At 38.1% G+C, this 144,179-nt stretch overlaps 1 protein-coding gene across 19 annotated transcripts; it reads right to left on the bottom strand.

Annotated features, from left to right (window-relative positions):
* Positions 1–24,514: 24,514 nt before the first annotated feature.
* Positions 24,515–142,663, bottom strand: MIA2 (MIA SH3 domain ER export factor 2). 19 transcript variants are annotated; one of them, XM_025391675.1, is made up of 29 exons: positions 142,351–142,663; positions 139,532–139,665; positions 135,857–135,943; positions 128,182–129,412; positions 122,363–122,581; positions 122,158–122,258; positions 98,309–98,434; positions 96,094–96,115; positions 95,915–96,003; positions 85,818–85,895; positions 83,557–83,667; positions 82,863–82,934; positions 81,912–82,016; positions 77,137–77,259; positions 74,781–74,901; positions 73,503–73,549; positions 72,640–72,730; positions 68,463–68,601; positions 63,991–64,092; positions 62,643–62,703; positions 61,757–61,792; positions 59,430–59,497; positions 58,130–58,212; positions 56,378–56,506; positions 50,865–51,023; positions 30,129–30,251; positions 27,935–27,993; positions 26,737–26,971; positions 25,021–25,623 (listed from the first exon to the last, which is right to left on the bottom strand). In XM_025391675.1, the coding sequence occupies exons 1-29, from the start codon at positions 142,463–142,465 to the stop codon at positions 25,457–25,459; spliced, it is 4,233 nt and encodes a 1,410-aa protein (XP_025247460.1). In that variant the 5' UTR covers positions 142,466–142,663; the 3' UTR covers positions 25,021–25,456. The 19 variants fall into 19 exon arrangements, with proteins under 19 accessions (XP_025247463.1, XP_025247460.1, XP_025247462.1 ...); XM_025391676.1 differs by lacking the exon at positions 122,363–122,581 and having other exon boundaries at positions 25,298–25,623; XM_025391677.1 differs by lacking the exons at positions 122,158–122,258; positions 122,363–122,581; positions 128,182–129,412; ... (1 more) ...; positions 139,532–139,665; positions 142,351–142,663 and adding exons at positions 84,228–84,254; positions 108,596–110,467.
* Between the last annotated feature and the right edge of the window lie 1,516 nt (positions 142,664–144,179).

Below are 144,179 nucleotides of genomic sequence, written 5' to 3'. Positions count from 1 at the left end.
ACAAACAACCCCATCAAAAAGTGGGCAAAGGATATGAACAGACATTTCTCAAAAGAAGACATTTATGCAGCCAACAGACACATGAAAAAATGCTCATCATCACTGGCCATCAGAGAAATGCAAATCAAAACCACAATAAGATACCATCACACACCAGTTAGAATGGTGATCATTAAAAAGTCAGGAAACAACAGGTGCTGGAGAGGATGTAGAGAAATAGGAACACTTTTACACTGTTGGTGGAACTGTAAACTAGTTCAACCATTGTGGAAGACAGTGGTTTTCATTTCATTCGTTTTGACTTGCGGGTTATCTAAACATACTCCCCACATTGAAAAGCAATCACACTGAAGAAGGTGGTGGGGGTTTTTTGTTGTTGTTTTTTGTTTGCCTTAGGAAAACTGAGATAAAAACATTTTTAAATTTAAGGTAATTTAAGGTTTTGGGGGGATTGAGGCAGAGTCTTACTCTGTTGCCCAGGCTAGAATGCAGTGGCACAATCTTGGCTCACTTCAACCTCCGCCTCCCAGGATCAAGCAATTCTCCTGCCTCAGCCTCCTGACAGCTGGGACTACAGGTGCGCACCACCATGCCTGGCTAATTTTTGTATTTTTAGTAGAGATGGGGTTTCGCCATGTTGGCCAGACTGGTCTCGAACTCCTGACCTCAGGTGATCCACCTGCGTCAGCCTCCCAAAGTGCTGGGATTACAGGCATGAGCCACCACGCCCAGCCTAGCTTGCAAGTTATCTAAATGTACTCCCCATATTGAAAAGCAATCACACGGCAGAAGGTGGTGGATTTTTTGTTAGTTTTGTATGGGGGGAGGCGAGAGTTTGTCTCAGGAAAACTGAGATTAAAACATTTTTAAATTTAAGGTGATTTAAGGTTTTAAATTAAGGTTATTACATCATGAACTGCATTCATGAGGCACAGGGCCAGAAATTAAAACTATTCAACCACTCTAGGCTCAGGGACTATCCTGAAAGACGTGGGTGCATAAGATTGTAAGGGCTGATTTTGAGAGAGAAAATTAGTTCAAAGTTTCTCTATAAACATTAATACCAAAGGTACACTAATGCAGGACCAGCATCTGGGCCCCCATGTCAGATTAACAAGCTTTTCTTGGAGCACTTACCCACTTTAAAAAAAAAAAAAAATTATAAAAGACTATAAAAAGGTTTATGGAAATTCCATCTTTATGGTCAAGATGATTAAAATTTAATAGGTTTGAGAGACAGACTTAATTGGCCTTATGCTGTCTTTATTTTGGCTTATTGTTTGAGGAATTAAGTCTCCCCTCTCAAAGAATAAAGATTTTTGCCTTTTTAACAAAATCTTTATCACTTTGGCTAAATGAATGACTTATTTTACAATGATCTGTGATCCTATTTTGTGATATCAAGTATTTTAAACTCTTTATATTTGACAAACTTTCCAAAATCAAATTCTAAATTCAGTCTTCATTAATTTTTTGACATTAAGTACCCTTAAGTCCAAGAGACACATTTGGCTTATTTGGTATAATAAATTCATACAGGAAGTATTCTCAAATATGAAATTGTGTTTAGCCTTCTTTGGATTATATTTATATAAATGTGTTATTAGTATGTGTGCCAAAATTATAAGAGATTCCTGTGATTCTGATGTTTTAGTATATGTTATCAGTAGTAATTATGATTATTATGTAAAATTATTGTATGCCAGAGAAGTAACTAAATTTCCTTGTCAATTGTGTCTTTAAACATGGCTGTTCTAAGACTTTTGTCATCCACAATTGTTGTTTTACTTTGATCCTTTTATAAGGCAGTTTCTAATCAGCTATAGAACTCCAAGGAGTACTCCTAAATGTAGATTTATGGATAAATGTAGAGATGGTGTCATTGGAATAAAGAGGAAAACTTCCAGGATTCTTATGGAGAGCTGTGTATTCATGAGGTTTGCTGATCCAATATTGAGCACAGTGGGAGTTAATTGCATGGGCTGAACTAGTAGCAGACTGGAAATAATCTTTTATGACTTTTTGTTTAAAACATTTGCTGATTCTTTTTGTTTTGTTTTTCAGAGTCAAGAAAACTTTTTTTTCTTTTAGGCTACTTGCAGCTTTTAACAATTCAGTAATGTATACTCTTATGATAAAAATTTAAAACATAATTCCTTTTGCTCAACCTAATTTCTCCAAAACTTGGTAACTTATTTGTGAGAATTCTTGTGCCAATATTGAAGACACACCCAGGAGAATATGAAAATATAGTTATTTGCATAACTTCAATAAGAAGCTATTTTCTTTTATACAAGTGTATAATTGGAGCCCCTTGGAAAAACTGGCCTCATACCTTGTTCTTTACAGGGTCCTAATCTGTGGTAAGTAAAGAATGTCACTTTCTGACAGGCCCAGGAACCCCAAGTTTTCTTGGAACCTCAAAAAGAGAAAAAAATCACCTAATTCACACAGGTATTTGAAGGCACAGATATAAATCCTTGGCTGGGCTCAAGGTTTTTAAGAAAGTCGAATCTTAGATTCCTTATAAAAAAAAGTTTCCAGCAAAGCCAATTAAAAAGAAAAAAAGGGAGAGAGCCTGTATAACAAATGATTATTCTTGCTGTACTTTATGCAAATAATCAAGCCAAGTGCAATAGGTCTAAAATGTATTTTACAAATAAGTTGGTCCTACTATGATTTTAAATAAAATTGGGTTATTGGAGAGAGAAAAATCTTGTTCAAATTAAATTACAGTATACCTGTTATTAGACTCCAGCCTTGCCTAAATGCTTTCATTTTTATTATTTTCTACAATTTGGACTGAATTCTAAAAATTTTGCTGGCTATGACTCTCCAAAATAATGTTTTCAATTTCTTTTCCTTATTTCTTTTCCTTCTTGTTTTCTACTTTTTCCTGATTTGAAATCACTGAAAATTAAACTCCGCTTTTCTTAAAGCCCTGTGAACTGAAGCTAGACAACTTAAACTTCAGAAGAAAACAACAGCAACCTACTTATATACATAAACCACTTTCATACCTGCCTACTGATGAATGGACTTCAGAGTAATATAATATGGCCTTTGTCATTATTCCAGGATTGTTCTCCATCTTTTTTTGTTTTTCTTCCTCCCTCTATGTTCTCTTTGTAGGACATGAGACTTCACAACCTGCCAAAAAATTAGCTTCCTAACAACATAGAGAACTATTCGTCTAGGAATAAACTGTCCTAGCCACAAAAGATCAGACAAAACCCAAGACCAGAGAATCGTTTTCTTCTAAAATGCTTTCTCTGAAAGATTTTAAAAAGAAAAGTGGGGAGAAATGTGAAAGGAAAATAAAAACTCGGGACTCCAATTCACTAGGCCAAAAGGAAAAATTTAAGCTAAAAACTGAGTCATGCAAGCAACTGCCTTTCCTTTAGTTCCTAAGCAGAGAGCTACAGATAAAGGTCAAATATCTCCACTCTATCACCTTATCTTGTGTACAGCACAGATTTACTGAGCATAAGACGAAGACATAATTGACTATTCCCCTATGTGGTTTTATCTTGCAATGTGTGGATTCAGTAATGTGACCCTGCACTCCCTATTTCCCCTCCAGCCTGCTTTGCCCCTTTAAATATTGAAGCCCTCAAAATCATCTTTGGAGACAGGCACAGATCTGTCTCCTGGGTGTGTCTTCAATTGTGGCACAATAAACTTCTAAACTGATTGAGATTTGTCTCACATACTTTTTGTTTTAGATGAGATTGAAAAAACAAACTCTCCTCCTAAATACTTAGTTCACCTTTAGCTTGAAATAGTACATTCTCTTATGTTCCAGTTAATAAAGATTTCAAATTGGCCATGTTTTCTGTTTTCATAAATTTATTATATGAAACCTATTGATATTAAACATAATTTTAAATGCTAAAGCTAATTTTCTTTAAAAATGTTTATATATTAAAATGTTTCAAATGTTTAACTTTTTAAAACACTAAATCAACCCACAGCATAAAATGACACAATAATTTATCATGTTAAACTCATGTAATTATAATATTGAAAAATCGTTTAGAAATCAACTTGTCTAATTCCCTCACTTTATAGATAAAGAAATGTAAAACCACTTGGCTGGGGATAGTGGCTCCCACCTGTAATCCCAGTACTTTGGGGGGCCAAGCCTGGCAGATCACTTGAGGCCAGGAGTTTGAGACCAGCCTGGCCGACATGGCAAAACCACATCTCTACTAAAAATACAAAAAGCTGGGTGTGGAGGTATGCACCTGTAATCCCAGCTACTCAGGAGGCTGAGGCAGGAGAATCACTTGAGCCCAGGAGGTAGAGGTTGCAGTGAGCTGAGACTGTGCCACTGCACTCTAGCCTGGGCAACAGAGCCAGGCTCTGTCTCAAAAAAAAAAACAAAAAAAAAAAATCAATTTTTCACTTTTTGCTTTAGGTTACAAAAAAAGCTATATAACTAAAATAACAATACCCTACTTTAAAAAGCTCATGAGACTATAGACTTTTTTTTCTCTAAACAAGATTCATAATTTCAAGAGCTTATGAAAGATGAACTTCAGTTACATGATTTTGTTCAGTGAAGCAGTAACAAAATATTAATTTTCAGGTTGTTTTCTTGAACTTCTCATCTCTCAAGTGGATCCACAATTTTTTTTTGTTTTGTTTTTAAAGACAGACTCTTGCTCTGTCACATAGGTTGGAGTGTAGTGGCCTGATCTCCACTCACTGCAACCTCCGTCTCCAGGGTTCAAGCAATTCTCTTGCCTTGGCCTCCCAAGTAGCTGGGATTACAGACGTGCGCCACCATGTCTCACTAATTTTTTGTATTTTTAGTAGAGCAGGGTTTCGCCATGTTAGCCAGGCTGGTCCCAAACTTCTGAGCTCGATCTGTCTGCCTCATCCTCCCAAAGTGCTGGGATTACAGGTGTAAGCCACCATGCCTGGCCTGGATCCACAACTTTAATAATGCTCTCATTTTACAGTTTCTAAAAGCTTTACCATTTCAGGCTGAACTTAACATGGCAAAAACTCTATCCAAGGTAAATACTGAATAAAGTATGAACTAATGATAACATTTTCAGTAACACCAGTAAAAATACTAGAAGTGCAACTTTAATCAACAGAGCCAATTATTCATCTGCCTAGTCAATTCCTTAGAATTGAAGGAATAGCTTTCTCCATAAATGAAAAACAATTTAGAAAGCAGAAGCCTCTTAAGTTTTAATCAGGAGCACATGCTTCTCCCCTTACTGACAAGCAGCAGGAAGAATACTTATTTCCTGATTACACATTTCCTTTACCTCATACCAATCCATATCTAATCCCTGGTTTTCTTTGCCACGTCCAAACCTTCATAACTCAGAAGTGAAAAATGAAGCACACTGTGTAAGTTTTAAAGCACCTCATCATGAGTCAGTTTTAGTTATAAAACCCAATTTGAAAGAGCTGCTTCCTAAGGTTATGTCCTAAGGTTATGTCTAAAATGAGAATTCAAATACCTGCCTTAACTGCTTCACAGGATTGTTTTGAAAAATATGAAGTATTACATGCAAAAATGAGTTTCTCATATTACTAACATTCAGAGAATAGGAGTTTGGAAGTAATCCCAGAGGCTACTGGGTCAGTCTCAATACAGAAACATCCTTCAGACCTGTTAAATAGCTGCCCAATTTCCATGTGCACACATACCTTGATAGGAAGAGGACAGCCTCCTCTAACTGCCTGTTTGAATATTAGACAAGATCTCTTGGGATGAACACACACTGGCCCTGGTTAAGCAAAATATCTATTCCATATCTATAGAAATGAACTGAGTCACTTTTCAGTCTTCTCCAACCCCAAGATTCTCTGATGTTCTGCCTTTTGAAAGATCACATTTCCTTTTTCCAAAAAAAGATAGCCATAATCATACCTGCTCTCAAAGTTAATATTTTATCACTTATTGTGTTAGCATCTGTATATACATAATTTTGGACCTGTATCATTACTGATGAGAAGGCTATTAGTTTGCTGTTTATAGGTAATTTTTCCTGCTGGTTGCTTTCAAATTTCCTTCGTATTCTGTAGATTTCCAATGGCATGACCTTAGGTGTAGATATACTTTTATTTATCTGCTTTGGACTCAAAGTGCTTCTGCAATCTGAAGAATTACATTTTTCATCAACTCTGAGAAATTCTCAGGTACCATTTCTTTGAATGTTGCTGCTCTTCCAGTCTTCCCTCTGGAATTCCTACAAGGCTCATATTGGACTTTTCATTCTGTCTTCTGTCCCGTAACGTCCCCCATTTATTTATCTGTTAATATATTCTGGTAATTTCACATATTCTCTTTTTAGCTGGGTCCAATATCACACCTTGAGTTTGCTTATTGAGACAGTCTTGCTATGTTGCCAAGCTGGGAGAGACTCCTGGGCTCAGGTGATTCTCCCATCTTGGACTCCCAAAGTGCTGTGATTACAAGCATGAACCACTGCACCTGGCAAGAGTTCGTTTTTTTAATGACTGTTTTCTCACTTTTTATTTATTTATTTATTTTTAGACAAACTCTTGCTCTGTCATGTAGGCTGGAGTACAATGGAGTGATCTCAGCTCACTGCAACCTCTGCCTCCCAGGTTCAAGTGACTCTCACGCCTCAGCCTCCCAAGTAGCTGGGATTACAGGTGCACACCACCATGCCCAGCTAATTTTTTGTGTTTTTAGTAGAGACGGGGTTTCACCATGTTGAGCAGGCTGGTCTCGAACTCCTGACCTCAGGTGATCCACCACCTTGGCCTCCCAAAGTGCTGGGATTACAGGTGTGAGCCACCGCGCCTGGCCCTATTTTCTCACTTCTATACATTCTAATTGATTCTTATCAACGATGCCTCAGCCTTTTTCATAATGCTCTGCTCTTTGTGGCTTTTATTCTTTTATCTTTCAAATTATTTTTTAAATATACTTTAAAATCTCATTCAAGTTGCTCTTTGAATTCAATTACGTAGGTTGCTAATTTCCCAGTCTATTATGTCTTCTGGTTTTCCCTCAGTGGCACGCTTACTTTTTTTTGGGGGGGGGGGGGCAAGAATTTTTTGCTTTTTAACATAGAAAGCCAGTATGTATTTACACTAATAAAGCAATTACAGATACATACACTTAAAAAGACATAACATACTGGAATATTTTCTTAGTGATACCCTTAAACCATAATTAAATCCTTTTTCACTTCTTTACTGAAACACAATAAATGTACATATTTTTAGGGTACATGTGCTAATTCAATATGTTCATGCAGTTCAAGATCAAATCCATGTAATTGGGATATCCATCACCTTAAATATTTGTCTTTTCTTTGTGCTAGGGATGGCTGTAACTCTTCTGTTTTGGGGTAAATTTCCATCTCTAAACCAATCCCCTTGAACATTTGAATTACTCTATTCTATTTATTTTGAAATATACAATACACACACTTTTTATTGGGTCCTCAATTTCAGTAGGAATTGCTTATCTATGGACAAGCTGTTAGTCACAACTAGTCTTAAGTATTACTACAGTACAGTTTCTGCCAAGTATTCCAGATATGTTACATTCAGTTTTTAGCACTCCTTTAAGAGTCCTAGCTTTGTGCAGGAATCTCTATATCAACTTATACATTAAAAACATTAGTCCATACAACTTATATCTGGTTTTAATATCCTTTTATCACTTTTCATTTAAAAGGTTTTAATATCCCTTTTTTAATTCTGGCACCAAGGATATTTTCCTTTCCTATACTCTTAGATTCCTCTTCTCAACTAAACATACCCTCAAGTTATGTAAAATTTACGAAGTTCATGCAATCTGCAGGCACATTTAACATATGGCACCCAGAATGAACAAAGTTTTCCAAAAACTGCTGCCTGGTCCAATTTGGAAACTGAACTTCTATTATATACATCCTTAATTGCTTCAGCTCCCACATTATACTGTTGACTCACCTTATGCTCTATTCACTTATAACTCATAGATCTTTGATGTAAGAACAACTTCTAAAATAATTTAAATGGAAAAATGAGACTTCATATTTATCCTGCATCAACTTTTTTTTTTTTTTTTTTAACGTTTTCACACAAAACTGAGTCAATACTACTCAGCAAGTGGGAACCTTTAAAACATACACCTGGCTTTCTAGGAAAAGAGGAATAAGCTTATTCCTATGTGAAATGGACCCTGCTGTTTCTGCCTACACAGTACTCCATTTTTATAACAGAATCCCTCTACTTACAAGAAATTTATCCCACATAATTCAGATGAGGATTACCCTGCCCAGCCACAGGGGGAAGCTCCCGATCCCAAGGCCCAGCCAAGGGGATTGGTTCAGAGATGGAAATTTACCCCAAGACAGAAAATTTAGAGCCATCTTTAAGACTTTTACTGAAATTTTCCAGTTTAAAAAAAAAAAAAAAGAAAAAAGGACTCTCTCCACCTTCTGAAGTAGTAGTAAATACTAAATACCACATAAGCTTAGAGATGCTGCCCCTACACAGGAAGATAATGTGCCTGAGAATGAAATTAACAGAGAAAAAGCAGAGCCCAAGAGACTAGGACAGAAAGACTATGTTTTCATAATATAATTTAAGTCATTAGATGTAACTGTGAAACCTTGAAACTCTTAGTCACAAAAAACAAAATTCAGTTGTTTTTCTCAAAGCAGTTTCAGTCACATTTCCATCTTGCAAGCAAGAGACCTAACACAATGTATAATTCGCTTAACTGCTCTTTATAGAAAATTATCAGAGCATTCTCCTATTACACAAAAAACCCATCATCGTTTGTAGCACTCACATCAAATTTTGTAAAAGTAGCTGCTACTTTGAAAAACCAGAAGGTTTAGTTTGTCATGATTATAACACTGGATGCTTGTCTAAATAGACACACGATGAACCCTGAACCACATCTGCAAAAACAGACTAAAAATCACTCACTATGTTAACAAAATAATTTTATAGCATCTACAAATTGGCCCTAAAAAGTCTTTTTTTGCAATCAACCTGGTTACAAAGAATATGATCTTCTCCTTTTTTCTTAACTACCCTCTCTCCCCTTCCCCAAATTCTGGCCCCAATTCTGGGAATACATTCCTAAACTTATCCTAAATCCAGAAAACAAAAGTGGATATATAAAGATATTTAATATTACATCATATGTAATTATTTAAAAAACCTTTTAAAAAATGAAAACAGCTTAAGTGCTCACCAAGAAAAGAATAGTCAAGTAAACTATACTCACAAAATGGACCACTTACAAACACTAAAAGTGAAGTTTACAAAAGAGTATGTAACATAAAAATGATTTATGTTAGAGGATTAAGTTTCAGGAAAAAAGATAAAATTACAGACACATATAATTACAACAATTCAAAAGATACTTGAATAAACGCTTGAAGGAAATATGTAAATGCAAAATGCAACTCTGCTTTGGTGATGGCCTTGGAGTGATTTTTCTTCTATCTCTGACCATTTTCCAACTTTTCTTCAAGGACCATGTATTCGTTTTCCATTTAAAAGGTTATAAGATCAAAGCAAAGGGAAAAGTTATCCAAATAGAACCCAGAAGTAGTCTTTCTTGAAATTTTCAAGTCTACTGTATATCAGTTCAAAATAATGCTCGAGGGCCTGGGCCATTGTGGGCTCCAGCAAATGTGTGGGGATGAGCGGCGAAAAGTGGTGGCTCTACCGTGCTGGGGATGCAGCACGGGCGACAGACTCGGGCAATGGAGGCTTGGCGGAGAGGCGCTGGTGAAGGACAAGGTGCTGGACTTCCTCAAGAGGACGCCAGAGCAGTCCCAGTGAGGCTTCAGCAACGCGGTGGTGCATATCCTGCCAACTGCACAGCCTCCGTGACGACCTGGCCTACAAAGTGCTGGATGACCTTGAGCTCCGACAAGGCATTAAAGACTTTTCCAAGTGGCCCACCATGTCACAAGCATATCTCAATGGAGAGTTTGTGAGGGGCTGTAACATTCTTCCGCAGATGTGCCAGAATGAGGACCTGGTGGCAGAACTGAGAAAGCTGGGGATCCACTCCACCCTTTTTAGATAAAAAGAAACACCAAAGTGTGGCTGCCCGGGTCCTCACTGAGCAGAGATGGAGTGTTCATGTCAGAGACTGCCAGAAAAGCCTTACCGATTTTGGTTTTCGCTATTGAGGCAACAACTGCTTGCACTGATCACTTCGGTTTGTAAGCAGTTGGGTGATTTTAGTTTGTCTAGTGTTTGGGCCAGTATTATTTTATTGTGAAAATTGCAACCACTTCACTGTAGTAATTCAATGTTGTACTATAATATTGCTGTAAAAAATTCATTCTTATATTGTCATTTATTCTTTGATTCAGGAACTAAACTAGGGGCTTTGGAATCATTATTCATGACTCCTCTGCAAATGACAGTCTGCAAAGACAATATATCCCCCCAAATTTTGTGTAACTTCTGATAAGCAAAATGATGGACAAAGAAGAAACTGTAATAAACGGGGTGCTGTTTTTTAAAACAACTGCCAACACAGGGGGAGAAAAACAAAACAAAACAAAATAATGCTCAGTTGAACTTTTACCTATTCATGTCACTATCACTTCAGAAGGTGGTAACCATTAACAGTAGAAAACTTAAGCTTCAAGATGGCAGACAAAGCACATGCATTTACCATCTGCCCCTCCTGAGACCCCACTGAAAAAAACACAGAGTTGACTGAAATCCTGTAACAGTACAAAGAATAAAGGAGGCTACCAACGAATAAGAGGTTTTCCATTTTTTTGGAGGAAAGGAGGAACAGTGAGGATTAGGTTGGAAGATAAAATAACTAGAGAAAGCCACAGTCCAGAATCTGTTACTAGGGGCTAGACGCCAGTCTATCTGCTGGTACCTGAAGATGTGTTCCCTATACTATATACAGAATTAAGGATGAGTGTGAAAAGAGGAAGATTAAAGATCTGTACATAGAATACCTAAATTGTTGGTACCACCACTCTAGTCCTATAATCCCAGGCACATGGCAGTGAGCCTGGATTTGCCTCTGGCTAAAACACTGGACAGATCTTGCCTAAAGAAATTAAACTGGAACAAGCAAAGGCTTCTAGTGCGACTAGATCTCTTTCTGGCATCTGAACAGCATTCACCCTGCCAGCCAGGTCCCTATCTGTTCATCCCAAAGCAAACCCTGTCAGTCACAGACTCCCCTCCCCAAACCCTACCCACAAGAAAAAAGATCTCCCAGTCTGAATTCTCACTTGAGAAAGCCATCTAACAGGAAAAGTCCATCTTACATTTAAAAAAAAATGCGAGCCAGTATCAGTTAACTAGTTCGTCTTTCTGCAAGACGGATAACTGAAGGCTTAGCAAGCATGGTGAGGACAGAAGACCCAAGAGGAGCAAACGGAATTTCATTATTAACTCCAGAGAGAACATAACTTAGAAGACAACTTCTAGAAAGCCCTAATTTAATACAGAGAGATTCAAGAAGATAATAAATCTTTACAAAAAGGACAAGATATATGAAACAAAGTACGAACTAAAGAAACATAATATGAACTATTATACTTTATTAAAGTATAATAAAAATGTTCTTGAAGATTAAACACATTTACTGAAAAAAATTTCAAGAGAAATACATAACTGAAAAAAAATTTCAGAACAAAAGATAAAAGATTAAGTTATCTATAGGTAAAAAATTACAAAAAAAAAAGGAAGAAAAAGAAAAAAAGTAGAGATTAAAAATGTAAGAAAAGTAGAAAAGGAATTTTCAAAAGATTTAAAAAAAAAAAAATCCCAGAATTTCAGAACATGAGTCTTCAGGTGTAAGTGCCTGAACACAAGGTGGCAGCCACAGTACACCAATCATGTTTCTCCTCTGCAGAAAAGCCTGCTATGAGGTATAGTTCTTTAGCCTTCAGCACTCACACAAATACCAGGTTCCTCCCGGGAGATTCTCCAAGCCAAGGACAGAACACAGCAGGGGATCCAGAATACAGCCATTCCTACCTAATGAGGGACTATTCTAACAGGCAATTTTTACCCTGGGAATTGCCATTGCCCTGCTTGAGACCTTCTCAGAGCTGCACTAAGACTGTTTACACCCAATCTTTCTTCCTTCCCTCTCTCCACTCACTGATGACAGACCTGAATCATTATCTGAAAGTCCTCTTCAACCTAATTCTGCACTCTCGCCCCTTAATCCTTCACAGGTGTTCTTCTCAATAAATCTCTTCATTGTCTAATTCCATCTTGGAACCTGTTTCTCAGAGAACCTTAACTAACAAAACAATAATTGAAAAGAGTCTCACATGTAAATGCATTATATTGTGATTCTCAGAAACCAAAGATAAAGGGGGGGGGGGGAAGCAAATTTCCATATGAAAAAAATCAGGTTACCAACAAAGGGAACAAAATGAAATTTCCTTCAGACTTCTCACCAACAACATTAAAAGATGATATATTGATATTAACTGACACTTAGAAAACAATATGCAGTAGTTCCTCTGTAACTGTGAGTTCTGCATCCACAGAATCAATCAACCACAGATCACAATATTTGCGGGAAAGAAAACAGACAACAATAAAAAATAATACAAATAGAGAAGAGAAGGGGTTTCAAGACAGCAGACTAGGAGGCATCTGACATTTGCCTCCTCCACAAAGAACCAAAATAGCATGTAGATAATCACACTTTGAATAGACCACCTAAGAGAGAACACTGGAATTGAACAGAGAAGTGACAGGAAATACCTGAGGCATGGAAGGAGAAGGAAGTCGGGCAGCCAGCTCAGCTGGGTGCCCAAAGAGGCTCTCCACTGTGGGAAAAGGGTGAGGGATCCCCAGGCATCCACATTCCCACTGCAAACTCCTGCAACATTAGCCACAGGACAGAACCCTCAGACTAGCATAAGGAGCTGCCTAGACATAGCACGTTAGCGTTGCTCTAGAGAGGGAGCTCATGCCGAGTACCACACAGCCCCTGAAATCCAAGCTGCTGCAGCCCAGTACCACTTCAAAATCCAGCCCCACCAGACTAAGCCTTCTGCTCTAGGGCTCAACAGCCCCTGCATCTCCACATCCCTGAAGCGGCACTGATTCCCCTGCATTCACCAGGATGACTGCAGTGGCACAGCATCAACTGGACTCAGTGGAATGACATGGTCGCCGACACTCTAGCACATACAGTATCCTGTACCCCAAGGACTGGGTACTGTAGCACACAAGGGAGGCTGTCCCCAGAACAAAGGGCGCCATACTACAAGTTCCCCAGAGCCTGAAACCTGCCTGCCTAAAGCTACTGCTATTGATAAAAACCCTGCCTCCAACAGCAGCAGGGCCAAAACACAACTGCATGGCTTTCCAGTGTGCCACCACTGCTGCTGCCACCAGGGACCCAAGTGTGCGCCACTGGCAGCAACTCTCCGCCCCTCAGCAGCACAGCGGCCATGCACTTGCACACACTCTTCTGAAGACTATTTCTGCTGTTGCCACCAATGCTAGAGGTTGAGTGTGTCCTCCCTAGAGCCTAAGAGTTGCCTACCTGCAGCTGTGGGCACTGACAGCAATCCCATCCCCGCCAGCAAAAGGACAACAGTGTACTAGTGTGTGCCCTGAGGATGGGCTCTCTCCGCTCACCACAATGCAGCTGCCACCATCCAAGTGCTCTGCCAGGAAACATAAGGGTCTCCCCAATGTGTCCACCACAAACTGCACCCATGCACACCACAGGACAGACTGAGGACAGGCTATTTCCAAACACACCATCCAGCGGTGTGGGGATCACCCCAACCCATCCACCACTGCTGGCATCTGTGCACTACTCCTAGGGGCCTAAAGATGGGCTCACTTAGCCTGCCACTAACATCACAGCTGGTACCTACTGGCATGTGCCCCGAGGGCCTGGGGGCTGGCCCACCCAGCCCAACACAGCCATTTCCAACACAAGTGTGTGCCATCTGGAAACTCAAAAGTTGTCTTACCACCACTACAGACATTGCCCATGATACACACACTGCCCAGGGGTCCAACAACCCACCCCCCTGGCCCACCAATGCAACTACCAGCACCCAAGAAAGCTACCCGGAAGCCCAAGAACAGGCTACTTGGGACCTGTTAATACCTGTATCTGTGTATGGCCACCCAGAGGCCCAAGGACAGGCACACTCAGCTCACTGTTCCCACTACTGGGCCCTGAAGACAGCCTGGCCCACCTGGCATCCCTATATCCAGCAAAACCTCACCACAGCCTCCACTAATAGCTACAGCCTAAGCAAATGATGAAATGACAAACATCACTGAAGCTGCTTAAAGTCTAAGAAACTGCATAGAGACTACACTACTGCATGCACCCAGAATCAAAGCTAAAGCACCCTACCCAACCAACAACATAGGCACACTTTTAGGAAAAGGTCTGGCCCTGCAAAAGCCAATACAAAAAATTAAAACAAGTGACTGTTACACCAGACATGCAAATATCAATATAAAGGAGACAAGAAACATAAAAAAAGAGAGGAAATGTGACACAGCCAGAGAAACAAAATAATTCTCCAGCATTATATTCCAATAAAAATGAAATTTATAAGATGCTGGAGTAATTCAAAATAATGTTATTAAAGCTTAGTGAGATGTAAGAGAACACAGATGAACAATACTAAGAAATCAGAAAAGCAATTCAGGATATAAATGAGAAATTACCAGATAGATAGGTATTTTTAAAAACCCAGATATCCTAAAATAAAAGAATTCAATACATGAAATGACAAATACATTTGAAAGCTTCAACAATAGACTAGATTAACCAGAGGAACGAATTTCAGAATCTAAACCCAGGCCTTTTGAAATAACTCAGTAACACACACATGCAAAAAAAAGAAAAAATAGTAAGAATGAACAAAGCCTATGTGACATACAGAGCGCCATACTGTAACCAAATATTTGAATTCTGGGTGTTCCAGAAAAATGAAGAGAAGGTTAAAGGCACCGAAAACCTATTTAATGGCCAGGTGCAGTGGCTCACACCTGTACCACTTTGGGAGGCTGAGGGAGGCAGATTACTTGAGGTCAGAAGTTCAAGACCAACCTGGGCAACTGGTGAAATCCCATCTCTACTAAAGATACAAAAATTAGCCAGGCATGGTGGCACATGCCTGTAATCCCAGCTACTTGGGGGGCTGAGGCAGGAGAATTGCTTGAACCTGGGAGGTGGAAGTTGCAGTGAACTAAGATCATGCCACTGCACTCCAGCCTGTGCAACACAATGAGACTCCATTTCAAAAAAAAAAAAAATTATTTAAAAAAAAAGAAAAAGAAAACCTGAAACCTATTTAATAAAATAAGGGCTGAAACATTCTCACATAAAACAAGACACTTAAACATCCAGATACAGTAAATTCAGAGATTCCAAATATGTAAAACCCAAAAAGGTGTTCTCCACAGCACATTACAGTCAAATGTTTAAAGTTAAAAACAAAGAGAGGATTCCAAGAACAACAATAAAAAATAAATCTAGTAACATAAAAGGGAATCCCCATCCAAATAACCACAGATTTCTCAGCAGAAACTTTATAGCCCAGGAGACAATGAGGTGATATATTTGCAGTGCTCAAAAAAAAAAAAAACTATCAGCCAAGAATACTATACCCAGTAAAGTATTCCTTCGTAAATTAAGGGAAAGACTAACTGAGAAAATTCATCACCACTAGAACAGACCTACAAGAAATGCTTAAAGGAGTCCTATACATGGAAGGTAAAGGACAATACCTATCAGCATGAAAACACAAAAGTATAAAACTTACTGGTAAAGCAAATACAAATAAGGAACAAAAAGGATTCAAATGTTACCACTACAAAAAAAAAAAAAAAAACCAACAAACTACAATAAACAAGAGAGAAAGAAACATGAGATATACAAAATAACCAGAAAACATTTTTTTTTTGAGAGTCTCACTCTCTCCCCAGGCTGGAGTGCAGCAGCGCGATGATGTTGGCTCACTGCAACCTCTGCCTCCCGGGTTCAAGCGATTCTCCTGCCTCAGTCTCCCAAGTAGCTGGGACTACAGGCGTGAGCCACCAAACCCAGTTAATTTTTGTATTTTTAGTAGAGATGGGGTTTCACCATGTTGGCCAGGATGGTCTCGATCTCTTCACCTTGTTATCCACCCTCCTCAGACTCCCAAAGTGTTGGGATTACAGGCATGAGCCACCGCACCCCACCCCAGAAGACAATTTTTTAAATGCCAAAAATAAGTTTACCACATATGAACAATGACCTAGAACACAGAGAGATTAAACTTTCCGCTTAAAAGGTATAGAATGGCTGAATGAGTTAAAAACCAGAACCCAACTATATACTGTCTACAAGAAAATCATATCACCTGTAAAGACACATAGACTGAAAGCTTTACTTTTCAGCTCTTTAAGCTGGAAAAAGATACTCCATGTGAAGAGAAACCAAAAGCAAGCAAGAGTATTTACATGAGATAAAACAGACTTTAAGTCAAATAACAGTATACAGAGGCAAAGAATAACATCACAAAACAATAAAGGAATCAATCCAGCAAGAGATTATAACAAATCTAAATACATATGACCCAACAATGAAGCACCTAGAAGAAATACCTGAAGTAAATAATTATTAGATCCAAAGGGAGAGACAGACTCCAATGCAATAATAGTTACAGACTTAAACAAAACATTGCTCTCCCAGCATCAGACAGATCATCCAGACAGAAAATTAACAAAGAAACATCAATTTTTTTTTTTTTTTTTTTTTTTTTGAGACAGGGTCTCGCTATGTCACCTAGGCTGAAGAACAAAGGCACAATCTCAGCTCACTGCAACCTCCACCTCCCAGGCTCAAGTGATTCTCATGCCTCAGCCTATGAGTAGCTGGAACTACAGACACATTCCACCACGCCCAGCTAATTTTTGTATTTTTTGTAGAGACAGGATTTTGCCATGTTGGCCAGGCTGGTCTCCAACTCCTGGTCTCAAGAAAACCTCCCACCTTGTCCTCCCAAAGTGCTGGGATTACAGGTGTGAGCCACAGCACCTGGCCAGAAACATTAGACGTAAACTGTACCTTAGACCAAATAGACCTAACAGACTATTTACAGAAAATCTTATCCAGCAGTTGTAGAATACACATTCTTCTCACTGGCATAGAATATTCTCCAGGTTATACCATATGTTAGGCCACAAATTTAAAATATTTGAACCAAATATCTTATCAGAACACAATGGGATAAAACTAGAAATCAATAATACTTTGATTGGAAACTATACAAATACATGGAAACTTTGAAAAGGAACTTTGGAAACTATACAAATACATGGAAATTAAATGACATGTTCCTGAATGACAGACTACTGGGTCAACGTAGAAATTAAGAAGGAAATAAAAAAGTTTCTTAAAACAAGTGAAAACAGAAACACAACACATCAAACCCCATGTAATACAACAAAAGCAGTGCTGAGAGGGAATTTTATAGCAAAACACATCTACATAAAAGAAGTAGAAAAATTTCAAATAATCTAACAACGCACCTCAAGGAAACAGAAAAGCAAGAACAAATCAAACTCAAAATTAGAAGGAAATAAATAATAAAGATCAGAGCAGAACTAAAAAAATAGAGACTAGAAAAACATTACAAAGTTTAGCGAAACAAAAAGTTGGGTATTTGAAAAGATAAAATTGATAAACTGCTAGCTAGACTAACCAAGAAAAAAAAGAAGACCCAAATAAAGAAATCAGAAACGAAAAAGGAGAAGTTACAACTGATAGGACAGAAACATAAAAGATCGTCAGAGGCTATTATGAACAATACGCTGACCAACTGAGAAAACTAGAGGAAATGGATAAATTCCTAGACAAATACAATCTACCAAGGTTGAATGAGAAAGAAAGCAAAAACCTGGACAGACGAATAGCAAGTACCAAAATTAAATCAGTAATAAAAAGTCTCCAAACAGAGAAAAGCCCAGAATGAGACAGCTTTACTGCCAAATTCTAGCAAACTGATAAAGAATTAACACCAATTCTCCTCTAACTATTCCCAAAAGAACTGAAGAGACGGAAATTCTCCCTAACTTCCTTCTATAAGGTCAGCATTACTCTGATACCAAAACCAGACAAAAACACAACAAAAAAATAAAACTATAGGCCAATATCTCTGATGAATATGGACGTAAAAATCCTCAACAAATACTAATACTAGCAAACCGAATCAAAAATCACATCAAAAAGTAATAAACTATATTCAAGTGGGTTTTATCCCACAGATAAAAGGATGGTTCAACATATGCAAATCAATAAATGTGATACATCATATGAACAGAATGAAGGACAAAAAACAGATCACTTCAATAGATGCAGATAAAATTAAACATCCCTTTATGATAAAAAAACACTCAAAAAACTAAATATAGAAAGAATATTCTTCAACATCATAAAGACCATTTCTGACAGACCCACAGCTAACATCATACCAAAATGAAACTGAAAACCTTCCCTCTAAGAACTGGAATAAGACACTTTTATGATTCCTATCAAATACAGTAGTAAAAGGCCGGGTGCAGTGGCTCAAGCCTGTAATCCCAGCACTTTACGAGGCCAAGGCAGGAGGATCACCTGAGGTCAGGAGTTCGAGACCAGCCTAATATGGTGAAACCCCATTTCCACTAAAAATACAAAAAATTTGCTGGACGTGATGGTGAACATCTGTAATCCCAGCTACTCACGAGGCTGAGACAGGAGAATCGCTTGAACCCAGGAGGCGGAGGTTGCAGTGAGTCAAGATGTTGTCATTGCACTCCAGCTTGGGCAACAAGAGCAAAACTCTGTCTCAGAAAAAAAAAACACACACACACATAGTCCTAAAAGTCCTAGTCAGAGCAATCAGGCAAGAGAAAGACACCTAAACTGGAAACAGGGAGGTCAAATTATCCCTCTCTGCAGATGAAATAATCTTATGTGTAGAAAAACCCAAAGACTCCACACACACACACGCACACACACACACACAAACTCTTAAGATCTAAAAAACAAATTTAGCAAAGTTGCAAGATACAAAATCAACATACAAAAATCAGTAGTTTGTAAACACCAATGAATGAAATAGCTGAAAAAGATATCAAGAAGGAAATCCCATTTATAATAGCCACAAAGAAAAAAGTAAAACACCAAAGAATAAATTTAAACAAGGAGGTGAAAGGCCTTCACAGGGAAAACTACAAAACACTGATAAAAGAAGTTAAAGAGGCTATAAACAGAAAGATCCCATCCCATCATCATGGGATTGGAATTATTAATATTGTTAAAATGTCCATACTACCTAAAGCAATCTATAAATTCGATGCAATGGCTATCAAAATACCAACATAATTTTTCACAGAAATAGAAGAACAATCCTAAAATTCATATGAAACCAATAAAGAGCCAGAACTCGCCAAAGCAATCCTGAACAAGAAGAATAAAGGTGGGGGCATCACATTATCTGACTTCAAAATATATTACAAGGCTGTAGTAACCAAAACAGCATAATATTGGTATAAAAATAGACACACAGACAAATAAAATAGAGAACCCCAAAATAAATCCATGTATTTACAGCCAACTGATTTTCAACGAGTTTCCAAGAACATACATTGGAGGAAAGAACACTCTCAATAAATCGAGTTGGGAAAACTGGATATCCGTAGGCAGAAGAATGAAACTAGACCCTTATCTCTCACCATATGTATTAAACTCAAGATGGATTAAATACCTAAACATAAGGCCTAAAACTATAAAACTACTAGAAGAAAATATAAGGGGAACACTATAGGACATTGGTCTAGGCAAAGATTTTATGGTTAAGACTTCAAAAGCACAGATAACGAAAACAAAAATGGACAGATGGGACTATATTAAACTAACGGGCTTCTGCACAGCAGAAGGGCAGAAAGAAACAATCAACAATTAAGAGACAACTGGTTGAATGGGAGAAAATATACGCAAACTATTCATTCAACAAAGGACTAATATAAAGAACACACAAGAATACACAAGGTACTCAATGGTTCAAAAAGAAAACACCACAACCAAAAAAAGAAAAACCAAAAAAATAAAAAAAATTAAAACATGGGCAAAGGACATGAATTCACATTCTGAAAGATATACAAATGGCCAACAGGTATATGAAAAAATGTTCAACCTCACGAATCATCAGGGAAATGTAATCAAAACCACAGTGAGATATCATCTTACCACCGTTAGAATGGCTTTCTTTTGGAGACAGCTCTATTGCCCAGGCTGGAGTGCAGTGGCACAGTCTTGGCTCACTGCAACCTCTGCCTCCCAGGTTCAAGTGATTCTTATCCCTCAGCCTCCCAAGCAGCTAGGACTACAGGCATGCACCACCATGCCCGGATAATTTCTGTATTTTTAGTAGAGACAGGGTTTCATCATGTTGGCCATGCTGGTCTCCAACTCCTGAGCTCATCCTTAGCCTCCCAAAGTGCTGGGATTATAGGCATGGGCCACCGCGCCCTGCCAAAATGGCTATTAATAAGACCAAAAAAAACACGCTGCAGAGGATCTGAAGAAAAAGGAACTTTTATACACTGTTGGTAGGAATGTAAATTAGTATAACCACTATGGCAAAGACTATGGAGATTTCTCAGATGACTAAAAATAGAACTACTGTATGATGCAGCAATGCCACTAACTGGGTCTTTATAAAAAGGAAAAGAAATAAGAAATCAGTATAACAAAGGAATGTCTGCACTTGTGTATTTATCACAGCACTATTGACAATAGCAAAGATACATCATCAACCTAAGTGTCTATCAACGGACACACAAATTAAGAAAATGTGGTATATATACACAATGGAATACTATTCAGTCATAAAAAATGAAATCACAACATTTACAGCAACACGAATGGAACTGAAGTTCATTACATTAAGTGAAATAAGCCTGGTACAGAAAGATAAATACCGCATGTTCTCACTCATATGTGGGAGCTAAAAAACTTAATCTCATGTACACAGAGAACAAAATGATAGATATCAGACTGGAAAGGGTTGATGGGTGTGAGGGGAACATGAAGAGAAGTTGGTTATGGGTACAAACATACAGTTAGATGAAATAAATTCCTATCTTTGGTAATTTTGATAGTGATGATACTTAGTAACAATATTTTATATATTTCAAAGTAATTACAAAAGAGGACTTGAAATGATACCATACGTACAGAAATGACAAATATTCAAGATGATAGATACCCCCAAATACCCTGACTTGATCATTACACAGTCTATGCAAGTAACACTCACATATACCTCATTAATATGTAAAATATTGTGTGCCAATAAAAGAAAAAGAAACAGTGGAAGAAGACAGGGGTGGGGTGAAGGGGGACTGGGGAGATACAGGTCAAAGGATACAAAATTTCAGTCAGGCAGTAGGAATAAGTTCAAGAGATCTATTGCACAATTTGAAGACCCTAATAACAATATCTTAATACTTGAAAAACCACTAAAAGTTTAAATTTGAAATATTCTCAATATAAAAAATAAGCATCCAAGGTAATATATATGTTAACTAGCTCAACTTAGCCATTCTACAAGCATACATACTTCAAAATATCATTCTGTATACAACATACACACTTCTAGTCAATTTAAATAACCTTAAAAATGTAATTTAAAAATAGAGTAGAATAACTATGTATATAGCATTAATAAGTAAACTAGACATGATTTAAAATATATGGGAAGAAGTGCAGTTATAGGCAAATACTAAGCCATTTTATATAAGAGACCTGAGCATCCATGGATTTTGGTATCTGTGGGGGTCCTGGAACCAATCCCCCCGAGATACCAAAGGGGTGACTATACTCCAAATTCTGACCTACAATTTCATACCCTGATAAACTAACACCAATAAAAGGATGAAGGGGAATTGAGATTTTCAGACATCAAAGGATTCACATTTTATATTGCATAAATTCTTTCTTAGGATTTTACTTGAGAGTGAATTCCAACAAAACCAAAGACAAAATAAATAAAATAAAATAAAATAAAGAAATAAAAACACCAAGGTAGATGATTCACATGGAACAGAGAAGCAATGCCAAGAAATCAGTAAAAAGGCAGGCTCTGTTCACAGCCCAAGAGAGCAACCAGTATGGTTTACAGCAGGCCTCCATGATGAAAGTATTCAACCAAAAAAAAAAAAAAAAAAGTCAAAAACAATATTGAATTTTTTTTAAATCAGGATATAACAAAGGTAAATATGAGGAGACAGAAAAGGAGAAGAAAATTCATCAGAACAGTAAGAAGGGGAAATTGTATACCTGGCCTAAGTATAAAGCAAACTACAATGTATCATTAGCCTATTACTGCCAAATGAGGGAAGAATAAAAGGTAAGAAAAAAATCGGTCATTTGGCTTTGATGTTTAAGAACATTCACTTCTGAGTGACTCAGGAATTATAACACTGGATTTACTGAGAAAGAAATATAAACTGGCCAGGCGCAGTGGCTCACGCCTGTAATCCCAGCACTCTGGGAGGCTGAGGCGGGCGGATCATGAGGTCAGGAGATCGAGACCATCCTGGCTAACACGGTGAAACCCCGTCTCTAATAAAAATACAAAAAAATTTAGCTGGGCATAGTGGCGGGCGCCTGTAGTCCCAGCTACTCGGGAGGCTGAGGCAAGAAAACGGCATGAACCCAGGAGGCAGAGGTTGCAGTGAGCCAAGATCGCGCCACTGCACTCCAGCCTGAGCGACAGAGCAAGATTCTGTGTAAAAAAGTAAAATAAAATAAAATATATATATATATAAACTGAGTACATTATTAGGCCAAATGGTGAACCGTATTTAAATAATTATAGTAATGTAAATGCTACTCATTGCTTTTCTAATCTTAGATCAACTATGAACCAAGTACTGAAGATAGATTATACTTGTAGGCATAACATAATTATTAGAAAATTTGAAAATATAAATGTACAGCTAATAGAAATGAGGATATTAGCCAGGGTAGGGGAGAAGGAAGATGGAATAAAAGAAGGGGTGCTAACAGAGGTTTAAATATATTAAAATTACAACGGTAACAAAAACTTTAATTTTGATAAATATCAAACATGAGGAAAGAAAAATGGAAACAAAAACAGTACAAGTGTGTTGAATGTAAATATTCATCTCAAGAAATCAGTTCACAAATTAATATATTTAGTAAGTTAAGTTGATAAATCAGGAATTAGAGGTATAAGCATATCTCCTAAAATTCTAGAATCACCAGAATAAAGGAAAAAGAATTTGTTTTACATTTTAAACAATTTTAAATTGTCTAAAAACAAACTATCCAGAAAATATAGCTGGGAATAAGGAATAAATGGAGAAAACTTACTCTTTATCCTCAAATATTATTTTATTAAAAAATTAATTTAATTGGAATATTCTGTGTAACTTCTGTCCTACTTCTTTCACTTTCCAACTTAAAAAACAGTCTTCAGTCAGGTGTGGTTGCTTATGCCTGTAATCCCAGCATGTTGGGAGGCTGAGGTAGGAGGATCCCTTGAGCCCAGGAGATAGAGGCTGCAGTGAGCTATAATAGTGCCACTTGTACTCCAGCCTGGGCAACGGAGCAAGACTCTGTCTCTAATTAATTAATTAATTAATTTGAAAAGTGGTTGGGCATGGTGGCTCACACCTGGAATCCCAGCACTTAGGGAGGCAGGGGCAGCAGGATAGCTTGAGCCCCAGGAGCTTGAGACCTACCTAGGCAATATAGTGAGACCTTGTTCTCTAAAAAATAATAATAAATAATTAAAAATTAATACGTTTAAAAATCTTTTGTTTCCTCTGAAATCTTTTAATCACTGTGTTAGTCCACTTAGGCTGCTATTATAAAACATTATAAACTGGGCAGCTTTTAAACAAAAGAAATTTATTTCTCACAACTCTGGAGGGTGAGAATCCAAGATCAGGCATTCTCAGATTTGGATTCTGGTGAGGTTTCTAGCTCCCTGCCTCAGAGATGGAACCTTCTTGCTGCATACTCCTACATGGTTGAAGGGGTGAACAAGCTCCCTTGAGCCTCTTTTATAAGGGCACAAATCCCATTCATGAAGGTTCCACCCCCATGACTTAATCACCTCCCAAAAGGCTACTTTCTAACACATCACCTTGGGGATTAGTATTTCAACATAAGAATTTTGGGGAACACATTCAGACCACAGTAAGCACGAAATGTAATGACATTTCCACAGTCCTCATTTTACTTAGTATTTTAATCAAGCATTCATTTCACTTCCAGTATTTCTTTTTAGCCTTTTTTCTTTCTTTTTTTTTTTTTTTTTTTTGAGGTAAGGGTTAGAACAGAAAGGGAGCAAAAATACTTCACAAGATCAGTGTTCCAAAGAACACCTGGGGAAATGCTGGTGGGAAGTGTTCCAATTACAAATGTATCACTGCTTTTATTCAAGAATATTTAATCTTCTAGCTTTTGGCACTGAAAAAAAAGTCTAATACTATAACAACCAACTGGTCAACATAAGTATTGTGATGTTTATTAGCTATGCTTCACTGCCTTTCCTCCATAATCATATTAATGTGCAAGAAGCCTAAAATGACCTACAAACCTGATTTAGGGAAACACTAAAGATATTGAGTCCAAAGCGCAAAATGATGACACATCACTCACTACAGTTATCCTGTAGTAAATCTCAATATTCCCCACAGAAAATAGTAAATACATTACAAAAGAAGAGCGGGGTGGGGGGCAGGGAAAGCAATAAAGAAACTGTGCAAGAAATTCAGTGAATAAGAAGATCAAAAGTCTACAACTGATCATTAGATAATATCCAGTTTTCTTTAAAATATAATCAATTTTCACTTTTAAGAGTGTATTAATTTGTTGCTTTGGGCCACTCATGTCTATTTACAAGAAAGAGGGCACATTTGTCATAACATAACTGAACATGAAAGACCCATATAAGTTTGAGTTTTGCACCTCAAAGTTATTGGTAAAAGGAAAAAAGTTAATTAATAGAGTCAAACTTATAGAAAAACTAGCTGATTTTATTATTATCAATGCCAAACAAATCTTTAAATCAACTAAAATTTATTTAAGCATAAAGTTACTTTCACATTTGTCTACAACCACAGTAAATACAGTTCTTGGCATAAAGACATAGCCTTTAGAATTTAAAGCCTCCCCACCTGCAAGATTACATATATAAAACTCCCACTATTGTTTATGTAATAGTGGATCAATCAAATTAAAATAGTTATACCATCTAGAATAAAATAAAATGGAAATAATTTACTCATAAGATTCATATTTAAATCATCTTTATTTACAAAATACTATCCTGAGAACTGTAATTCCATTAAGCTTCAATTTGAGCAAAAGTGTAATCACTTAAGTAACAGCAGTTACTTAAACTGGAAATGAGATCAGTCAAAATTACTTTTGAAGAGAGCAAAAATATTGTCAGGTTTCTTGCTGTGGTTCTGGATGTTCAGTAGCAGGCTCATTTGAAGGCAGAATCAACCCTGAAGGGAACTCACTTCTACCTTCAGAATGTGGGGGTGGGGGGAAAAATCCAGGTCTTGGGGGAAGGTAAGGAGGAAAACCCCTCGGTGGATAGACATTTCTCACTGTTCAAAGAGATTGGTAAAAGACATTTTTTAACTTTAAGAACCTGTACTGTGCCCTAATAAATCATTAAGTTTATAACTTCCATTACCTATTCTTTTCTTTGAAAATTGACACCAGATAATTACTTCATCTAACAAATTACTTTTTACATTGAGAAAAATGTACCTCTTCCAATACAGAAGATTAAAGGAAATATCATTAATCTTTTATGTAATTTTTGTCCTATCTTAACACCTGTTTTTAAAAAAAGAGAAATTATTTCAAAATATATAAAACTTACTGTAAAAATAACATTTTTATCTTTCATTATCAAAGTCCTTCTCAAAAAACATTTTCATGTAATATTTTCACCAAACTTAAAATTCATATCAGTGATTCCCGACTCTGATTTGATATTATACTGAAACATTTCCAGTAATATCAAAGGCCACCTTAAAATTCCCCCAAACAAAATTCATTTTAATTCACCTTTAACTTTAAAAAGAGAGGAGAAATAAGGAAAGGAATGACTATATGAGACATTCATAGGAAAAGCCTAGTATTTGGTAACCACTTATTTATTCTGCAGAACCTTATAGTTCAAAACAGTAAAGTATGAATATAAAAGCAATGTATTATTCCCTTTTTCTTATGTGAAGCTTTAAAAGAATTCAATAAATCCAAAAATTAGGTCAAACATATTAAATACATTTTAAATTTTAAATAAGTAGGACTACATCAGAACTACTTATGAAAAGGACTAAAAAATAGCCAGTAATTGTAATGCTAGAATATAAGTTTTAATTATTTTCACTAAGTGCCAAAATGACCAGTTGCTACCAGATAAGGTACAGATGATTTGAGTTTTATCATAAGACCTGCAAAAAGTCAATTATTTTCTTGACTACCAAAATACAGAAATAATTCCGTATTATTAAGATGAATCAAGGTGAAACCTCATTATAGTCCACTTATGGCTGGCTGCCTTCCCAATTCGGAAAAGTAATGGTACACTCACAGAATGCTAGAAAAATGTTTCCTCCACTGTGTTACTACATTAACAGATAGTAAAATTAAATCTCTGATTAATAAAACACATATTGAGCTTTAAAAAAAAGTTTAAGAAAGCATACTTGCAAATGGAGCATGTGGTGGACCTGGGAAATCCCTTGGTGGAAAATAATCTCGAGACGTTCCAAACATGGCTCCTGGAGGAGGTGCAGGGAAAGGAGGTCCTCTTCTCAAGAATGGGCCCCTTGTATCCACTGGAAACAATGGACCTCTGATTGGAGCAAGAGGTGGAGGAACAAAGCCAGGTCCAGTTGCTTCATTTTCAGCAGGGAGAGATGAATCAGGCACATTTAAATTCTACAACAAATTGACATATAGCAGTCACTAAAACAGCAAGTTTGCAATTGTTTTCCTTAAAATCTCAGGCTTAAAAGAAACCATCTAGACAGAAAGCATTCCATGATAGTCTTAGAAAGCTCTAGAGAAAGATTCAAACAGCTTTCCACATTAATCTATTAGCTATCACATTTTAGTTATCACAAATATTTTATTAAGTCAACAGAAAACAGCTTTAACCAACAAAGTAATAGTCTGTCTAAAGATAAAACAGAAATATAACCCAAGAGCACCAAAATATATATTATTTTATCAAATATATACTGGAAAAAAAGAAAAAGCAAGATGTCTATGTTTATATTTTCCAAAAAATCATTATCTTAATAAAAAATATATATTTTAAAATATTCAAATAAAAATCCAAGGGCGAGGGGAACTAAAATCTTGTTTAACTACTAAAATAACTCAAACTCCTAGTCTGCAAATTGTATTTTATCACCACAGGTTACCATCTACAAAAGAAACAGCTTTAATGCTAAGTAGAAAGTATATTAATCAAAAAGAAAAAATCAGCTTTATATCAAAAGCCAGACTATTAGCTGTTATTTCTATTCTAGTAAACCGTGAGATTGGAAGGCTCAGGCCAGGCGCGGTGGCTCAGGGCCAGGCACAGTAGCTCACGCCTGTAATCCCAGCACTTTGGGAGGCCGAGGCAGGCAGATCATCTGAGGTCAGGAGTTCAAGACCAGCCTGGTGACACTTTGTCTCTACTAAATATACAAAAATTAGTTGGGTGTGGTCGCACGTGCCTGTAGTCCCAGCTACTCAGGAGGCTGAGGCAGGAGAATTGCTTGAACCCGGCTTACAGTGAGCCGAGATAGCGTCACTGCACTCCAGCCTGGGCAACAAGAGTGAAACTCCATTTCAAAAAAAAAAAGAAGGCTGTTGAATACACGGATACAATTCCACTCTTTCAATACTCACACCAAGATCATCTTTGGTATCATTTCTACTGGATTCCATTTCTGAAGGCATTGACCCATCTAGACATAAAAGTTAAACCATGAAAAGTACATGATTTACCACTTTATTCCTAGAGTATTTCCAGATCACAAAATTGGTATTTTCCCACTCCCCTTGTTGGCACACAAACCATTTGGACACCAATATTGTATATTGCGGCCATAAGAACAGATTGAGGTCCCTAGAAATTCTGGCAGACTCAGAGTTCTATGATGGCATGTGGCAGTGATTTCTCTGGCTAGTTCCTAAGCAATCCTGCTGGAGCAGCATACTAAGAAGACATCTGGGAGGAAGCATCTCCCTCCTTCCTTCTTTTCCCCCTCCCTCCTTTTATTTTTCCCTCTTATCCTCTTCTCCTTCCTCCCCTTCTTCCTTCTGTCCTTATTCCTGCAATAAGTAAGAGAGACTAGCCACTGGAATTTAGCTACTGTTCCTAAATAAATGTTCCTGAACTTTGTTATCATCAAGAAATGCAATCCTCTCTGACCATAACTACCTCTCCTCTTGTAGCTTTCTCATTTATTCTCACTACATCTGTCCTTAGAAGTCACTGATGCTTCTGACCACTGAGTTTCCTCCCTCACTTCCTTCCCCAATTAACTAGACTCCAAAGTCCATGACTTCAGCCAGTTATAAATGTCCTTGTCTTTACTAGTCATTTTTCACTTGTGCTTGACAACATTCAACTACAAACGGTAGCACTTAAATATTATTATGCCATATTAGGTACTGGTCAACCAGTATTAAAAAATGGGCAAATGTAAAAATTTTTAAATAGTGTAGAAATGGATGTTTAATCACCCATTACTTTCATTCCATTCAACCTGATTTAATGGGGGGAAAACAATTTCTAAAGTCAAACAGAAAGAATTCATTATAATTCTGTAAGGACCTTGGGACTGCTTTCTTTGCTTGTTACTTTTACAACCTGATTTTTGGCCAGACGCAGTGGCTCATGCCTATAATCCCAGCATTTTGGAAGGCCAAAGAGGGTGGATTACTTGAGGTTAGGAGTTCGAGACCAGCCTGGCCAACATGGTGAAACCCCATCTCTACTAAAAATACAAAAAATTAGCTGGGCGTGGTGATGGGTGTCTGTAGTCCCAGCTACTTGGGAGGCTGATGCACGAGAATCGCTTGAACCCAGGAGGTGGAGGTTGCAGTGGAGCCAAGATGGCACTACTGCATTCCAGCCTGGGCAACAGAGACTCTGTCTCAAAAATAATAATAAAAAAAATAAAATAAAATACTGACTTTCTAGGCTGAGCAAGGTGTCTCACACCTGTAATCCCAGCACTTTGGGAGGCCAAGGCAGGTGAATTGCTTGAGCCCAGGAGTTCAAGACCAGCCTCAACAACACGTCAAAACCTCATCTCTACAAAAAATTAGCCATGTGTGGTGGTGCACACCTGTAGTCCCAGCTATACTATATAGTTTACTATTTCAGAAAATCAATATTATTTTTTAAATTATGTATATATTATATATATGTTAATATATACACATACATATATTTAATAAAATATAAATATATTTCCTTTCCTGAGGAAACCTTTTACCAATACATTTAAATCTTGACTTTAAAAAAAAAAATTTATTTTCTTAATGTTATATACTTCTGGTTGATATACTGCATACATCTATTTCCCAACTTTAATGGGTTGCTATGAGGTAGTTTAAGTAAAAGAGAGCCGGACAAATAGATTGCTCAGTATATGTTAGTTATATCTAAGTTTGAAATGTTTAAATAATATAACTGATCACAATATCAACAGAGCATGCATCTAAATTGTTTGGTGGGTTTTTATGTATCCATTCACATTTGCCTGGCTTATTTCCCTGATTACTAAACAGGACACATGTAAGTGGACTAGAAAAATTAGAAAATTAGTCATAGAGCAGAGAAAAATTTATCATCATAGGTATATGGAGTAAACCTATTTCCATGGTGCTCAAACCAACCCACCAACATATATTTGGATGCCATGTCTGTGTACAATATAACAAGAAACATAAAACCAGGACATTTTCAGGAAAGAGATTTTGGCTTTAGGAACTACTAGAGATAGCAATTATATTGGTGTTTATTCTAACTTCCAGTTCTTTAGTGTGCCACCAACATTTTTAAAGAAGAAAAGCACAAAGTACTTCTTACCCATTTTATCCAAAGAAGGCATATTAAAACTTCTGAGTTCTGCTGGTCCAGACAGTCTACCAGAATTAGAAAAAAATCTGTCTTGCCTTTGTGGAGGAAGGGCTGAATCAGGATATGATTGTCCTAGAAAATAAGTTTTTTAAATGTCTTAATATAAATCAAGTTTACTTAAGTTTAATGTATTGAACTTAAGACTTTTGACCTGCATTCTAAAACTTAAATTCATCTTCTTGGTTGACAATAGTAGACAATTTCAGAAGAATTGCCTATTTAACTATAGGCAATAACTTTTATAGTAAACACAAGCATAATCTGCTACTTTGAATTTTGAAAGTTTCAATTACTATGTGTAAATTAGAACATGTGAAAACAGAATTTAGTTTATATATATAAACTATATATAAGCTACATATATAGCTTAGATAAACTATATGTATATAAAAATAAATATATATTTATATACATATAGTTTATATAATTTATATATATTATATATAAATTCATTTAACTTTCCATTTTAAGAATGGATGGAAGTAAATACATCCATATATCAAAAAAGACCCAGAAAACAACTACTAACATAGGGAAAAAGTAAAGAGAAAAAACGTAAGCGCAGCAAGAAATTTACCAGAATAGGTTATAATTTGTCATCAAAGCAGAAAGAGTATTCAGAGGTCATCACTGTCAAACTTTTAGTAATATTGACATTTTGGAATTTAGTATCTATTCCAAACCAAATGGAAAGAGATGGGTATGGTGGCTCACACCTGTAATCCCAGCACTTTGGGAGGCTGAAGTGGGTGGATCACTTGAGGTCAGGAGTTCAAGACCAGCCTGGCCAACATGGTGAAACCCTATCTCTACCACTACAGAGGACCTTACTGACACATCATCTCTCCTACACAAAACCAAAGAAACCACCTGGCATCAACCAGAGTCAATGAAGAGATTATATTTAATGAGCTCCCAACGGTCGGGAAATGTGACTGAGGAGAGAAAGATCCAGATAGTTTGAAGGCTCATTTACACTCCCTTTCAAAATCCTAGGGAGGAGCTGTTTCAACGGGTTTGAGTTAGCCTAATGAAAGAAAAGGTCAGTACCAACCACTGAGATCTAAACTCAGTTTTCCCTTTCTACTTCAAACATAGGATTAATTAAATGGTGGAGTTGGACGAGGGGATGAAATAAGGAAATCTGAACACCAACTCTTTTTTAACTAGGTCTCAAGATACTACATCATTATTTTGCTTCTAAATTATATCCCCATACACCAGGAATCTCAGAAATAAAAAATTTTGTTACAAATGTACTTTATAAACTACATGGCTATGTTGCCCTCCACTGGCAAAAGCAATTCATTCCTTAAATCTTACCAAGGCCTACTATGTGTCAGGCACAAACAATACAATGTTGGTCTTGATACACACCCTGCCCTTACAGTCTAATTCTGATAGAAACACATAAATACAATGTGATTAATGTCTTAATAAAAGGAAATATACATAATATAAGAGGCAGCCTATCTATTTCTGATTGCAGGAATCAGAAATGGAGTCAGAGGCAGTAAAGCTTGCCCTGAAAGAAAAGTAATGATGAACAAGTAATCAAGGGTATTCTGGTCAAATGCACATACACATATACACACATATACACATACATATACACACACCCTCATATGCACATATACACACACACATATACACGTAATAAGATACAGCTATGTGGAAAGCACATGACCAAAGACTGAACTGAACTACAGAAAAGAAGGACGTGAAAGGTCCCTTTCTTTTTTGCTTTCAAACTTTTGTTTTCTATAATAGTATTCTACCCTTATAATAGAAGACATGATTAGAAAGAAAGAATGGAAGGAAAAAAAATATAAGAAACAAATGAATAAGGAGTGAGAATAAGTGTACAGGGCATTCTGAAGCAGTTTTGCAAACTAAGGATTATACCGCAGAAATAAGCTACTCTCATATACTTCATTCACAGCTTCTGTTGAGGAAGATGGGGAGATATCTACTAAAACCAAAAACAGGCCAGGCATGGTGGCTCACGCCTGTAATCCCAGCACTTTGGGAGGCAAAGGCAGGTGGACTGCTTGAGGCCAAGAGTTTGAGACCGGCCTGGCCAACATGGTGAAATCCCATCTCTACTAAAAACACAAAAAAATGAGCCAAGAGTGATGGCACAGGCCTGTGATCCCAGCCACTCGGGAGGCTGAGACACAAGAATCGCTTGAACCCAGGAGGCGGAGATTGCAGTGAGCCAAGATAACGCCACTGCACCCCAGCCTGGGCGACAAAGCAACACCCTACCCCCCCACAAAAAAAATTAAAAAAAAAACCAAAAATGTGCATATCCTATTACCTAGTAATTCCATTTCCTGGACTAATCTTGAAAGAACATATGTACCAAAAGCGTGTTAGCTGCAGCATTGTTAGTAATGGAGAAATATTAGAGACACTCTAAATGGTCACCAACAGGAACTGGATAAATATATTGTGGTTTCTTATATACTGAAATACCATACCACAATTAAGGTAATAAACTCTCTATATATTAACATGGAAAGAATTCAAGCATGTAAGGCTGGTAAGGAAAGTTGATAAAACAGAACTTTAATATTTTTTTAATTATTATTATTATACTTTAAGTTCTAGGGTACATGTGCACAACGTGCAGGTTTGTTACATATGTATACTTCTGCCATGTTGGTGTGCTGCACCCATTAACTCATCATTTACATTAGGTATATCTCCTAATGCTATCCCTCCTCACTCCCCCCTTCCCACAATAGGACCCGGTGTGTAATGCTCCCCTTCCTGTGTCCAAGTGATCTCATTGTTCAATTCCCACCTATGAGTGAGAACATGCAGTATTTGGTTTTCTGTTCTTGCGAGAGTTTGCTGAGAATGATGGTTTCCAGCTGCATCCATGTCCCTACAAAGGACACAAACTCATCCTTTTTTATGGCTACATAGTATTCCATGGTGTATATGTGCCACATTTCCTTAATCCAGTCTATCACTGATGGACATTTGGGTTGGTTCCAAGTCTTTGCTATTGTGAATAGTGCCACAATAAACATACGTGTGCATGTGTCTTTATAGCAGCATGACTTATAATCCTTTGGGTATATCTTCAGTAATGGGATGGCTGGGTCAAATGGTATTTCTAGTTCTAGATCCTTGAGTAATCGCCACACTGTTTTCCATAATGGTTGAACTAGTTTACAGTCCCACCAACAGTGTAAAAGTGTTCCTATTTCTCCACATCCTCTCCAGCACCTGTTGTTTCCAATTTTTTAATGATTGCCTTTCTAACTGGTGTGAGATGGTATCTCATTGTGGTTTTGATTTGCATTTCTCTGATGGCGAGTGACGATGAGCATTTTTTCATGTCTGCTGGCTGTATGAATGTCTTCTTTTGAGAAGTGTCTGTTCATATCCTTTGCCCACTTTTTGATGGGGTTGTATTTTTCTTGTAAATTTGATTGAGTTCTTTATAGGTTCTGGATATTAGCCCTTTGTCAGATGAGTAGATTGCAAAAATGTTCTCCCATTCTGTAGGTTGCCTGTTCACTCTGATGGTAGTTTCTTTTGCTGTGCAGAAGCTCTTTAGTTAAATTAGATCCCGTTTGTCAAGTTTGGCTTTTGTTGCCATTGCGTTTGGTGTTTTAAACATGAAGTCCTTGCCCATGCCTATGTCCTGAATGGTATTACCTAGGTTTTCTTCTAGGGTTTTTATAGTTTTAGGTCTAACATTTAAGTCTCTAATCCATCTTGAATTAATTTTTGTATCAGGAGTAAGGAAAGGATCCAGTTTCCGCTTTCTATTTATGGCTAGCCGATTTTCTCAGCACCATTTATTAAATAGGGAATCCTTTCCCCATTTCTTGTTTTTCTCAGGTTTGTCAAAGATCAGACGGTTGTAGATGTGTGGTGTTATTTCTGAGGGCTCTGTTCTGTTCCATTGGTCTATATCTCTGTTTTGGTACCAGTACCATGCTGTTTTGGTTACTGTAGCCTTGTAGTATAGTTTGAAGTCAGGGAGCGTGACGCCTCTAGCTTTGTTCTTTTGGCTTAGGATTCTCTCGGCAATGCAGGGTCTTTTTTGGTTCCATATGAACTGTAAAGTAGTTTTTCCCAATTCTGTGAAGAAAGTCATTGGTAGCTTAATGGGGATGGCATTGAATCTATAAATTATCTGGGGCAGTATGAACATTTTCACAATACTGATTCTTCCTATCCATGAGCATGGTATGTTCTTCCATTTGTTTGTGAGCCCTTTTATTTCACTGAGCAGTGGTTTGTAGTTCTCCTTGAAGAGGTCCTTTATATCCCTTGTAAGTTGGATACCTAGGTATTTTATTCTCTTTGAAGCTATTGTGAATGGGAGTTCATTCATGATTTGGCTCTCTGTTTGTCTGTTACTGGCATATAAGAATGCTTGTGATTTTTGCACACTGATTTTGTAACCTGAGACTTTGCTGAAGTTGCTTATCAGCTTAAGGAGATTTTGGGCTGAGACGATGGGGTTTTCTAAATATACAATCATGTCATCTGCAAACAGGGACAATTTGACTTCCTCTTTTCCTAACTGAATACCCTTTATTTCTTTCTCTTGCCTGATTGCCCTAGCCAGAACTTCCAACACTATGTTGAATAGGAGTGGTGAAAGAGGGCATCCCTGTCTTGTGCCACTTTTCAAAGGGAACGCTTCCAGTTTTTGCCCATTCAGTATGATAGTGGCTGTGGGTCTGTCATAAATAGCTCTTATTATTTTGAGATACGTTCCATCAATACCGAATTTATTGAGAGTTTTTAGCATGAAGGGCTGTTGAATTTTGTCAAAAGTCTTTTCTGCATCTATTGAGGTAATCATGTGGTTTTTGTCTTTGAGAACTTTAATTTTTTAAAAATCATTATTAGAACTGAAAGTTTACACACACTAAACTCATGAATAGCTGCTTCTAGGAAAGGAAGGTAATATGCCCAGGAAAGGAAATGTAATAGTGTTCAATTCATTTATATAGTGTGCTTTTTCTTTTTATGTTTTATTTACACATTTATGCACACACACACATATACATCTGAAGCAAATATTAACATGTAAATTCTCAAGGGTGATATCCAGGATTGTGCTATAATATCTCAATTTGTGATGTTCACCAAGTTACCCAACCTTTCTGTGCTTGTATTTCTTCATCTGTAAAATGGGAATAACAGAATAATATTCTTTTTTTTTTTTTTTTTTTTTTGAGACGGAGTCTTGCTCTGTCGCCCAGGCTGGAGTGCTGTGGCCGGATCTCAGCTCACTGCAAGCTCCGCCTCCCAGGTTCACGCCATTCTCCCGCCTCAGCCTCCCGAGTAGCTGGGACTACAGGCGCCAGCCACTTCGCCCGGCTAGTTTTTTGTATTTTTTAGTGGAGACGGGGTTTCACCGTGTTAGCCAGGATGGTCTCGATCTCCTGACCTTGTGATCCACCCGTCTCGGCCTCCCAAAGTGCTGGGATTACAGGCTTGAGCCACCGCGCCCGGCCCAGAATAATATTCTTAAGAGTGTTAGAATGATTAAAAAGCATTTAGTCTGACACAAATAATTTTACATATAGCTTTATAAATATCTGATAAATTAAGCTTGTTGTTATGATTATAAACTATATTAAAAATATAGTATTGACTGCTTTTCAAATTTATGACCATAAATTTCAAACTGATGCTCAACAATGCCCTATAATCATACTACACTTTACTAATGATCGAATTCTTCCACTCTCCTAAATAGCTACTCCATACCTTTTTCTCTTCAAATCTCACAAGCCTCTCCTCTACCACCTGCTTCAGCTGATGATCTTGCCACATCAAGAAAATTGAAACAATTGGACACCTCCACTCACCCTCCACCCAATCGCTACATCTGTGCTCACTTGCTCTGCCTTTCTTCTTTTTAGAATGGATAAAGTGACCCAGCTACCACAATTTCTGCAATTACACTCTGGATAGTATCTTTTGTACTTAATATTCCAGGGTTTCACTTTTATAACCAGACCCTCTCCCAAACATCATTAATTTCTCCTTCTAGCCTGAATTATTCCCATCAGCAAATATATATTATATTATTCATCTTTCATATTTTTTTTTTTTTGAGAAAGAGTCTCACTCTGTTGCCCAGGCTGGAGTGCAATGGTGTGGTCTCGGCTCACTGCAACCTCTGCCTCCCAGGTTCAAGCAATTCTCCTGCCTCAGCCTTCCAAGCAGCTGGGACTACAGACGCATGCCACCACACCCGGCTAATTTCTGTATTTTTAGTAGAGACGGAGTTTCACCATGTTGGCCAGGCTGGTCTTGAACTTCTGACCTCAGGTGATCCACCCGCCTCAGCCTCCCAAAGTGCTGGGATTACAAGCGTAAGCCACCATGTCCAGCCAATATTATCCATCTTTAAAAACCAAAACCCTCTCCCTCCAGCTACCATCTCTTTTTCATTCAAAGCAAAATTTTCCAAAAAGTTGTCCACATTTGTCCCTAGACCTTAATCTCTCCTCAACCTAGTCTCTTCAGGAAGACTGACAAATTAAACACAGATTTTTAATGTTTATAAAAACATATACAGTGGCAATTTATCAACCAAATAACCATGAGAATGTATAAAGGATCATTATATAAGACATAAGTGATTAAGATATATATATTCCCAAAAAAGTGGTAGCCTAAAATTTGGGAACAACTTTAAGTAAATATCATCCTCTGAGAGCATAAAAGCATATATACCAAGACTTTAGAACACCTTATTAAGTTTGTGAAGACCACAAGTTTTCATCAGGAAGATCAAAATGAGCCTTAATTAAGACAAACTATAATTCTACCAAATGAGTCTTGTCTGAAAAAACTATTCAGAATGTAGGACAATGGTCAGCATAAATGTCTATGAATCAGAGCCAGTGAAGTAAAAATCTATGCCTGTGCATTCAAAGCTATCCAAGGTATTTTGATCTGCTTCGTACACTTGTTTGCCAAGGAAAAAGTCAAAACTGTTCTCATCAATTTAGCTGTACACCATGTCTCTTATTTGCTCAGCTCTTTAATAAAAAGACTTTTAAACATGCCAGGCTACAGACCACACTTAACTCATGATTACACCACCAAGGTATAGTTGCTTAGTCTCTTTGCTATGCTTACAAAAAATATATTATCCAAATCAGTAAAAGATAAGCACCGACAAAAATAAGGATAAACCACATACACACTCCTTGTTCTTTTAAACAATTAAAACTAGGAATAATAAAGCTGAAAAATGTATGGAGAAGGGCATGGTGGCTCATGCCTGTAATCCCAGCACTTTGGGAGGCCAAGGTGGGAGGACTGCTTGAGCCAAGGATTTTGAAACTGCCTGGGCAACATAGCGAGGCCCTGTCTCTACAGAAAATTTAAAAATTAGGCATTAGTGGTGCATGCCTATACTCCCAGCTACTTGGGAGGCTAAAGCAGGAGGGTCACTTGAGTCCAGGAGGTTGAGGCTATAGTAAGCTGTGTTCATGCCACTGCACTGCAGCCTGGATGAGAGTGAGATTCTGTCTCAAAACAAAACAAAATAATAAAGAAAAGAAAAGAAATTTTAACTGACAATTAAAATTGAATAATATGTAAAATTCTGTTTCTCAAGTTGTACTAGACACATTTTAAGAATTCACTAGCCACACGTGCCTAGTGGCTACTGTACTGGACAGTATAGATATAAAATATTTCTATTATTGCAGAAAGTTCTATTGGACAGAGCTGTTGTAGAAAAAGATCTGTTTCAGTATTACATTCATTTCATTATATTAACTCATCATTGAAATACATAACTATACATTTTTAATAATTTATTCTTTTTTTGTCCCAACATCTTGAATAACACGTTCAGTAGAAATTCTTGTAAAAATGAAACAAACTATAGCACATAGATTCTAAAAATATATTTAGAACTAAAAATACAGAGTTAACATTTTAACTCCTTCTCCTTGGGAAAGCTAACCCACTGTATCTTTCTATCTAAATATATGCCAACAATTTTCAAACTATATATCCCAACCTGAGCTACAGTTAGAAGGAGTCATTAATCAGCACCATAAGACAGGGAAATAAATAAATAAATGCATGTATGTATGTATGTCGTCATCTACAGCGGGGGTCCCTAACCCCTGGGCTGTGGGCCGGTGCCTTTCCGTGGGCTGCTGGCTGTTTGCGCAGCAGGAGGTGAGTAGGGCAAACAAGCATTACTACCTGAGCTCCACCTGCTCAGCTGAGGCATTCTATTCTCATAGGAGCACAAACCCTACTGTGAACTACGCATGTGAGGGATCTAGCCTGTGCATTCCTTATGAGAATCTAACTAACTCCTGATGATCTGAAGTGAACACTTTCATCCCAAAACCATCCCCCTCCCCGCAACCTCCATGGAAAAACTGGATTCCATGAAACCAGTCCCTGGTGCCAAAAAGGTTAGGGACGGCTGATGTACAGGAGAGTGAGGTTATCTACTTAATAAATTATGATACCTCACTTTCATTTTCAAAAGTGAAAACAAAACAAGCCAACACGTAACAACTTGAAAGTTTTTATGAGAATCACCTTTGTTACAGTTAACCCTGGCAAAAGAATTATGTGAACAATCTAAACTACTTTCTTACCAGGTCTCTTTGATCTATAATATTCTCATTCTACATATGAAAACACTTTTGCGTTTTTTCTGATCGACTGAAGTGCTGAGCAAGGTAAGTCACATTGATAAATGTTTGTTGCAGGTTAGTATTTATAAGGAATTTATAATGAACTGGTTATTCCCAGGACATATTTGTGTTAAAATTTTAATTCTGATTACTATGTGAATATTACCAACTTACTTATATTATTCAAGAACACTTTCTCTGCTAAAATTATGAATAAGACTTCTAATTAAACTTATGAAAAACCAAACTGAAAACTATCCCTTTATCTGAGTGCTAGTTATATCACTGTGCTCAAATTGTGGGAAAAAATCACATTATATGCTTAATACTTGCACTTTCCTGTATGTGTATGATATACAATAAGAGACTTTTACTTTTTTAGAGATTCACAGAAAGATGCAAAAATACTATAGAGAGGTCCTGCATACCCTTTACACGATGTTTACATCTTTCATAATTATAGTGTATTGTAACAGCCAGAAAATTGACACTGGTACAACTCATGTGTACAGTTCTGACATTTTACTGCATGTGTAGATTTATGTAATCACTACCTCTCTCAAGATACAGAATTATTGTACCACCAAAAACACCTCCCTCGTGCCACCCCTTTATAGTCATACCTACTCCCCTCCCCACTACTATCTCAAACTCTTGCATCCACCAATCTGTTTTCCATTTCTATACTGTCATTTCAAGAATGTTATATATGGCCGGGCACAGTGGCTTACGCCTGTAATCCCAGCACTTTGGGAGGCCAAGGTGGGTGGATCACTTGAGGTCAGAAGTTCGAGACCAGTCTGGCTAACATGGCGAAACCTGTCTCTACTAAAAATAAAAAAATTAGCCTAGCCGGGCGTGGTGGCATGTGCCTGAAGTCCCAGCTACTCGGGAGGCTGAGGCAGGAGAACAGTTTGAACCCGGGAGGCAGAGGTTGCAGTGAGCCGAGATCACACTACAGCACTCCAGCCTGGGCGACACAGTGAGACTCCACCTCAAAAAAAAGAATGTTATATACATGCAATAATACAGTATGTAAACTTTTGAGACTGGTTTTCTTCACTCAACCATTGAGATACATCCAAATTGTTGCACATTTCAATAGTTCATTATTTATAGTTTGATTCCATTGTGATCAAAGAACATACTCTATATTATTTCACTTCTTTTAAATGTGTTGAGGTTTGTTTTATGGCCCAGGATACAATCTATCTTGTAAAATGTTCCACTGCTACTTGAAAAGCATGTGTATTCTGCAGCTGTTGGGTAACTTGTTCTACTATAAGTGTCAATTAGGTCTTATTGGTTGACGACACTGTTCAGTTCTTCTACATACTTGCTGAATTTTCTCTTCGGTTGTTCCGTTACTTGCTGAGAAAGGGATGTTGAAATCTCCAATTATAACTGGATTTGTCTTTGTTCCTTTCAGTGCTATCACTTTTTGTTTCCCATACTTTGTAGCTGCTGATGGCATATAGACATTTAACATTTGCTATATCTTCTTGACCTCATTTTCTTTCGATTAATGTTTGCATGGTGTATCTTTTCTATCCTTTTACTTTCCACCTACTTATACTATTATATTCGAATGAGTTTCTTATAGACTGTATATAGTTATGTCACTATATAACATGTAAGGTCCAAATAAATGAAACACGTTTTAAAAATCACACTAAAAGCCAGGCACAAAGGGTCGTGCCTGTAATCCCCCGCTATTCAGGAGGCTGAGGAGGGAGGACTGCTTGAGGACAAGAGTTTGAGACCAGCCTGGGTAACACAGAGGAACCTTGTCTCCAAAAACAATTTAAAATAAAATAAACATTACCCAGGCATTGTGGCATGTGCCTACAGTCCCAGTTACTTGGGAGGCTGAGAGTGGAGGATTGCTTGAGTCCAGGAGTTCAAGGCTACAGTGAGCTATAATCACGCCACAGCACTACAGCTGGGTGACAAAGTGAGATCCTGTCTCTAAAAAATTTTTTAATAAATTTTTTAAATCACACTAAAATATAAAGGAGTGAAAACCAGAAAGCAAATTTCTTGATCTCCAGTCCAAATGCCTTTTCACCTAAGCCAGTCTTGTTCTAAACATGCAAACTAACTAAAAGCACATATAAGAATGTTAGATGAACAGATACATTGTAGACTGTTCAACACTGTATAAAATTTTGTACACATATTATGCTTCAGCAGAATTAGCTCTATCCTAATAAGGTAGCCAAATTTGTGTACTAACCTTTAATAACCATTTATATACCACAGAGTTTTAAAAGAAAACTTAAATGTTTTAAAATCCTTATTAGTTTATAAGATTGAGTCTGCTACTGAAAATAATGAGAATAAAATGTTGATTACTTGAAGAAACTAGGTGTATACTTGCTAATAAAACCTTTAAGTAATAAGAATGTTTGGATCAAAACCACAGTGAGATTCCACCTCACACCAGTGAGAATGGCTACTATTAAAAAGTCAAAATAACAGATGTTGGCACGGTTGTAGAGAAAAGGGAATGCTTATACACTGTTGGTGGGAATGTAAATCATTAGTTAGGCCACTGTGGAAATCAGTTTGAAGATTTCTCAAAGAACTTAAAACAGGACTACCATTTGACCCAGCAATCCCATTACTGGGTAATATCCAAAAGAAACTAAGTCGTTCTACAAAAAAGCACAAGCACTCATATGTTTATCATAACACTATTAACAATAGCAAAGACATGAAATTAACCCAGATACCCACCAACGGCGGACTGGATAAAGAAAATGCAGTACATACACACCATAGAATACTACGCAGCCATAAGAAAGAATAAAATCATGTCCTTTGCAACAACATGGATGCAGCTGGAGACCATTATCCTAAGTGAATTAATGCAGAAACATAAAACTAACCCATTCTTACTTATAAGTGGTAGCTAAACACTGGGTACACAAGGATATAAAAGAGACACTGGGGACTACCAGAGCAGAGCGAGGAGAGAGAGGGAGGCAAGGGCTCAAAAACTGTGGGTACTGTGCTCACTTTCTGGGTGATGAATTCAGACACGCCCCAAACCTCAATATCACACAATATACCCATGTAACAAACCTGCACATGTACCTTGTGAATCTCAAATAAAAGTTAACATTATTAAAATATTTTTTAGAAGAATGTCTGGAATAGAGCACATGAGAAAAAAGGTAAGTTAGAGCAGTTTTTTCTGACTACATAAGCTAAGTAAAGTTTTCTCCTTTTTCAAAGTATTTAATGGTGCAAAGATAAATTATACCTTGTAATTATGGAACTATTTAAAATAATTCTGCTAACTCATCTTAGCATGCTAAGATGCTAAGATTGACTTCCACGCTAAGTCAATGGAAATCTAAAACACTTCTTCCAAGTAGTAACATGTTAAGAAAATATATACATTTTATAAATTATGCCTAACAGACTAAATGACAGATAATCTCAAATGCAGAATCCATATTCTTCAGAAACTTAGTTATTTTAGTTGTCATATTATTTTTTAACATAAGTATTTTAAACTAAAATATTTTAAAATTGAAGAAAAATCTTAAAGACAATTATTAATGAGAAGGACTCTTCATGAGTCCCAATAAGTCAACCATACATAAAAGAGAGGCAGATTACTTTAGAACATCACCATCTCTGTTTTAGAGAAGTCACTATTCTGTTTGTTTTTTTGTGGGGACAGAATCTCACTATTTTGGCCAGCTTGCTCTAGAACTCCTGGCCTCAAGCAATCCTCCTGCCTCATCCTCCCAAAGTGCTAGGATTACAGGCATAAGCCACTGCACCCAGCCAGGAGACCATTATTTTGAGAGAGAGAAAACCATGACAGGTAAAATTTACTGCTCAAAGTTACACAAAAAAGTAATAGCAATGATAAGATTTAAAAAGCCTAGGCCGGGCATGGTGGCTCACACCTGTAATCCCAGCACTTTGGGAGGCCGAGTCAGGTGGATCACCTGAGATCAGGAGTTCGAGACAAGCCTGGCCAACATGGTGAAACCCTGTCTCTACTAAAAACACAAAACTTAGCCAAGCATGGTGGTGCATGCCCTGTAATCCCAGCTACTCGTGAGGCTTGAGGCAGGAGAATCGCTTGAACCCGGGAGGCGGAGGTTGCAGTGAGCCGAGATAGCACCACTGCACCTCAGCCTGGGCGACAAAGGCGAAACTCCATCTCAAAAAAAAAAAAAAAAAAAAAGGCCTAAGTACCCTCATTCATTATCATTTTGTTAACTGAAACACAACATAAAAGAAAAGAACCCTGAAATCTGTTCAGTGACTTTTTTTTTTGAGACAGAGTCTCTCTCTCTCTGTCGTCAGGCCAGGTTCAAGCAATTCTCCTGCCTCAAGCCTCACGAGTAGCTGGGATTACAGGCGCCTGCCACCATCCCAGCTAATTTTTGTATTTTTCATAGAAACAGGGTTTTGCCATGTTAGCCAGGCTAGTCTCAAACTCCTGGCCTCAGGTGATGCACCTGCCTCAGCCTCCCAAAGTGCTGGGATTACAGGCGTGAGCCACCACACCCGTCCTGTTCAGTGACTATTTAAATAGCATGTACCAATGTACCAAGAGCAAACATAGAATATTTTTGTAACTTTAGGTAGGAATGAAGCTAACTGAGAAATACATTTATCAGCATTACTCTAATTCATGCTAGAGCCTCAGGAGTCATTTAGCCATTCTCACTCATCATAAATTTTGGAACAATACAGAAAATTCCTTTACTGTGTCTGTAGAATTACTCGTCTATGACATTGAGATTACAGTTGACACAGGTTGGCCCTCTGTCAAACCAAAGGGATCAGGTTCATTATTTGGAGATACTCTGTAGAATGGACACATATCTCTTTGATGAAGGTATCAATTAAGAAGCTAAAAAATTAATGAAAAGTCAGAGACCAGGTTCCATTTCTAGTATGGTAAACTCAGACTGACTCTCCTACACATAACTATAAATTCCAGACGATATGCAAAAAAATAACTGCCTGAAGCCCTTGGGCATGAACAAAAGCAGGAAGACTTAGAAAAGAAGAGAGAGCTTGGAAGAAGAAAGGAATAACAACTAGGTATGGGGTGAGTTTTCCATTTTTATGTTTTAGCCTGATGGAAGACCACAGTGAGTTGCAGCACACAGCAGTCAAAACTCGATAAAACTTTCTTGCCTGAAGAACAAGTGCACAGAGCCCAAGCCCGAGGCAATAGGATTGGGATATCCTAGAAAGGAGAAAGCTGGAAAGGTACAGCCCAATATTCTGGGTACAATCTCTGCCCTAGTCTATGGCTGATTCCTGAGCAACACATATGTATGGCAAATTTAAGCAGTTTTCAGCTAAAGCAAAAAGAACTGAACCAATACTTGAGTTGTTCCCCACCACAGAAGGGAAAAGGCTGCAGTCTGAGCCCATCCAAGTTAATGGTCTTCTACAGTAAGACCAATAACACTCTTAGAGGAATAGAATAGAATCTAGAATTGCCACAGTGTCTAGTATCCAATACAAACTCATCAATAAAGAGAATGTGACCCATCCTTAAGGGAAAATATTATCACTAGAGGCCAACCTCAAGATGACCCTGATGTTAGAATTACCATACAATGACTTTAAAGCAGTTATTATAAAACTAATATACTCAGTGGTTTAAAAAAAATGCTTATAATGAATAATAAGACTAAAAACTCAGCAGAGAAATCAAGTTATAAAAAAGGAATCAAATGGTAATTTTAGACCTGAAAAATACATCTAAAGTAAAACTTTTACTAGACAGGCTTAATAGCAGAATGGAAATGACAAAGGAAAGAGTCAGTAAACCTGAAGATAGATCAAAGAAATTGTTGATTCCCAGGCAAGATGGCCAAATAGGAACAGCTCCGGTCTGCAGTTCCCAGTGAGACCAACGCAGAAGGCGGGTGATGTCTGCATTTCCAACTGAGGTACCTGGTTCATCTCACTGGGACTGGTTAGACAGTGGGTGCAGCCCACGGAAGGCAAGCAGAAGCAGGGTTGGCGTTGCTTCACCCGGGAAGTGCGAGGGTTCAGGGAATTTCCTCCCCTAGCCAAGGGAAGCGTGAGGGACTGTGCCGTGATTGATCATGCAAAAACTCCATCCGAAGGTCACCAACAGCAAAGACAAATGGTAAATAAATCCATGAAGATGAGGAAAAACCAGGCAAAAAGGCTAAAAATTCCAAAAACCAGGATGCCTCTTGTCCTCCAAAGGATCACAACTCCTCGCCAGCAAGGGAACAAAACTGGACAGACAAAGAGTCTGACAAACTGACAGAAGTATGCTTCAGAAGGTGAGTAATAAACTCCTCCAAGCTAAAGGAGCATATTCTAACCCAATGCAAGGAAGCTAAGAACATTGATAAAAGGTTAGAGGAATTGCAAACTAGAATAACCAATTTAGAGAAGAACATAAATGACCTGATGCAGCTGAAAAACACACCACAAGAACTTCATGAAGCATACACAAGTATCAATATAGTCAAATTGATCAATCAGAGGAAAGGATATCAGAGATCGAACACCAACTTACTAAAATAAAGCATGAAGACAAGATTAGAAAAAAAGAATAAAATGGAATGAACAAAGCCTCCATGAAATATGGGACTATGTGAAAAGACCAAATCTAGGTTTGATTGGTGTACCTGAAAGTGATAGGGAGAATGGAACCAAGTTGGAAAACTCTCTTCAGGATATTATCCAGGAGGACTTCCCCAACCTAGCAAGATAGGCCAACATTCAAATTCAGGAAATACAGAGAACACCTCAAAGACACTCTTTGAGAAGAACAACCCCAGGATACATAATTGTCAGATTCACCAACATTGAAATGAAGGAAAAAACGTTAAGGGCAGCCAGAGAGAAAGGTCGGGTTACCCACAAAGGGAAGTCCATCAGACTAACAGCAGATCTCTCTGCAGAAACCCTACAAGCCAGAACAGAGTGGGGACCAATATTCAACATTCTTAAAGAAAAGAATTTTCAACCCAGAATTTCATATCCAGCCAAACTAAGCTTCATAAGTGAAGGAGAAATAAAATCCTTTACAGACAAGCAAGTGCTGAGAGATTTTGGCACCACCAGGCCTGCCTTACAAGGGCTCCTGAAGGAAGCACTAAATATGGAAAGGAAAAACCGGTACCAGCCACTGCAAAAACACACCAAAATGTAAAGACCATCGACATGATGAAGAAACTGCATCAACTAATGGGTAAAATAACCAGCTAGCATCATAATAACAGGATCAAATTCACACATAACAATATTAATCTTTAATTAATTAAAAGACACAGACTGGCAAATTGGATAAAGAGTCAAGACCCATGGGTGTACTGTATTCAGGAGACCCATCTCGTGCACAGACACGCATATGCTCAAAACAAAGGGATGGAGGAAGATTTACCAAGCAAATGGAGAGCAAAAAAAAAAGCAGGGGTTGCAATCCTAGTCTCTGATAAAACAGACTTCAAACCAACAAAGATCAAAAAGGACAAAGAAGGGCATTACATAATGGTAAAGGGATAAATGCCACACAAAGAGCTAACTATACTAAATATATATATACCCAATACAGGAGCACCCAGATTCATCAAGCAAGTTCTTAAGAGACCTACAGAGAGATTTAGACTCCCACACAATAATAGTGAGAGACTGACACCCCACTGTTAATGTTAGATCAACGAGACATAAAATTAACAACAATATTCAGGACTTGAATTCAGCTCTGGACCAAGCAGACCTAATAGACATCTACAGAACTCTCCACCTCAAATCAACAGAATATACATTTTTCTCAGTGCCACATAGCACTTATTCTAAAATTGACCACATAATTGGAAGTAAAACACTCCTCAGCAAATGCAAAAGGACAGAAATCATAACAAACAGTCTCTCAGACCACAGTGCAATCAAATTGGAACTGAGGATTAAGAAACTCACTCAAAAGGCCGGGCGCGGTGGCTCAAGCCTGTAATCCCAGCACTCTGGGAGGCCGAGACAGGCGGATCACGAGGTCAGGAGATCGAGACCATCCTGGTTAACACGGTGAAACCCCGTCTCTACTAAAAAATACAAAAAACTAGCTGGGCGAGGTGGCGGGCGCCTGTAGTCCCAGCTATACGGGAGGCTGAGGCAGGAGAATGGCAAAAACCTGGGAGGCGGAGCTTGCAGTGAGCTGAGATCCGGCCACTGCACTCCAGCCCGGGCAACAGAGCAAGACTCCGTCTCAAAAAAAAAAAAAAAGAAAGAAACGCACTCAAAACCACACAACTACATGGAAACTGAGCAACCTGCTCCTGAATGACTACTAGGTAAATAATAAAATTAAGACAGAAATAAATAAGTTATTTGAAACCAACGAGAACAAAGTCACAACATACCAGAATCTCTGGGACACAGCTAAAGCAGTGTTTAGAGGGAAATTTATAACACTAAAATGCCTACAGGAGAAAGTGGGAAAGATCTAAAATCAACACCCTAACATCACAATTAAAAGAACTACAGAAGTAAGAGCAAAGAAATTCAAAAGCTAGCAGAAGACAAGAAATAACTAAGATGAGGGCAGAACTGAAGGAGATAAAGACACAAAAAACCCTTCAAAAAATCCATGAGTCCAGGAGATGGTGTTCCGAAAAGATTAACAAAATAGACCACTAGCCAGACTAATAAAGAAGAAAAGAGAGAAGAATCAAATAAACACAATAAAAAATCATAAAGGGGAGATCACCACTGATCCCACAGAAATACAAACTACCATCAGAGAATACTATAAACAACTCTATGTGAACAAACTAGAAAACCTAGAAGAAATGGATAAATTTCTGGACACATACACCCTCCCAAGACTAAACCAGGAAGAAGACGAATTTCTGAATAGATCGATAACAAGTTCTGAAATTGAGGTAGTAATTAATAGCCTACCAACCAAAAAAAGACCAAGACCAGACGAATTCACAGTCGAATTCTACCAGAAGTACAAAGAGGAGCTGGTACCATTCCTTCTGAAACTATTCCAAACAAGAGAAAAAGAGGGACTCCTCCCTAACTCATTTTATGAGGTCAGCATCATCCTGATACCAAAACCTGGCAGAGACAAAACAAAAAAAGAAAATTTCAGGCCAATACCTCTGATGAACATTGATGTAAAAATCCTCAATAAAATACTGGCAAACCAAATCAAACAGCACATTAAAAAGCTTATCCACCACCATAAAGTCAGCTTCATCCCTAGGATGCAAGGCTGGTTCAACATATGCAAATCAATGAACGTAATCCATCACATAAACAGAACCAATGACAAAAACCACAAGATTATCTCAATAGACGCAGAAAAGGCCTTCGATGAAATCCAACACCCCTTCACGCTAAAAAAAAAACTCAATAAACTAGGTAGTGATGGAACGTATATCAAAATAGGAAGAGCTATTTACGACAAACTCATAGGCAGTATCATACCGAATGGGCGAAAGCTGGAAGCATTTCCTTTGAAAACCAGCACAAGACAAGGATGCCTCCTCTCACCACTCCTATTCAACATCGTATTGGAAGTTCTGGCCAGGGCAATTAGGCAAGAGAAATAAATAAAGGATATTCAAATAGGAAGAGAAGAAGTCAAGTTGTCTCTGTTTGCAGATGACATGATTGTGTATTTAGAAACTCAGCCCAAACACTCCTTAAGCTAATAAACAACTTCAGCAAAGTCTCAGGATACAAAATTAATATGCAAAAATCACAGGCATTCCTATACACCAATAACAGAGAACCAAATCATGACCAAACTCCCATTCGATACACTACTACAAAGAGAATAAAATACCTAGGAATACAACTTACAAGGGATGTGAAGGACCTCTTCAAGGAGAACTACAAACCACTGCTCAAGGAAATAAGACACAAACAAAAGAAGAAGAAACATTCCATGCTCATGGATAGGAAGAATAAATATCGCGAAAATGGCCATATTACCCTAATTAATTTACAGATTCAATGCTATTCCCATCAAGCTACAACTGACTTTCTTCACAGAATTAGAAAAAACTACCTTAAATTTCATATGGAACCAAAAATAGCTCATATAGCCAAGACAATCCAAAGCAAAAAGAACTAAGCTGGAGGCATCATGCTACCTGACTTCAATCTATACTACAAGGCTACAGTAATCAAAACAGCATGGTACTGGTATCAAACCAGATACATAGACCAATGGAACAGAATAGAGGCCTCAGAAATAACACCACACATCTACAAGCATCTGATCTTTGACAAACCTGACAAAAACAACCAATGGGGAAAGGATTCCCTATTTAATAAATTGTGTTGGGAAAACTGGCTAGCCAGATGCAAAGAACTGAAACTGGACCCCTTCCCTACACCTTATACAAAAATCAGCTCAAGATGGATTAAGGATTTAAACGTAAGAACTAAAACCATAAAAACCCTACAAGAAAACCTAGGTAATACCATTCAGGACATAGGCATAGGTAAAGACTTCATGACTAAAACAACAAAAGCAATGGCAACAAAAGCCAAAACTGACATATGAGTATAATTAAAGAGCTTCTGCACTGCAAAAGAAACTATCAGAGTGAACAGGCAATCTACAGAAAGGGAGAAAATTTCTGCAATCTATCCATCTGACAAAGGGCTAATATCCACAATCTACAAGCAACTTAAACAAATTTACAAGAAAAAAAGCAAACAACCCCATCAAAAAGTAGGTGAAGGATGTGGGCAAAGGATATGCCAACAGACACTTTCAAAAGAAGACATTTATGCAGCCACCAAAATATGAAAAAAAGCTCATCATCACTGGTCATTACAGAAATGCAAATCAAAACCACAATGAGATACCACCTCATGCCAGTTAGAATGGCAATCATTAAAAAGTCAGGAAACAACAGATGCTGGAGAGGATGTGGAGAAATATGAACGCTTTACACTGTTGGTGGGAGCGTAAGTTAGTTCAACCATTGTGGAAGACAGTGCAGTGATTCCTCAAGGATCTAGAACTAGAAATACCATTTGACCCAGCAATCCCATTACTGGGTATATACCCAAAGGATTATAAATCATTCTACTATAAAGACACATGCACACATATGTTTACTGCAGCACTGCTCACGATAGTAAAGACTTGGAACCAACCCAAATGCCCATCAATGTTAAACTGGATAAAGACAATGTGGCACATACACACCATGGAATACTATGCAGCCATAAAAAAGGATGAGTTCATGTCCTTTGCAGGGACGTGGACGAAGCTGGAAACCATCATTCCCAGCAAACTAATACAGGAACAGAAAACCAAACACCACATGTTCTCACTCATAAGTGGGAGTTGAATAATGAGAACATATGGGCACAGGGAGAGGAACATCACACACCGGGGCTTGTGTGGGGGTGGGGGGCCAGCGGAGGGATAGCATTAGGAGAAATACCTAATGTAGATGATGCAGCTATTAGAACAGCAGTTATTATCTTATTTCAAGATATTCTGCTGTCACTCTTCTGGTAAATATATTTATTTTGGTAAGATAAAATGGTCAGTGAAAAAAGACAATTACAAAAGAGAGTGAATGGTACAACTGCATAGAGTGATTAAAAGAATTTGAATAGCTATGTGTATAAATGTATACCCAAAAAAATATCTGAAAGATATATACCTACAACTAAATTCTGGGAAGGACACACTAAGATGACAAAAGGGATTTTTCACTTCTTTATACATTTCTGTGTTGTTTGGATTTTCTAAAGTAAACATGCATTATTACCTCTATAAGCAACAAAAACAATAAAAACATTCCATTGAGGGAGAAAACAGCTTTCTATAATATGGACAATTACCTCCAATCATTCTGTTTGGATTACTTATCATTGTTGTTTTCAAAAATGTATGATGATTTTTCTTAAGAGAAAACAAACATATACTCCTCTCTTCTTCCATTCCTGTGTATTCCACATCCCAGCTGCCTTTCAAAGAGAAATAATAACTATTGTCTTTACATACCTGGTGGAGGAAACATCATTCTACGGTCCTGTTCCCATGGAGGTGACAGAGACCCAGTGTCAGAGGGGGCCCTGTGAGGATCGGTTAGCCTATCACAGCTTGATTCTCCTCTTTCATTGGTAATCTGATGGTCCAGAGGATTCCCGGGGCCTCTTGAGCCTAATTAAAGAAAAAAACATACAAATTTGTTTCATCTTAAAAAGTCTTATATGCTTGTTTTACACATAAAATCAGTGGTTAAATCATAAGTTATAAATACGAAGTCTGAAAAATAAGGGTATAGAAAGTAAATTGCTATGATTCCTATGCCAGATGTAACAGGATAATTATAAAGTAATTATAAGAAATGATTAAATAAAAAATATAAAATAAATAAAATATAAAATATTTAAAATAAATATAAAAATAAATGATTAAATAAAAATATAAATGATTTTGTTGCTTAAACTAGTATGTCATAGTCCAAATGAGCATGATTCCTTTAAAACAGTCATCTTAGCAGTTCTATATCTATTTTAGTAATTTTGCTACTATTTAAAGTATTTTTCAGAAAAACTCTTTTGGAAATGCACTCAGATTAACTTAAGAGCCATGTAAAAAACTGCATCTCAAAGTTAAAACATGACTCTCTACTTCTGTCCAAATTCACTGAATAGTGTTAGGAGTCAATGAGAAGATAAAAAAGATAAATACTTCTGCCCAAAAATGATTTTAAGTAGCCTGATTTAAACCATTATGTACAATAGATAAATTGGCACTAAATGGCTTTTAGTAATTTCTAAATATCAAATTCACATTCAAAAGGAGAATTCATAAGTTCTGAAGACAAGTCTAAAATAATAGTTTCAAAAACAACAGCACTGTTGAAATAATCACTTTGAATGAGCTAACATCCATTTTGGATAAGAAAATCTGGTATGTTTACATTTATAAAGGGTGGTAATTTTAAAGTTCCCTTCTTAATGACTACAGAAAAGATAGTACCTTAATTAAAAACCCACATTCAGGGCAGGGTGCAGTGGCTCACACCTGTAATCCCAGCACTTTGGGAGGCCAAGGAGGGTGGATCACATGAGATCAGAAATTCGAGCCCAGCCTGGCCAACGTGGTGAAATCCTGTCTCTACTAAAAGTACAAAAATTAGCCAGGCATGGTGGCAGGTGCTGTAATCCCAGCTATGAGGGAGGCTGAGGCAGGAGAATGGCTTGAACTCAGGAGGAGGAGGTTGCAGTGAGCCAAGATCGTGCCACTGCACTCCAGCCTGGGTGACAGAGTGAGAACCCATCCCAAAAAACCAAAAACAAAACCCATATGCAGTTAAAATGGAAAAGACAAATAAAAAATTTTGGCCGGGGGTGGTGGTTCATGCCTGTAATCCCAGCACTTTGGGAGATGGAGGCGGGCGGATCACAAGGTCAGGAGATTGAGATCATCCTAGCTAACATGGTGAAACTCCATCTCTACAAAAAATACAAAAAATTAGCCGGGCATGGTGGCAGGCACCTGTAATCCCAGTTACTTGGGAGGCTGAGGCAGGAGAATGGCGTGAACCCGGGAGGCAGAGCTTGCAGTTAGCCAAGATCGCGCCACTGTACTCCAGTCTGGACAACAGAGCGAGACTCCGTCTCAAAAACTTAAAAAAAAAAAAAAATTTAACATTCAATAAAATATATTAATACCTCATTTATGTGTCATTGAGGGGGAAAAGGGGGGGTCTTCTCAAAATTATATTGTCCAGGAAACAAAAGCTTATTATTCTCAAGGAATAGCTTAAAAAAAAATTTTTTTTTGAGACGGGGTCTCACTCTGTTGCCTAGACTGGAGTGCAGTGGTGCGATTCTCAGCTCACTGCAACCTCCGCCTACTGAGCTCAAGCAATTCTCCCACCTCAGCCTTACAAGTAGCTGGGACAACAGGCATGCGCCACCACACTTTGCTAATTGTTGTATTTTTTGCGGATACAGGGTTTTGCCGTGTTGCCCAGGCTGGTCTCGAACTCCTGGGCTCAAACAATCCCATCACCTTGACCTCCCAAAGTACTAGGATTATAGGTGTAAGCCACTGCACCCAGCGGACAATTTTTTTTCAATAGAAGCCTAACTAAAATAGCCAGGTGCAACAGCTCATGCCTGTAATCCTAGCACACTGGGAGGCTGAAGTGGGTGGATCACCTGAGGTGAGGAGTTCGAAACCAGCCTGGCCAACATGGTGAAACCCCATCTCTACTGAAAATACAAAAATTAGCTGGGTATAGTGGCACATGCTTGTAATCCCAGTTATTCACGAAGCTGAGGAACAAGAATCACTTGAACCTGAGAGAAAGCGGTTGCAGTGAACCAAGATCGTGCCACTGTACTCCAGCCTGGGCAACACAGTGAGACTCTATCTCAAAAAAATAAAAAATAAAAAAAGAAGTCTAACAAAAATGCATACTCTATTTCAGTACCTCCTTTAAGAGAACAAACCAAAATTAATTTTAACTTTTCTTGGTAACTAGTACAAATCAGCATAAGCAGTCAAGTTTAATATATAGTAATCTTTAAAACAAATTTTCCATCTACTCCCTTTAGTAGAATCAGATCAACTGGCTTTTACACCAGGAGGTAAACTATCATTTTGCCTTATGAGTATACGTTCTATCAAATTCCCCAAATCTTTCCTTCTCGCTTCTTCATCCTAATAATTAGCTCATTAGAAGAAGAAGGCTGGGAAAGCAGAAAATGCGCAAGCTGTCAGTTAGGCTGAGTTCATCTGGAATGAAGCACAGAGATTTAAAGGAGACATTCAAAGGCTTTCCCTCCTGATTGCTTACTTCCAGAAGACCAAAGTTACAGACCAACTGATTACCCAGTGAAAATTACAAACCTAAAAATGCTAATGGTTAAAGTTTTCTATTCAAACCAAGTTACACATAATTTACTCTAAGAAGAAATTGTTTTACTCGTACTCAATATTATTCAAATATACCACTCATCCAAACTTCAAATTAAAAAGATAATAAAAGTAAGGAAAACAACAGGTACTCTCCATCCTCCTTTGGTGGATCATAGAAAGTTTTAGTTCAAATCAACTCTGTAAGACCCGATGACAACTTACCTAGAACTTCTGTAGCTTTTTAAACAAATAGTAAAACACCCTTGCAGATAATCTAAACACACTGTATGTTTAAATTAAATAGGAGAGGAAAGAGGAGAAATCAAATGTAAATTTTAATCATTCCATATATTCAACTGACTACAAGCAATCCTTGACTTATGTAATTCAATTTCCAGTGATTCATATTTGCAGTTTAGCCAATTATACCCTTATTTCTAGGGCACTGTTTTTTCAGACTGTTAGCTCTTACTCATTTGTGATGTGTGAAGTTTAAAAAATAATGCTAATTAAGATTAAATTAATGAAATGGGATAAAACTGAATAGAAAGCATCAAAACTGTAATGGTAAGTACTATTTCATGTAGCTGGTTTCAATTACATTTCGATCATATTTATGTTGGTGTACAATATGACATGATATAAAATACATTTCTTAATGTAAGTCAAGGTAAAAAATGGAGAGGTGGGAGTGGACTTAGATAACTAAGTCCTAAGCTTGCAGCAGACATGTCAATCTCAAAATCAGTCCCTTTCCTGAAGTGCTCAATGCAAAGCCTCCCTAAGGCGCTAAGTATCAGTCTATAGGGCAGTCCCTTTCCCTAGGAGCTTCCAGTTCAAAATCAACACAAGCAAAGGCTCTGTAGGGACCCCAGGCTGTGGCCCAATCTACCGGGGGGACTGGGAGGTGGACAGGAACAGTTCTAAGTGAAGCACAATGAGGGTGGAGAAAGAGGATACAAACAGGATACGGGCAAAGGGAGAATATCTCATGAACATAGAGTAGAAAGTTGATTTTCTCATATTATTTGAAGGCAATTCCAAAGGAAAAGTTCCAAAAATATTTGGAATAATGGCAGCTTCAACTAACAAGTACACAGACTTCCTGAGATACTATTTAGATGAGCAATATCCATCTGAGTATACAAATTTTGATTTGTTGTATTTAATTTGGTGTTTTTGTTTAGATTCATTAATTTATGTTCTTATCTCAAATTCAATCTGGTAAAATCACTGATACAAAGGGTGGGAATGTTTCACTGGTGAAGAATGCCATTAACTCTTATAAAACACATACTTGGAACTGAAAATGTAAGACTTCTGATTTTGAAATAAATAGGGCTCTATATCTTTGAATTTCGACACAAATTAAGGGAAAACTTTAAAGCAACTTGACGAAGAAAGTATGGTGAGAGATCAAAAAAGGAAAACTCCAGGTACACAGGAGTTTTCAAAGGTAATAGGGCCTTTTGTAACACCAGGGTGATGTTGATGAGATAAATGTAGAATAGCTAATGATTAGGCCTGAGGTACCTACAGAAATTCTCAACAACATACAAGTGGGTGACAGCAGACAATTGTGGCTTGGTTTCCCAACGTTTTTTTTTTTTTTTCTTTTTTTGAGATGGAGTCTCGCTTTATTGCCAGGCTGGAGTGCAGTGGTACTATCTTGAGTCACTACAACCTCCGCCTTCTCGGTTCAAGCAATTCTCCTGCTTCAGCCTCGTGAGTAGCTGGGACTATAGGCGCCCACCACCACACCCAGCTTATTTCTGTATTTTTAGTAGAGACAGGGTTTCACCATGTTGGCCAGGATGGTCTTGATCTCTTGACCTCATGATCTGTCCCCCTCGGCTCCCAAAATACTGGGATTACAGGCATGAGCCACCATGCCCGGCCCCCAGTGTATTAACAAATGATGTAGACCACAGTAAAGGTTCCCAACAAAATTCTAATGTTTCATCAAAACACAATTTTATGGTTATTCACACCTGTAATCCCAGCACTTTGGGAGGCTGAGACGGGTGGATCACCTAAGGTCAGGAGTTCGAGACCAGCCTGGCCAGCCAACATGGCAAAACCCATTTCTACTAAAAATACAAAAAAAATTAGCCAGGAATGGTGGCATGTGTCTGTAATCCCAGCTACTTGGGAGGCTGAGGCAGAAGAATCGTTTGAACCTGGGAGGCGGAGGTTGCAGTGAGCCGAGATTGCGCCACTGCACTCCAGCCTGAGCAACAAGAGCGAAAACTGTCTCAAAAAAAAAAAAAAATTACATATATATACATACACATATATAATTTTATGCTAGGTTATACTGTTATTTCATGTGGTCTTATAAAATTTTATATTACATCATGTAATATATAGTTTTTAAGAAGTCAAAAATATGGTTTAAAAAGATACATATCAAGTCCTTGATCAAAATGTTATCTAATATAGCACTGTTTCTAAGAGAAAAATACATCAAAATTAGATATCATAGAGATCCTTTTCCAAATAAAAGTTATTTACAATAAGTGCAAGGAATGCCTGTATTTTCCAAATGTTTATTTTACAGATCATTTTTAAGGTAAGTTGAAATGAAAATATAAAGTAAGGAAGAAATCTAGAGTAATAAAGATGTTTAAACAATATACCTCTTCCTCCTCCCCCTGGAAGCAAAGGTGAGAGTCTGAGTGGACCCTCCAACAAAGTTGGAGGAGAGAGAAAAGCTCTCGTTTCAGATGAAGGCCGACCCAATGGTGAGGGACCATATGGGGAATGCTCTGGAATAATTAAAACAGCATATTTAAATTCATAGTTTCACTTAGCTACACTACAGAGTTAGAATCCCATTTCAACAATTACCATTAGGTCATCCTATTGCCAATTTAAGTTTGATCTATGTCCTGAATGTATCCTTTGATTTTGCTAATATAGCACAGAATTAAATACAGACCCTGGTGTTTTCAATATTTGTCTACCAGACACTTTAACTAATAAAAACATCAACTCATTGGGAATTAATACACTTAAATAATCACTTATATTAAGAAGGGATATTGGAGATATATTTTACAGTTATAGGAGCATAAAGTTAGATCTTTTGGGGGTTGTTTTTACTGGCAGTATGCATCCGGACATTTCAGCTAGTGAGACTTGCAACACAGAAGTACTCAGTTTAAATCAGGGCCAGGTAGGCTGTATTGGGCCACAAATTGTTTAAATAATGCTCAGATTACGAAGAGGAGAAAAATGCATAAAATACTTTGAAACAAGATTACAATTTACTTTTGATTCATTACCAGTCAGTTTACAAATACTAATTATCAAATAAATCACTTTATCTATAATCTATACAGCCAAGACACCTACCACTTTACAAACTTCACCACTCTCAAATAATGGTTTTGTTTCCAAAGTCAAAAATCAAAAACAAAATACAAACAAAAACCACCAAAATAACATTTCTAAAACATGTTAAATGTAAAACATGAGTGTAGCTGGTATCATATTCAAACCAGCTACAAGAAAAGATCAAAGCATTATTTACCCTCCTTGAAACTTTTGTGTTGGATTCAGACAAAAAAAAAATTATTCTGTGTACTTCACTCCAATCCAAACTTTACTACCTGAAATTCGTAATAATCTAATATTTTTTAAATGTAGAAATAGACTTTTATTTTAATGAAATTTTACTCTCAAAAGTGATTTTTATAACTTTCCAAGGTTATTAAAATGGAATTCTACATATATATATATATATTTATTTTTCACTACCTTAGAAGCTTCATTCCAATTCAACCAAAATTATTATGAAAAAATTTAAACTGTTTGCGATAGTCTGAGATCATTGTAGACCCTAACTCAACAATGGACAGAAATATTAAATATATCTTACAAAAAAAATTGGTCCTCCCTTGAAGGTAATTAAAGCAATCAAAACTCAGATTGAGTTTTTCCCACATTTTAAATTAATACTTTTAAATAATTAAAAACTATTTTTTAATTATCAAACAAGCAAATTCCAAGTATAGTTAATATATAAACAGTCACAATGCTATTCCAACTAAGCACTCCTTATTCATTCAATCTCCTAGAAAATTGTTAATGAGTACCTTACTATGTGCCAAGCACCTGGCTTTTCAAGCTCAAGGCACTAAATATATATCATCTCACAAAATCCCACTGAGAAATAAAAGCAACAATAATTTTCATTATTGCACAGGAAACAAAACCTAGAAACTTGTGAGTCTATGAGAAAGCTCAGACTAGAACCTTGGTTCTAAAATCTAAAATATTTATATAAATAACAGTGTTAACTTACACTAATAGAAACTTTATGTGCAATATATATATATATATATAAAAATATGTATTTTAAATGAGGGGTAAAAAAAAAAGACTACCTCTGCCAAATGCTGTATTTGGAACATCAAGTGCATAAGGATCTTTTTCTAAAAGTTCAAATTTAAACTCTGTTTCAGTTAATCTGCAAATAAAGAACAAACATCTCTAAGTTACTCATCCAAGAGAAGCACCACAAGAAAAAAAATGCCTCTACCAAGTACAAACTACTCTTCACTATCTTAATATCTACACAGAACAAACAGATCCTCTAAAATTTATTATTCTGACCAAAACACTTTTATTTCCCACTGCTTATTAACTAGGGTAACCAGTTTCTTGCTGCCCTAGGGATAGTGATGTTTTATGGAGCCTTACAATTGTTTTATTTCTTCTTCAAAACTAGACTACCATGAGTACCATATCACAGAATCCAAATCTTTGAAATGCAAGAGTCCTCCAAGGTCAACCAGTTCAAGTCTATCTATCACTTTACAACTAAGGAAACTAAGGCTAGGAGTTTAAATGATTTATTCACAATGAAAGTGCCAGGATTAAGACATAGAGTTCCTGGCTTTAAGTCATGTATGCTTTCCATTGTAATGTGACACTCATGATTCCAGTTATAACACTGGAAATTCCAATAATTTGTCCTACTATCTTACTCATAAACGTTTTATCCTACAAATGTGACATTTTAAAAGAATCTTGTTTCTAGTTCTTAATCATGATATAAAACATTTAATAATTTGATTTTAATTTCTGAGACTAGAAAAGACAAGCAAGAGGACTAAAAACTAATATTGGATAATGTTAACAGTATATTGTGACAAGAAATTATAACATTCTAGGAAGACTGTTATAATCTTCATAGAAAAGCACTTACTCTTCCCTGCTATTCTATATTGTAGACTTTTATTCTACGTTTCATTTTATTATTGAAAAACAATGTCAGCCAATACTACAAAACCAGGAAATGACAGAAATTAGTGAATATTATCCTATCTATTTATCCATTAAAAGAGGCTGAAATTCTCGGCATTACTACGTCAGAGAGATTCATCCTTTCGCTTTCCATCCATTTTTACCTCCATCCATCTACACTGGTTTAAAAAAAATTTTTAGCTATAATAGCAGAAGGATCTGTTAACAGTTTCCTCCAAGTGCCACTTCAGCGACCTGGGACAAGTACTTCAACAAACAAAAAAAAATAGACATTCCTAGTAAAACTAATAGATATCTCACGAGATATGCTGGATTCACTGTAAGTTTTCTTACTTAACCTTATAAAAGTATTACCTAATTAATGAAATAACAGTAAGAATAATAACTAATTTTAAATGTTCCCACTAACATACTTACTTTTGTCTGTTGTGAGCATTTTCTTTCCTTAAATCATTGAGGTTTCTTTCAGCATTCCGAGCTGCCAACTTCAAGAAAATAACAAATTTAAAAAATACATTTATATAAACTTAAAACATAAGCATAAACATGTCAATATAAACACTCATTAAATTTTTTAAAATATATATATATCACAACAATGGTATACAAATCATAATCACTTAAGTAAGAAAAAGTGTAAGACTTGGACTCTGAAAGATCAGAATTTCTGTATCTACTCTTTACCCTCTAGTCATATGATCTTAGGCTGTTTCCTCATCTATAAATCTGGATTATAATACCTACTTTACAGAGTTACTGAGTAGATTGAACAAGTAATGTATGTAAAAGGCCTTTAAGTACAGTGCCTAGAACATAAGAGATTTTAATAAACATCCTATCTTTTTATTATTGTAGTTGAGACTCTATTATCCCCCTACCCTCAAATCTCTAAAGTTGACAGTTTGAGCCATGTCCTTGTCCCCATCCATCCTGGGGTCAAACATTCAGAGCCTCATGGACTCTAAACTCAGCCAGTCTGGGTTCTATCTGATTGGGTGATTAGTTCCTTGAAATGAACACTTTTTCCCTAAAAAACAAGTTAAACTCTGTTACCACATGACTTTTCAGAAACTAATATGAGCCTCTCCTTTTAACTGTCTTCTGCCCAGACCCCAGTCTGTTCCTATGGGTAGCTCAGCTCTGGAGCGTGTGACAAGCTACTGTTCAGTGTCACTTTCATTCCCTCTACCAATCCCAATTCAGCTAAAAACACACCTTGTCTGTGGAGCTTCTCCCAGGTGACCTTCCTGATACATAATTCTTTAGCCTGTGTGGTTCCTTGGGTTTTCCTGCCTGTCCTGTGCTCTAGAACACGTGAGGACAGATATATCCTAGGTTGTCATCTGGCTGTCCCGGATCTGTATATCCAGCTGCTTAACTGTCTCTTTGTAGCCTCTACCCATGTTGTCTGAGATAACCTTTACCTTAGGAGACTTTACTAAATATGCAGGGGTGAGGAAGGGATGTGGAATTGTTGCCTCTGGGTCTCAGCATATTCCCTTCTTGGCCACTGTTGTTTGTGGTTTTTATTCTAATCTCTACAAGTCAGTGTCCCTCTAAGATCTGTAAGATGTTCCTGCTGCCCTTCTAGAAACAGCCTTCTTACCAACTTACCCTGGGACTGTGTGTGGACCTCTCCATCTTCAAAGAGTAATCTACATCTAAGTATTTTACAAGTGGTGAGGAGTGGTTAACTAAATTCATCTCCAAGCCCAGCTTAATTTAGTAACAAATTTTCATTTGAACCCACAATACCAAAGCATACAGAATCTTACAACTGAGGAGGACCTAATCTCTCACCCTACCTAATAGGTGAGATACCTCTCAACATACCTAATCTCTCACCCTAGGCGGGAATCTCCACTTCAACATGTCTAAGAAACATCTACCAAGTTTCACTATAACAATAACAACAGTTAACATTCACTGAATGTATACTGTGTGTCAGGCATTTGGCAATAACCTTACATGAATTTAATCATCCCAATAACCCTATGAAATAGGTACTACTGATATCTCTATCTTACAGATAAGAAAACTGATGATAGGTGATGGAGCCAGGACACCAGCCAAGACAGCCTAATTCCAGACTCCATGTATTCACCCACTGTGCAAACTGCCTACTGTTGAAGACTCCTAATGCCAAGTACTCCAAAGGCCAGCTATTACAACAGTCCTATATGTTAGAGTGTCTTTCTTATAATTAGTCAAAATCTGCATCCTTATCACTTCCCCACACAGTCAGTTCCTCTGGAGCACAGATACACTATTTCTCATAATGACCCTTTTCTTAATGTGTACCCAGTAATTCAACACTGAGAATCAGGTAACAGAACTTTATGAATTTTAGAACTAGAAGGGGCTTTGAAGATCACTTAATCTAATCCCATTGTTACACAAACGAGGAAATAGGCCCAAAGAATTTTAAGTAGCTTGTCCACAACTAATCAGTGGCAATTTAGTGCCCTGAAACAATCAATCCATGATTATATCACCTTCCCTATGGAGCATAAACTCCTTTCAAAGAAGCAATGTGATAAAAGCAAAGAAGGAAAAATCTAATTTTTTGAATAACTGTGTTGGAACAAACTGTTTAGTTCACAAGGAACATAATTTCACTACTTGTAAAATTAAAAGAAACATTTTTTAGAATACTATATTTTCATCTAATTTAAGTAAGCAACATATCTTCTGAAAAAAAAATACAATATGACAAAAGAGACTTAAGGAAATTTAAAACTTACCCAATTATCATGTGCTTTTTTCTCATGGGAAATAATCTGAAAAAGAAAGTAATTAAAATGCCACTAACAATTATTTTTCTTAAGTAAAAGACATTCATATCTACCACTATGATGTAGCACACAACTCAAAAATATCCCAAGCATCTCTGAAGAGTAGGCAACATTTTCAAAGCAAATTTTCATGTATAATCTATTATATTTTAAAATAAAAACTGAATGTAAAGACAATTACATTTTTTGTCTAGTAAACTTTTACTAAATTTATGCAATAATCAACAGGAATTGCCAGTTAACATATAACTAGCCTGACTGAGTATGAGACCCCACTGTTGATACATGTTTATGTGATGCACTCCACCTTCTCAAAGCAGCAGGAGATATGGCAATTTTATTTTTTTGAGATGGAGTCTCAGTCTGTCACCCAGGCTGGAGTGCAAGTGACGCAATCTCAGCTCACTGCAACCTCTGCCTCCAGGGTTCAAGCGATTCTCCCGCCTCTCCCTCCTAAGTAGCTGAGATTACAAGCATGTGTCAACATACCTGGCTGATTTTTGTTTTTGTTTTTGTTGTTTTTTTTTTTAGTAGAGACAGGGTTTTGCCATGTTAGCCAGGCTGGTCTCGAACTCCTGACCTCAAGTGATCCACCCACTTCAGCTTCCCAAAGTGCTGGGATTACAGGCGTGAGCCACTGCACCCAGCCAATATGGCAATTTTAAATAAGATTTCTTATCCCAGAATCTTTGGCTCCTGGGAAGTGTCCCACCGCCACATGCAACACCTCAAAAGAGGTGTGCAACTGGTAATTATATTCCTGCATCAATTCAAACAAATCAGAATTGTTTTCAATTATACATATATATATACACACACACACACATATATATACCTGCCCTTGATAAGAATGAATAGTTCTCTCCAATTCTTCTTCAAGATCTTTGGCTCGCTTTCTAAATGGAATGAATAATTATTCTACTATTAACATATAATATGAAATGACAGAACATACTCTCTACTAAAAAATATTTATTAGAAAACCTGGAATGCTCTATTTCATGTAAAAAAAAACAAAAAACAAAAAACTCCAGAATTCCACATTAAGAAATAATCACCTCTGAGAGGTTCTACAGTAAATTTTTTCCTAAAGTGATTTTAACATTGATTACAACATAATACTAGTACTTGAGTTTACCTAAACCAAAAGGCACGCAAATATTTATGTGGTATATTGTGTTGTTTTTATTTTTAAGAAGAATGATCCTAGAAGATTCATTCAGATGTTGGTAGTCATTTTTTTTTTTAAACGGAGTGCCGCTCTTGTTGCCCAGGATGGAGTGCAGTGGCGCAATCTCAGCTCACTGCAACCTCCGCCTCCAGGGTTCAAGCGATTCTCCTGCCCCAGTCTCCTGAGTAGCTGGGATTACAGGTGCCTGCCACTACGACGGGCTAATTTTTTTGTATTTTTAGTAGAGATGGGGTTTCATTATGTTGGCCAGGCTGGTCTCAGAACTCCTGACCTCAGGTGATCCACCCACCTCGGCCTCCCAAAGTGCGGGGATTACAGGCGTAAGCTACTGTGCCCAGCCAGATGTGGATAGTCTTAATAGAATTCTAGGAAATTAGCAATCGTTGTGAAGTAAAATTTTACTTGTTACTTTTATGAGACTAATAAGATAACTTATTTTGGATAAAACTCAAGCTTGCTGAGGCAAAATGAAGTATCACAACTATTCGGGATACTGCTGAATCTTGCCCCTTTTCTTCTCTATATTTTCTATTTCCTGGGATCTCGTAAATCAAACCAAGGTAAAATCTAGATTTACAGTCTTAAATACTTCAGAATGCTCTGTGGCTCACTCTTCTTTTTGTGGCACACCTATTGATTCACTAATATTACATACATTCTTCTCCATTTGAACCAATGAGGAAAGACCTTAAAATTAAAATCTATTCATATTGGTACTAACATGAAATAGAATTGTCCATATTCAACTTTGAGAGATTTTAAAAATCGCACAGCCTGAAAGAAAAACATTTTTCCTTTTTATATTTTCTGTATAATTGCTGAGCAAGAAATCTGAATGAAAAGTGATGAGACAAAAATTTTTTTTTTTTTGTCTGTACCACCTGTCAGATTTTAAAATGTTTTCTATTTTCATTTATTATTTTTTCTGGCATTAAGTTTTTTAGATACTCTTCCCATCCCAATAAAGACACCGGGAAAACGTATTTAATACCTATAGGTCTCCAGCTCTTCAGTGGCATGGCTGATCTTTTCGTCTACTTTAGAAAGTTTCTCTTCTTTCTCTAACCGGTAATTTTCCTCTACTGTTAATTTCCTTAAAAACAAAAAATGTTTTAATTCTCTTAATACATGTCATAAGATAATCAATTCTTTTTAATTGTAGCAAAACTGGTGATTCCTATAAAATGATTTCTAAAATACCACTGAAAACATTACCTACAACGAAAAACAAAGTACCTGTATAAATATTCCTGGTGTGAAATTTAATATTAAAAACCGAAATTGTAAAGCATTGTGCCTAATACATAACTACAGTTTCAAGAGTTTTCTATATAAATTTATCTTAAAAACAGGATCAAAGATATATTTAATAAAAACTATTATGACTATCACTTATCAAGTCTTTCTGTATAAACAAGCATGACATTTGCTAGTAAGAAGTCACCAATTAATCAAATGTGTTTCATTAATTTTTATATTGGTTAGTGTTAGGCTTCCAGGTGAGTATACACACACACACACACACACACACACACACACACACAATTATAATTACAATGAACCCAAAGTAAAGAGTAGTAGTAGCAGTCCTATTTACTACATGTTCTATTAATAATAACTTATTGAGCCATTAGTATGTGCCAAAAACTGTTCTTAAACTTTTGCATGTATTATTTAATTACCACAACAGCTCTACAAGAAGGGTGGTACTGTTATTCCCATCTTACAAAAACGAAAATGAAGCACAGAGAAATCATTAAACCAAGACCTAGAGCTCATAAGCAGTGACTCTTTTATGCTGTAACACCCATGTTGTTTCATTTCACATACTGTCATTAATAACCTTGGTCACCCAAGAAACATTTATTGAATACCACAGGAAAACACATTTGGAGTCCTAAATGGGTAACTTCCCTCCATCATGAATTTTGAGAAGGAACAAGACAAACAACTGAAGAAGTCTTGCGGCATAGCAGTAAATGTTTTGTATTCTACACACTATATTACCTATTGCTTAGAAAGCATTCCCTAAAGTCAATCACATTCACGGATGTTGTAAAAAAAAAAAAGTCATCTCCTTAGGAAAAGCACGAAAGTGAGATGGGCATGGATATGGAAGAGAGATGTGCTTTTACAGACCATGTAGACTGAAGATAGCTAGAAATTCTTTCACACCCCTCCTGATAAAAGGTGAGGTCTATATAACTTCCCATTGAATTTGGGTGGGCCTATTAATAATAGAAATTACACTGTGAAAAGAGACCTGATGATATGACTTAAAAATATCATATCTTGGCCAGGCGCAGTGACTCATGCCTATAGTCCCAGCATTCTCAGAAGTTGAGGCAGACAGATCATGAGGTCAGGAGTTTGAGACCAGCCCGGCTAACATGGTGCAATCCTGTCTCCACTAAAAATACAAAAATTAGCCGGGTGCGGTGGCGGGCGCCTGTAGTCCCAGCTACTCGGGAGGCTGAGGCAGGAGAATGGCATGAACCCGGGAGGCGGAGGTTGCAGTGAGCCAAGATCGCGCCACTGCACTCTAGCCTGGGGGTCACAGTGAGACTTCATCCCCCAAAAAAAAAAAACAAAAGTAACACATCAAGCTTGTAGGTCCTACCATTTCATTTGTTTCCACTATTAAATTTGGGAAAACGGTATATCAGTCATGAAAATCATCAGGCCAACATCTAGACTGAACTTAAATTATACTATATGCAGCAAAAATACAAATTTAACATTTCACTGGTACTATCAACTCAATATTCTACTCTGAAGAAGTACCAATGGCATAATTCATTGAATTTCAGTAGCAAGTAGTTTAACTTAAATATAAGAAGGAAATTTAAAATATTTTAGGAATTTAAAATAATTTCAAACTAATGAATGAAATCATGTGAACAACACACACAACTAGGATACTACTCAGTTTCCTATCCTTTAAAAATCTAAAGAAAATACCTTTTCTTTGAAGTGTTAAACATTACTCATCAAAATTCTATAACCAACCATATACTTTTTTTATTCAAAAGATACACTCAAAAATATTTCTTTCACCTCAATCACTTATATCCAAGTTTTACTTTAATACCTTTCATTCTAACATAAAAAGAAGGGCCCACTCGTAGGTATACTGGCTGAAAAACCATGAGGTTATACTGTAATTCTTCCATTTTGTCAAATTTATTCTCTTGCATACCCTGAGCAGTCCCAAATGGCCAAAGGTTCATAACAAATAACAACTTTTTAATTGTGAACTGAATCCAAATTATGACTGAAGTACAGAACTTGGCAGTGAATGAGCCAAGCACTACCCAGCATCCTGATCTCAAAGCAGCATTAGTACTCTCTACCAGTTTCCAAATATATAAAGTAGACTGTCATTATTTGTGCTAGTTATGTTCCACAAAGTCACTATAAATCGTAAATTAGCAAATACTAGATCACTGCTCCCAAGCGTAATACAGGGTTAGCTTCCTGCTATAGCCTCTGGTCACAAATATTTTATCAACCAACCAATATATAACCTTGTTTTTTGTGCGCTTCTGTTTAAAGATACCTTACTTAACATATATTGTTAATTTATTGACATTGAACTCACAGCCAAAAGCACTGTACTTCATGCCTAAACAAAGGTTATCTAACACATGTATTTTCTCTGTAACACACATCACAGCCTTCTTGTGCTTCAAAACACCACATAGCAGTTCAGCACTATGCTTAGGGGGCATTTAAAATAGCTTAATCACCAGCAAAAAGCATAAAAATGTAAAAAATGAGGTACTAAATATACTGTAAAAGGACACTTGTTTACAGAATGAGAGATGAAACAAGAAAGCAGAGCATTGCCTTGTTTGACCTCAGCTGGGAACATGCACATTGGGCAACTCCAATTTTTCATCATTCGGAATGTGTTCATGAATGGCTGCAAAAGCTCTGCATGTATTGATCTGATTTACAAATAAATTTTAGCAAGTAAGTGAATTCACAAATACAGATTCTATAAATAATGAAGAACAACTGTAATAACTTTCATTAAGAGCCTAAAGGAACCTGAAAGTCTGTTACATCTTATTACCCTTTACAATGAAAAACATATGTGTTATTTGAAAATCTAGAGTCTTCAGATATCTCAAGGGTCTTCAGTGTACTTAGGCATTTAGGCAACAGCATGCACACACACACTCTCCTTCACTCCAACATATAAAGGCACTGAACATATTTGTACATACATTCAACAAACATGTACTGAACAGCTATCATGTGTCTCACGTGCTTTAGGCACTGGGAACACAGAAGTGAAGAAAATAATTCTCTCTCAGAGTTCATATTTAATGTAGGGAAGATAAAAGAAAGAAAAGCAATCAATCATCAGAGGACAATAAGAGCTATGAGGCAAAATAAGGGTATGAAGAATAGCAGGTATTATTTTAGTTAGAGTAGCCAGGGAAGGATTCTTTGAGGTAACATTTGAACCCAGGCCTAATAAAATGAAGAACTGAGCCATGCAAATATATAGGAAACATCATTCCAAGCAGAAGAAACAAGTGCAAAAGACCCTGAGGTCAATGTGCTAAAGAGCATCAAAAAGGCCAGTGTCGGATGGAGGGTACTAAGAGGAAAATGAACATGAATAAGCTAAAATTGAAGAGGTGGCCAAGGGTCCAATCCTGTACTGTCTTGTAGACCAAGATATAAAAGCTGCGGGTTGAGTGTGATATAAAGGCACCTGGGGATTTTGAGCACAAGAGTGACCATACTCACAATTCACACTTTAAGGGTCATCCTGCATGCTGCAGAGAAAACAAAGTGCAGGAGAAAGGGTGGAAAGAAGGAGACTACTCATAAGGCTACTGTAATAAGCCAGATGTTAACTACTGATGACTAGACTAATATGGGAGATAGTAAAAAGTGATCAGATTCAGGCTATAAAAAAGCTGACAGGATTTAATGACAGAATAAATAGGAGATATAAAAGCAAGAAAGAAGTCAAAAATGGCTTGAGGAGCCACCCTATATAACTAAGTAAAGGACACTGCCATTTACTAAGACAAGGAACACTTGGGCAGAAGCAACTTGCACAGAACAGAGAAATCCGTTTTACATATATCAGAGATGGAATTAAATGGGCAGTTCGATCAAGAGTGTCCACTCAGAAACCCTGCCAGTATTAGGAAGTTTAAGGAAATAATTTGCTGACTACTTACTAGAAGCTAAAGAGGATTCGTTAACTAGCTTGGAAATTCCAACATCATTTACAATATTTTCTTTGTTGAAAACAAAAGTGTTTCCAGATTTATTGAAAAGTATTCCAGATCAAATACCTTTCTTAAAAATAAGTTGATGACATACAATCTAATCACAAATTGAGAACTTTCAGTAATCGCTACAGGTAACCATGTAACATGTATCCCTAAAGCTATTTTACTTGCTGTTCAATGGAGTTAACATAATTTTCATTACCTGTGGAGTTTCATTTCATTTTCTTGATATAATTCAGTCATTACTTTTAGTTTCTGTTGAAGCTTCTGATTCTCATTTTCAAAATGTGTGTTTTCTGACTGCAAAGATGCTTGTTCAGTCTGAAGACTTTTAATATGCTCTATATAAAAAGTTTAAGTCATAATCAAAGGAGTAAACATTTTGAGATGCATACTAACATTTCAGAAACATAAAAATTACTAAAAATAATAAATTATTAATAAACTGAACTCTATCCAATAACAGAAAATCTATAAGGTATTTTGATTACCTGAATGCTTTTATTGTTATTAGTTGATTGACACATAAAAACTGTACATATTTATGTGGTACAGTGTGATATTTCAATACAAGTATTCAATGTGTAATAATCCTATCAGGGTAATTAGCATATCCATCACCTCTAACATTTGTCATTCGTTTATGTTATGAACATTCAAAATCCTCTCTTCTAGCTATTTAAAAATAACAATATGACAAAGTAGATCTAAGAAAAAGAAAAATAAATATAAAGTTAACTAGTCACCCTACAGTGCTATAGAACACTAGAAATCGTTCCACCTATCTAGTTATAATTTTGTATCTGCTAACTAACCTCTCCCTAATCCGCTACCCTCTATATTTCCCAACCTCATATTACTATTACTATTCCACTCTCTACTTGTATAAGATCAACATTTTTAGCTCCCATATATGAGTGAGAACATGTGCCATTTCTCTTTCTGGTGTGGCTTATTTCACTTAAAATAGGCTCACTCATGTTGCCACAAAACAGGATCCCATTATTTTTTGATGACTGAATAGTGTTCCACTGAGTGTATTAATATTTTAATTAAGGAGCTATATAAATTGTTTTAATTTTGGCCGGGCACAGTGGCTCATGCCTGTAAATCTCAGCACTTTGGAAGGCCGAAGTGGGTGGCTCACTTGAGGCCAGGAGTTCAGTATCAGCCTGGCCAACATGGCAAAACTCTGTCTCTACTTAAAATACAAAAATTAGTCAGGTGTTGTGGGGCACGCCTGTAATTCCAGCTACTTGGGAGGCTGAGGAAGGAGAACTGCTTGAACCTGGGAGGCAGAGCTTACAGTGAGCCACGATCACACCAATGCACTCCAGCCTGGGTGAAAAAGCGAGACCCTGTCTCCAAAAAAAAAAAAAAAAAAAAACAAACTTCTAATTTTTATTATTATTTATAGGATTCCCAAAACCTTAAACATTCTAATTCTAGCATCTAATTTTCAATTTTGGAGCTAAATGCCACTAACTTTCTCAGGAAGGTCTTGGAGATAAGAGTTTTAAAGGGAGATATTGTAGTTCAACATTCCCTGTAAAACTATTTCCAGGTGATGAATAATGCCTGTTTTTATCTAGTAAAAACTTTATCTCTCAATAAATACTTAAATTCTACCTAGCCCTCCCTTTTAAGCTAAAATTTTGACATATAAGTCAAGCCAGAATTCTGGATCTTCTCATAACAAACGCTGAAACATACTCCTAGTTTAAAGCAGATCAAGACCAGAGAGAAAAATACCAACTTTAAGCTTTGTTTCAACTGCTAAACCATCTTTAAAAAAATCTATAAAATAAAAATGAATAATTCTAAATAATTATGAATGCTTTATAATTTATGCACCAATTTTTTAAAAAAAACCTCCTTTCTCTTCTAAAATAATTACCTCAACTCTGAGCTCCTCCAAAATTGAAGTACCAACTCTGAACATCTCTAATATTAAGGTACCAAGATAATAACCTCAACTCCTCTAAGATGAAGGAAGGTATCATCTCCCATAACATGTATATGAATCACCACCACAAATCTTAACAGACAAAACTCAATCTGCCTAAAGAGGAAAGTTTTGGAAATCGTATTAACAAGCATGAAAATTTTAGTAATTACATGTAATGGTATTTAATTATTCTAAAACCCTCATGACATGGTTTGGCTTTGTGTCCCCATCCAAATTTCATGTTGAATTGTAATTCCCAATGTTAGAGGTGGGGCCTGACGGGAGGTGATTGGACCAAGGGGGTGGTTTCTAATGGTTTATCACCATCCTCCTAGTGCTGTCTCCCGCTAGGTGATAGAGTTCTCAAGAGATCTGGTTATTTTAAAGTGTGTAACACCTCCCCCTTCACTCTCTTCCTCCTGCTCCCACCATGTAAGACGTGCTAGCTTCCCCTTCGCCTTCCACCATGACTGTAAATTTCCTGACGCCTCCCCAGAAGCAGAAGCCTGTCAGCCTGCAAAACCATGAGCCAATTAAACCTCTTTTCCTTACAAATTACTCAGTTTCAGGTAGTTCTTTACAGCAATGTGAGAATGGACTAATATAACCCATTAAACATACAAACCAAAATAACAGTTTACATAAATCTTTAAATATTAAATGATTAAATGTATAGGAAATTGTATGTAACTATCTTTCCACAGAAATTTTTTAATCTACATCAGAAAAAAAAATTCATTGACCTAGGCTTTAAGCCATTGCCAAGAACAATCACATAAAGAAATTAACGTTGGGTATTATCTCTATTAAAATTCAATCATCCCTACTGTAAAACAAATAAGCAAACTACAACCCAATACTTAATGTATTTATGTACTCCTTTTTTTTTTTTTGAGACAGAGTCTCGCTCAGTCACCTAGGCTGGAGTGCAGCGGTGCAATCTTGGCTCACCCCAGGTTCAAGAGATTCTCATGCTTCAGCCTCCCAAGCAGCTGGGACTACAGGCATGTGCCACCACGCCTGACTAATTTTTGTATTTTAAGTAGAGACAGCGTTTCACCATGTTGGCCAAGCTGGTCTTGAACTCCCCAGCTCAAGTTATCTGTCCACGTTGGCCTCCCAAAGTGCTGGGATTACAGGTGTGAGCCACCATGCCTGGCCATATTTTTGTACTTCTACTCTAGCTATTTTGTTTTGAATTGTGACTTAAAGACCACTGTAAATGATTACGAGAAAAGGCAGAAACAGTTTAGAGGAAAATCTTCATGCTAGGAATAAAAGATCAATTACAGAAATTTATCTTTCATGATCCATTAAAAAAAGTTAGATTTGGAAGAAGAGTACAGGCAGACATAGAGTCTCCAAATATTAATCTATGAAAAAAAAACAAAGATTTGCCAGGAAACTGTATTAAGGAGTGGGACAGCTGGTGAGCAAATTTCCTTGCTACTCTGGCACTTTGTACACACGTTTTTTCAAATACCACTTCCTTGAAAGTAAGCTATCTTTTCCTTCTGTGAATCTCCCATGGCTTTTAGTACAATGCTTTACATATAGCAACATTCTCTTAAACTAATACTAATGTTTCTCTAAATCCAAAAATAATCCAATTACTAAAATCATGTGAGTAGGGATATAATTGTTTAATAACCTCTATCTTTGGTGGTTCAATCTTTTAAAATAGTATTATAAATGTAGTTCACATACTGTAGAAGTTTTTGAAAATACAGATAAGTAAAAAGAATATAAAAATCTGTCCATAATCCCATATTCAGAGATAATCATTGTTGACATTTGAGTATGTCCTTCCAAATGTATATAGTAAAACTTTTTACTTATTCTTTTTTATTTTTATAAAATGAGATGCTATTTATGCCAACTTTAAAATTTTTCAAACATATTGACGGAACTTGTTTACTTTTTGAAAATACAAACACTATCAGCAAAATAAACATAAATGTTTTCAATTAAAACAAAACCTTTGTTTCTACAGGTCTAACATCACTCTTGTATGTGCTAATATACTATGTATGTACATTAAAGGAACAAATCTTACTGCAAGTAGTACCACTACTGAAGATCAATTTTTCAATTAACAGAGATTTTAAACATTAAGTTTCAATTTGCTACTTTTTAACATCTAAAACATAACAAACACATAGCACTGTAATTCAAAGATAAATACAGTTTTACATGTGTTTTTAAAAATTTCATTATTTTAACTTCACATAAATACAGAGGAAATCAATATACCTTTAGCAACAATGACAACAAAAACCAGGACTGTTTCACAAATACCTAACAAGAACAAAAGTTAAAATATATATATAATTGGATCTTCCCAAAATTAATTCAATTAATTTTTACCATTCTCTGAAAGGAGGTGTACTTACTTAGAAAAACATCAAAAGTGTGTATATAGATGACCTACCTGTAAGCTCTTCCTTTGTTTTATCAACTTCAGATAACTGAATATAAATTTGGTTTCTTTCTCCTTCTAAGGTTTTCAAAGAAGCATTTAACTTTAAAGAAGGGAAGAAGGAGAAAAGTAACATTAATTAGTTATACAACAACAACAAAAATAACATAAAACCTCACTATAACAACCCCAACACTTTTTAAGCTCTTTTATCATTTTGATGAAATTATCACCTGGAATACAGAAACCAATAATGCAACTTCCATCTTAAAAAAACCAGCAAAGTCATCAATACTTGTAAATCTCAGAACAAGGGATAGAGAAAAGTAGTGAATGCTTTTCACTGGATGCTTAAGAAAGTGACTATTTTCATTCTATTTACTTTCAACAAAAGTTTTTATTAAAGCAGCCTTCAAACTACATTACCAAGACTTCACATAGATCAGCAAAAATGAGAATACCACTACTAGGGTGGAAAAGAGAAGGAATAAACCAGAAAAAAAGGAATCTAGTATTTACTTAAAATAGGATATAGGGCAGAAGGGGTAAGAAAATACTGAGACTAGAAGAAAAAGAATGCACTGAAGGAAGTATGAGATAAAATACAAGAAACATTTTAAATATATTCTTATCTGAAAAAATGAATACAGAACTTGGAATTTTTTATTTCGATAAATTCCAAAAATTATATGAACTTCTAAAGTTAATAACTTAAAGTAAAAAGTAATTGACGATGAAAATTCTGGTAATTTCTTAAATATTTTTATATGGGAACAATAAAATGGATTTTTTAAACAGTTACTATAAAGGAGACAGGAGTAATCCATGTTCTCTTTCTTCCTCCTTATTCTTTATATGTATCTAATAGCACAAACCTTAGCAGCATGAATCAGTTTCTTCAAAGCTCCTTTTGGAGGATTATCTACAGTGAAAATCAAAAGCACAACAATGATTTGGGAAAATAGTACGATATGACAATAGACATCAAAATGAGTTTATCAGTTCACTCAACCAGAAACTTATAATCCCTCTTCTTGCTACAATAAAGCATTTGGTATAAAGCAGAATGGCCTTGGACCTGCTTCCAGGAAGCTAAACAATAAAAGCACTGAAGTGCCATATCATTTAACAATGTTCTCCAGCTCTAACTCGAAGAACAGACTTATAACAAGGATTCGATATTCATCTAAATATAGACCACAATCGTTAACTATTCTTGGATTCTTACAGCGTCCAAAATATGAGTAAAATTATAACCCAAGTTAAAACAACATTAAACAAGCATGAGTTTTCTCAAATAGAGAAAGAATTATTTCATATACGATCAAGTAGAAATGAAAAAGTATAAACAGAACTTTATATACTTATTTTAGGGATGTAATTTTTTCCAACATATTAATGTTATGAAAAACCTTTTAATCGCACTTTTTTCTCCTTAATAAATTTGTTAATTATGCAGGGGGTTGAGGAAGAGAACAGAAAAATAACAAAAAAGTCTGAAGAACTACTACTGGTGTAAAATGAGAGAGGGGTACATGGGGCCTCTGTACTAGTTTTAGACCTCCCTATGATGCCATATTTCAAAATAAAAAGGTTTTTTCCAGGTCAAAGGAATTGGTGTGAGAATACAGTAAGTGGCTATAGTGAAACTAACTTTTGCCACTTTCACCAACTTCAGAGCACAACCAGCAATGGCAATAACAATTTGAATGGCTAAGATTAAAAGTACTGTAACCATCTGAACCTCTGACGAAAGCAAAACAAGTATCCTGAAGTATTCATTTATAGAACACTCATTTCTCAAACTAGTCATTCATCCATTTGATTAGCTTACAGTACAGGGAAAAACAGGTATTGAAATGATTATGATGTAATTTTGAAAGTGGCTATAATAAAGATATGTATAATACACAAAGAAAACAAAGCAGGGAGGCTGTAAGTGTGTCTGAGCAGCTGGAAAAAGACTTACTGAAAAGGCAATGCTCCAGCTGAAGCTAAACTACAAGGGATGGTGAGAAAGGACAGTATGTTGCAGACAGACAGAATGTGCCAAAGTAAAAGCATATAAAGAACATGGTGCACATAGGGGAAAAAAAGGAAATAGAAGAGCTAGTCACCATTTTAGCAAAAGGAGATGAGTCATGACTTAATACCTAAGTAAGCACCATTTTCTGATTCACTGTTCATTTCTAATTCCAAGTTATCATCATCCGTTATGTCTTCTCCAAGCACAGCAGCCCAATCTTTCATCTTTAGCAAGCGTTCAGTCAGAGTCTTGACATTTAACAAAGGGGAAAAACAGAGAGAGTAATGCCTTATGCTAAGAGCTTTACAGCTTCTGAATGTCCAGTTATAGTTTAAAAATCAATCCACATAAATAACAACACAAGAGCTCTTATTTTCCACCTCTTGAGATATTGTAAAGTCTTGAGAAATGATAACATTTATTGACTATTAAACTCTGCAAGATAAAAACCAAAACTAGTTATTCCCAAATCAAGTATAGTACATATTAATATCATGCAACTAAAAAGTAGTAAAATATTTTTGTGTATGACATTTCTCACATGCCACAAATAACAGTGGCCTAATTAACATAAGAGTAAATTCTGTGTGACACCAAACACATCTACAGTGAGATACATAATGTATAAAAAGATCGTAGATTTTTACTTGATTTATTCAAGGAAACAATTAGCTGAGGAGTTCAACTGAGATAAAGACATTTATAAAATAGAATTTGAATGGAACATTAGAGGTTTTCCAAAAGTACTTTTTGAATTTTGTTGAATAAAGAATATTTTCCAACACTACAGATAATCAAATGACGTGTCACGTATTCCTCTGGAGGAACCCACCTAAAAATAATGCACTGCTCTACAATTTTCACCCTTTGATCTCCTCCCTCTCTTCAGAGTTCCAAACACAAATAACATAGCCTATACCTTTGAGCAGAGCTTGAGGTTAGCATTTCATTCTTGTTATCTTTAAAAGAATCCCAAATCCTTTAGTAGAGGAAGTTTAGAAAAAATAAACCAATATGTCACAGCCGGGTGTGGTGGCTCACGCCTGTAATCCCCACACTTTTGGAGGCTGAGATAGGTGGATCATCTGAGGTCAGGAGTTCAAGACTAGCCTAGCCAAAATGGTGAAACCCCGTCTTTACCAAAAATACAAAAAAATTAGCCAGGCGGCCGGGCGCGGTGGCTCAAGCCTGTAATCCCAGCACTTTGGGAGGCCGAGACGGGCGGATCACGAGGTCAGGAGATCGAGACCATCCTGGCTAACATGGTGAAACCCCGTCTCTACTAAAAAATACAAAAAACTAGCCGGGCGCGGTGGCGGGCGCCTGTAGTCCCAGCTACTCGGGAGGCTGAGGCAGGAGAATGGCGTGAACCCGGGAGGCGGAGCTTGCAGTGAGCAGAGATCCGGCCACTGCACTCCAGCCTGGGCGGCAGAGCGAGACTCCGTCTCAAAAAAAAAAAAAAAAAAAAAAAAAAAAAAGTTAGCCAGGCATATTGGCACATGCCTGTAGTCCCAGCTACTCAGGAGGCTGAGGCAGGAGAATCACTTTAACACAAGAGGCAGAGGTTGCAGTGAGCTGAGATGGTGCCATTGCACTCCAGCCTGGGCGACAAGATTGAAACTCTGTCTCCAAAAAATATATATATACACACACACATATATTTTTTTACTTTATATATATATAATTTATATATATAGGACTTTATAAATATATATAAGTACACATATTTTATATATATTATATATTATTTAATATATATTTTTATATGTAATATATATTATTTACTAAATATATGTGTGTGTGTGTGCCAAATTCTAAATAAAAGAAAGCTGGAATTTTGAAAATATTCTTAGCAGCAACATAACTAGCATAAATCCATCACTTTCAATATGACAACATCACTGTGTAAATTATAGAACATTAGTTTTACATAGTATTTGATACACGTGAGTATCTGTATTTACCAGCATTAAGACTTTTTAAATGAGTAGGAAATGAAAAAAGTCAAAAAATCCTAAGTGTAATATCAATTATTTTATTCCTACAATTAGAGTCAAGTTTCAATTAAATTTATTTTTTAAAAGTATTCCTCTCCATGAAAGTACATACACCAGTTAAAGATATTCAATTAATATATATAACTATGTGTCCAATTTCTCAAACTCTTCCAACCTTCTAACAGGAACAGACAGCATCCTGAAGAGAAACAGTAAAAACCATTATTTTTATTTCTTTATTAAATACCTAGGCTAAAATACAGGGAAGAAAACAGGACACACAGAATATTCATATAAGTATGTATGTGTGTATGTGCATGTACATACTGCAAATATGTAAGTATTCAAGAAACATTTGAAAATCTGGCCAAATACGTTATAAAAATATGTTGTGAAAATAAAAGCTGCTAAAAACTAGTTTTCAAACTTCAGAGTTAGTGTAAAATTCTAGCCAACTTGGTCACTAAAACCAGTAGAGCCATTTACCTTGATGTGATTTTCTTTATCATTTAGAACCTGTTCTGCATGTACTTTGGAGTCTTCAAATGTTATTTTCTGTTTATTAAGTTCACTCACTTGTTCTTTCCATACTTCGGCTTCTTGCAAAAGCTGAAAATGAAAATTTTAAAAATGCAACTCATTACATACGTGAATCATTAAAAGATACTAAGAAGGCATTGTGTAGCCACTTAAAAAAGAAAGACATGGCTCCTGTTTTCAAAGAACTTTCAAAATGGGGTAGTGTAAAATAACAAACACATTCTTCAACTAGTTTATATCATATATTTATATCAAATAAAGGTTTTCTGAGTTATACATATCTTAGATTTGATCATTTCTTACCGTTCCTCATATCCCATATAAAATGTCATGCCTTACTTGCATTAAAATTTATTTTTTAAATCATTGTGCAATTTTGTACTTAAAATAATCAATCTTTAGAAATACCACCAGCCTGGCCAACATGGTGAAACCCCGTCTCTACTAAAATACAAAAATTAGCTGGGCGTGGTGACACATGCCTGTAGCCCCAGCTACTCGGGAAGCTGAGCCAGGAGAATCACTAGAACCCAGGAGGCAGAGGTTGCAGTGAGCTGAGACTGTGCCACCGCACTCCAGCCTGGCAACAGAAAGAGACTCCATCTCAAAGAAAAAATAATAATAATAACATTAATCTAGAACAGACCAGATTCTGCACAAACAGTATTCTACTACATATACAGGAAAGTATATTCTACTACATACACTACATATATTCTACGACGTATACTACATATACAGGAAAGGAAAGCCTTTCTGAACATGACAAAAAGTAAAGATCATCATAAAAGGCAGACTTGACTATATAAAGCTTAAAAGCTTCACAAATCAAATATAACACAAATGAAATTTAAAGACAAATAACTAGAAAGGAATTCTTTTTTTTTTTTTTTTTTTTTTTTAGAGGCAGGGTCTCATTCTCTCATTCAAACTGGACCATAATCTTAACTACTGGGCTCAAGATATTCTCTCACCTCAGCTTCCCAAGCAACTAGACTACAAACACATGTCACCATACCCTGCTAATTTTTTTATTTTTATTTTTTGTAGAATCAGGGTCTTGCTCTGTTGCTCAGACTGATCTTGAACTCCTGGCCTCAAGTGATCCTCCCACCTGGACCTTCCAAATCACTGGGATTACAGGTGTGACCCACTGCACCCCACCAAGAAAGTATTCTCGTAACATTTGTAGCAGAAGGTTAATAACCTTAGCACGCAAAGAGCTCTTAGACCTCAATAAGAAAAATAGGCAAAGAAAAAAAAAGACTGAGCGGGCAATTCACAAAAGAAATGGCTCATATATATGAAAAAGTCTAAATTTATTCAGTCTTTGAAACTATGTTCTACCAAAGAGTAATTATTGGATTTCTCTGCAAAACTAAGGCTTCATTAGCATATTTCCTAACACATGAAAAGTAACCCTTTTCTATGTATATATAACAGAATCAGATGATACAGGTAAAAACAAATGAGAATTCAGGAAACAATTCACATTTGGTGATTAGGTCATCTCTCATGAGGCAATAAAGAGACTTGAGTACACAGTATGCAGTATTAAAACATGAGAGAAGGAGTGTATTAGAACATGGCATCAGTGAATACAGTTTGTTTCAAGAACTTTGATTATTACAAGGGAGTTAGATGAAAGCAGTTGTAAAGAGTAAGACTAATCTAGGTGAAATATTTTCCAAGGTGGAAACATGGCAAATTTAACACAGGGTTTACCACCACTTTCTACCCAAATCTATTAAAATGGCAGAAAACAGATTTTTTTTTTCAAAGGCATAAACCCACGAGGAAAAAAGAATAGGAGATGAGACAAAAGATACTTGTAGAAATAGAAAATGGAAAGAGATGGAAGTGTGATAAAAAGACTCAACCTACTAGAGAGAACTAAAATCTAAGCCAGAACGTAGGAACACCCAAAAGTAGGCTGATTTGATATACCCCAGAAAGGCTCACGATTTGAAGGCACAAATAGTAGGGAAAATAAGCAGGATTGGAAAAAAGGAGGACTGGCCAAAAGTCTGTATAAAAAGCAGTTGGAAAGCCTCCCATGACATAAATATATACACATTCTTATTCTCTCATTCATTCTCTATCTCTGTCTCTTACACACACACACACACACACAAAAACACACACACACACAAACACACACACACACACAGACACACACAGACACGCAAAACCCTACTGGGTTATTCTTTGGAGAGGTAGAACCTGAGACTCTGGGACATCTATCCAGGTAAAGGTGGAAATAACATACTGAAAACATAAAAGTACTGAGAGGAAACTGACTTACTGAACAGTCAGACACCAGCACTCTTTTCCTGACTGAGTTGCAAGACTGTTGGCAAATAGGCTTACATCTCCCAAATGGGAAATGTGGAGGACTCATCCCCGTGCAAACGGTTGTCAGACACCAACAACTGAGAATCCTCCAATTATAAATACCCTAACCTGGCCAGGTGCAGTGGTTCCTGCCTGTAATCCCAGCACTCTGGGAGGCCGAGGCAGGCAGATCACTTGAGGTCAAGAGTTCAAGACCAACCTGGCCAACATGGTGAAACCCCATCTCTACCAAAAACACAAGAATTAGCCAGATGTGGTGGTGCATGCCTGTAATCCCAGCTACTTGGGAGGCTGAGGCAGGAGAATCACTTGAACCCAGGCAGCAGAGGTTACAGTGAGCCGAGATAGCGCCCTGAACTCCAGACTGGGTGACAAAGTGAGACTCTGTCTCAAAAAAAAAAAAGAAAAAAAAGAAAAGAAATACTCTAACCAGAATATCCTATAGAAAAGCCCGCCAACAGCTGGGTGCAATGGCTCACGCTTGTAATCCCAGCACTTTGGGAGGCCGAGGTGAGTGGATCACCTGAGGTCAGGAGTTCAAGACCAGCCTGGCCAACATAGTGAAACCCCATCTCTAGTAAAAATACAAAAAATTAGCCGGGCGTGGTGGCAGACGCTTATAATCCCAGCTTGGGAGGCTGAGGCAGGAGAATCACTTGAACCCAGGAGGCGGAAGTTGCAGTGAGCCAAGATCACTCCAGCCTGATCAGCAAGGCGAGACTCCATCTCAAAAACAAAAAAAGAACAAAAACAAAACAAAACAAAACAAAAGAAAACCCCGCCAGTGGCCAGGCACGGTGGCTCGCACCTGTAATCCCAGCACTTAGGGAGGCCAAGGCGGGTAGATCATGAGGTCAAGAGATGTGTAATGATCTGTAATTTCAGGGAAGAGGAAACAATAAAAAGATATTAAAAGCTTCCAGGGAGGAAAAAAGCAGATTACCAAATATATCCAATTATCTGAATAGCTTCTGACTTATTAAAAGCAATACTGGAAAGTCAAGACAATGGAGTGACAGTGTCAAACTTTTGAGGAAAAAAAAATATGCCAACCCAGAATATATTCAACCAAAATATCAACAAGTATGAGAAACAAGACATTTCCAGGCATGTAAGTTCTTAAAAAATTACTTCCTATACCTCTTCCTCAGAAAGTGAACCAAAAGAATTAACCACAAAAGAGCTTAGATATGGGAAATAGAAGATCTAACACAGGAGAAAGACAAGAGGAATCTTTAGGATGGGGGTGAAGTGAAATCTCGGGACACAGAACAGAACACACACCTACAGAATTAGTTCTTATTAAACCAGGAGAGGCCCGAGAAAAAAACTGCTTCAAGAGAAAGAAAATGAAATTAACATATTAAACAAAGCATTTGAAGGCATGAATAAGATACCTGTATCTCTAGAAGACAGCGTACAGATGAACCAGGTAAGTATACAAGAAACAAAACAATTATTAACTCTAAGGAAAATATTGAATAAGACAGAATATGTAATAAGAACAAACCACAAGGCCAGGTGCAGTGGCTCACGCCTGTAATCCTAGCACTTTTGGAGGCCGAGGCGGGCGGATCATGAGGTCAAGAGATGGAGACCATCCTGGTCAACATGGTGAAACCCCGTCTCCACTAAAAATACAAAAATTAGCTGGGCATAGAAGCGCGCGCCTGTACACGCGCCTGTAGTCCCAGCTACTCAGGAGGCTGAGGCAGGAGAATTGCTTGAACCTAGGAGGCAGAGGTTGCAATGAGCCAAGATCACACAACTGCACTCCAGCCTGGCAACAGAGTGAGACTCCGTCTTAAAAAAAAAAAAAAAAAAAACACACAACAACAAAAACAACAAACCATGTGGCTCTGGTGTGAGTAATATTTGGATAACTATAATAACTTAATCACTGAAAAATTTTCCCACTGAAAAGTTACAATTATATTGGCAAAGCAGAAGAAGAAATATACCTGGGAGTATCTATGTATGTGGGCGAGAAACAGGGCAAATGCCACCTCCTCATGTGATCTGCTGCCAGAACTGCTTCTATATTTAGGCCCCAGATCTATAACTTCAATAATCCTCACTCGTATTCTCTGTACCCCTTCAGTCTGGTTTTAAGTTGGTTATGATTACCAAAATGCTAAATGCCCTGGCTTACTTTCCCTGTCCTGGGGGTAGAGGCTGCCAAAAGTATACACTTTGGTATACTATACAAAAGAGACAGACACTGAAATACGTAAGGGAGACTTGTCCTACTCTCGTACTCTCAAGGAAAAGCCTACACTTGTCCCTAGCATGGGTCAGTCATGAGGATGCCAAGAATATTTATAATTACATATTCACAAGTTGAAGGGTCCCTACAGAATACAAACCTGTTTCTCACTTTCCTGCAGTTGAGAATTTTCATTCAAAGCATCTTTTATTGCTATCTTCAGTCGTTCTTCATTCATTTGAAATATCCTGAAGGTCATTTTGGCCTAAGTAAAACAAAAAATATCAAGTTTGTAACAATTAATTTAATACACATCTTTACACATACTCCCTAGAACACAGAATTAAACAAAGCAAAACCATGCCAATATTAACAGCAGAGGCAGCATGGTGTAGCAGAAAAAAGGCTTGTCTAGAATTGCGGTCTAGTCCTGCCTCTCCCACTAACTTGCTACGATGTGACCTTGGACAAACCTCTTGTAACTTTCTATGTACTGTGCAGCAAATTTTGATAACTATTTGTTCTGTCCCCCCTACTAAAATTTAAGCTTCCTGGGGACTTTTTTGTCTATTAATGTTAAGTGTCAAGCAACCAGTCCTCAATATATAGTAATAGCTCAACAACACTTATCCATTGAAAAGATGAACTTTTCTGAAGTAGTGCATGTAAAAAAGAAAATACAAGCTGGGTGCGTTGGCTCATGCCTGTAATCCCAGCACTTTGGGAGGCCGAGGTGGGCTGATCACTCAAGCTCAGGAGTTCAAGACCAGCCTGGCCAACATGGCAAAACCCCGCCTCTACTAAAAATACAAAACTTAGCCAGGTGTGGTGGCGCATGCCTGTAATCCCAGCTACTCAGGAGGCTAAGGCAGAAGAATTGCTTGAACCCAGGAGGTGGAAGTTGCAGTGAGCCAAGATCATGCCACTGTACTCCAGCCTGGGCAACAAAGCCATGCTCATTCATTTAGGTATTATTTAAAAAAAAAAAAAAATACATACCTGGGATCCCCTATATCTCAAATTCTACTATTATATCTTATTTCTTAATTTAAAAAAATTAAATTAAAATGATTTTCAAAAGCAATAGACCTACCAGACTAATTCAACTTACTTCAGCTACTTGTGATTTGAGGGATTTTGACTCATCTTCTAGAGACTGTATCCTTTTAGAAATATCCGCCATCTAGAAAGACAATATCAGGCAATAAATATTTACTAAACTCTAGTTTCCAAAATGCCATAAATATTAGATATACTATTAACCCAACACTTTTGCTCCATAAGCGACAGCTCAAATTAAGAAACCTTCTCAGTTTATTTAGCCATATGCTTAAAGGGATTTTATATGAACATTACATAACTATAATATCTCATATCAACTTTAATATTTCATAACATTTAAGTTATATAGGCTCAAGATAAGTCCACTAACATGTTTTACTAAATAATCTCATATACATCAAGACTTTCGTTAAGATAGGTTTTTTTAAAAGAAAAAGTTATAATTTAATATACATGTTAAGTAATTACAAATATATACTATGTACACGATTATTCAGTTTTTATTTACATGAGCTACTTGCATAGTACATATAGAAATTTTCTATAAAAATATGCAAGAAATTTAACACAGTAACATCTAGGGGGAAGTGAAAAGAGTGGCTCTAGAAAATTTTGCTCCCTACAACCTTCTGTATTCTTTACATTTTTTACAAAAACGTAATACTTTAACCACTATCACATTAATTTTTTAAAGCTCAGTAACTTTCTTTTTCTTATATTCTCCTCAAATAAAAAAGCCTTACCAATTCATCTTGTTCGGAATGTTTACATTTCTCTTCTTTTAGCTCTTTTTCTAGACAGAATATTTCATCCTCAAGTTCAGACTTGGACCTGTTCAGCTTTTCACAGGTTGCCTAAGAGAGAAAGCGAACTTTATAAAACAGATATAAGAATTTTTCATTAGAGAAAATCAGATGAGCATAATCAAAAATATGTACTGTAAGTTAAATAACTTTCATTTATATATTTGCTCATTTTTATAATATCAAAATAACAGCAACTGTAGCAGTGGTCAGCAAACTTCTGTAAAGATCCCGGAAATAAATATTTTAGGCTCATAGGCCATGCAGTCTTTGTCGCAATTACTCAACTATGCCATTGTAGGGAGAAACAAAAGCAATACCTAAATGAAAGCATGGCTGTGTTCCAATACAATTTTTTATTAAAAAAAAGTGGCCCACTAGGCACAGTTTGCCAACCTCTGCTTAAAACCATTATAAAGAAAAAAATGAGAAATAAAGCTAATTTAATATAATTAAAGGCATGACATAAAAAATCAACTAAAAAACCATCAACGCTGCTTCATGATAATATTCCACATTGAATTAAGACCTATTTTCTATGACCTTTTTAATTTAAAATGATTCATTATTGGATTATTCCAACTGGATTTTAAATACTATAATAAACATACCTCTGATATTTGTGATCCTTCAACAAACTTGTTAAAGAAAAATAAACCAAAGATTCAAAGATTTTAATGCAGGCCAAAATAAAAGCAGAACAAATACATGCTACATTACAGTGATTTAAAAACTTGTTTATACATATTACCCCAAATTTGACTATTTCATTACAGGAATTCCCTGACCTGAATCAAAATTACTCTATTGGTTTGATTTTATCTACAGATTCAGCTATCATATTTTTTTAATTGCATTATAGTTTGAATTCAATTATGATTACTATTACTGAAAATACCATGCTAAAAAATTACTAAAATTGAAGATTTTCCAAAATATTGAATGCAGCTAAAAATTCAGAAAACTTTACTCCTATAATTCATTACCTTGAAAATAAATTGGTGTGTAATATTTTATCCTCAATATTATGAAGCTTGAGTAAATGTCTTTGCTACCTACTTTTTGCTCTTCTGTTAGCATGCCAAATGCCTTCTAAAATTCTTTTATCAAACTAATAAATTACTACTGGGAGAGTAGTTAAGACAGAGAGTCAGCAAATAAAATATAATTTCAATAACTTCTTGAAGACAGTAACAGACAACAAGTGAAGAAAATATCAAGAACCTTATTTAGAATCCAATTTATAACTTCCTTTGGACTCTACTAGAAAATTCTGAATCATAACACATAAGAGTTTCTGATGATTACGGACAGCAGTGATTGAGAACTGCCACACTGTACTGGACACTTATCAAAGGTACAAGGTCTACTGTTTTCTATTTTAATATATGCAGATGCAGGGGTCCTCTGCTATGCTTTGTCACTACTCTGCTTTTTACAAGACGTCCATATCTAAACAGTAGTAAGGCATTCCCATCACTTACCCTAATCTGTCTTAGTTTAGCTACATTACAAATTACCATACTTTCCTTCCTTAAAATTAACCAAATCACACTTGGCTCAGGAAAGCCTACTTTAAGCATTATCTTCCCAGACTCCTTATTCAGTGACATCATGTTGGTAGCTTGAAACTGGCCATGGTGGAAGTATTCATACTACAGAACTCAGCAAATGGCTACAAGTAAGGCTGCTTTTTTTAAAAAAAGTTGTTAAACATTTACCAACGGACCATTACATATAACATAAGCCTCTGGCCTAATTCTAGTTAGCTCTTAATATCCTCAAGATAAAAGTAAAGGCAAATACTGTCATAATTTACGTAAGTTCTTGTTGCCAACTATTCCTAAGTTTGTGAAAATGAATCCTATTTCTCCTTTCTAGAGCAAATTGAGTCAAAAAAGGAATGATTACCTTAATACGTTTCCCAGGAATGATAGAATGAAGTTTCTATATAGCTCCTGATTCCTTGACCATAAACATGCCTGACTCAAAACAAGTTAGCAATAAAAGCTCAAATTTTTATAATATTTTATGCTACCTACTATTGTTCCATTTCCTATATTAATTTTCTTCTTAAGTTTTAACATCCAGAGATGCTCTTTCACATTTCTTTCAAACAGTTTTCAGACGACACATTTTTAAAGTTTTTGTTATTTAGTATTTTTTCCCCAGCTTTTAAATTATAGCATTTGAGTTTTTACCTCCAAACTTTGTGCTTCTGTTGCCTCCTTCTCAAAACTGGCATCCTTTAAAGATGACTCTACTTCATAGCCTTCATACTGAAACAAAGTAACAGCACAAGTAAAAACTCTACCAATTTTATTCTAAATCTTGTCTGGATAGATGCCTAAGAAGCAGACAGAATCCATTTCCACATGTACATTAAGTTTACTTGGATTTATTTAGCTTTAAGTTTTTCAAATCTGACCACTATAACAATGCCAGAGCAGCTAACACATCACAGACGGCTAGCTCAGGCAACAAATGTCAGAACTTCACCTGTAAGAGTAAAGTCTGTTTCTCAGAGAACATAGGACTATAACTCATATTAGCATCTTTTACTAAAAATGAGGTTAAAATTCTAATGGTAAGATTGTACTAAAGATTATCCAAAGATTTACTCAAAGAGCGTATTTTTATGTAAGCTGTCTAATTATGGCCACAACAAGTAAACCCTTTCTTTAAGCCTATTCATTAAAGAGAAATTTATAGTAACTGACCATCAAAACTTTTCACTTTTAATTCATACCATACAACAAATAAAGCAAGTGGGGAATATAAAAATCTGTAAAAGGTAGGGAACAGCCATCAAAAAATGGAAAGAACAATAAAAGACATAATGCTATAACATTTGGCAAAATGCACTTCAATTATTCCAAAAAAAAGTGATTAAATTGAAGACTAGGTTGTTCTGGATCCACCTTTCTGGCAAGAACAAGAAAAGCTTGATGAAAATACTAAAAAAAAACAAAACAAAACAAAAAAGTATCTGTCTGAAAGCCTCAGAAAGCTATCAAAACAGTGAGAATTTGTGAGAGAAGTGGGAATCCCCAGAAAGGCAAGTCTAGTATTTGGCATGTCTATTCCTCCTAGAAGAAGAGGCTGATGGGCTAAGAAACTCAGCAGAGATTTCAGGAGAATCAAAGCTGAGAAAAAAAACTTGGAGTTCAAGACCTGCCAACTCAGATGAACCCTGTCCTTGGCTAAACAATGACCTGTCCAAAGATATTCTACCCTAGAATGTCCAGGTGTGATAAAGGATCTTAAGATGGAAAGAGCTCCAGAATTATTTTGGTGGGCCCAATCTAATGCCAGGGGTCCTTATAAGGAGGAGGCAAGAGGACCAAACTTAGAAAAGAATGATATGATATAAAGATAGAAGCAGAAATTGGGGTGATGTAGTTATGAGCCAAGGAATGTTGGTAGACTCCATATAAGAGACAAAACACAGATTCTATCCTAGAACATTGCATAAAGAAACAGACTTGCTGCTATCTTAATTTCTGCCCCTAACATTGGTTTTAAGGCTGGGTATGGTAGCTCATGTCTGTAATCCCAGCACTTTGGGAGGCCAAGTGGGGAGGGTTACTTGAGGCCAAGAGTTCAAGGCCAGCCTGGGAAACATAGTGAGATCCCATCTCTACAACAAAATAATTTTTAAAAGATTAGTTCTAGACTTCTGACCTTCAAAATTGTAAGAGAATAAATGTGTGTTGTTTTACAGCACTAAGTTTGCAGTAATTTGTTACAGCAGTAAAAGGAAATTAATATCCTTACCAAGCAAAACTGGTACCTTGGATGGGCGCAGTGGCTCACACCTGTAATCCCAGCACTTTGGGAGCCCGGATCACAAGGATCATGAGATCAGGAGTTCAAGACCAGCCTAGCCAACATGGTTAAAGTCTGTCTCTACTAAAAATACAAAAATTTGCTGGGCGTGGTGATGTGTGCTTGTAATCCCAGCTATTCAGGAGGCTGAGGCACAAGAATCACTTGAGTCCAGGAGGCGGAAGTTGCAGTGAGCCAAGATCATGCCACTGCCCTCCAGCCTGAGTGACATAGCAAGACTGTCTCAAAAAACAAAGAAGAAAAAAAAAGAAAAAAAACCTGCCTACCTTATAACAAAGTCGAAACCAAAAACAGACTAATCCTCTGAACTGAGGCCCCGCTTCCAAATATCTCCATCTGTTATTAAAGTAATCTGACCTCCCAACAAAGAAAAGTCCAGGAAGAGATGGCTTCATGGCTGAATTTTACCAAATTTTCAAAGTAGAATTATTACCAATACTTCTTAAACTCTTCCAAAAAAAACAACAGGAGGGAATATTTCCTAACACATTTTGAGTCCAGCATCACCGTGATACCTAAGCCAGACCAAGAAACCACAAAAAACAAATAAACAAACAAACCTAGAGGTCAATATCTCTGATAAACACTGATGCAAAAATCCTAAATAAAATATCAGCAAATTGAAATTAACAATACATCAAAAAGATTATGCATTGTGATCAAGTGGGATGTATCCTTGGCATGCAAAGCCAGTTTAATATATGCAAATCAGCCAGGCACAGTGGCTCACGCCTGTAATCCCAGCACTTTGGGAGGCCGAGGCAGGCGGATCACGAGGTCAGGAGTTCCAGACCATCCTGGCCAACATGGTGAAACCCTGTCTCTACTAAAAAATACAAAAATTAGCCAGGCACCTGTAGTCCTAGCTACTCAGGTGGCTGAGGCCAAAGAATCGCTTGAACTCGGGAGGCAGAGGTTGCAGTGAGCTGAGATTGCGCCATTCCACTCCAGCCTGGGCGACAGAGTGACTCCATCTCAAAAAATATAAAATAAAAATAAAAATAAAAAAATATATATATATTTAAAAAAATCAATTAATGTGATACATCATATTCACAGACTGAAAGACAAAAACCACATGATCATACCAATTGACACAGAAAAAAACATTCAACAAAGTTCAACATCCATTTTTTTTTTTCTTTTGAGAGATAGGTTCTCACTATGTCGCCCAGGTTGGACTTGAATTCCTGGGCTCAAGCCACCCTCCCACCTCAGGCTCCCAAGTAGGTGGGACTATAGGCACACACCCTCACGTCCAGCCCAACATCATTTCTTGATTTAAAAAAAACTCTTAACAGTTTAAGTATAGAAACAAAGTTCTGGCCAGGTGTGGTGGCTCATACCTGTAATCCCAACACTTTAGGAAGTCTAAGGAGTCTGAGACCAGCCTGGGCAACATGGCAAAACCCAGTCTCTACCAAAAATACACAAATTAGCCAGGCTTGGTGTCACACACACCTCTAGTCCTAGCTACTCTAGCGAGGCTAAGGTGGGAGAATCACTTGACCCCAGGAGGTTGAAGCTGCAGTGAGCCATGAGCATGCCACTGCACTCCATCCTGGGCAACAAAGTGAGACCTTGTCTCAAAAAACTAAATAATAGTGGCTCATGCCTGTAATCCCAGCACTTTGGGAGGCCAAGGCAGGTAGATCACAAGGTCAGGAGATCAAGACCATGCTAGCCAACATGGTGAAACCCCATCTCTACTAAAATACAAAAAAATCAGCCGGGTGTAGTGGGGCACACTTGTAGTCCCAACTACTCAGGAGGCTGAAGCAGAATTGCTTGAACCCAGGAGGCAGAGTTGCAGTGAGCTGAGATCACGCCACTGCACTCCAGTCTGGTGAAAGAGCAAGACTCCATCTTAAAAAAATAAATAAACAATAATAAAATTTTTAAAATAATGAAAAAAAAAAGAAAAAAGAAAAAGAAATAAATTTATGAAAAACTTACAGCAAATATCATCATCAGTGGTGAGAAACTGAAACCTTTTCCACTAAGATCTGGTACAAAGTAAGGATGCCCACAATCAACACTTCTATTCAAAACAGTACTGGAAGGGCTGGGTGCGGTGGCTCACACCTGTAATCCCAGCACTTTGGGAGGCTGAGACAAGTGGATCACTTGAGCCCCAGAGTTTGAGACCAGCCTGGGCAACTTGGCCAAACACCATCTCTACAAAAAAAACACAAGCGTGGTGGCGCACACCTGTAGTCCCAGCTACTTGGGAGGCTAAGGTGGGAGAAACACCTGAACCTGGAAGGCTGAGGCTGCAGTGAGCCATGACCATGCCACTGCACTCCAGCCTGGGCAACAGCGTGGGACCTTGTCTCAAAAAACAAAAACAAAATAGCACTGGAAGTACTATCAAGAGCAATTAGACAAGAAAAAGAAATAAAAGGCCTGGTACAGTGGCTCATGCCTATAATCCCAACACTTTGGGAAGCCAAGGTGGGCAGATCACTTGAGGTCAGGAGTTCAAGACCAGCCTGTCCAACATGGTGAAAGCCTGTCTTTACCAAAAAATACAAAAAAAAAAAAAAAAATAGCCAGGCATGGTGGTGCACACCTGCAATCCCAGCAATTTGGGAGGCTGAGGTGGGAGAATCACTTGAACCCAGGAGGTAGAGGTTGCAGTGAGCTGAGAGCACACTGCTGCACTCCAGCCTGGGCAACAGAGTGAGACCCTGTCTCAAAAAAAAAAAAAAAAAAACAGAAAGAAGGAAGGAAGAGAAGGATAAAAGATATCCAAATCAGAAAAGTAAAATTATCTGTTTGCAGATGATATGATCCTATATGTAGAAAACCCAAAAGATGTCATCAAAAATACAGATCTAATAACTGAATTCAGTAAAGATGCAGGATATAATATCAAAACAAAACTATGTCATTTCTATACACAAATAATGGCCTAACCAAAAAGGAAACCTAGAAAACAATCCTATTTACATAGCATCAAAAAAATAAAATAAAATACTTAGGAACAAATTCAACCAAGGAGGTGAAAGATCTATACACTAAAAAGTATAAAACATTGATGAAAGAAATTGAAGAGCACACGAAGAAATGGAAAGGCAGCCAAAATCTCAATGGCATTCTTCACAGAAATTTTTTTACTCTAAATTTAATATGGAATAGCAAAAGATCCCAAAGAGTCAAAGCAATTCTGAGAAAAACAGAGTTAGCAGCATCAGACTAACTGATTGTAAATTATATTCCAAAGCTGTAGTAATAAAAACAGTGTGGTGCCAGTATAAAAACAAATACACAGACCAGTGGAACAGAACAGAGAGCCCAGAAATAAATCCAAACAGATATGGTCAAATTTTGAAGAGGGCACCAAGAATACACAATGCAGAAAGAATAGTCTCTTCAACAAATGGAACTGAGAAAACTGGATTTCACATGCAAAAGAATGAAATTGAAGTCTTATTTTATACAATACATAGAAATCAATTCAAAGTGGACAAAAGACGTAAACATAAAACCTGAAACTACAAAACTCCTAAAAGAAAACATAGGGAAAAAGCTCCCTGACACTGGCCTTGACAATAATTTATTGAGTATCACATCAAAAACTTAGGCTACAAAAGCAAAAAATAAGTGAACAGGACTACATCAAACTAAAAAGCTTTTGCACAGCAAAAGAAACAATAAAATGAAAGTTCCTTTGAGGCGAAGCTGCAAGGTAAAAAAAATAAAAATATACGTAAGTAAACACAATAAAAAGGCAACCTACAGATTGAGAAAAAATATATCAGATAAGGGGTTAGTATTCAATATTTTAAAAGCCCTCATACAACTCAACAGCAAGCAAACATATAACCTGATTAAAAAATAGGCAAAGGACTTAGATAGATATTTCTCTGAAGATGACATAAAAATGGCCAACACTATGTGAAATGGTGTTCAACACCACCAATCATCAAGGAAATGCAAATCAAAAACACAATGAGATATTACCGTATATCTGTTAGAATAGCTATTACCAAAAAGACAAGTGAGACGACAAATATTTGTGAAGTTATGGAGAAAAGGGAACCCTCATACAACAAACCTCGAAGTCGCAAGTTTACCTGTGTAACAAATCTGCACTTGTACCCCTGAACTGAAAATAAAAGTTACCAAAAAAAAAGGAGAGAACCTTTTTTCTAGACAAGAAAAGAGAAAGGCATAGAGCAGGTCCTTTGTCCTTTGAATTACATTGTTTTCTTCAATATTGTTTCATTATAACATTGATGAGGGGAAAAAAACTGAGTTCAGTATATACATTGTTTCACTTAAAGTCAATTTTCAAGAAACTATCAAGGACATTGAGGGCTTGCCGTACACTATTGGCAGGGATGTAGATTGGTACAGTCATTATAGAAAATAGTATGGAGACTCCTAAAGAAATTTAAAATAGAGCTACTATATCCAGCAAGCCTTCTTCCAGATATATATCCGAAAAAAATGAAACTGGCACCTTGTACAGATAGCTGCACGCCCATGTTCACTGCAGCATCATTCACAGTAGCCAATATGCAGACAACCTAGGTATCTATCAATGAACAAATGAATAAAGAAACTGTGGTATCTATTTACAATGGAATATTATTCAGCCATAAAAAGGAGATCCTGCCATTTGTTACAACATGGATGGACCTAGAAGGCATTTTGCTAAGTAAAATAAGTCATACATAGAAAGAAAAATATTGCATGATCTCACTTACATGCGGAATTTTTGTAAAGGTCAAATATATAGAGACAGAGAATAAAACAGTGGTTAGCAGTGTTGGGTGGGAGGGAGGAAACAGAGACATGTAGGTCAAAATATACAAAGTAGAAAATATGGCCGGGCATGTTGGCTCACGCCTGTAATCCCAACACTTTGGGAGGCTGAGGCGAGAGGATCATTGAGCCCAGGAGTTTGAGACTGTCCTGGGCAACATAGGGAGACCCCATCTCTACAAGAAATTTTAAAATCAGGCAAACATGTATCATGTGCCTGTAGCCGCAGCTACTCAGGAGTCTGAGGTGGGAGGATTACTTGAGCCCAGGAGATAGAGGCTGCAATGAACCAAGATCATGCCACTGCACCCCAGCTTGGGTGACAGAATGAGACCCTGTTTCAACAAAAGAAAAGAAAACATGTGGGATGAACAAGTTAAAAGATATCAGCTGAGTTCCATAGTTAATAATAGCGTATTGCATTCAGGATTTTTGTTAAATGAGTACATTACAGCTGCCCTTCGGGGGTGGGTGGGCAGGGAATGGGTAACTATGAGAGATAAAGAATACGTTAATTTCTTTCACTATAGTAACCATTTTACTATATATGTATCTCAACATGTTTATACCTGAAATATATAAAATAAAACTTATTTTACAAAAAAGAAACTCAAAGTTATCTGAAATTTCTATACCTTAAGTATACACAATAAAACTTATTTTACAAAAAAGAAATTCAAATAAATAAAGTTATCTAAAATTTCTAATGTCCCTAGCCTAGCTGCCTATGAAAAGCAATAGTAAATCCTCACTGAAGAGAGATGACAGCACCCACAGCTTCAAAATTATCTCTACAATTTTTATTATATTATCACTGACAGCTGATGTAAAATAACCTGGCATTCAAGAGGACAAGACTAAGAAACAAGAGAAAAAAATGAGCACCAGAAACAGACTACTGGATAATGCAGTAGACATTAAAACAGGAGAGCACATTTCTCGGCAGGTGTCTGAAAATCAGAAAATAAAAACAACACATAAATAAATAAAATGAGAGCATAGGCCAGGTGTGGTGGCTCACGCCTGTAAGCCAATACTTTGGGAGGCTGAGGCGGGTGGATTGCCTGAGCTCAGGAGTTTGAGACCAGCTTGAGCAACACAGTGAAACCTGTCTCTACTAAAATATAAAAAATTAGCCAGGCATGGCAGCGTGTGCCTGTAGTCCCAGCTACTTGGGAGGCTGAGGCAGGAGAATCGCTTAAACCTGGGAGGCAGAGACTGCAGTGAGCCGAGGTCGCTCTACTGCACTCCACTCCAGCCTGGGTGACAGAGGGAGACTCCGTCTCCAAAAAACAACCAAACCAAAACAAAACAAAAATAAGAGAGCATAATGTGTAAATGGAATTAAAAAATAGTACTGTACCAGAGAAAAAGAACTACAAAAAGAGCCACAATAGAACTGCAGAACTGAAAAAGGCAAGAGATGAAATTAAGGTCTCGATGGATGGTTTAAAAGACGATTAGACATAAATGAAAACAATTGGTAACATGGAAGTTAAAGAAGAACATGGCTAGGCCGGGCGCGGTGGCTCAAGCCTGTAATCCCAGCACTTTGGGAGGCCGAGACGGGTGGATCACGAGGTCAGGAGATCGAGACCATCCTGGTGAACACGGTGAAACCCCGTCTCTACTAAAAAATACAAAAAACTAGCCGGGCGAGGTGGCGGGCGCCTGTGGTCCCAGCTACTCGGGAGGCTGAGGCAGGAGAATGGCGTAAGCCCGGGAGGCGGAGCTTGCAGTGAGCCGAGATCGCGCCACTGCATTCCAGCCTGGGTGACAGAGCGAGACTCCGTCTCAAAAAAAAAAAAAAAAAAAAAAAAAAAAAAAAAAAGAAGAACATGGCTAGACTGAAGTGTGGGCAAACAAAAAGATGGAAATCCCAGAAAAGAACATAAGAGACAGATGAGAAATAACAAAAAGTTAAAATACTCATTTGTATAGTCCCAGAAAGAAAGAAGAAAAAAGGGCAAAAACAGTATGTGGAAAAGTAACAATCAAGAGCGTTTCAAAACTAACAGAAGGTAGAGCACGGTGGCTCACAGCTGTAATCCCAGCACTTTAGGAAGCCAAGGCGGGAGGATTGCTTCAACCCAGGAGTTCGAGACCAGCCTGGGCAACATGGCAAAACCCCATCTCTACAATAAATTTTTAAAAATTAGCTGGACATGGTGGCACATGCCGGTAGTCCCATACTCAGGAGGCTGAGGTGGAAGGATCACCTGAGTCCAGGAAGCGGAGGATGAAGTGAGCCAAGATCACACACCACTGTACTGCAGCCTGGACAACAGAGAGAGACACTGTCTCAAGAAAAAAAAAAACTAAACTAATAAAAGACATTAAGCCACAGGTTCTAGAAGCATCATAAATCCCAATAAGGATAAACAGAAAAAAAAAAAAAACACACCCAGACAAATCATAGTAACACTGCTGAAAGCCAAAAACAAAGAAAAAATGATAAAAATAGCCAGAAGGGTTTTTGGTTTTTTTTTTTTTTTTGAGAGGGAGCGCTCTGTCACCCAGGATGGAGTGCAGTGGTGTGATCTCAGCGCACTGCAAGCTCCGCCTCCCGGGTTCACACCATTCTCCTGCCTCAGCCTCCCAAGTAGCTGGAACTACAGGTACCCACCACCACACCTGGCTAATTTTTTTGTGTTTTTAGTAGAGACAGGGTTTCACCGTGTTAGCCACGATGGTCTTGATCTCCTGACCTCATGAGAGACCCGCCTCGGCCTCCCAAAGTGCTGGGATTACAGGCGTGAGCCACCATGCTCGGCCGGTTTCTTATCTTATACAGTTAAACTATACTACCTGCCCTAATGACTTACCAATTCCAATACTACTTACTGAAGAGAAATGAAAATACATGCCCACAAAAAAAATAAAATAAAATAAACTTGTAGAAGAATGTTCACAGTAACTTTATTCATAATAGCCAAGAACTGTAAATTAACCATACCAGATACTAAGACTTATTATAAAACTACAGAATATAAAAAAGTATGTTATTGGCAAAAAACAAACAAGAAAAAGCCCAACAAAAAGGAAGATTTAACAGAAACAGACTCACATATATTCAGTGACTTAAGAAGATGACACTATAGAACAACAGAGAAAAGATGGTCCTTCCAATAAATGGCATTGGTTAACTCGACATGACACACACACACACCCTCGACTGCACCATCACAGATCTGATTTCAAATGGATCACAGACTATTATGGACTGAATTGTGTCCCCACAAATTCATATGTTGAAGCTCCAACCCCAGTACCTCAGAATGTGACTGTATTTGGAGACAAGGCCTTTGGAGGTGGTCAAAATAAAATAAGGTTGTTAGAGTGGGCCCTAATCCAGTCTGACTGCTATCTTTAGGAAAAGAGAACATTTGGATACACAAACAGATACCAGAAATGTGCACATGCAGAGGACGTGTTTGTGTGCTCGACCTCATCAGTCAGGAAAACTCAAACGGAAAGCACAAGGAGACACCATTGTATACCTACTACAACGGTTAAAATTAGCAAGACTGGTTAAGTGTTGAATATGAAGAGCAAGAGAACTCTCATACTCTGCAAAGAAAGCATTCATAATCTTAAATTTACACAGAAGTACCTACAGTGAGAAGTATAAAGTTCTCTGACTCTAACATGAATATTGTTTTCAAAAATATCTTACCTCTTTTTGAACAAGGCTAAATTTTTCAAGTAGTTTACATTTTTCTTCAATTAGTCCAGAAAGCGTTATAGCAAGCTTTTTCTCTCTTCCTAAAAGAGTCAAGTCAATATTATCATGAGTAAATTATTGTAAGTGTTTACATCACAACAATGAGAGTTAAAGCAGAAAAAAGAACTTACCCACATAAAGCCGACTCCTAACCTGAAACAAATTTTTAACAAAAATTACATTAAAACTAATACACTCTCAAATAAATCAATTTATTTAACGTCTGCCAACTTAAAAATACAGGTTTCTTATTGCCTTAGTATAAATACAAGCCAAAAGTATTCTGTTTCCAATGAGAAAATAAATGCTCCTTTTGTTTTTTTTTTTTTTTGAGACAGAGTTTTGCTCTGTCACCCAGGCTGGAGTGCAATGGACATGATCTCAGCTCACTGTAACCTCCGCCTCCCGGGTTCAAGCGATTCCTCTGCCTCAGCCTCCTGAGTAGCTGAGATTACAGGCACCCACCACCATGCCCAGCTAATTTTCATAATTTTAGTAGAGACAGGGTTTCACCATGTTGGCCAGGCTGGTCTAGAACTCCTGACCTCAGGTGATCCACCTGCCTGGGCCCCCAAAAGTGTGGGGATTACAGGCGTAAGCCACCACGCCCAGCCGAAATACTACTTATTAAAGACTCCCTATTGAAGATTCACATTGTGAATTAGCATATTAAAATGCTCTGAAATAACTTTAAAGATACTTGCAACCCATTGCTCCCCAAACATATTTGACCCTAAAAAAATAATTTCAAGAAGCTCCTATTATCATATCCCCTGATGCTAATATCCTAAATAAAACAGTCTGAGAAATGTTACCACAGGGCCATAGATCTGAACTGACTAAAGAAACAGTAAACCAAACCTTCTTCTTCCTTAACCTCTGTCTCAAATAATGAAGCAGGGGGGAATTCATTTGTAAAAGGATCAGCCTTAGGGTTGAGGTAACACAAACAAGTAGAAAAGAAACGAGGACTTCAATCATCTACGGAATATGGATAGAGATAAAATTAAAAGGGAAAACCTTTAAAAGACAAGATACTCTAAAATGAGCATAGATGAAGAATAGATTTCAGTTCCTCAGATTAAGAAACTCTCTCAAAAGGTATAGAAAACCATAAAGAAATTGAAAAATAGAAGAGATAGGGAAGTCAGAAGTAGAAGGGCCAACATCTGAAAAATAGCAGTCCCAAAAATGCATTAAAAATTTCCCAAAATTAGGCCAGGCGTGGTGATTAACGCCTGTAATCCCAGCACTTTGGGAGACTGAGGCAGGCAGATCGCTTGAGGCCAGGAGTTCTGAGCAACACAGTGAAACCCATCTCTACAAAAAAAATACAAAAATTAGCCAGGCATACTAGTGCGCACCTGTAGTCCCAGCTACTCAGGAGGCTGAGGCAAGAGAATGGCTTGAGCACAGGAAGCAGATTGCAGCAAGCCGAGATCATGCCACTGCACTCCTGCCTGGGCAACAGGAGTGAAACCCTCTCTCAAAAATAAATAAAATTTCCCAGAATTTAAAAAAAGATGAAGCTGGGCAGAGTGACATGGACCTGTGTAGTCACAACTACTCAGAAAGCTGAGACAGGATAGCTTAAGCCCAGGAGTTTGACGCTGTAGTGCACTATAATTGCATCTATGAATAGCAACTGCACTATAGCCTAGGCAACATAGTCAGACCCCATCTCTTTAAATATATATATAATATATATAAATGTGACATATATGATATATATATAAATATATATATGAAAAATCTTACATTAAAAGATCTCAGTCAAGCATGGTGGCTCACACCTATAATCCCAAGACTTTGGGAGGCCCAGGCAGGAGGATCGCTTGAGCCCAGGAGTTTGAGACCAGCCTGAGCAACAAGAGACCTTCATCTCTTTTTTTTATTTTTGAGACAGGGTCTCTCTCCGTCACCCAGGCTGGAGTGCAGTGTTGCAATCATGGCTTACTGCAGCCTCAACTTCCCAGGCTCAGGCAATCCTCCCACCTCAGCCTTCTGAGTGAAACCACAGACGGGTGTCCTCATGTCCAGCTAATTTTTGTATTTTTTGTAGTGATGGGGTCTCACCATATTGCCCAGGTCACAAACTCCTAAGCTCAAGTGATCTGTCTGCCTCGGCCTCCCAAAGTGCTAGGATTAGAGGTGGGAGCCACAGCACTGGGCCTGACTCTCATTCGTGATCCTCATCTCTAAAAAAAAAAAAAAAAAAAAAAACTCTGAATCCTTATGTAGTTTCTAACTTGTTTCCTTAAAATAACAAATAAGTAAGTTTCTCATATTATTTGTTCAGCCCAGTGACAGAATGAACATTCTCTTAGTATAGCACTGGTTACTTACCGATCTAAAACTTCTCCACAAAAGAAAGATAACAGCAAAAAATCCAACAACAGCTGCACATATCACCAATTCCCATGGAAAACCATAAGAATCTGGTCTCATACCTTCAGGCAATGCTGCCACAACCTTCAAGATAAAGAAAAGTTAAGTTCTTAAAAATGTACTTTTGATAAAAACATTGATTACAAACACAGGTACAAGTTTATGTGGTCAACACAAAATGGGCTACCAGACTAACATGGAAACAGAAGGTATCAGAGTACATTTTTTTGGCAACTTTCAATCACTATCACCACGTAAAGAACAGCAGTATGGTGAAATGCAATTACCTTCAAATTGGAGTTCTACAGAGGTGCCTTAAAGCTTCCAAGGATGAGAATAAGAGAAGGCCAGAGAAAGAAACTGAGTGACCTGGGGTTCAGGTACTCTTACCCTGATTTCAACCAGTTTAGGTTTTATCTGTAGAGTATAATCAGTTCCCCAATATACAATTTCCTTACAGGAAGAAAAAATCAATTTGCAGCTTTAAAAATAAAAACTTTGATTCAAAGTCGGCCTGGGCAACAAAGTAAGACCTGTCTCAAAAAAAAAAAAAAAAGTTTTGAACGCCACTGATAGAGCTTTGGGTTTGGAGTTTGAATCTCTCCACCCTACCTCTGCGGGTCCCTTCTCTTATGTGTAATGAGAATAATGCTGTTTGAACATGCCAGATAGGTGTTCAATAAAGGGTAATTATTTCTATTATCTCCTCCAAAGGTCCTGCTCTTCTGACCATGGCCTTTCCACATTACTTCTCCCCATAGCAGACCTTCAGCACAACACAGCCTAAGGCTTTCGCTGTTGCTTCTATATTTCACCTTTCTCTGGGTCAGTTCATTACTCATCCTTACCTAATGGGGTTATTCTGCTCTTTGTTACCAGGCCCAAGATATCACTCGATCAAAAAGAAAAGGGGAAAGGTAAGGTGAAAAAAGAAAAATGCCATTTTAAGAACAAACTGAAGAGGCCGGGCGCGGTGGCTCAAGCCTGTAATCCCAGCACTTTGGGAGGCCGAGACGGGCGGATCACGAGGTCAGGAGATCGAGACCATCCTGGCTGACACGGTGAAACCCCGTCTCTACTACAAAATACAAAAAACTAGCCAGGCGATGTGGCGGGCGCCTGTAGTCCCAGCTACTCGGGAGGCTGAGGCAGGAGAATGGCGTAAACCCGGGAGGCGGAGCTTGCAGTGAGCTGAGATCCGGCCACCGCACTCCAGCCTGGGCCACAGAGCGAGACTCCGTCTCAAAAAAAAAAAAAAAAAAAAAAAGAAAGAAAGAAAGAACAAACTGAAGTATGATCGGGTTTGATTCTTTCCAGGGTTTAACCCAAAATATCTATAGCAAATCTTCCTTTTAGACCCTTTCTGCCTATAAGAACAGTATTTATAGTTATTTTCCTCTCCAAAATCTTGTATAACTCTAATTCAAATATATACTCCTTCCAAAGTACTATCTATACTTCATTAACCTGTACCAAACAAACCTGATTATACTTCTAAAAAATATCCCTTTACCCTGATCTCTGCTTCTGCCTCTCCCTACATTACCCTAGGTACCAGTTCGCAGAAATCTAATATCATTACAGGCAATTAATGATTTTTTAAAAATACTTATTTTGCCAATGGGGGGAAAAAGGCATTCAATACATAATACCAGTGAGAAAAGTTTTCTTCACAGTTTACACATTTTCCAAGCATCTTACTTTTAGCTAACTTAACTCACACATAAGATGCACACTACCTCAAAAATTGTGTAATCAGTATGACTTATGATACTCTAAAAGGCAATTCCAAAAGCATCTCTCAGATCAAACATGTAATTATCTTCAGTGCAATAATATTTCTTTGATTCAATCATATTTTATCAGCTCTTCTCCTCTAAAAGGACATGGTAAATTCTAGTTTAAAGCATTGAGCTAGGGCCGGGTGCAGTGGCTCAAGCCAGCACTTTGGGAGGCTAAGGCAGGTGGATCACATGAGGCCAGGAGTTCGAGACCAGCCTGGCCAATATGGCAAAACCCTGCCTCTACTAAAAATACAAAAATTAGCCAGGCATGGTGGCAGGCACATGTAGTTCCAGCTACTAGAAAGGCTGAGGTGGGACAATCGCTTGAACCTGGGAGGCAAAGGTTGCAGATCGCGCCACTGCACTCAAGCCTGGGGGACAAAGCAAGACTCTGGACTCTGTCCCAAAAAAAAGTGGGGGGGGGGATTAAGGAAACATGGAAATTAAGGATTACCAAAAAAAAAAAAAAAAAAAAAAACAACACTTTTTTTTTTTTTAAGTTAGGAAGTATAAGAAATACTTCCTAACTTATTCTATGAGGCCGGTATTTACCCTAAAAGCCAGACAAATACATCACAAGAAAAGAAAATCACACACCAATATATCTTACGACTACAGATGCAAAAATCCTCAAAAACATATTGACAAAACAAATCCAACAACATATAAAAAGGATTATGTACCAAGACCAAGTGGGATTTATCCCAGAAATGCAAGGTTGGTTTAACATACAATAATGTAATAAACCATATTAAACCCTTTTTTTTTTTTTTGAGATGAAGTCTCACTCTGTTGCCAAGGCTGGAATACAGTGGCACCGTGTAGGCTCACGGCAACCTCCATCTCGTGGGTTCAAGCAATTCTCCAGCCTCAGCCGCCTGAGTAGCTGGGATTACAGGCACCCACTACCATGCCCAGCTAGTTTTTATATTTTTAGTAGAGATAGGGTTTCACCATGTTGGCCAGGCTGGTCTCAAACTCCTGACCTCAAGTGATCCACCTGCCTTGGCCTCCCAAAGTGCTGGGATTACAAAAAATAAAGATAAAAAAGACTTTAAAAAATAAAATAAAATAAAACCTTGAGCTGGTTAGATCTGGTAGGCAGGAGAAAAGCAAAGAATCTGAGTCTTGGCCAGGTATGGTGGCTCAGGCCTGTAGTCCCAGCACTTTGGGAGGCCGAGGTGGGTGGATCACTTGAGGTCAGGAGTTTGAGACCAGTCTGGCCGACATGGTGAAACCCCATCTCTACCAAAAATACAAAAATTAGCTGGGCATGGTGGCATGAGCCTGTAATCCCAGCTACTAGGCAGGCTTGAACCCAGGAGGAGGCTACAGTGAGCCAAGATCGCGCCACTGCACTCCAGCCTGGGTGACAGAGCAAGACTCCATCTCAAAAACAAAAAAAGCAACTGAGTTCTAAAGGATTCATCTCAAATTCATTGCTCTGGTCTAAATTATTCCAGCTTTCTCAAAGAGATTTTCACCCTTAAATTTTATCTACAACATAACACCCTATCTCACAAAAACATAGAAAGAACAACCAAATTTCTCAAATATCAACAAATATAATACAGAATTACATGTAATCTGATAAACTGGAATTTAAAGGGTGATAGGTAACCCCCCCCCAAGAGTAATCCTCCATAAAATATGGTAGTGACTAACCACAGAACACTTAAAATCTATTCCATTTCCAAAACATAAGTACTAAAGGAGTTCAAGATCAAGTAGCTTTAAAAAAATCAATTAATCAAGTTGATAAAATATACTAAGAATGAACTAAAATTGTTTTTCATCTAATCTCAAACATGATATATATTAATAACAAAAAGAATGTCAATATGCAGGCCCTGTAAATACTTGATTAAAACACAAAGTTCCATGAAGGTACACCTCTCCAAGATAAAATATGAACACCAATTACTCTTAAACTATTCCCAAACATATAGGAGGAAGAAATATTTCCTAACTTATTCTATGAGGCCAGTATTTACCCTAAAAGCCAAACAAATATATCACAAGAAAAGAAAATCACACACCAATACATCTTATGACTACAGATGCAAAAATCCTCAAAAACATATTGACAAACCAAATTCAACAACATATAAAAAGGATTATATACCATGACCAAGTGGGATTTATCCCAGAAATGCAAGGTTGGTTTAACATACAATGTTATAAACCATATTAAGAAAATGAAGAGAAAAAAAAAACACATGATCATCTCAACAGACACAGAAAAAGTATTTGACTACATCTAGCACCCTTTCATAATCAAAACATTCAACAAAAATTAGCCAAGCATGGTGCCACATGCCTGTAGTCCCAGCTACTCAGAAGGCCAAGGCGGGAGAATCATCTGAGCCCAGGAAGTTGAGACGGCAGTGAATCATGATCATGCCACTGCACTCCGGCCTGGGAAACAGAGTGAGGCCCTGTCCCAAACAAACAACAACAAAACAAAACACACTCAACAAAGTACGATTTGAGGGAATTTCCTCAACCTGACAAGGAACATCTATGCAAAACCTACAGTTAACATCATACTTAATGATGGAAAAAAAAAAAAAGCTTTTCTCCTAAGGTCAGGAACAGTAACATTCACTCTATTAACATGAATTCAACATTGTAATGAAGGTTCTAGCCAGAGCAATTAGGCAAGAAAAATAAATAAAAGGCATCCAGACTGAAAAGGAAGAAGAAAAACTGTTTGAAGATGACAATACTATTCTACATAGAGAGAAAATCCTAAAGAACCTATAGAAAAACTATCAAGAGCTAATAAGTTCAGCAAAATAGCAGAATACAAAATCAACATAGAAAAATCAGTTGAATTTCTATACAATAGCAATGAGCAACCTGAAAATGAAATAAAGAAAACATTTCCATATACAATAGCATCAAAAAAGTAAGATTATTAGGAATACATTTAACAAAAGAAGTGCACGCTAAACTACAAAACATTGTGGAAAGAAACTAAGGAAGACCTAAACAAATGTAAAGCCAATCCATGTCCATGGGCTGGAAGACTTCTTTGTTTGAGACAGGGACTGACTCTGTCGCCCAGGCTGGAGTGCAGTGGTGTGATCTTGGCTTACTGCAGCCTCGCCCTACCCAGGCTCAGGTGATCCTCCCATCTCAGCCTCCCAAGCGGCGCAACTACAGGCACACGCCACCTCGCCCAACTAATTTTTGTATTTCTTTCAGAGACAGGATTTTGAGAGTGGCAGGAGGCAGGCAAATGCTTAGGCAGATAGGGGCAGGTCCCTAGTGAAACCCCAACTTCAAGCCAAAGACAGTTTAAAGCTTGAAAGCCAAGCTACAAGTTAAATCCTTGGACCAGATGGAGAACTTGCCCTCTTGCTTGGTGTGCTTTCCTCTGATTGATCCCCATCTTTCACCTATTTTACATATATCTACCCTTTACTAATGTTTTCTTTTTTGGTTTTTTTTTTGGTTTTTTTTTTTGAGATGGAGTCTCACCCTGTCACCCAGGATGGAGTGCAATGGCACAATCTCAGCTCACGGTAACCTCCACCTCCCGGGTTCAAGCGATTCTCCTGCCTCAGCCTCCCGAGTAGCTGGGATTACAGATGCACGCCACCATGCTCAGCTAATTTTTTTTATCTTTAGTAGAGACAGGGTTTCACCATGTTAGCCAGGCTGGTCTCAAACTCCTAACCTCGTGATCCACCCGCCTCAGCCTCCCAAAGTGCTGGGATTACAGGCATAAGCCACCGCACCCGGCCTCCTAATCAGTTGTCTACATTGTCATGACTATCTTTGAGTGGTGTCTTGGCTTTAACCTTTTTGCATACTCACAAACCAGTCAGCATGCACTCCCCATTCTGAGTCCATAAAAGGACCCAGACCCAGCCACACAGGGTGACTTTCCCGCCTTCGGGTAGGGGAACCACCCCCTGCATTCCCTCTTTGCTGACAGCTTTCCTTTCACTTAATAAATACTACTCCGCTCACTCTCCGGGGTCTGCATGCCTAATTCTTCTTGGTTGTGAGACAAGAACTCAGACGTACCTGAGCTAAGGAGACAAAAGACCACAACAGTTTCACCAAGTTGCCCAGGCTGGTCTCGAAGTCCTGGGATCAAATGATCTGCTCACCTCGGTCTCCCAAAGTGCTGGGATTATAAGCATGAACCACTGCACCCAGCTTGGAAGACTTAATATTATTAAGAGCAATACTCCCCAAACTGATCTACAGATTCCATGCAACCCCTATCAAAATTCCAACTGCCTTTTTTGCAGAAATGGACAAATTAAATCTTAAATTCCTAAAACTGAATTCCTAAAGTTTATATAGAAATGCAAGGGACTCCACATAGCCAAAACAATATTGATAAAGAAAAAAAATACTGACAAACAAAAACAACATTGGGGGACTCATACTTCCCTACTGTTTCTTACTACAAAGTTACAATAATCAAGACATTGGGTAAAAAAATGTTTTAAAGATAATGTAGTAATGGCATAGGGATAGACACAGGCCAATGAAATAGAAATGAGAGTCCAGAAATAAAACCTTAAATTTATGGTAAATTATTTTCAATAGTATTCAGACAAATCAATAAGGAAAAAACAGTCCTTTCAAACAAATCATACTAGAATAAGCCAATAAATAGCCATATGCCAAGGATTGAATCTAGACCCATTCTTCACAACACATATGAAAACAAAATCACTCAAAGTGGATCGAATAACTTCCTGTAAGAGCTAAAACTCTTAGAAGGAAGCATAACTGTAAATCTTTGTAACCTTGTCTTAAGCAACGGTTTCTTAGCTATGGTACCAAAAGCACAAGCAACCAAAGAAGAAAAGATAAATTGGACTCAATCAAAATTTAGAACGCTTATGCTTCAAAGGACACACCAAGAAAGTGAAAAGAAAATGCACAGAATGAGAGAAAATCTTTCTAAATCATTTATCTGATAAGCATCTAGCACCCTAAATGTATAAAGAATGCTTACGACTCAACAATAAAAAGACAACCCATTTTTCAAGTGAGCAAAAGGAAATGAATAGACATTTCTCCAAAGAAGATATAAACAATAAGCACATGCTCAACATCATTAGTTACTAGGAAAATACAAATCAAAACAACCATGAGGCCTGGTGTGGTGGCTTGTATCTGTAATACCAGCACTCTGGAAGGCTGAGGTAGGAGGATCCCTTGAGGCCAGGAATTTAAGGTGGCAGTGGGCTATGATCATGTCACTACACTCCAGCCTGGGCAACAAAGCAAGACCCCCATCTCTTAAAAAACAAAACAAACAAACAAACAAAAAAAGTTAAGCCAGGCGCGGTGGCTCACACCTGTAATCCCTGCACTTTGGGAGGCCAAGGCAGGTGAATCACAAGGTTAGGAGATCAAGACGATCCTGGCCAACATGGTGAGGCAGGTGAATCACAAGTTCAGGAGATCAAGACCATCCTGGCCAACATGGTGAAACCTGTCTCTACTAAAAATACATAAATTAGCCAGGTGCAGTGGTTAGTGCCTATAGTCCCAGCTACTCAGGAGGCTGAGGCAGGAGAATCTCTTGAACCTGGGAGGTGGAGGCTGCAGTGAGCCGAGATCACGCCACTGCACTCCAGTCTGGATGACAGAGCGAGACTCGGTCTCAAAATAAAAAAAAAAGAGTGAAATACCACTCACTTGTACACTCACAAGGGTGACAATTAAAAACAAAAGAAAACAGAAAATCACAAGCGTTGAAGAGGATGCAGAAAACTGAAACCCTCATAAACGGCTAGTGGGGATGTAAAATGGTATGACCTCTGTGGAAAACAATTTGGCAATTCTCAAAAAGTTAAACATATGGTAAATATGACTCAGCAATTCCACCCCAGGTACTTACCCAGGAGAACTAAAAACATATATAAAAACTTGTACACATAGCAGTATTATTCATAACAGCCAAAAAGTATTAATAATCCATATGTCCATCAACTATGACATAAATGGGATATATTCACACAACGGAATATTTTTTCAGCCATAAAAAGAAATGAAGGGCCAGGTGAAATGGCTCACGCCTGTAATCCCAGCATTTTCGGAGGCCAAGGTGGGCAGATCACTTGAGTCTAGGAGCTCAAGACCAGCCTGGGTAACATGAAGAAACCCTGTCTCTACAAAAAATACAAAAAAATTAGCCAGGCTTGGTGGTATATGCCTGTGATCTCACCTATGCAGGAGGCTGAGGTGGGAGGATCACCTGAGCCGGAGAGGTCTAAGCTACAATGAGCTGAGATCGTGCCACTGCACTCCCCCCTGGGTGACAGGAGTGAAACCCTGTCTCAAAAAAAAGAAAGAAAGAAAAAAGAAATGAAGCTCTGTTACATGCTACAACATGGATAGGCCTTGAAAACATGCTAAGTAAAAGAAGCCAAAGGGCCACATAGAGTATGACTACATGACACATGCAGAATAGACATGTTCATACAGACAGAAAATAGATTAGTGGTTGTCAAGGGATGAGGGATGGGAATTAAGACTGCTAATCAGTACAGAGTTTATTTTCTGGAGTGATAAAAATGTTGAGGAACTGTGCTGACAGTTGCATAACATAGTGAATATACCAAAAACAGCACTGAAGTGGACATTATAAAAGGATTAATTTTATGTTGTGTGAATACATCTCAATACAAAATAATTTTTAAAACTAAAAAAAATTTTAAAGCAGAACAATGCTGCGCCATCCTAGCCCCCAGGCCAGGGTAGTTGCATTTAGCAAAAAAAAAAAAAAAACTGTGCAGGTGAAGATACAACGCACCAGACTAGAGAAAACTGCAAAATCTGGCTGCATTTCTCCATGTCTCTGTAAATTGGCAGTCCTATAAAAACTAAATCTTGATTATTATTGTTTTTAGTGAAGAAAGGGAAATAATGTGCAATCTGAAATTATCTCCCATCCCACAATATGCTTCTCTTCCTATAAACCCTACCTCCATGAATAAGTTACCACAGCCAGAAACCTGGAAGTCCTTCTAGATTCCTTCTCTTTCTCTCACCCTTCACATGCAATCAATAAAGTCAAACATATTTTAGCTCTTATGAGGCTATTTCCCCACACAGTACCCTCTTTTCTATCCCTACTACTGTTATCTCTCCCTTAATCCCTATTTCAAGTTTTGTTTCCCTGACATCTAATCTACATGCTACTATCAAGAAGAGCTTTTAAACCAAAGCCTAACCACGGAAAAGCCTTCAACAGCTCTCCAACACCTACAGCACTTGGAACCTACTTACATCTCCGGCAAGCATCATTGCACATCACTCCCTAAGCCCACTTTACACTCTAAGTAATATAGCTCCTAGTTCCCTGCACCCACCGTGCTGTTTCATGCCTCCTCTGCTTAAATTATTTGCTCAGCCTTGGAAAGACTTTCCTAACGCTCAAGAAAATGTAATCTCTACCACCCCCCAATTTCACAAGCACTTTGTGTGTATGCTTAGGTAAGCACTTCATCAGTTTCTACTTTGTACTTTTTTTTTTTTTTTTTTTTTTTTTTTTTTTTTTTTGGTCTTCTCTCGAAAACATGATGCTAGTGGCCAAAACTATATCTTCGTCCATTTAGAATCTCCATAAAGGTGCTCCTTTCATATTAAATACATATACATATGCACTAGACAAACTATGAACTCATAAACTAACACCATGGCAACAGTACTTTTAATTCACATAACAAGAAAACATAATCATAACTGCCTCAAAATTACGTGGTCGTTTTAAAGATTTAATCCAGTTTTTAAAAACACGGCGACATAAATGCCCCTACACATGTGAACAAAGATACCTGTAAACACTTAAGGAGAAAAATCTCTAAAACCTGATTATAAACTAGACTTTAAAAAAACAAAATTTGAACATGGGAGTTGACTATCTCTAGACTGTACATTAACAAGACAGAAGCGAAGAACAAACTCACTCATGGTAGAGCATCTCAAAAGGGCATTCTTTCCAAAAAAAAAAAAAAATGCAGAATCAAAATTTCAACTCCCCGCCCAACCTCAGGTGTCCTTTCAAGGTTCAACGAAAAGTTACATCACTAAATGTAACTAATTTAAAGGAACAGTCCTCAAGTTTCTCACAGTCGAAGGAACCACGTGTCACTGACCCCTGCTCAAAATAAACAACATAGCGGAAAGGCTAATTAGTTTCAGGAATCGGGAAACATTTACATCCTTGCAAAGTCCAGCTAAGCAAGTGCTTTCTTCACCTTCCAGAGCCCCAGGTCCTCCACCATCACACAAAAACCACTCAAGCGCCCTGCGAGCCTCACTACTGCCTCGAACACAGGCCGGAGCCGGGCAGTAGACGACGACTGACTTCGGGACCTTCAACCACTGCGGCTCACACCCCAAAGCCCATCTACTGCTTCCTTCCCCGGCGGCTCCCGCGACCCCTGGGCCACGTAACACTCATCGCGCCTGGGCTCACCCTGCGTAGCTCCTCCAGGACCAGCCCCAAATACGGTTGAGGGGTAGCCCCGGGCTCCTCCATAGCACCAAAGCTGCTCTCGTGGTCGCTGCAGTAACCCCGGCCTGTCGGGGACACGATAAACGGCGGAAAACACACAGCCTTCGGTCCGGAACCCGAATCCGCACCCGGCAACAGGAGCGGACCACTGCGGAGCCGGCTGCGGGGGGAGCTGGGGGACGCGGGCACCCACAGGCCTCACAGGCCCACGCTGCCCATCCCGACCCCCTTGTTACACTTTACATCCTGAGGCAGCGCAGGTCCGAGCCCGACTTGCACAAGCCTGCGACGCACCCTGTCCTCGCCACCCCAACCCTCGGTTTGGTTTCGGCCAGGCAGCCGCGAGAAGGCGGGGAGGCGCGGACAGCTGCAAACTTCCCCTCCTTCGCGCAAGCTTCGCAGACGTGTCCCGGTCGTTCGCTCTTAAAGGGGCCGGCGCTCTACCTAGCGCAGTCACCTATCCGTGGTAGTAGAGAGGCTTTGGACTAGAGGATGGGATTCGGCCTCGTACTGTGCGCTGTCCTGTGAGCCGCACAGCCCCAAAGACTAGGGCTATGTCCCAAGGTCCCCCGCCTCGGGCGGCCGCGGTGGCGGCGGCGAGGCTTCTCCTAGAGGCGTCTCTATACAACCCCTGGGGGCGAGCGCAGCGCGCCCCCTCGACCCAGGGACCGGCGCCAGGCCCAGCCCCGACACCCAAGGCTTTCCTGCCGCAGTCCTGCTAGAGCCTGCTCTCTGCGCCCTGCAGAAGCCCTGACTGCGGCGTACCCCGAGAGACCCCGGCGGCCCCGGGAAGCCAGCCGCCGCCGTCATTCCAGTCAGAAAAATGGCCTGCGGGGCACGCGCCGGTGCCGGTGCGCCCTGCCAACCAAGTCCGGACCTTGGACTTTGGACAGGAAGGCGTCCCGGCTCAGCTGTGGTCTAGTCCGAGTTTAACCTGTCCCACGCAAGAGAACCTCGATCGGGTTTCCTCGCTTACCTGAGTCACCTGTGCATTTGCTAGGCCCAGCTGTTTTCAATTCCATTAGCACCCAGTTACCCAAATACTAAATCAAATCCCCGTGGACCTTGGCCTGGCTCGGCGCGGCTGTTTTCCTCCGAGAAGGGGAACTAAAAGTAGCACCTTGCCTTCTAAATTTAGGACCCTATTTTTAGGACCGTCGAATAAAGTGCCAAGTGCTGGATTTGTTCGTAGGAGACGGTTTTAGCTGACGTAGGTGTAAAGGATAACCCATCTCATATATATGTCTTCCTTGCCAGCATAATCATTCTTATTATATTCTGCCTTCTCACTCAAGTCTTTCGTGAAGCAACTCAAAAAGGAGCAGATACCTCCTCCTAAATAAATCACCCAAAAGAACTCAATAGATGAACAAAATCTTAAATCCTTAGGAAATTTTCCTGATGTAACCTCTTGTAGCAACGAATTGTTATGCCATTTAAAAAATCAAAAACTGGCCCCAGTTCACAGCAAGCGATTTTTCAGGACCAAAATGCGGCCTAGCTTTTCACAACTCAGATTGCTATTTCTCCTTTGCCACATCAGCCTGCGGAGTTTCAGGAAATGCTAATAACAGAGTAGCCGAAATTGCTTAGTAATTCTCCATTACCTTAGTAATTCTCCTTAGTAATTTAAGGTTTACACCTTAAACCTTGGAGAGCATACACAACTTTCATACGTATTAGTGTATATTAAAATTACATTATGTGAATAGTTTATTGAAGTCAAAACAGAAGCATAATCAAACTTTTATCTTTAGAATTTAACAGTCTCCTGGAACAATGTGTATGCCTCAATTAGAATATTGTATTACTCGATAAAAATTCTTCAATGTGTCTGAACATTTTCAGGAGACTCCAGAATCATTTTCAGGTTTTAGAACTTGCAAAAAATAAAAAACAAAACAAAATCTCCCTTTGCCCTCCCTAAGTCACTCTATGCCCCTCTCCAATTTTCAATAATTACCATTCCAAATATTAAAAATAGTAAGGACAGAGGATAAAATGAAAAAGAAAGAAAAATCCAAGTGTCCCCCATAGCAAAAACACAGCAAAGCTTAACAAACTTACTGCAAAATTCCAAACCTAATTTTTTTCAGTATGCTTAATTGTTACAAACTCACCTCTTCCTCTGGATTTTTCAATTCCATTTCTTAAAAAGCTCATGTTAAAATTTCCTAACACGTAAATAAAGTTCTACTAGGCACCTCGTATCCTTGAGAAAGATTTCAGATTCTAATATATCCTGCACTCTTCTGTTTCTACACTGTGATCCTGTTTTGACATTTGTGTGGTGAAGGGGTGCTACAGGTGGAGTTGTGACTACCAACCCATAACCCAATTTCATGGACCTCACTCCTTATTAAGTATATATATACTCACACACATATATACGCACCTATATATTTTTTTAAATGTCGTACATATTACTACCCTCTTACAGTCTATAATTGAAAAGAAAAATCCTGAATTTGAAAACTGATGAAAACTAAAATGTTTTATTCTATAGCCTATTCATATAGAGTACATGATCTCTATCATTTAAAAGATATTCAAAGACTGTCCTCCATAAGTAGACATGCGATTTTTTTGGTCTTATATAGTGCCTGTTTTAAAGCAGATGTTAGAACAAATGCTGTTAGTGTTTGTGACAGCTACTAGAAAACATCCAAGAACATCAGAAACATGCTAACCAGTAAACTTTGTTCACAACCTAGACACCGACATCCCTTATGAAGGGTCCCATTGCAAAGCTGTAAGTACTAGTTACTCCCTTTTAATTAAATAGGCAGTGTCACAGACTTTAAGATCTAGTCCTTTGGAAGAAAATCAAAATTGTGGAGCCACATCTTTAATCTCTGTACTAGTGATGTAAGAGTTGTTCTCAGAACATATTGAATCAGGAACTACCTGTTGAACAATAGCTGGGTAATTTCCATTGTATATTCTGTGAATAAATGAAGCATTCTACTTAAGAATATATAAATGTTAGAACTCAAAAAGGCTCCTCAATTGTAAAATAGAAAAAAAGTAGTGTTAAAAATAGAACTACCATTCAACCCAGCAATGTCATTACTTGGTATATACCCAAAGAAAGTAAATTGTTCTAACAAAAGACACATGCACTCTTATGTTCATCGCAGCACTATTCACAATAGCAAAGACATGAACTCAACCTAGGTGCCCATCAACGGTAGATTGGATAAAGAAAATGTGGTACATATACACTATGGAATATTATGCAGCCATAAAGAATGAAATCCTGTTCTTTGCAGCAACATGGACGCAGATGGCGGCCATTATCCTAAGTGAATTAATGCAGAAATTGAAAACCAAGTATCACATGTTCTCACTTATAAGTGGCAGCTAAATCTTGGGTACATACAGACATAAAGATGAGAAAAATAAACACTAGGGACTTAAAAATGAGGGAGGGAGGGGATCAAGGACTGAAAAACTTCCCACTGAATACTATGTTCACTATCTGGATGACAGAATCAATAGAAGCCCAAATGTCAGCACCACAAAATCTACCCTTGTAACAAACCTACACATGTACCCCTTGAATCCAAAATAAAAATGGAAGTAAGAAAGAAAGAAAGGGCTGGGCGCAGTTGGCTCACGCCTGTAATCCCAGCACTTTGGGAGGCCAAGGCGAGTGGATCACTTGAGATCAGGAGTTCGAGACCAGCCTGGCCAAGATGGTGAAACCCCGTCTCTACTAAAAAATACAAAAAATTAGCCGGGCGTGGTGGTGTGCACCTGTAATCCCAGCTACTCGGGAGGCTAAGGCAGGAAAATCATTTGAACCCAGGAGGCAGAGGTTGCAGTGAGCTGAGATCACTCCACTGCACTCCAGCAGGGGTGACTGAGTGAAACTCTGTCTCAGAAAAAAGAAAAGAAAGAAAATAAAAAAGAAAAGAAAGAGAAGAAGGAAGGAAAGAAGGAAGGAAGGAGGGAGGGAGGGAGGGAAAAGGAAAAGAAAAAAGAAAAGGGAAGGAAAGGGAAAGAAAAAAAAGAAAAGAAAAAAGAAAAGAAAGATGCTAGGCATGATGGTTCAAGCCTGTAATCCTAGCACTCTGGGAGGCTAAGGCAGAAGGATTCCCTTGAGCTCAGGAGCTCCAGACCAGCCTGGGCAACATAGTGAGATCTCGCCTCTACAAAAAAATAGGAAAAAAAAAATCCACCAAGATCAAGTTGGCTTCATCCCTGGGATGCAAGGCTGGTTCAACATACGCAAATCAATAAACATAATCCATCACATAAACAGAACCAAAGACAAAAACCACATTATTATCTCAATAGATGCAGAAAAAGCCTTCAACAAAATTCAACAGTCCTTCATGCTAAAATCTTTCAATAAACGAGGTATTGGTGGAATGTATCTCAAAATAATAAGAGCTATTTATGACAAACCCACAGCCAGTATCATACTGAATGGGCAAAAACTGGAAGCATTCCCTCTGAAAAGTGGCACAAGACAGGGATGCCCTTTCTCACCACTCCTATGCAACATAGTGTTGGAAGTTCTGGCCAGGGCAGTCAGGCAAGAGAAAGAAATAAAGGGTATTCAATTAGGAAAAGAGGGAGTCAAATTGTCCCTGTTTGCAGATGACATGATAGTATATTTAGAAAACCCCATTGTCTCAGCCCAAAACCTCCTTAAGCTGATAAACAACTTAAGCAAAGTCTCAGGATACAAAATCAATGTGCAAAAATCACAAGCATTCTTACACACCAATAACAGACAAAGAGCCAAATCATGAGTGAACTCCCATTCACAATTGCTACAAAGAGAATAAAATACCTAGGATTCCAATTTACAAGAGATGTGAAGGACCTCTTCAAGAGGAACTGCAAACCACTGCTCATCGAAATAAAAGAGGACACAAACAAATGGAAAAACATTCCATGCTCATGGATAAGCAGAATCAATATCATGAAAATGGCCGTACTGCCCAAGGTAATTTATAGATTCAATGCCATCCCCATCAAGCTACCAATGACTTTCTTCACAGAATTGGAAAAAACTACTTTAAAGTTCATATGGAACCAAAAAAGAGCCCACATTGCCAAGGCAATCCTAAGCCAAAAGAACAAAGCTGGAGGCATCAAGCTACCTGACTTCAAACTATACTACAAAGCTACAGTAACCAAAACAGCATGGTACTAGTACCAAAACAGAGATACAGACCACTGGGACGGAACAGAGGCTCAGAAATAACAGCACACTTCTATGACCATCTGATCTTTGACAATCCTGACAAAAACAAGAAATGGAGAAAGAATCCCCTATTTAATAAATGGTGCTGGGGAAACTGGCTAGTCATATCTAGAAAGCTGAAACTGGATCCCTTCCTTATATCTTATACAAAAATTTTTTTTTTTTTTTTTTTTTTTTTTTTTTTTTTTTGAGACGGAGTCTCGCTCTGTAGCCCAGGCTGGAGTGCAGTGGCCGGATCTCAGCTCACTGCAAGCTCCGCCTCCCGGGTTCACGCCATTCTCCGGCCTCAGCCTCCCGAGTAGCTTAATTCAAGATGGATTAAAGACTTAAATGATAGACCTAAAACCATAAAAACTCTAGAAGAAAACCTAGGGAATACCATTCAGGACATAGATATGGGCAAGGACTTCATGTCTAAAACACCAAAAGCAATGGCAACAAAAGCCAAAATTGACAAATGGGATCTCATTAAACTAAAGAGCTTCTGCATAGCAAAAGAAACTACCATCAGAGTGAACAGGCAACCTATAGAATGAGAGAAAATTTTTGCAATCTACCCATCTGACAAAGGGCTAATATCCAGAATCTGCAAAGAAGTTAATAAAATTTACAAGAAAAAAATCAAACAACCCCATCAAAAAGTGGGCAAAGGATATGAACAGACACTTTTCAAAAGAAGACATTTATGCAGCCAACAGACACATGAAAAAATGCTCATCATCACTGGTCATCAGAGAAATGCAAATCAAAACCACAATGAGATACCATCTCACACCAGTTAGAATGGCGATCATTAAAAAGTCAGGAAACAACAGGTGCTGGAGAGGATGTGGAGAAATAAGAATGCATTTACACTGTTGGTGGGACTGTAAACTAGTTCAACCATTGTGGAAGACAGTGTGGCGATTCCTCAAGGATCTAAAACTAAAAATACCATTTGACCCAGCGATCCCATTACTGGGTATATACCCAAAGAATTGTAAATCATGCTACTATAAAGACACATGCACACATGTGTTTATTGTGGCACTATTCACAATAGCAAAGACTTGGAACCAACGCAAATGTCCATCAGTGATAGACTGGATTAAGAAAGTGTGGCGCATATACACCATGGAATACTATGCAACCATAAAAAAGGATGAGTTCATGTCCTTTGCAGGGACATGGATGAAGCTGGAAACCATCATTCTGAGCAAACTATTACAAGGACAGAAAACCAAACACTGCATGTTCTCACTCATAGGTAGAAACTGAACAATGAGAGCACTTAGACACAGGGTGGGAAACATCACACACCAGTGCTTGTCCTGCGGTGGGGGAATGGGGGAAGGATAGCATTAGGAGAAATACCTAATGTAAATGACAAGTTAATGGGTGCAGCATACCAACGTGGCACATGTATACATATGTAACAAACCTGCATGTTGTGCACATGTACCCTAGAATTTAAAGTATAATAATAATTTAAAAGAAAAACTAGCCAGGCATGGTGGCACATGCCTGTTATCCCAGCTACTCGAGTGCCTGAGATGGGAGGATTGCTTCAGCCCAGCAGGCTGAGGCTGCAGTGAGCTGTGATAGGGCCACTGCACTCCACCTTGGGTGACAGAGCAAGACCCTGTCTCAAAAGATAGGAAAAAAAAAGAGAGAGAGAGAGAGAGAGAGAAAAGAAAAGTGCTAACAGGAAGTAAATTTTCAAAAGACATCCATTAAATTTTCAAATTACTCTTGCCAAGGCTCCTTGTGGAGATTTGAAAGAGATACTCTTCTTCTCTTTCCATTGTTGAACCAGGAGAGTCAGTATACTAGTAGCTCTCCAAAATCTGCCTCCTTGGCCAGGTTCAGGAAACTGAACAATGAGTTTGGTCTGGACTGGGCAGAACTGCTTCTCTAGTTTCCTCCTCACTCGTCAGGGCATCTCTGAAGAAAAGGCAGAGCCCCAGTCAGGGGCTTACAGACAAAACCCCCATCTCCCTGGGACAGAGCACCTGGGGGAAGGGGCGGCTGTGGGCAGAGCTTCTGCGGATTTAATCGTTCCTGCCTGCCAGCTCTGAAGAGTGCAGCTGATCATAACAAGAGGGATTCTACCAGCACGGCGCACCAGCTCTGCTAAGGGGCAGACTGCCTCCTCAAGTAAGTTTCTGACCCCCACGCCTCCTGACTGGGAGATACCTCCCAACAGGGGTCAGCAGACACCTCATACAGGAGATATCCGGCAGGCATCAGGCCAGTGCCCCTTGATGTAAGGAAGGAGCAGACAACAATCTTTGCTGTTGTGCAGCCTCCACTGGTGATACCCAGATGAACAGAGTCTGGAGTGGACCTCCAGCAAACTGCAGCAGATCAGCAGAAGAGGGGCCTGACTGTTAGAAGGAAAACTGACAAACAAAGCAACAACATCAACATCAACATAAAGGACCCCCACACAAAAACCCCATCCAAAGGTCACCAGCCTCAAAGATCAGAAGTAGATAAATCCATGAAGAAAAGGAAAAACTGGCACAAAAACGCTGAAAATTCCAAAAACCAGAATGCCTCTTCTCCAAATGATTGCAACTCCTCTCCCACAAGGGCACAAAACTGGACAGAGAATGAGATTGATGAATTGACAGAAGTAGGCTTCGGAAGGTGGGTAATAACAAACTTCTCTGAGCTAAAGGAGCAGGTTCTAACCCAATGCAAGGAAGCTAAGAACATTGATAAAAGGTTACAGGAACTGCTAACTAGAATAACTATTTTAGAGAGGAATAAATGACCTGATGGAGCTGAAAAACACAGCATAAGAACTTCGTGAAGCATACACAAATATCAATAGCTAAATCAATCAAGAGGAAGAAAGGGTATCAGAGACTGAAGATTAACTTATTAAAATAAGGCGTGAAGACAAGATTAAAGAAAAAAGAATGAAAAGGAACGAACAATGCCTCCAAGAAATATGGGATTAGGTGAAAAGACCAAATCTATGATTGATTGGTGTACCTGAAAGTGATGGGGAGAATGGAACCAAGTTGGAAAACACACTTCCAGATATTATCCAGGAGAACTTCCCCAACCTAGCAAGGCAGGCCAACATTCAAATTCAAGAAATGCAGAGAACACCACTAAGATATTCCTCAAGAAGAGCAACGCCAAGACACATAATCATCAGATTCACCAAGGTTGAAATGAAGGAAAAAATGTTAAGGACAGCCAGAGAGAAAGGTCAGGTTACCTACAAAGGGAAGCCCATCAAACTAACAGCAGATCTCTCTGCAGAAACCCTACAAGCCAGAACAGAGTGGGGACCAATATTCAACATTCTTAAAGAAAAGAATTTTCAACCCAGAATTTCATATCCAGCCAAACTAAGCTTCCTAAGTGAAGAACAATAAAATCCTTTACAGACAAGCAAGTGCTGAGGGATTTTGGCACCACCAGGCCTGCCTTACAAGGGCTCCCGAAGGAAGCACTGAATATGGAAAGGAAAAACCAGTACCAGCCACTGCAAAAACACACCAAAATGTAAAGACCATCGACATGATGAAGAAACTGCATCAACTAATGGGCAAAATAACCAGCTAGCATCATGGCAACAGGATCAGATTCACACATAACAATATTAACCTTAAATGTAAATGGGCTAAATGCCCCAATTAAAAGACACAGAATGGCAAATTGGATAAAGAGTCAAGACCTGTTGGTGTGCTGTATTCAGGAGACCCATCTCACGTGCAAAGACACACATAGGCTCAAAATAAAGGGATGAAGGAAGACTTACCAAGCAAATGGAAAGCAAAAAAAAGCAGGAGTTGCAATCCTAGTCTCTGATAAAACAGACTTGAAACCAACAAAGATCAAAAAAGACAAAGAAGGGCATTACATAAAGAGCTAACTATCCTAAATATATATGCACCCACTCAGATTCATAAAGCAAGTTCTTAGAGACCTACAAAGAGACTTAGACTCCCACACAATAATATTGGGAGACTTTGACACCCCACTGTCAATATTATGACAGATCAACGAGACAGAAAATTAACAAGGATATTCAGGACTTGAACTCAGCTCTATACCAAGCAGACCTAATAGACATCTACAGAACTCTCCACCCCAAATCAACAGAATATACATTTTTCTCAATGACACACAGCACTTATTCTAAAATCGACCACATAATTGGAAGTGAAACACTCCTCAACAACTGCAAAAGAATGGAAATCATAACAGTCTCTCAGATCACAGCGCAATCGAATTAGAACTCAGGATTAAGAATCTCACTCAAAACCAACTTGATTACTTTTAAAGCTCAGATAAGTTTTCTTTCTAAAATTTCTTGAATTATTGCTTCCTTCTCTTCATTTGCCTTCTCTCTTTCTGGAAATTCTATTCTTGGCATAAGTCTCCTGGCTTGTTATATATTTTCTCTTTTTACTCATAATTTCTATTTATGTTTTTCTTTTTTAGATAGTTTCTATATTTGAACTTTCAAAACACTTATTCAGTTTTCAGTAGTGCTGATTCCAATTTCTTCACATTTTTGGAATCTTTAAACTTAAAAATCATTTTTTTCCAAAACCTTTTGCTTTCTCATAATTTTTTTGTTATATTTTTAAAAAACTGCCTCATTTAATTTCCCATTGCTTTTGACGTGATGGAATCATTTAAGAAATATCATTTTAATTTTCAAAAGAAAAATGTAGTGTTGATCCCTAGTACTTGAACATTACAAAGAAAGTATGTTCTGCACAAAATCTACCTGCAACTACCATTGAATTGGAAGAATTACCTGAAGTATTTAGACAAGAAGACAAGGAAACCTTTCACCTAAATGTAACTGGAAAATTGCTCAAATTTTCCATTTACTACAGCTATTCAAATCTATATTATGGGTGCTTCATAGATACATTCAGATTGTTAGAATCCTAGATCTAGCAGGAACTCTCAGAATATTTAGTCTGAAGATTATGAACTTAAACCTCTGTAGAGACCAAGCAGTTGACATAAATGTAGGAAAATGGAGAGTCCATGTCTATGTAAGCAAGCACTAACCAACTTGAGTTTCTTTTTGCTCAAGAAAAATTGACAGCTATATATCACAGTCTTCTTTTTCAAAAGAACCCAGAAATTCCGATTTTAATATGAGCTCACCTTTTAAATGCTGACAACTCATTCATAATTTTCTTAGACAATACAAAGCCAGTTTTGACCAGCAGCCTGTGATCTCATCTCAGTTCTGATACTGGAGTTTTCAAACTGGGACTCCTTCCCAGACAATAAGTGACTTTCCAAGATCACAAGATAATTAACATAAATGTAAATTCAATATTTTCATGTCTAAATAATTTCATCCAAAATGATCCAAGTAAAATGTATTTAACTATGTTTACTGAGTCCAAAAAAAAGCATATTTAGTATAGACTTTATTAAACACGCACTTTATAGAGAAGTGAATATCATGTATTGATTAGCAAATTATCTGTTCAATTATTTAACTTCATATAATTGGTGGAGGAGGGGGTTAAAAGGGGAGGGTTATGTCAGCAAGACATACCAAAAAATATAATTAATTCCATGGGGAGTTGAAAGTTTTATTATGGACTATTTTGTAATTATCATTATTATTAGTTTTTTTTTTTCTCCTAACCTGGGACAGATTTCTAACTAACTTTTTCTGGTTTTGTTTTGTTTGTTTGTTTGTTTGAGACAGAGTCTCACTCTATGGCCCAGGCTGGAGTGCAGTGGCACGATCTTGGCTCACTGCAACCTCTGCTTCCCAGGTTCAAGCAATTCTCATGTCTCAGCCTTCCAAGTAGCTGGGATTATAGACACGCGCCACCACCCCCAGCTAATTTTTGTATTTTTTGTAGAGACGAGTTTTCACCACGTTGGCCAGGTTGGCCTTGAACTCCTGACCTCAAGTGATCGGCCCACTTTGGCCTCCCAAAGTGGAGCCACCATGCCCGGCCTAACTAACGTTTTATAATCAACATCTTCAACACCAAATCATACAGAATAAATTAATGATTTCTCTGGACTTATTTATCACGTAATGTCAACTCTCTTGAACCAAGCAAAAAAAAAAAATTAAGTGAGGAAGAGGCCTCCCAAAGCAAAATGATGTATGTTATTAAGCCCAGTTTTCACTAAGACTCAGTGGCACCACCATCTAACGGGTCCCCCAAGCTAGAAACCTCATAAGTTATCGGGTCCCCGAGCTCGAAACCTGGTATCCTCACTTTTCCTTGTAATTCTCCATGCTGCATTCAGTCAGTCATTAAATCCAATGATTCTGTCTACAAAAGATCTATCCAATTTGTCCTTCCAATCATTTCGACTACAACCATCGATGGTAGGCCAGAGGCTAAAAAATGTGGCCAGTGGGCCAAATCCCACTCACAGAATGTTTTTTTCTGACCTGCATTATGTTTTATTTTACTCTGAATATTTGCCAGTATTAAAAACTGCGAGATTTCACACACAAAAATCCAGATTTCCAGCTTTTCTTGAAAATCAGAGTATCTGGGGAAATGAGGCTGAAGGTAAGTAGTACCTTTATCCTTTAGACAGGGCATACAATCTCTAGTTGGCTACAGTTCTCACCTTTACCCACGCTTCACTCATTTCATTTGAGTTAGTAAACGCTGATTTAGATTTTCGCCTTTTCCTCATTTTCAGAACTAACACAACAGCTTCTTGACTGAACTCCATGCCTCTGGTCTTTACTCCTTTAATCTTTATTTGACAGCATTGACAGACTTTATAAATAAAACTTTTTCATTTTACTCCCTGCTTAAAATTCAATAGTGTCCCATCATCTATAAGATAGAGTTGAACTCCCTATTATTTGACCTCTCTGTACTTCTTCAACTTCAATCTATGTTCAAACTCAATTGCTTATTGTGCTCCAGAAGTGCCATATTCCCTCCCACTTCACTACTTTAAAAGTGCTCTTCTCAACCTACAATGCCTATCCTTTCTTTGTCTGGCTAACTCCTACACTTCCTTCAAAATCAGCTCAAATATGATCTTCTCTGGGACACTCTCCCAGGCTCCTTCTCCCCACCCTCTCTACCTAACTCTCCCAATCAATCTACTAGGCAGCTACTCCTGCATATCAGTAGCACCCTGTGACTATTATAGGACTATATTAAAATTATTACTTTTTTATATGTGTCCTCCAACTAGAGTGAGCTCCTTGAAAACAACCACTATTGGCCGGGCGCGGTGGCTCAACCCTGTAATCCCAGCACTTTGGGAGGCCGAGGCGGGTGGATCACGAGGTCAGGAGATCGAGACCATCCTGGCTAACATGGTGAAACCCCGTCTCTACTAAAAATACAAAAAACTAGCCGGGCGTGGTGGCGGGCGCCTGTAGTCCCAGCTACTCGGAGGCTGAGGCAGGAGAATGGCATAAACCCGGGAGGCGGAGCTTGCAGTGAGCCGAGATCGCGCCACTGCACTCCAGCCTGGGTGACACAGCGAGACTCCGTCTCAAAAAAAAAAAAAAAAAAAAAAAAAAAAACAACCACTATTAATTTCAGCTTAGATTATAAATAAGAAGATAAAAGCGCTTCCTCAATTATTTCTATCATAGCAATAGATGAGAAAAGCAACATTTGTAAAAGGCCTCTTATATGCCAAGTACTACAGCTAGTCCTTTTGCAATATCTCATTTAATAGTAAAATTTACAGCAAGTGAAAAAGTGAATAGAATTTGGAATTTCAGTTACAGTTTGGTTAAATTTTGATATTTTAGTTGCTTTTGTACCCCTACGTTATACCATTTTGAGGTTACAACTCTCAATTGAATACAAACAAGTTGCTTTTCATTTTCGGTTTTTTTTTTTTTTTTTTAAGAGATAAGGTCTAGCTATGTTGCCCAGACTGGTCTCAAACCCTTGGGCTCACTCTTCCCTTTTATTCTCTTTGTTACATTCAGTCAAAGGCTCTTCCTGCCTCAGCCTCCTAAGTAGTGGGAACTCCAGACACACGCCACCATACCCAGCTCCAGTTCCTATTATTCCTGAGTTAACTTATTTCGTACATAATTTTCCCTAATTTGAAAAATGGGGAGGGTGAGGTAAAAAGCAAACACTGCTCAAGGTCAACATCAACAAAGCTTAGGGAAATGTTTTTAAAAATCAATATCCATTTGACAAAACATTCATATAAACAGAAATCTTACAGGTAAGATGTCATGGAAAGAGAAACATTACATAAACATTATACAGGGAGGATTCACTCAAACATATTTTGTAGCCACTCTTATATTTAGCAAAATAGGTAAAATTATTGCAAAAGGTTTAAAAGGCAAACTTACCCTTTCTGTAAGAATTACAATGGATGAAAATGCAGAATTCATGAAATCATAACCATCAATTTGGAATAAGTATTTCAGAATCTGAAACTCAGAAGCATCTTCTGTTGATTTATAAATAAAAATATGTTAACATGATATTATATAACTTCTGATTCTAATTTCTTCCTTAATTGATGCATTGGAAAATAAATAACCTGCTTCTTACCTTTTTGAGAAATATAATTTTGAGAAGACAAAGAATTATCAGTTGAAACCATCTGATTATTTAGCAGGGTATTTTCCACAGATCTGTCTATCTCAACCAGAGCAGGCCCTTCAGTGTCTACTGATGGTTTTGAATTTTCATCACTATCTTTAGAAGATGAGGGTTTGAAATGTACTTCTTCGTGAATTCTCATAGGTAACTCTATATTAGAGACCATATCTACAAATAAATAAAAAGAAATGTGTTTTTCCCAAATACTTGCTTTATTGAGGGCTCCCCTTTTGTTTTCTAGGCAGGTCTTTTTTCTGAACTTTTGTAGGTCATTTTGATACTTCGTTAAAGAAAGGATACACCAAAACATAAATTGTATCCTGTGTTACCTTTCTATTGCTAGTAAGATAAATTACCAAAACTTGGTGGTTTAAACAATGCAAATATATCCTCTTAGAGTTCTGAAAGTCAGAAATTCTAAAACCAAGGTGTTGAAGTTGGCAAGCCTGCATTCCATCAGGAGGCTCTAGGGCAGAATCCATTTCCTTGCTTTTTCTACTTTCTAGAGGCCTCCTGCATTCCTTGACACATGGCCCCACCCTCCATTTTCAAAGCCAGCAGTGTAGCATCTTCTTTTTTTTTTTTTTTTTTTTTTTTTTGAGACGGAGTCTCGCTGTGTCTCCCAGGCTGGAGTGCAGTGGCCTGATCTCGGCTCACTGCAAGCTCCGCCTCCCGGGTTCACGCCATTCTCCCGCCTCAGCCTCTCAAGTAGCTGAGACTACAGGCGCCCGCCACCACGCCCGGCTAGTTTTTTGTTTTTTTAGTAGAGACGGGGTTTCACCATGTTAGCCAGGATAGTCTCGATCTCCTGACCTCGTGATCCACCCGCCTCGGCCTCCCAAAGTGCTGGGATTACAGGCTTGAGCCACCGCGCCCGGCTCATCTTCTAATTTCTGTCTCTCTTACTCTGATACACTTACGTTCCTCTTATAAGGAGCCTTGTAATTATATTAGACACACAAGGATAATCTCTCCATTTCAAGGTCCCTAATCACATTTGCAAGGTCCTTTCCACCATGTAAAGTAATATATTCTCAGAGTCTGGGGGTTAAGATACAGACATCTTTTAGGGGGCTTTTATTCAGCCTACTACATAGCCTTTTCTTTATTCCTCAGCCAAGGAAGAATTACAAAAGCTATATGTAATTCTATTCTCTACATGCCTTTTTGTCCTAAAAATTACTTTAAAAAAAACCCCTAAAACTAACATAACTGTCAACAATTCTGTTGTACTATATAAGCATATGACTAAGAATAAGGCAACACATAGATTCCCTTCAGATTTTATGCCTGCTATGTATGCATTTGTTAACCAGAAGGTGTAATGTCTAAAAAAAATTATCAGTGTGGTCCTGAAAAACAATAATAAAGAGTAGTAAGTGAATTGTTCAATGTCTAATTTTGCTCTTTGAGCTTATGAGTCTTAACATAGCACTTTGACACTGTCATTTATTTATCATTGTTTAAAAGAGGAAAGTCCCTATTGAGCAAACACGTATCAGTAATTTAATAATAGCACCTGTGGATAATAATACTTAAAAGCATTCAAATCAGGAGTCTGAATTCAAAGGGATTATTGTACATACAGGACTCAAGTAGTGATCTACAATAACGTTTAATACTATGAGAATAAAAGGATTATTCAATAAATATACTCAAATTTATACATAACTATATTATTTTAAAATATTGTTTTACGGCCGGGCGCGGTGGCTCAAGCCTGTAATCCCAGCACTTTGGGAGGCCGAGGCGGGTGGATCACGAGGTCAGGAGATCGAGACCATCCTGGCTAACATGGTGAAACCCCGTCTCTACTAAAAATACAAAAAACTAGCCGGGCGTGGTGGCGGGCGCCTGTAGTCCCAGCTACTCGGAGGCTGAGGCGGGAGAATGGCGTGAACCCGGGAGGCGGAGCTTGCAGTGAGCCGAGATCGCGCCACTGCACTCCAGCCTGGGCGACACAGCGAGACTCCATCTCAAAAAAAAAAAAATAAAATAAAATAAAATAAAATATTGTTTTAAACTGCATTTGAAATAAATATATAATAAGAAAAATGAATATTCCCTATTCCATTTTCATATTTAATTATATTTTTAGGTATTATTTACACAATTAAACCTAAGCTTTAAGATTTACATTAAATATGGATATGCTTTTCTTTATTATTGCTTATTAGTAGAATTTTAAGTCAAATAAAATAATAATTTTTAATATTTAACTGTACTTGGGAAACTCATTATTTAAGTATGCACAATTGGAATCCTTTTGTAAAATCGTTATTCATGTTGTAATATAAATAATTGTTCCCTAATTTACCTGTTTTGTAAATTCCTAAATCAATATGTTAGTTTTCTGTAAATGTGGTTATCTCAAGTCTGAGCCTTTCACAAACATAGATTCAAGATCCGTGATTCATCTTGCTTATGCACTATAATTACAGCAAGTTTTCATTTGTTATTCCCTGAAAGAGCTGTTGAAATCTGAAAAGATTTGCTGTTTAATTCTTTCTCTAATATCCAGAAAATAGGGCCTGTGGCTTTATAGAAATCTTTTAGGATGCTTTTTTAAAAACAAATTTTTGCATGATCTCAGGTTGTTTTTCATTCCATTTTTATTTAATATTGTAGTGTTTTGGAATAACCCACTTTGATAATAAATGACATCTTTTTTTCTGAAATTTAAAAGAATTTCTGAATATTTTCAAAAAAGTTCCTCAAAACTAGTTAAAATTGCAGCAACATCCTATTCTCATTTAACTATTTACCAATTTTAGAAATTCTTCCAGTACCTCTATATGAAATGATAAATTTTAAATATTTATGTGTGTGTGTGTGTGTGTGCATGTGTGTGTGTGTGTGTGTGTGTGTGTATATATATATATATATATATATATATATATATGAGACTGAGTCTCATTCTATTGCCCAGGCTGGAGTGCAGTTTTGCAATTTCAGCTCGCTGCAACCTCTGCCTCCCGAGTTCAAGTGGTTCTCATGCCTCAGCCTCCCGAGTAGCTGGGATTACAGGGGCACACCACCATGCCCGGCTAATTTTTGTATTTTTAGTAGAGACGGGGTTTCATCATGTTGGCTAGGCTGGTCTCGAACTCCTGACCTCAAGTAATCTGCCTGCCTCGGCTTCTCAACGTGCTGGGATTATAGGTGTGAGTCACCACACCCCGCCAATATTTTCTTCAGAGAGAAAGTGTCACTGTGTTGTCCAGGCCAGCCTCGAATATCTAGCCTCAAGCGATCTCCCACCTCAGCCTTTCAAGTAGCTGGGACTATAGGAGCATACCAACACTCCCCGCTAAATAAAATTTACAAAAATGATTTTTTTGTGAAATTCTTTTGAATTCCTGGAGTTTCTATGATTGTGCTCTAAAATATTTTTGTATATCAATCTTTGGAATCATCTGGATTTCTGTATCTAATATTGTTTTGTTGTAGTCTGTCTTCCTTCTAATTACTGTGACCTGCCTTTTCTTAAATATTCCTTTAGGATCTAACAAGTTTAGAATAAGAGAATTTACCTTTTAATTAGCCTTTAACAACCTAAAAAGGTCTCTAAGCTTTTTAGTCATAAAAAGCATCACACCTGCACCTTTCTCATTTGGAAAAGGGTTAGAATCTAAATATCTATATGTTGGTTGAGGATGTTGAGTAGAGAGCTCCCATCTTAGGGAATGTTAAGGTACTACATATAGTTCTGGAAATTCAAAAAAATCACCTGGTTCTAATGGAAATGTGTTTCCTTCAGAGTTTGTTGCCCTCTTCCTGTGAAAGGTTTTCTGTCATTCTAGGGTTTAATTGTTTTTGTATTATTGCTCAATATTTGCTGCATTTATATTCTGTCCATCACAGAGTCATAAGGATGGAGATGTGGAAAAGTTTTATTATAAAATGTTCTACTTAAAAAACAATCCACATGTTTTTAATCATAGGAATTGCTAGATACCTGGACATCTAGATCTGAAAGTATTATCTTATATTCTGCTCTCTTCTGTTGCCCTCTGTTGAACTCTCAGAATTGAGGAACTTGGGGGAGAAAGTTGAAAACTTTTTCCCTTTTTTTGCTTGGGTTTTCTTATTACATTGACACTTAAAGGAAACCCTTGTTATCAGCTGGGCACAGTAGCTCATGCCTGTATTCCCAGCATTTTGAGAGGCTGAAGCAGGAGGATCCCTTGAGCCTAGGAGTTGGGACCAGCCTGGACAACATAAGGAGACTCCATCTCCACAACATATAAAAATAAATTAGCTGGGTCTAGTAGTGGTGCACACTTGTCGTCCCAGCTACTCAGGAGGCTGAAGTCAAGGGATAGGTTGAGCCCTGGAGGTTGAGGCTGCAGTGAACTGTGATCACACCACTGCACTCCAGCGTAGGTGACAGGGTGAAACCTTGTCTCAGAACAAAAACAAAAGAAAACTCTTGTTATCATAGTCCTTCTTAGGAAAAGCAAAACTACAGACCTAGAATAAGATCTAATTTAGGAATCAAAACTATTTAATTAAAGTTTCCCTTAGTTGGCCGGGCACGATGGCTCACACCTGTAATCCTAGCAGTTTGGGTGGCTGAGTGGGGCAGATCGCTTGAGCTCAGGAGTTCGAGACCAGCATGGGCAATATAATGAAACCCTGCTTCTACAAATATGCAAAAATCAGCGGTCGTGGTGGCACGTGCCCATAGTCCCAACTACTTGGGAGGCAAAGGTGAGAGAATTGCATGAGCCCAGGAGGTCGACGCTGTGGTGACCTGAGATCATCCCACTGCACTCCAGCTTAGATGATAAAATGAGACCCTGTCTCAAAAACAAAAAAAACAAAACAAAACAAAAAGTTTATCTTAGCTTAGGTTTCTAAGAAAACCATTCAAATATAGTTGTATTGGGAAGGTGTTATTGCTAAAAAGTGAATGTGAATGAGAAAACCCACACCTACCAGAATAGAAAGTCAATAGACATTGTCTAAAATAGGGTAATCAAAGCAGAACAGTATAAAGATTCGATTTAGAAAACTCTTAAATACTAAAAAGATACTGCTTTAAAAACAAGAAAAGAAAATTATTGTCTCTGGGAAAGCAGTGGGAGTGGAGGTAGATGGAGGGAACAGACATTGCTATTGTCGGGGAAAAAAAAAAATACCTTAGCACTATTTCAAATTTTAAACTATTTACATACAATATTTTGATAAAAATTAAAATTTATTGTAAAATACTTTAAGATTTTCCTGGAACATCTTTAGATCTCCAGTCATTGTTTTTCTGTTGAGATTTTATTTTATAATATTAAGATCTAAATTCCAGTGTAAACCAGAAATTGATGAAAGAGCTAAGCATTTTGAGCCGGGCATGGTGACTCACGCCTGTAATCACAGCACTTTGGGAGGCTGAGGTGGGAGGATCACGAGGTCAGGAGTTCGAGACCAGTGTGGCCAACATGGTGAAAGCCCGTCTCTACTAAAAACACAAAAATTAGCTGGGTATGGTGGTGTGTGCCTATAATCCCAGTTACTCAGGAGGCTGAGGCAGGAGAACTGCTTGAACCAGGACCTGGTAGGTGGAGGCTGTGGTGAGCTGACATCACGCCATTACACTCCAGCCTGGGCAACAAGAGTGAAACTCTGTCTCAAAAAAAAAGAAAAAAAAAGAAAGAGCTAAGTATTTTTAAAAAGGCAGATTCCTGGACTTTTTCATCTGATTTGCACTTTTGAAAATAAATTATGTTTAAAAATAAAATAAATTCTAATATAAATATTTTCATACCAACCTGACGGATTGTATGAACTTTCGAACATCATAACTTTTGTATTATCTGTGGGATAATTATCAATGGAAAATTCTTCAGTTTCTTCATTTTCAATTACGTTATTTTGATCCAGTGTCTGTTTGGGAAATGGCAATTCCGTTTCCTTTGGAGTGTTCTGGAAGTTCCAAGGGTTGTCAAAATTATACAAGAACTTTTTCAAATATGGTATGGTATCCGATTCATCTGTTTTTTCTAAGACTGGTTTCTTGTCTATTTGATCTTCTGTTTCCATAATTTGTATCATTTCTATTTCTTGTTCTTTTTCAGGGTCTAATTCATTTGTTAGAGGATATTCATGTTCACCTGCCCCACCATCTTCTTCATTTTTCCTGTCATCTAACATAATTTTGTCTTCCTTGGCATATGCAAAGCCTAGCATAGCAAAACCAAAATCAAACCAACTTGGCTCGAGACTCAAGCTATCATTAGTGATTGTGTCTTTTTTTTCTATTAATATTTCTGTACATGGAACTGTGTCTTCTTTATCAGATGATATGGAATTGGGAAAATCTTGTAGTGGTGAATTGCTTTCTTCAGCTAATAATTCAAGCCCTGTATCCTCATCTCCAAAACCTAAATAATTTGTAAATCCACCACCAAACCAACCAGTGGGTTGAGGTTTGGGAACGTGCTCTGACTCAGATGCTAGTTCAGAATGCGTCTTTGGCACTGAATCAATTTCTGATTCAGATTCTTGCTGATGTTCTGTTTGAGGCTCACCATTGTTTAATTCCTCTAGGTCATTCTCATCTTCCACTGCTATTTTTCTACTTCGAAATGAGCTTTCTTGTACAGGTTCAATAACTGATTCAAAAGCCTTCTCTTCAGCTTGTTCTCCTCTCAATCCAAACCATTCTTTGAGTCCAGGCACAGCTGAAGATGGTGGGACATGCACTTCTGGAATATGATCCTGTTCCACACTTTCAACAACTGCTTCTTCCCAGTTTTTTGATTCACTGGTACTTCCGATATCTTCAGGAGCCTCTAATGCTGGAAATTGGTCTTCAAACAAAGTACTTTCGTAAGTTGCATAAAATCCAGGTTCTAGCTGAAAATCACCTTCATATATACTAGATTTTTCATCTTTATCTTCTTCAAAAGGATATATATTTTCACCATAATCACTGTTTAATTCACTATCTTCATTGTCAAATGTGTAACTTACTCCAAGAAGACAAAGAAAGTCAGATTCCTAAAAGTAAAAAATATACATGTGATTAACATGAATGTACTAGAGTTCCTTGTTTCTCATTTAAAATGGATGACTGTGGGCCGTGACTCATTTAAAATGGATGACTGTGGGCCGTGACTCATTTAAAATGGATGACTGTGGGCCGTGCCTGGTGGCTCACGCCTGTAATCCCAGCACTTTGGGAGGCTGAGGCAGGCGGATCATGAGGTCAGGAGATCGAGACCATCCTGGCTAACACGGTGAAACCCCGTCTCGACTAAAAATACAAAAAATTAGCCAGGCGTGGTGGCAAGCACCTGTAGTCCCAGCTATTTGGGATGCTGAGGCAGGAGAATGGCGTGAACCCAGCAGGTGGAGCTTACAGTGAGCTGAGATCGTGCCACTGTACTCCAGCCTGGGGGACAGAGAGAGACTGTCTCAAAAAAAAAAGAAAAAAGAAGAAAGTAAAAAGGATGACAGTGATTTTCCCAAGACACATGACTAGCTCAAGAGCAGAGCAAAAACTCAAACATTTATATCACAACTGACTTCGAGGCTAAGTATGTAAACCTAAATGAAAAACCTTTTACATTACGGCTTTTTGTTTCTTTGTTTGTTTGTTTTTAGAGACAGGGTCTTGCTCTGCTGTCCAGGGTGGAGGACAGCTCACAGCTTGCTTGAACTCCAGGGTTCAAGTGAACCTCCCTCCTCAGCCTCCGAAGTAGCTGATATTATACCCAGCTAATTAAAAAAACTCTTTTGTGAAGATGGAGTGTCGCTATTTTGCCCAGGCTGCTCTTGAACTTATGGCCTCAAGCAATCATCCCACCTCAGCCTCCCAAAGCACTGGGATTACAGATGTGAGCCACCGCACCAGGCCCATTATGATTTATTTGTTATTAAATAGTTGAAATTTTGGGGCCAGGCATGGTGGCTCATGCCTGTAATCCCAGCACTTTGGGAGGCTCAGGCGAGTGGATTGCCTGAGCTCAGGAGTTCAAGACCAGCCTGGCCAACATGGTGAAACTCCATCTCTACTAAAAAATACAAAAATTAGCCAGGCATGGTGGTGGTCACCTGTAGTCCCAGCTTCTCGGGAGGCTGAGGCAGGAGAATTGCTTGAACCCGGGAGGCAGAGGTTGCAGTGAGACGAGATCTCACAACTGCACTTCAGCTTGGGTAACAGAGTGAGACTCCGTCTCAAAAAAATAAATAAATAAAATTTATTTCAAATAGTTGGAATTTTTGAGAAGCAGAGACAATCAATGCTTTCAGTGTATTCTGCAAACAAAATCTCATGAAAAGGCATGCATATCCACAAAATTTTGCACCTCCTAAGAACACACTGACTGAACATATGCATCTTTGCAGTGATTTGAGGTAGGGTTCTATGGTTTGACTGTGTCCTCAAAAACCATATATTGGAAACTGAATCCCAAATGCAATATTGTTGACAGATGAGGCCTGGTGAGAGGTGATCAGTCCATAAGGGCAGAATGAGTAGGATTAATGCCATTACTGCATGAGCGGGCTTATTATCACAGGAGTGGGTTCCCTTACAAAAGGACCACTAGTTCAGCACCTGTCTTGCTCTCTCTCTCCAGCGTTTTTCCCCATCTTGCCTTCCAGTATGAGATGTTGCAACAAGAAGACTTCTCAGCCTTCAGAACTGTGAGAAATAAATTTATTTTCTTTATAAGTTATCCAGTCTCTGCTATTCTGTTATAGCAGCACAACATTGACTAAGACAGAGGGGAATTTCACAGCATATGGTTATGTCTCAGACAGACCAGAGACTCTAAAGCAAGTTTGTCCAACCTGCAGCCTACAGGCTGCATGCAGCCTAAGATGGCTTTGAATGTGGCCCAACAAAAATTCATAAACTTTTAAAAAATATTATGGGATTTTTTTTTTGCAATATTTCTTTTTAGCTCATCAGCTATATTAGTGTTAGGGTATTTTATGTGTGGCAGAAGACAATTCTTCTTCCAGTGTGGCCCAGGGAAGCCAAAAGATTGGACCTCTGCTCTAAAGCATGAAAACCTGGTTAAAAGTTGCACCAAAAGGCTGGACACAGTGCATCATGCCTGTAATCCCAGCACTTTGGGAGGCCAAGGTAGGAGGAGTGCTTGAGCCCAGGAGGTCAAGGCTGCAGTGAGCCATGGTTGCACCGCTTCATTCCAGCCTGAGCAACAGGGCAAGATCCTGTCTTAAAAAAAAAAAAAAGTTAGCTAGGTGTGGTGGCCCACGCCTGTAATCCCAGAGTTTGGGGAGGGTGAGGTAGGCAGACTGCTTGAGCCCAGGAGTTTATAAACAGCCTGGGCAACATGGAGAAATTCTGTCTGTACAAAAAAAAAAATACAAAAATTAGCCAGGCATAGTGGCATGCGCTGTAGTCCCAGCTACTCTGGAGGCTGAGGTGGGAAGAGCACTTGAGCCTAGGAGGTTGAGGCTCCAGTGGGCTATAATTGTGCCACTGCACTCCAGCCTGGGCAACAGAGTTAGATCCTATTTAAAAAAAAAAAAAAAGTTGCACTGAAACAATTTGGCTTCATTTATTGAGGTATTGCATACAGCCAATGGAAGTGAGGATCTACTTGTCCATCTCACAGAACAACCAAATCATTAAGAAGAAACATGATGAAGACTTTTTTTTTAATCCGAATGTTAGAAATAGTGACGTGTGCTGCCTTTAGATATTACCATTATGAAATGAGGATAACGTTCAGATTTTTAAAGAATAAGCTTCAGAATTGCAATTTTATAATATACACTTGGCACTACAGTCTAGTACATGATTAAGAACAGACTCTGGAGTCAAACCCTTTGGGTTCAATGCCCAACCCTGCCATCTACTACCTCTGTGCCCTTGGGTGAATTTTATGATCTTTCTATGCCTCAGTCTCCTTCATCTGTAAGATGGGGATGTTGGGGCTCAGAAATACCCCCAAAATGAAGACATCAGAAGCAAAATTCTTCTCTGACCTTCTCCTATTCTCCACCTCTCAGTCTCATTTTCCCCCGAGGCTAGTCACAGAAAGTAGAATCCCGCTTTCCCAAGGCAGCTCATAGAAACAAGAACCTCTTTTCTCCAAAGCCAGCCATATAATCTAAAATTATTACTCTAATGTTTCCTCCTCTTTTCTATGCAAAGCTATTCATAAATTCTCTGACCTACCTTGTTTGATTGTAGGGCATAAGACCCGCATTCCAGGGAAGGCCCTGCCCTATAACCAGAAAGATGCAATGCATGCTCAGCAAAGCCAAGGAGATTCTAGACAGACAGGCCTTTCTGGGTTCCCCCACTCAGTCTACTGAATTAGATCACACCCTTTTTGTTCAGTCATATCTCTACATGGCTATCCATACGTTACTGAAGCTAAGCATAAAAATGGACAGTTTCCTCTGTATCTTCGGGTCTTCATTCTTTTTTTTGTTTGTTTTTTTGAGATGGAGTCTCGCTCTATCGCCCAGTCTGGAGTGCAGTGGCATGATCTCCACTCACTGCAACTTCTGCCTCCCGGGTTCAAGCAATTCTCCTGTTTCAGCCTCCCAAGTAGCTGGGAAAACAGGCGCACGCCACCACACCTGGCTAATTTTTGTATTCTTAGTAGAGATGTGGTTTTACCATATTGGTCAGGCTGGTCTCGAACTCCTGAGCTCAGGTGATCCACCTGCCTTGGCCTCCCAAAGTGCTGGGATTACAGGTGTGAGCCACCACGCCCAGCCTGGTTCTCCATTCTGAAGATTCCTGTGTCACGTAAAATTGTGATCAAATAAATTTGTATGCCTTTTCACGTATTAATCTTCCTTTTGCAAGTTGACTTTTCATCTGACTTTCAGAGAGAACTTTCCTCCTTGAATCCTCCAAGGATAATGACAGTACCTATTTTACCGAGGTGTTGCGAGGATTAAATAAGTCAAGCGTTTAGAATAGTAACTATCTCTAGTAAATAGTCGCATATCCCAGCCCAAAGTTACAGTACCCCAGATACAACCAGAAATGTGGGGATAAAAGGCCCAATTGTCTTGCCTCTCTCTCTATTAAAGACAACTCTGAAGGGCCATTCCAGCTCCAGAGCTCCTTAGGAAATCAGCTGAGACCTTCACTGCAACTACATCACAATTCAACTTCTCTGTCTGCCCAGTCATGCTTCTTTTTTCTTTTTCTTTTTCGTTGTTTTTGTTTGTTTCTTTGTTTGTCTCGGCCTCCCAAAGTGCTGGGATTACAAGCGTGAGCCACCGGGCCCAGCCAAGTCCTGCCTTTTCTTTTGTTCCTTCACAGGTGCTATTCCCAAACTACCCAGCAAACTTCTTGGATGCAAAGATTCATTTCAATATCTGTTTCCCAGGGAACTTGATATAAGAAGTTGGGGCATCTGTGCACTTACTTTGTGCATGGCACTGTGCTAGGTGCTGGGATTCTGCAGTAAACAATAGAAAAAACTAATTGTAAATTGCAATAAATGAGGACGGGTGCAGTGGCTCACACCTGTAGTTCCAGCACTTTGGGAGGCCAAGACGAATGGATCACTTGAGGTCAGGAGTTCGAGACCAGCCTGACCAATGTGGTGAAACCCCCGTCTCTACTAAAAATACAAAAATTAGCCGGGCGTGGTGGCAGGCCCCTGTAATCCCAGCTACTTGGAAGGCTGAGGCAGGAGAATCACTTGAACCCAGGAGATGGAGGTTGCAGTGAGCAGAGATTGTGCCATTGTACTCCAGCCTGGGCAATAAGAGGCGAAACTCCACCTCAAAAAAAAAAAAGAAAGAAAGAAAAAAAGAATTGCAATAAGTGCTATGAAGAAAATAAATAGAAAACTGTGATTAAGAAGCAACAATTCCTTTAGAATCATCATGGAAGGCCTCTCCAAGGCACTGGTTTTTATTTTTAATTTTCAAACTCAACATACTTTCATTTCAGTTTTATTGAGGTATAATTGGTATACATAAACTGCATATAATGAATGTACACATTTGAACAAATGTATACACTTGTGTTACCATCACCACAATCCAGATATTGAAACATATCCTTTGCTTCCAAAAGTTTCCTAGGAGGCACTGATGTTTAATCTCAGGCCTAAAGGATAAGAAAGAACTAGCCAAGTGAAGTGTTTGGGGAAAGCATTCCAACCAGAAGAAATAGCCTGTTTGGGTCCCCGGGCTGCGAAAGAGCTTGGCATGTTCTAAGAACAGTCAAAAGTCCAGATTGGCCACGAGCGTGGTGAGTGACGGGAGAATGGCACCAGAGACAGGGTCAGCAAGGGAGGCAGGAGCAGATCATGTGGGACTGTGAAGCCAGGGTAAGAAGTCTGGGTTTTATTCCAGGTCCAGTGAAAAGCCACTAAAGGGATTTAAAGGAATGACATAATCTGATTTTTTGTTTTTACAAGATTCATTATTGTTTGGAGAATGGATTGAAAGAGGGCAAAAGTATAGACAAAGAGTATAGTTAGAAGGCTATTGTAGTATTCTAATCAATAGGTGAAGCTGCTTGTAGTGGCACACCTGTAATCCCAACCATTGGTGAGGCTGAGACGGGAGGATTGCTTGAGCCCCAGGAATTCTGGGCTGTAGTACAGTTTGATTGTACCACTGCGTTCCAGCCAAGAGATGATGGTGCCTTGAATTAGGGCGATAATGAAAATGGAATTGAAGAGAAGACAATATACTCCAGATATATTTTAGAAATAGAACTGACAGGACCAATTATTATATAGTAAATAGACAGCTAATCCCAGAGTTTGTGATGGGAAAGAGCCAGAAAATAGGCAGTTTGTTTAACTAGATAGACTCCCTTCTCACTGACCTCATTTAAGGTAAATTGGCTTAAGCTAGAATCTGAATTAAATGGGCTAACCAAGTTTATTAATTGAAAAGTCACCTCCTGATTCCCTTGAAGCCCAACATTATCATGCTCATGAAAAACTCCAACAGCAAAAGAAGATGTGCAGATATGAGACTAACGAGTGTGGTGGAAAATAAACTTTTATCTTAGTAAGACAATAGCATTAGTAATAATATCTAACACTTACTGAGCACTTAGTGCTCTTCTATGTACTTTACATATACTCATTTATTCTTCAATATATGTGAAGTAGCACTGTATTATACTCAGCACCTCCACTTTACAGATAAGGAAATTGAGGCATACCAGGCCACATAGCTTGTAAGTGGTTGAGTCAGACTTTGAACTCAGTCCATCTCCAGAATCCATGCTCTTAACAACTACACTCTACTGCCTGTCTGTTAATTTTTCAGAAAGCAAAATCTTTTACTGTCACCAAATTTGTCTTACTTAATTTTATTCAAGCTCAAGCTATTCCTAGAGCAAGTTCTCAGGTCAACTATTTCATGCATTCACTATAAAAGGTACATAACCAATAGGCACTGATACTGGGGAAAACTGTTTTAACCAAGAAATTTTAAATTCAATTAACAACTGAGAATGAGTTTACTCACTTTAGTTGACATTTGAATTTCCTCAGATATGAACACCTCTTCAATCTGGACCGCATCTCTGGGAAAATATCCAAACTCTTTTCCTTTCTGTCAAAATGAAGAACAAAGACCATCGAGGAAGAATGATCAAAGCAATAATAATTATTGAACCTAATTTTGTCCCATGTCCTTGGCTTTCATCTACTCCAAATCGCAAACATTGACAATCAATTTCCATATAAAAGAGAGTAAAATCATATTTTGTTATTCAAAAGAAGAGCATTTATTTAAGGAACAAAGAGCCAAATGGTAAAATGTCGCTGTTTCAAACTTCAGAAAGAAACCTGTTCCACTTACTCATTTTATTCCTTTTTCTGTTCTTTAACAACCTTTCCTGTCCAGGTCAACTGCAGATTTACACGAGTAGACCTGGGATATCAAAAGGCAAGGCAATGGTGGCGGTAGCCAAGCTAGATGGAGTAGTGACATATTCAATGTTTTCAGGATGTTAAAATCAGACAGGCGGTTTAAACTCTGAAGGGCCACAAATGGATTCATCAAGATAGTAAATGTCTACAATTCCTACAGGGAGGATTTGGTTCCATTCTACTTTTCTGGGGCTACCTTAATAACAGAGATCCTCTTAACCCAGTTCAAGCAAGGCAGATTGTCCCCCAAGGGTGAATGTTTTACACAGCCACCCTCAGCCCATTTCCTAACCCTGTTAAAGTTTTAAAGAACATATTTCTTTTGGTCCTGTACTCCAGCACCTTTGTACCTCAACTGTGATTTGTCCAGCTCTCCATAGCTGTAACTATTTGGAAACTGACAGCCTGTGGGTCCACCGTGTGGTTTCTTAAACAGCTAACTGCATGAACTAAACATCAAATGCACAAAAGTAAATGTGCCTAAAACTTCGCCCTGGCTCCATACATTAAACATTGCTTTTATGTGGAACCATTATGTTCACATATAGTAAATTTAAAAAAATGCTTTCTTTGACTTTTGTGACATCTAAGATGCCACTTTTTGTACGGCTGCATTGGATGCCTCCAATGAATTCAAGACATAGATTGTTTTTTCGTTTTCATTTTTTAATAGAGACAGAGTCTTGCTCTGTTGCCCAGCCTGGAGTGCAGCAGTGCAATCATAGCTCACTGTAACCTCTAACTCCTGGGTTCAAGCTGTCCTCCTGCCTCAGCCTCCCTCAGCCTCTGAAGTAGCTAGGACTACAGACATGTAAACACCCCACTAATTTGTGTGTGTATGTTGTGTGTGTGTGTGTGTATTCTTGCTATGCTGCCCAGGCTGGTCTCAAACTCTTGGCCTCAAGTGTTCCTCCTGCTTCAGCTTCCCAAAGCACTGGGATTACAGGCATGAGCCACCACGCCTGGCCTTAGATTGGCATTTTAAAGGCACCAGAAGCAGTAGGGCAAGTTGGGAACTGCAGAGGCCAGACAAGCAATTCTGGCCAGTGACAACTGGAAGTCCAGTCCTATAGCCCCTGATGGTAAAGGAGAATTTTTAAATAAAATCTGCTCCTTCAAACAGTGACCACAGGGGCTATACAAAAGAAGAGGTCTGGTGCATATGTAATATGGAAGTGACATATGTATCAAGTCTATCATGTTTGTTCAGCTTGGGAGTAAAAGTACTTATCATAGCACCTTTGCATTATAAACCATAATGATACAATCAAAGAGAAACCTTTTTTCAATGGAAAGTATTAATCATTGAATTTCCCATGTTATATATTCAGAGATTATTTAACCTTCTAGAAATTTCAGCATACTAAAGCTTTGGGCCAAATAAAAGGCTCTCTCAGCTGGGTTGTCTTTTTTATTTTTTTGTTTTTGTTTGTTTTTATTTTTTTGTTTTTTGTTTTTTTTTGAGACAGGGTCTCACTTTGTAACCCAGGCTGGAGTGCAGTGGTGCAATCACGGTTCACTGCAGCCTCTACGTCCGGGCTCAAGCGATCCTCCCACTTTAGCCTCTCAAGTAGCTGGGTTTACAGGCATGCACTACTACACCCAGCTAATTTTTATATTTTTAGTAGAGATGAGGTTTCGCCATGTTGTCCAGGCTGGTCTCAAACTCCCGGCCTCAAGCGATCCGCCCACCCAAAGTGCTGATATTACAAGTGTGAGCCACCACACCTGACCTGAGCTGTTATTTTTTTCTATAAAAAACTTACACATGTAGGGCCAGGTGCGGTGGCTCACGCCTGTAATCCCAGCCCTTTGGGAGGCCAAGACAGGTGGATCACCTGAGGTCAGGAGTTCCAGACCAGCCTGGCCAACATGATGAAACCCCGCCACTACTAAAAATACAAAAATTAGTCAGGCGTGGTGGCAGGCACCTGTAATCCCAGCTACTCAGGAAGCTGAGGCAGGAGAATCGCTTGAACCCGGGAAGCAGAGGTTGCAGTGAGCTGAAATCGCACCACTGCACTCCAGCCTGGGTGACAGAGCGAGACTCTGTCTCAAAAACAAACAAACAAACAAACAAACAAAACTTATACACCTAGCTTCCCTACACTACCAACCTTTCTGGGGATCTCTTCAATAACAACCCAGCCCTTCATTTGCTCAGAAAGAAATGTCTTTTAATCTGATTAACTAAAACTTTGCAGTCTCTTTACAACTTGACCATTGGCGGGGTGCAGTGGCTTACGCCTGTAATCCCAGCTCTTTGGGATGCCAAGGCAGGTGCATCACCTGAGGTCAGGAGTTTGAGACCAGCCTGACCAACATGGTGAAACCCCATCTCTACTAAAAATACAAAAATTAGCCAGGCGTGGTGGCATGCGCCTGTAATCCCAGCTACTCAGGAGGCTGAGGCAGGAGAATTGCTTGAACCCGGGAGGCGGAGGTTGCAGTGAGCAGAGATTGCACCACTGCACTCCAGCCCGGGCAACAAGAACGAGACTTTGTCTCAAAAAACAAACAAACAACAAAAAAAAAACGAAAAAAAAAAAACCTTGACCTTTGGCAGCACCAAGAAATGACTGGGGTTGCCTAGCCATCCCATAATATAAAGTCCCTCCAAATAAATATAAAAATCTAATTTTAGAAATGATGCATGCTATGTAAAAATAAATTCAAGAATTCAAGGCATTCTCTTAGCCCTCCATCCCAACTACACTGCCTTCCCAAAAAGCCTCTTTTATAGAAATATTGGAACTCCCACTAAACATGACCATTTTTTGTTTGTTTAAATATGTTAAGGGTTTTTAATATATATACTGTGTTTTGAAATTCTTAACATTTCTTTAAAGATGAAAAGCAGGTATCCTTGGCTGGGTGCGGTGGCTCACACCTGTAATCCTGGAACTTTGGGAGGGTGAGGCAGACAGATTACTTTAGCTCAAGAGTTCGTGACTAGCCTGGGCAACAGAGTGAAACGCTGTCTCTACCAAGAATACAAAAATTAGCCGGACATGGTGACACACACCTGTAGTCCCAGCTACTCAGGAGGCTGAGGTGGGAGGATGGCTTGAACTCAGGACATGGAGGTTGGAAGTTGTAGTGAGCTGTGATCACACCACTGCACTCCAGCCTGGGCAACAGAGTCAGGCCCAGTTTCCTGTTTCCAAAGAAAACAAAACAAAAAGAAAGAAAAGAAAAGAAAAGAAAAGGAATCCTTGTGCAAGTTGGTCATTTATTCTGCATTCAATTTTTAAAAGTAGTTACTTACACTTCCTGCCCACAAATCTTCCCTTTCTCCTGCAAGTTTAACAAAAACAGATATCTCTTCTCCCTTAGTGAAGTTCAGGTATCTGCAGTCAGGTCCTCTGTAATCTCTCATGGCTGAGACTCTGCTTATTAAAGCTATGTAAAACATGTAAAGAAAAACACCACATTAAATTAAAATGTTATTTCTCCCCTTTCATCTTGCTCTCTTTCAATCCATCCTATATGTTTCCAAATGCTAATATCTTTATATCATTTATGGCCTCAAAAACCTACGTAGCCTTAGAGAGTCTAAGCCTTTGGGCCTGGTATCCAAGGCTGTCCATAACCTGGTCCCCTTTCTCTCTTTGAAAGGACCTCCTCCTATCCCTTCACACGGACTTGGCTACACTCAAGCTTGTTTATCCATTGTCCCTGGAACGTATCATCATCATTCTCTAGTCTGTAGGAAAGGAAAAAAGGTAATCAGTTTTCTTCCTGGCACTTATCATATTCTAGGCATTATGATAATTGCTCTCATATTTTTATTTTATTAAATCCTCAAAACAGACCTATGAGGTAAATAATTTCATCTCAGTCTAACAAATGAGTCTTTAGTGAAGGCTCAGAGAATTGGTCACACAACCCCAGTGGAGCCCAATTTGCCCTGAGGTTCTTCTCACTGCAAAATCTCCTTCCTTATTCTGAGCTTTTCTTTCTGTCCTTTCCCCAGTCTAGACACCTGTTTGCCCCTTCATGCTTAAGTCATGCCCTGCTTCCTCTGTAAGGCAGCCTGATTATTCCAACCTACTCCGATTGCCCTTTCTCTGAACTTTAATATTACCTATTATCCTTACTAGGCTGCATCACTATTTACTGTTTCATTTAACCTGTCTTGTCATCGTTCACTAAAATTAAATTTTCTGCAGGGGAAGAAACTTATCTTACATCTCATTTTATTCTCCTTAGATGCATAGCACCTGCCCCCCATCCAACCCAACATGTAGTAGGCCCTCAATAACTATGAACAAATCACAGCCACATATGCCAGATTCAGCAGTTCAACACATGAAGTAATATACACACCATATTATCTATTATAATTATACTGACATGTGTAAAACAAGATATTTTTATTGTCATGCAATTAAAGTTAAAATAACATCATAAATTTCTATAAATTTGAATGTTCCCTTTTCAGGTTCTATGTCTGGCCTTAAGAAAACTAAAATGATGTTGTAATATAAAGAGGGAAAGAAAGACTTTTTTTTTCTTTATATATATTTTTTTGAGGCAGGGTCTTGTTCTGTTGCCTAGGCTAGAGTGCAGAGGCATAATGATAGCTGACTGCAGCCTCCACTTCCCAGGTTTAAGCCATCCTCCACCCTCAGTCTCCCTAGTAGCTGGGACTATAGCTTGTGCCACCATGCTCAGCTAACTTTTTTCATTTTTTGTAGAGATGAGGTCTCACTATGTTGCCCAGGCTGGTCTCAAACTCCTGGACTCAAGTGATCCTCCCACTTCAGCCTCTCAAAGTGCTGGGATTAGAGGTGCAAGCCACCACACCCAGCCAAAAGATTATTATGACAATAAAACATCATCTAGCAAACTTCTCTACATATTATGTTATATGTCCAAAAAGTTAAGGAAGAATGTTTACTCAAAATTATTACTTATAAATTATTTATGTTTATACTAATAATGTTTTCCATTTTTAATTTTCATGTTACAAATTAGAAGTAATTCTCACAGCCAGGCGCAGTGGCTCATGCCTGTAATCCTAGCACTTTGGGAGGCTGAGGCGGGTGGATTCCCTGAGCTCAGGCTGGGCAACACAGTGAAATCCCGTCTCTACTACAATACAAAAAATTAGCCGGGTGTGGTGTTGTGCACCTGGAGGCTGAGACAGGAGAACTTGTGAGGCGGAGGTTGCAGTAAGTCGAGATCGTGCCATTGCACTCCAGCCTGGGCGACACAGCAAGACTCCATCTCAGAAAAAAAGAACAAAAAGGTAGAATTTATTTAAAGCAACTCTTGATTTTGCTGCGAGAGAAAAAGTACATATTTATTATAACATAAAAACAAAAGGAAAAATAACTTATTTAAAGCAACTCTAATATATTGGGATATAATTTATTTTGCACCATAGAATAACAGAAAATTAGTTCTTAATAGAATGGAAATTAATTTCCATTTACAGTAAAAAAAAAAAAAAGCTTTATATTCAATGATATAAATAAAAAATTTATATTCTAACCCTGGTTTCAGTATTTTTACATAATAAATAACACAGAAATGATTAACATTTGATAAAGTTTAGAAGAATAAATCATGACGGTTTGAAATAAGAACACTTTTTAGGAACGTCATGAGAATCAGAAAGTTCTATGTGTGAAACAGAAACTAAAAAGTAAAAGGCTTTCGTAAATAAAGGACTATCAAATTAGCCTGATGTCTTTTTTTATATGAATCAATTAGATTTATCCTTTTTTTTTTTTTAATGGGGCAGCCTTCTGAGCCAGAATAGGCTCAGAGACTCCCAGATTTATCTTTAAAAATAGTAAAAGGGCTGATTAGTTTGTTTTTGAGGTATGAATTAATATCATTTTAACTTCTGATATATTTCTATAGCAGACTGATTTTTGCTGTTTGTATATTTGTATTAAATACTATCACAAAATGCTTTGCTTCCAACATTTCTTTTTTACACCAAGCTATGCTTCATAATGCAAATATTTCTCAATGATACCAGTACTCATTTTTATCATGCATGACCACAATAAGATTTTATGTCATTTCAGAGCCCCAGTTTAGGAGGAGAAGAAGCGGGGGAAGCAAACTTACTTTCACATTCCAAGTCACCACATTTTTTCAGGTCTGCCAGCAGTTTTGTACTTTCCAGACACTTTGTCAGAGAAATAGCCAGAAGAAAGATTCTGTGGACGCCAAGTTTCTCCATGCTAAAACAAGCAACCAGGAATCCCAAGTGAGGTTTAAGCCAATTGTTCAGGTTGTAGAGATGTCAGCCAAAACAGGAGATATTTTACTCTCTTTACTAAATACAAGAGAAAAAGGGTTGAAGTTTTAAAAATTTCTTGATAACTACATTTTTCTACCGACTTGTTGGTTTAACTTGAAAGACAAACACTGTCTGTTTCCAATCTGCAGTGTCAGGTATTCCTGTAACACCTAAGGGTTTAATAATTAACAAGGATTTTTAGTTGGACTAATGTCTTATAAAGGAAGCCCTTGTAAAACTGTCTCACTTAAAGGTACCTTGTGTTCAACAAGACAGTTTTTAAGTAGGTCTCCACAAAAGCGTAGTTACCTGCAAATACTAATTTCAGTGGATAATGTACATAGTGTGTGCAAAAAGAGTAATAATTTATGTTAAAAGAATGGCTTTGAAATATCATGGTGAAAAGTATTTTTAAAAAGATTCCACTTGTATATTTAAAAACCCCTTGTTGTTACTATGAAGTTAAAACTTATTTAGTTAAAAACAATAGTTAAAATGTAGTAAGTACTTACTATGTTCCAGGTACTCTCTCAAGTAAGTACTTAAATATCTGATCTGATTTAACCTTCACACCAACTCTCTGACGTAGGTAATATTATCATCCCCACTTTTGTATATAAGGAAACTGAGGCACAGAGAGATGGGTTAAATCACTCACTCAATGGCACGTAGTGAATGGAAAAGCAATGTTAACCTAGGTACGATGAGACCCCATACTTATAACCAACCACTTGCTTTACCACCAAGAATCAAGTCATCTGCCGTGTAAAGATGTCACTCTGTCTGCAACAATACTACTCCAGAAACAGCAGGTAGAGTATTACTCCATGTTTCAAAAACTGTATGCGTATTTCTGTAAGTGGACAGAGAATGAAAGAAAGATACCTGAATAAGTGCTCCCCACATAGTGGAAGTATATAGTGTGATTTCCGGTGGTATTTTCTTCTTTGTAGTTTCCTATATTGTTTGACTTTTTCTATATTGTTTGGCTTTATTTTTTTAAAAAGAAAGCATATATCTTTTTTGGTTTGGTTTTGTTTTTGAGACAGAGTCTTACTCTAGCCCAGGCCAGCCTCCCGGGCTTAAGCAATCCTCCCACCTCTCCTTCCTGAGTAGCTGGACCACAGGCATGCAGGACACAGCTGGCTAATATTTTATTTTTAGTAGAGATGAGGTCTCGCAGTGTTGGCCAGGCTGATCTTGAATTCCTGGACTCGAGTGATCTTCCTGCTTCAGCCTCCCAAAGTGCTGGGATTACAAGCATGAGTCACCACATCTGGCCCATATATTACTTTAAAATAAAATAAATCAGCCGGGCCCAGTGGCTCATACCTGTAATCCCAGCACTTTGGAAAACCAAGCCTGGAGGATCATCTGAGGTCAGGAGTTCAAGACCAGCCTGGCCAACATGGTAAAACCCCATCTCTACTAAAAATACAAAAATCAGCCAGGTGTTGTGGCAGGCACTTGTAATCCCAGCTACTTGGGAGGCTGAGATAGGAAAATCACTTGAGCCCAGGAGGCAAAGGTTACAGTGAGCTGAGATTGTGCCACTGCACTCTAGCCTGCGAAACAGAAAGAGAGTCCATCTCAAAAAAATAATAATAATGAAAAATAAATAAATAAATAACAAAGCTATGAAAATCCAGTCATT

This window comes from Theropithecus gelada, chromosome 7b (genome assembly GCF_003255815.1).
Source record: "Theropithecus gelada isolate Dixy chromosome 7b, Tgel_1.0, whole genome shotgun sequence".
Taxonomy (NCBI): Eukaryota; Metazoa; Chordata; class Mammalia; order Primates; family Cercopithecidae; genus Theropithecus; species Theropithecus gelada.
The sequence above is the reverse complement of the archived record's forward strand: the minus strand, read 5'-3'. Positions and strand labels throughout refer to the sequence as shown.

What these genes read in the sequence shown, in the direction of transcription:
- MIA2 (XM_025391675.1), bottom strand. Translation starts at nt 142,465, where the DNA reads ATGGAGAAACTTGGCGTCCACAGAATCTTTCTTCTGGCTATTTCTCTG. An exon ending in AAGATTTGTGGGCAGGAAGT is followed by an intron (nt 135,944 to 139,531) that starts GTAAGTAACTAC and finishes TCATTTTGACAG; the next exon opens with AAAGGAAAAGAGTTTGGATA. An exon ending in TTGTAATTCTTACAGAAAGG is followed by an intron (nt 98,435 to 122,157) that starts GTAAGTTTGCCT and finishes TTTATCTTGAAG; the next exon opens with GTTGTGGCAGCATTGCCTGA.